Source organism: Nycticebus coucang, chromosome 10 (assembly GCF_027406575.1).
Source record: "Nycticebus coucang isolate mNycCou1 chromosome 10, mNycCou1.pri, whole genome shotgun sequence".
Classification (NCBI taxonomy): domain Eukaryota; kingdom Metazoa; phylum Chordata; class Mammalia; order Primates; family Lorisidae; genus Nycticebus; species Nycticebus coucang.
Window position 1 is genome coordinate 118,032,092 of NC_069789.1, and position 140,696 is coordinate 118,172,787.

The 140,696-nt window shown below is 49.0% G+C and overlaps 7 protein-coding genes across 22 annotated transcripts in view; 1 reads left to right on the forward strand and 6 right to left on the reverse strand.

Annotated features, from left to right (window-relative positions):
• Window positions 1-10,007: 10,007 nt before the first annotated feature.
• Window positions 10,008-13,649, reverse strand: LOC128596571 (uncharacterized). The gene is made up of 3 exons (XM_053606149.1): window positions 13,104-13,649; window positions 12,865-12,934; window positions 10,008-10,150 (listed from the first exon to the last, which is right to left on the reverse strand). The coding sequence occupies exons 1-3, from the start codon at window positions 13,647-13,649 to the stop codon at window positions 10,008-10,010; spliced, it is 759 nt and encodes a 252-aa protein (XP_053462124.1).
• Window positions 13,650-13,699: 50 nt separating this feature from the next.
• MEIS3 (Meis homeobox 3) lies at window positions 13,700-30,020 on the forward strand. 7 transcript variants are annotated; one of them, XR_008383069.1, is made up of 14 exons: window positions 13,700-13,834; window positions 15,675-15,856; window positions 16,064-16,223; window positions 16,315-16,365; window positions 17,231-17,281; window positions 17,435-17,584; window positions 20,151-20,262; window positions 20,729-20,877; window positions 21,916-21,992; window positions 22,182-22,240; window positions 22,348-22,431; window positions 23,001-23,070; window positions 25,283-28,406; window positions 28,976-30,020. XR_008383069.1 is itself a non-coding variant. In XM_053605483.1 (13 exons), the coding sequence occupies exons 1-12, from the start codon at window positions 13,823-13,825 to the stop codon at window positions 23,048-23,050; spliced, it is 1,137 nt and encodes a 378-aa protein (XP_053461458.1). In that variant the 5' UTR covers window positions 13,700-13,822; the 3' UTR covers window positions 23,051-23,070; window positions 25,283-30,020. The 7 variants fall into 7 exon arrangements, 2 of the variants coding, with proteins under 2 accessions (XP_053461458.1, XP_053461459.1); XR_008383068.1 differs by having other exon boundaries at window positions 25,283-26,443; window positions 27,266-30,020; XR_008383067.1 differs by having other exon boundaries at window positions 25,283-26,191; window positions 26,346-30,020.
• DHX34 (DExH-box helicase 34) lies at window positions 23,169-59,479 on the reverse strand. Of its 7 annotated transcripts, none has more exons than XM_053605480.1 (19): window positions 59,399-59,441; window positions 55,923-56,086; window positions 54,847-55,815; window positions 53,610-53,921; window positions 50,046-50,300; window positions 48,617-48,719; window positions 46,925-47,142; window positions 45,130-45,304; window positions 39,869-40,062; window positions 39,181-39,282; window positions 37,560-37,802; window positions 37,135-37,308; window positions 36,709-36,826; window positions 34,880-34,983; window positions 34,244-34,531; window positions 33,255-33,431; window positions 32,896-33,034; window positions 32,134-32,263; window positions 23,169-23,932 (listed from the first exon to the last, which is right to left on the reverse strand). In XM_053605480.1, exons 3-19 carry the CDS (start codon window positions 55,549-55,551, stop codon window positions 23,911-23,913), a joined length of 3,459 nt encoding a protein of 1,152 aa, XP_053461455.1. In that variant the 5' UTR covers window positions 55,552-55,815; window positions 55,923-56,086; window positions 59,399-59,441; the 3' UTR covers window positions 23,169-23,910. The 7 variants fall into 7 exon arrangements, with proteins under 7 accessions (XP_053461455.1, XP_053461450.1, XP_053461452.1 ...); XM_053605475.1 differs by having other exon boundaries at window positions 34,880-34,986; XM_053605477.1 differs by lacking the exon at window positions 59,399-59,441 and adding an exon at window positions 59,240-59,391 and having other exon boundaries at window positions 34,880-34,986.
• A 3,140-nt stretch (window positions 59,480-62,619) lies between these two features.
• C5AR2 (complement C5a receptor 2) lies at window positions 62,620-72,663 on the reverse strand. 4 transcript variants are annotated; one of them, XM_053605488.1, is made up of 4 exons: window positions 72,620-72,635; window positions 71,686-71,884; window positions 69,953-70,046; window positions 62,620-63,648 (listed from the first exon to the last, which is right to left on the reverse strand). In XM_053605488.1, the coding sequence occupies exon 4, from the start codon at window positions 63,631-63,633 to the stop codon at window positions 62,620-62,622; it is 1,014 nt and encodes a 337-aa protein (XP_053461463.1). In that variant the 5' UTR covers window positions 63,634-63,648; window positions 69,953-70,046; window positions 71,686-71,884; window positions 72,620-72,635. The 4 variants fall into 4 exon arrangements, with proteins under 4 accessions (XP_053461463.1, XP_053461462.1, XP_053461464.1 ...); XM_053605487.1 differs by having other exon boundaries at window positions 71,686-72,663; XM_053605489.1 differs by lacking the exon at window positions 69,953-70,046 and having other exon boundaries at window positions 71,686-72,663.
• Window positions 72,664-79,282: 6,619 nt separating this feature from the next.
• C5AR1 (complement C5a receptor 1) lies at window positions 79,283-95,813 on the reverse strand. The gene is made up of 2 exons (XM_053605485.1): window positions 95,771-95,813; window positions 79,283-81,424 (listed from the first exon to the last, which is right to left on the reverse strand). The coding sequence occupies exons 1-2, from the start codon at window positions 95,771-95,773 to the stop codon at window positions 80,375-80,377; spliced, it is 1,053 nt and encodes a 350-aa protein (XP_053461460.1). The 5' UTR covers window positions 95,774-95,813; the 3' UTR covers window positions 79,283-80,374.
• Window positions 95,814-133,578: 37,765 nt separating this feature from the next.
• Window positions 133,579-135,558, reverse strand: INAFM1 (InaF motif containing 1). Its single transcript, XM_053605492.1, has 2 exons — window positions 135,424-135,558; window positions 133,579-135,205 (listed from the first exon to the last, which is right to left on the reverse strand). The coding sequence occupies exon 2, from the start codon at window positions 134,360-134,362 to the stop codon at window positions 133,946-133,948; it is 417 nt and encodes a 138-aa protein (XP_053461467.1). The 5' UTR covers window positions 134,363-135,205; window positions 135,424-135,558; the 3' UTR covers window positions 133,579-133,945.
• Window positions 135,559-137,308: 1,750 nt separating this feature from the next.
• The window catches only part of CCDC9 (coiled-coil domain containing 9), a 9,900-nt gene continuing 6,512 nt past the window's right edge, over window positions 137,309-140,696 (reverse strand). Inside the window, exons 9-12 of the mRNA XM_053605482.1 lie at window positions 138,801-138,847; window positions 138,553-138,688; window positions 138,098-138,191; window positions 137,309-138,019 (exon numbers count right to left, since the gene is read on the reverse strand). Coding sequence (XP_053461457.1) covers window positions 137,606-138,019; window positions 138,098-138,191; window positions 138,553-138,688; window positions 138,801-138,847 — 691 coding nt within the window. The 3' untranslated portion in view covers window positions 137,309-137,605. The remainder of the gene's footprint in view (window positions 138,020-138,097; window positions 138,192-138,552; window positions 138,689-138,800; window positions 138,848-140,696) is intronic.

Here is a 140,696-nt window from a genome sequence, read left to right on the forward strand (position 1 = left end):
CAGGATTAAGGTGGATCCGTGCTGGTGTTAGGGGCCTATGTGACGTCCAGAGGAGAGGCCAAGGAAGGGAGACATGGGTTGGGTGGGGCGCCTGGAGATGGGTAAGGAGAGGGCTCAGACTCTGTCTCGGCCTTGAGACGCCCCCGCACTTACCAGACAGGAGTGAGACGCGGACGTAGGAGAAGCAGCCAAAGAAGGAAAGTGGAGACTGGAGCGGCTGAAGCCAAGAGAAGAGTTTCCAGAATGAGTGTGGCCCATGAGGGTGGAGGGAGATGGGGACTAAGAAGCGGCCTTTGGCTCTAGACCTCAATAAAAGTGGAGGGCGTGGGGACTATAAGCGGACTACCCCGAAAGTGGGTCAAAGCATGCAGACCTCTCTTTGGAGAGCCCTGATGTGAAGGAAAGGGACAGGGGTTACTGGAGAAAGAGTAGTAAGTAGAGCCCTGGTTGCTGGAGCATAAGGGAGCAGTTGGAGGATTGAAGGCAGGAGAACCAAGTGACAGCAGTTGCAGTCATGGAGAGTCCCCTGTCCTGGCACTGTGCTGGGCCCCTAAATCCACACCAGTCTCCCTAAAGCCACACCAGTCCTGCAAATCACTCCCATTCTACAGAAGAGAAAACCAAGGCTCAGAAAGGTGAGGCAACATGCCCCGAATCTTACAGCTTGGAAGAGAAGAGATGGGAGAGGGTGAGGTCCCGGGTGCAGAAGGGGATGAGGGGTGCCTTCGAATTAACAGGTGCAAACCCTAGAGGGCTGGGAGGGGTAAGAGGCAGGCAAAGGAGTGAGACTTCGATCAGGAAGATGAGGAAGGTCTCAGCTTCCAAGAGGAACATAGTGAGAGCTGGGACTTGGAAAAGACAAGGAACATCACAAACATCCCTTCACCTCACCCCAAAGGTCATGATGCTCATCTAAATGCAAAGAGTTCCATGGGGCCAGCTTGGAAGTGACTGAAAGTGTCGTGGGAGGTAGTATAGCATAATGACTGGCTTTTTCTGTGCCTCAGTTCTCTCACTTGGAAAATGGGGACGATAAGGGGTTGTTGTGAAGATTAAATGAAAGTATATCAGAATAATACCTACCACATAGTAAGAATTCAATAAATGAAAATAGCTATACTTTCCAGAAATACCCAGCTTCCTTCCCCTCTCTCTCTCTCTCATACACACACACCATAACTGCCATCCTAGAATAAACAGTCTCAAAAGCACAGGAAAGTACAGAATTCCCATAAACCTGCTTTGCTACCTGGTTCCATTTGCTGAGTACCCAACAACCTAAGGGAGAAGTCATGGTGGAGGGGTCCTTCCTGTCCCTCCCTGGCTAGAGTGCAGTGGCGTCATCATAGCTCATTGCAACTTCAGACTCCTTGGTGCAAGTGATTCTCCTGCTTCAGCCTCCTGAGTGGCTGGGACTACAGGTATATGCCCTGGTACCTGGCTAGTTTTTTTATTGCAGAGACAGGAGTCTTCCATGTGCTCAGGCTGGTCTAGAACTCCTAGCCTCCCAAAGTGCTAGGATTACAGGTGTGTGCTACTGTGCCTGGCCCTTATGTTTTTATTAATAGTAGTTAGATGTGGATAAAAGGAATCTGAAATAAGAGTGGCTTAAATAAAATAAAGGTGCATTTCTTTCTTGTGTAACAGTCCTGGTCTGATATGACCTCTATTTCATGAGGGCAATCAAAAGTCCAGGTCTCTTCTATTTTGTTTCTGTGACATGCACAGCCCTCATCTGCTTAGCCCAGGATGGCTGACCTCCATAGTATCCTTCTAACCAGGAGTACGAATGAAGGGGACACGGGAAGAGGAGGGCGAGGGTCCACCTTCTCTCACAGATTTTGACCCAGGAGTTCTGCACATCACTTCCTTCTACATCTCATGGCCTGGGTCACGTGGCCACATTTAGGGGCAAGAGGAGTTGAAAAGCGGAGACTTTTGTCCTGAATCATCATGCTGGAATTCATAGAGAATTTTTAAGGAAAAGGGAGAGAACGGATGTTGAGGGACAATTAACAGCCTCTTCTGCAGAAAGGGTTGAGAGAACACAGAGTTGATGCTCATCAGATGATGGTACTGCATGGAACCACCTCCCAAATCATTGCCAAAGAGCCTCAGATTCTTTGCATCACCTGTTTCAAGATCAAGGTTGCCAGCTAGAGTGTCTGATTGACCATACTTCTTGCATCATGTGTGCGTGGCCTAAAAGAATAATTATTCAGCCTTTTTGGCTTTTATTTTTTTTGAGACACAGTCTCACTTTGTTGCCCAAGCAGGAGTGCTGTGACCTCAGCCTAGCTCACAGCAACCTCAAACTCCTGGGCTCAAGCGATCCTCCTGCCTCAGCCTCCCCAGTAGCTGGGATGCACAGGAGCCTGCCATATGCCCAGCTAATTACTCTATTTTTAGTAGAGATGGGAGTCTCACAGTCTCACTTTTGCTAAGGTTGTTCTTGAACTCCTGAGCTCAAGGGATCCTCCGCCTCCCAGAGTGCTAGGGTTACAGCATGAGCCACTCACTGTTCCTGGCTGGGAAAGTATGAAGCATTTTCTTCGGTGAGATTTGGAATTTCTACCTTTTACTAAGACCCAGACAGTAGTGAATTCCCTAAACACAGGAAGCGGAACATGCTCCTCAAAAAATGTCCACTTGTCTCTCTGAGCTGCAGTTTTTTCATCTGTAAAATGACAATAACCCAAGCACCTACCTTCTAGGTGTGTTATGATGATTAAGTGAGATGGTCCACCTAATAACCTCTGTGGAAAGCTCAGTGAAGACTTCCTGTCACCATCATAATCACTTTAGCAGCATCACATCACCATCGTCATCACCATTATCATCCCCACCATAATTTTATCTTTACCATCATTATCATCATCACCATCACCACCACCTCACCCTCACCCTCACCTTCATCCTAATGTGCATTAGTTAAATGAATGTCAGCCATGGCAGTAGATAAACTCACAATTTTCAGTGGATTAATGTAATCAAAGTTTATTTTGGACTAATGGTAGTCAGGCAACCTTCCATGTGACTCTGCCTCTGCTAGGTCCCTAGAATATTCTCCATTTGGCCAACAGATGGCAGCAAACGCAGTGAAGAAGGTACACTCTGTTCTTAACCCCATCAGCTTGGGGAAACACATCACTGGGGCTCACCTGACACTGGCCAGAACTGAGTCATATGGCCCAAACCCGATGAGGGTCTGAGGACGTAGTCTCTGGCAGCTATTTCCCAGGGGCACTACGATGCAAGGGAAATACAGATGTTTGGCAGCTAACTGGCAGTCTGCCACATAATAGAAAAATAGGACAACCCAGGAGAAGTTACGGCTTGGGGGGATTTTGTTGGTTTTTGTTTTTGAGACAGAGTCTCACTATGTTACCCTGGGTAGAGTGCTGTGGTGTCACAGCTCACAGCAACCTCAAACTCTTGGGCTTAAGCGATTCTCTTGCGTCAGCCTCCCAAGTTGCTGGGACTGCAGGAGCCTGCCATAACGCCTGGCTAGTCTTTGTTGTTGTTGTTGTTACAGTTGTCATTGTTGTTTAGCAGACCCAGGCCAGGTTCCAACCTGCCAGTCCTGGAGTATGTGGCTAGTGCCCTAACTGCTGTGCTACAGGCACCAAGCTGGCTTGGGTCTTTTTTCTCCGAACTCAGGACCTTCTATTTCCTTGGCCCTTAGAAATTTCCCCTGTATCCATCAATTGCTTCTTCCAATCCAGTCTGGATCCTCTAACCTTCCCCAAACTCTGAAACCCACATTTCCTCAGCCTCATCTTTCCAAACATTGCCTCCAGGTCCTTGGCCTGTTTTCTCCAAATAAGTCTTAACACTGCCCCTCCCACCTTCCCCAATTTCCTACCCCACATACCCCTGATACTCCAAGTATCCTGACTGCTCCTAAGATTCTCCAGATTTCCTTTTCTGGTTCTCTATTGCTACATGACAAACCACCTCTAAACTTAGTGGGTTAAAATAACAATGTATTGTTGTTATTGCTCATGGTTCTGCATATAGACTTGGTTCACTTAGGCTCTAAGGGTTGACTTAGGTAGTCTTTGCTTGGGGTCTCTCACACATCTGTGGTCAGGTGTCAGCAGAGGCTACAGTGGGGTAAGGCTCAGCTGGGTCACTCACTCCATGCTGGTTGCCACATGAAAGCTGAGCTGGGGCTATCGATGGAGCCATGTCTCTTGTGACCATTTTCATCTCTCTTTCTTTACATCTTGTCTCTGCACTGTTGTCTCTCTGTGTTTCCAAAGCTCTCTGCATCTCTTTCTGATCCCGTGTCCTCCATTTTCTAATTCTGCCCCTACTTCTCTCTCTCTCTCTCCTTTATCAATCTGTATCTCACTCTCTCTCTCCTTATCTCTTTGTTTCCAAATGTCTGTCCCTGTGTGTGTGCATGTGTGTGTGATCAATTTTCTATTGCTGAGTAATGAACCACCGCCCTGAAATTTAGGGACTTAAAACAATGGTGTACCATTTATCACCCTGCTGTGTTGATGGAGAGATTCTTCCTCTTCATCCTGTGCTGGATGAGGTCGCTCACGTGGCTATGTGCATTTCAGAGCTTGGCTGAGGCTAAAACGTTCAGGAAGCCTTCACTTATGCTGGCAAGTAGGGTCTGTCTGCAAGCTGGGGGGCTTCGGTGCCACCCCCTTCCTGCATAGGCCAGACCACCTTCCTTACAGCATGGGAATAGGGTTCCCAAAGAGCACCCTGAAAGCCGAAAAGCCTAAGGTAGCTTCTACCACGTTCTGTTGCTCAAAGCAACTGACAAGATTGAAGGGGAAAGGAAACAGATGTCACCTGTGATGAGGAGAACACATGCATAGAAGGAGGGGGCAGAATTGTCAGTGGTTATTCATGGCAGGCAGAGTAGCAGCTCCAGAGAAGGTGCCCATATCCTGATCCCCAGTGCCTGTGAATGTGTTACCTTAGATGACAAAAAAGGATTTGTTGCAGATGTAACTAAGTGAAGGATCTTCGGGTAGGAAAATTATCCTGGATTATCTAGATTGACCCTAAATGCAACGACAGGTAGCTCCATAAAAGGGAGGTAGAGGAGGATTTTGCTACACACAGAGGAGGCCATCTGAATACAGAGTGGAGAGAGGCTGGGAGATGATGGCCTTGAAGACCAGAGTGATTGGGCCACAAGCCAAGGAATGCTGGCAGCCCCCAGGAGTGGGAGGCAAAGATCTAGTTCTCTCTGGGAGCCTCTGCAGGGAGTGCAACCTTGCCAACCACTCGTTTTCAGCCCAGTTAAGTGGATTTGGGGTTTTTTGTTTCTAGAACTGTGAGAGGATAAATTTGTGTTTACTTTTTACTTTTTTTTTTTTCTTGTGACAGAGTCTCACTTTGCCACCCAAGGTAGAATGCCACGGCATCATGGCTCATAGCATCCTCAAACTCTTGTGATCTGCTTGCCTCAGTTTTTCATTTTTGGTAGAGACAAGGTCTTTCTCTTGCTCAGGCTGGTCTCAAACGTGTGAGCTCAATAAGTTTTTTTTTCACACTAGGTTTGTGCTAATTTGTTACAGCAGCCACCAGAAACTAATATGATATCTGTGAAGATGATTCACCACCCCCTCTTGTCTTAGTTTCTATATATCTCTATCCTTTGATTCTTTTTTAAAATTTTCAGTAAAAATGCACATAACGTGCAATTGTCCATTTTAACCATTTTAGCGTACAGTTCAGTAGAATTTAGTACATTCGCAGTGTTGTGCAACCATCACCACTGTCTTGTTCCAAAACTTTCTCATCACCCTAAAAGAAAACCCTATAGCCATTAGCATGGTCACTCCCTATCCTCTCCGCCCCCCGACAGATCTTGGCCACCACTAATCTGCCTCCTGTCTCTTTGGACATTTTGTATATGTGGAATCACGTAATATGTGGTCTTTCCTGGATGGCTTCTTCCACTCAGCATCGCTTTCAGGGTGCGCCCATGTTGTGATGTGCAGCAGTGTGCTTTGTTCCTTGTTGTCAGTGCACACCCTACAATGACAATCCACATAAGACAGACCCTATTTCGATTATCCCTTCATCAGTCTTGAACTCTTATGTTCCTTTCATTTCCTTGACCTGGTTCACATGCTCATAGCATTTTAGGATTGGGAGGTGTATTAGGTTTCTTTTTAAAATGTATTTATTTTATTTTATTTGAGACAAATCTCAGTCACCCTGGGTTTGAGTGCTATGGTATCATAGCTCAGAGCAAGCTCAAACTCTTGGGATTAAGAGATCCTCTTGTCTCAGCCTCCCGAGTAGATGGAATTACAGGCACCTGCCATGAGGCCCAGCTAGTTTTTCTATTTTTAGTAGAGATGGGGTCTCACTTTACTCAGGCTAGTCTCAAGCTCCAGCTTGAGGGTTCTTAAGAGAAGCAGAGGCCAGAGGCTGGAGACAGGGGAAGAGGTGTTGTTTCAGCTCAAATCCAAAGGCTGAATTCCTTCTTCATGGGGGAACCTAGTCTCTTTCTCTTAAGGTCTTCAGCTACTTAGATAAGGCCCTCCCAGTACAATCTGCTTTACTCAAAGTCAACTGATTAAAAAGTTTTAAAAACACCTCATATCAACATCTAGGCAGGTGTCTGACCAAACTTCTGGACACTGCCACGGAGGATACATGTAATTAACCACCACAAGAGGCATCTCTGTCCCCTTTGCCTCCTCTCTACCCATCTGCCAAGTCCACGTCCCCACTGATTACTCTCTCACACTGAGCAACACAGAAACCAGCCAAGACCAGGATAGGAGGCAAGTGCCTTGTTTGGGAGGTGACCCTTGGAGACACTGGAGGATGAGAGGGAAAGGAAGGAGGCCATTTAAGGCTGTGTTGATGAGCAGGTCACCCTGTAGGTGATGGGGCCTCAGTCTGGCTGGGACCTCTTAGAGACTGTGCAGAACACGCTTCTAGGTACTCCTCCCTGAGGATGTTGCCTCTTATCTACTGAGGACCTGTGAGGGTGAGGACAGGCCTCCTATCCACTGAGGCCGCTCTGAGGATGGTCATGCTGACCCCAGCACTGCCAACCCTGGCCGGAGAGCTCATATCGTGAAGAGTCACAGGTACCAGGTTGAGCACTGCTGTTGGGCTCTCAGGGATATGAGTAGGGCAAGGACAGCCTCTGCTATGGTTCCCTCCCAGGATGGGGGGCTCACTACCTCCCTCTTCCAGTCGGAAATGCATGGGCCCCAGCAAGTGGAGGCACCCACTGGTGCCTGGGTCTCCCTCTCTCCTGACCCAGTGCCCTAGCTCCCTTTTTGGCACCTCCCAGCTTGCAGCTCTGGTCCCTTCAGGGTAAAAGGAAAGGCTGGTTTCAGGTACCTCCTTTATATCCTGCTGTCTCCCTGAGGATTGAAGTCAGACTCTTGGGGGGACTTCCATGCACACAAGGCTCAGGGAGAGAAGGGATGGGCTTGTTGGGCCAGCAAGGGGCTCAGACCTCAGTGCCTCTAGGGTACTTGCACACTCTCTCTCCTTTCTCCGAGTGTCCTCCTGTCCTGTCCCCTGCCCTCTACCTGTGCAGTGGAGGTTAGGAAATGTTGAGGATGATGGAACAAAAGGGGTATCTGAGAGGAAGGTGCTGGGGCTCACACCTATAATCCCAACACCCTGAGAGGCCAAGGTGGGTGGATTGCTTGTGCTTGGGAGTTCAAGAGTAGCCTGAGCAGGGCAGTGCCTGTGGCTCAAAGGAGTAAGGCACCGGCCCCATATGCCGGAGGTGGCGGGTTCACACCCAGTCAAGCTTGAAGAGTAGCCTGAGCAAGAGCAAGACCCCATCACTTTTTTTTACTTTTAGAGACAGAGTTTCACTCCATCGCCCTCCATAGAGTGCTGTGGCATCACAGCTCACAGCAACCTCCAGCTCTTGGAGGTTGGGCGATTCTCTTGCCTCAGCCTCCCAATCACTGGCACTACAGGCGCCCACCACAACATCTGGCTATTTTTTGTTGCCGTTTGGCCGGGGCCGGGTTTGAACCCGCCACCCTAGGTATATGGGGCTGGCACCCTACTCACTGAACCACAGGCGTCACCCTTTTTTTTGAGACAGAGCCTCAAGCTATTGCCCTGGGTAGAGTGCCATGGCATTACAGCTCACAGCAACCTCCAACTCCTGGGCTTAAGCAATTCCCCTGCCTCTGGCTCCTAAGTAGCTGGGACTACAGGTGCCCGCCACAACACCCAGCTATTTCTTTTTTTTTTTTTTTTTGGTTGCAGCTATCATTGTTGTTTGGCGGGCCGGGGTTGTATTTGAACCCACCAGCTCAGGAGTATGTGGCTGGCACTTTAGCCACTTGAGCCACAGGTGCGGTGCCAGAGACCCCCATCTCTTAAAAAAAAAAATAGCCGGGCACTGTGACAGGCACCTGTGGTCTCAGCTACTCAGCAGGCTGAGGCAAGAGAATCAAATGAGCCCAAGAGTTTGAGCTTGCTGTGAGCTATGATGCTGCGGCACTCTACCCAGGGTGATAGAGTGAGATTCTGTCTCAAGAAAAAAGGATTATCTGGGGTAGGCAGAGAAGTGAAGGCAGGGCTGGAGGGGGAGAGGCGCAAAAAGAGGCACAGAACATAACCTAAGGGCCAGGGAGGCAACACATTCAGAGATAAAGACAGAAGAGACAGAGAGAGTAACCCAGGGACTCCAAAACGCAATGCCACAGACATGGGAGAGCAAGACAGAGACAGCAAGGGGGGTGGGTTAAAGCAATCCTGAGACTCCTGCACCAGTGCTCAAAGCCACAGAGAGGCAGCTGCCTAAGGATTTGCACAGAGAAAACCAGGGGTTAAAAAGGCACAGGCCGGACAGACCCCAGCAGAGAGAGAGAGATGGGAGATGCAGAGAGACAGGGATAGAGACAACAGGGAAGAGAGACATGGAGAGAGAGAAACAAAGAGAGACTCAGAGATAGAAAAAGACACAGCAAGAGAGAAAGAGATGGAGAGGAGAGGAAGGGGAGCGAGCAGGAGGCGGAGAAGGGGGAGAGCCAGAGGTGAGGCACAGAGAGAAACTGGCAGGGAAAGCAGATTCAGACAAAAAGGACAGAAAGGGCAAGGAAAAAAATAGAAATGGAGAGATGAGGGAGGGCGGGGGTGGAGTGGGAGAGTCACAACCCTGTGCCCCTCCCCCCCGCTCAGGTCAGGCCGGGTCCTCGCAGTGGCCTCTGCTGAGCCATGGCTAATGGTATGATTGCTTGGTGAGGCGGGAGGGGAAGGGGCGGCAAGCATTTGTCAGGGCAGTGACAAATGAGCCGCCGAGTCTCACTTCAGTGATGGATGGCCCGGCAGCAGGCGGAGGGCGGGTGCAGGGGTGGGGAGGACCCACCAAGATAAATGTTTCCTTCTCCTGGAGCCAGGCCAAGCAGGGGGAGGGCCTGGGGATGCAGGGCACTGTATTCACGAAGGGCCTGGGCCTCAGGGGGGAGGAGGGAGAGAGGGTGGGGAGAGAAGGTGCAGAGAGATGGAGATGAAGAGGACAGAGAGACAAAGAGGCCTCCAGAGACAGAGAGAGATGGAGAAACAGAGAGATCATCCAAAGAGATGTAGAGATAGAGCAAAAAAGATGGAGGAAGAGACCTATGAGATAGACAGACGGACACATACCCCAGGAAGAAACAGAGACACACTAGGGCCTTTTAGGATCCCTTCTTCCTCCACCCCCCAGTGGAGATACAGATCCTCAGAGTCTAGGATGGAGAGACAAAGTCTGGGCCCAGGAAGGAGGGAGACAGACACAGAGCTGTTGACAAAGAGGGGAAACTGAGGTAGAGAGCTAATGGGACCGAGAGAGAAGGGAGGAGTCCTCAGCAGGTCCTTGCTCATGTGATCTGTCCCTGCAGCCTTGAAGGGCAGATCCTGAGGACCACTGGGCATACGTGGGGGTCTGCTGCTGTCCCAGTGGTCCCTGCTTAAGCCAGGTGGGGGCGTTATGGGGAGCCATGAGAGGTGGCCCAAGCTGTGTCGCAGGGACCCAAGAGGTGCCCCAGATCTACTCACACAGGGCTTCCCGGGTGAGTGTGGCCCAGGGACCTGCCCATCTGTAAGATGTAGGTGGGGCTGGGCACTCTAAGCTGCACACACTGGCAGAGAGGGGGCACCACCTGGCGCACCCCAGAGGTACCTGTCTTCCAGGTACCTGCAAAGAGAGGCTCAAACTCCACCCTTACAGAGGCATAGTGGCAGCGACATGATGACATGGGGACACCTGAAACATCAGGGAGCACAGGACACCCCGTCTGGGTTGAGGCCTGGCCACCATCTGCTTCCTCGCCTGGGACCCAGCTGGGAAGAAGAGTGTGTGTGTTACAGATGGATGGACAGAGGACCGACAGACAGACCTGGGTCTAGGAAGAGACAAAACAGAAATCCAAGCACCTCCCGCTTCCTCCTCCCTCCTGTCCCTAGTTCCCCCACATCGCATCACTTTTCTCCCAGACACTCTTGTTTTTCTCCTTCCCAACATCCCATTCCTTTCTTCAATTAAAAAGATTTATGCTGAGAGCCCAAGCCCCTGCTCTGGTTTTGGTGGCTGGAGGGGCCTTGTGAGGTCACAGTGACCACAGACAGCAGGAACAACTCTGGAGTCTCTATCTGTGCACCCATCCCACCCACCCCCTCCTCTGTATCCCCATAACTCAGTGGCCTCTTTCCTCTCTGTGTTCCTCTCTGACACTCTGTCTTGCCTTTCTCTGAGTCACACCCCTTCACTGGAGTCACACCCCTCCCTGCTATATCCACTCATGCCCCTCTGGGACACTCGAATCCATCTACACTTCTGGTTTTCAGAATCAGCCTCACCAAAGGCAAAACAGACCTCAGTCTACACATCCCCTCTCAAGATGCAAATTGAGGTTGGGACCCCAGACCCCTGGGTCTTCCACCCTAAATCTTGGCTGAGGCTGGTGTGGGGACAGAGCAGATTGAAGAGCTTTGCATTTTTAATTTAAAAGTGATTTAAATTAATTTTCTGCTCTAAAACTCTGATCTTGGGGGTGGGTCTGTGTGGCAGTGATTAAAGGCTCTCCAGACCCCTTCCTCCCCCCCCCACCCTGTCTTAAAGGGCCAGCACCGCAATAGGACAGTCATGGGGAGAGTACCTCCACATGTGGGAGCCCAAACTCAGTCAAGGACCCCGGGATCCTGGCACCCTTCAGTTTGTTTCCCCATTACCCACTGGCTTGCCCCCAACCCAAGCTCATTGCTCCTGCAGATGGGAGATGGAGGCTCAGAGAGGGAAGGACCTGTCTGAGCTGGATCCAGACTCCAGATTCCCCAGGGACTCATAGAGATGGCCTGAGAGGAGGGTCAATGGTGTGTCTAGGGGTCAGGGGATGAAGAGGGAAAGAGAGGGAGAAAGGATGGGAGAGGGAAAGGAAGCAAGAGGAAGAGACAGAGAGGAGATTGAGAGACTTGGAAGTGGTGCTGAGCCCTGGGGGAGAGAGGAGAGGACCTTCCTAGAGGCCTGGGGGCCACCAGGACTAGGGTCTCTTCCTCTCCCATCCCCACAGCCTTCCAGCTCACCCTTTCCCACCAGGAAGTGCTGCAGCTGCTTTAACCCCCATGCCTGATGCTGTAGCTCTGGCTCACTCCACTCACACCTTGCCTTGGGCCTTGGTGGTTTGTTTAATTTCTACAAGAAGAACCAGGTTGCAGCACAGGTAGCCCATTTATGAGTCAAAAACATCCTCAGAGAGCACCGCAGGGGTGGGCAGGGACTCAAGCCCCTCTCTCAGCTCCCCTCCGTCTGGGTTTTTATCTTCCCTCTGTCTGGGTCTCTGTTCCCTCTACTTGGATTCTATCTCTGTATCTGTCACCCTCTCTCCCTGGGTCTCCACACACCCCCATCTCTTTGTCTGCCTTGCTATTCCTCTGTAATGATAGTTTGTAACATTTTGGGGTGGGGGGTAAAGGATCTCTTTGTAGAGAACAGGATAAGTACTATGGACCATATGTTTTATGGGGAAAAAACACAAAAATTTGGCCACAATTTCCCATGCAATTTTAGAGGTTCAAAAGTCTCATGATACCTATTTGTACACCTCCTCAGGAGTCTGACACAAAGGGATAAAGACCCCTAATTTAGAAAATGTCATGGAGAGAAGGAATCCCAGATGTCTCTCTTTTCTCCCTTCACCCACTCCCAGGAGCCTCTTAGGTGGCTCTTGAACACACCAGACAAGGTGCCTACACTCATGCCCCAGGGCCTTTGCACTTGCTGTCCCACAGTGCTTGGAATGATCTGCATGGCTCAAATGCCACCTCCTCCCAGGGCTGTCCCTGTCCAGCCTATATAAAGCACCCTCCCCAATACTGCTTTGTCTCAGAGCACTCCACCTTCTGAATTAGTTAATTAAATACATTTATTTAACTGACAATGCTCTCTCCCCCACCTCCCCATCCCTGTCCCCCATTCTCAATGGAATATGAACTCCATGAGGCCAAGAGGTTTGTCTTTTGTTCCCTGCTGTCTCCTCAGAACATCACCTGGCACATAGGAGGTGATTAATAAGTTGCTGGTGCACAAATCTTTTTCTTTATCTCATTAGGATGCTACTTTCAAAGCTTGTCTTAGAAATGGGATGAAAGCTGGGCACCTTCTCTCCCACACGTATGTAAGCAGGCATAAAATTTACCCTCAAGTCGGAGACTCCATAAACTCCTGGAGAGCAGTTAAAGCAGTTGAGGGGACGCCAGGCTAAGGACCTTCTAAAAGGCAGGGGCCAAAGATGGGCAAAGGGACACACACACACACTCCATCCAATACTCACTAAATTCAGAGACAGAAACAACATGCACAGTCACTCCTGCAAACACACAAGCCCCCAGGCACGGCCTGACAACCAGACACACACTCAGACACTCTGAGGACACACGCGCAGGCACAGATGGCCACAGACACAGGCTCAGGAGTCCCTGTCTCCTGGAGGAGGGGGAAAGGGCCAGAGCAAGCAGAGAAACCGGAATATGAGGGCTTTGCTTCCTCCTGCCCCTGGTTCTCCTCCGATTTGTGTCTGTCAAGAGAGCGGACAAGAAGAGGAGACACGGAGAGGGAGGGGAGGGGAGAGAAGGAGAGAGGGGAGGGAGAGAACCTGGGAGTGGGGCGAGAGACAGGAGGAGGGGCGAGCCCCAGCCCGGAGGCGGCCGAGAGGGAGAGAGGTGGAGACGCCCCGGAGCGGGGTGGAGGACGGAGAGCGACCCTGAGAGAGCCGGGCAGGAGCGGTGGGGGCCGAGGAGGACGGGCCGGCGAGACCCCACACAAAAGCCGCCGGGCGGGGGCGGGGAGTGGGCTCAGAGGCTCCCGCTGAGCCCCGCCCCACGGCCCGAGCCACCGGCGGACAGCGGGTTAAGCATCTCCGCGGTGGAACTTCCGGATGTGACCACAGAGCTAGGGAGAGACCGGGAGAGGGGGAGCGAGGCATCCTGGAGCCGGGCCCCTCCGGCCCTGCCGCCTCCGCCCCGCGCCCGCTTCTCCCCAGTCTCCCGGTCTGTTTGTCTCGGGCCGGCTCAATTAGCCCCGGACCCAGGGGAGCGACTGGGGGCTCCCGGGAAGGGGCCTCGGGCCACCCTCCCCCGCTCCCGCGCGGCCATGAGCTCCTGGCCGTGACCCCCGCGCGGGGACGGGGCTGGGGGTCCATGCTCGCAGCCTCCACCCCGCCCGGCGCCTGCCACTGACGGGGGGGGCGGGCACCCAGCCTCCTGCCCACCCCCTGGCGTCGGCACCGCGGGCTGTCCGGGGGCTGCCCCTGCCTGCGCCCCCCTCGCCGGCCAGGTTCTGGAAGGACCCAGCAGCTGCTGCTGGCATCAGCCCATGGCCCGGAGGGTAGGTGCGAGGGATCCCCGGCCCAGCCCGTTTCGCATCCCGGCTGCCTCTATCTCCCCCTCTCCCGGGCTCCGGCCCCAGCGGCCCCTCCGCCCTCTCCACCTCCTCTTTCTCTCCCCTCCTAGATCTCCTTCTCGCTTCCCTCTGTCCTCACTCTTTACTCCGACGTGTCCCGTTCCTGCACCTCGGTCCCCGGTCTGTGTCCCTGCTTCCCCCCTTCTTTATGTCCCCTGGTCTCTCCGTCCCAGGCCTTTATCTCTACCCCGCACCCGTCCACTTCTTTTTCTGCCCTCCCCCCATCCTTCCTCCGGTCTACTTTTGTTCCAAGCCCCTGGTCCGGGGTGGGGACCGTGCTGGAAGAGGTGGTCTCACCCGCCGCTGGGCCGCAGGGTTCTCTCTTCTGGCCTGGGACGGAGGAAGCAGGGAGGAGGCACCCACTTTGGGAGGGCGGGGCAGGAGCGGGGCAAGATGAGGGGGACCCCGCTGAGTGGGTGAGCGCCGGACAGCGGAGTGGGAGTGGCTGCCTTCAAGTTCAGGGCTCGGGAGAAGTTGGGAGAAGAAGAAATGGAAGAGGGAGAGAGGCAGACACACGCGGAGCCCTGGTGGGGGGGGGGGACAGGAAGGCTCTTGTGCCCCCTTTGCAAGTCCTTTGCCTCTTTGAGCCTCAGAGTCTTCATCGCCAAAGAAAGGGTTTGACCTGGTGACTGAAAGGTCCCTCCCACTTCCCCAGTCTGTGGTTCTGTGACAATGGGACCTGCAAATCTCACTTCGTGCTCCTGTGTATATTCCGGGTTGTTTGCACAAACGTGTGTCTGGTTGTGTGGAGTTGTCCTTTCCCTCAACAAGTGTTTATTGCCTGTGAGCCAGGCACTGTGCTAAGTTCCTCATTCAGTTGGTTCATCCATGTGCTAAATGTTTCATTCATTCATTCATTCCTGTGGCCAGTGTCTGGTTCTCTGTGTGCATGCCCAAGGGGGCGTCTCTGGCGATTTGGGGGTACTCTTAGCTCACATGTTGTGGGGAGATGTGCTTCAAAGTGTATGTATGTGTGTGTGCAGGGGGCTTGTGTGAGCAATACACGTGAGTGTGCTTATGGATGGGTGTTTATGATTGTGTGTGTATAATGTATGTAGTGGATTCGGGTGGCCAGTGAGGTGTGACAAGTTGTATAAGACAATTCAGATTTGCATTTTTGACAACTGCAGAATGAAATGGAAGTGTGGGAGGCTGCATATGTACATGTACGTTTGTGTACAAACAGTGCACCTTTCTGAGGGAAGCATCAGTGGGTGACACTTTCTCCCCCTCCTTGCTCCTTCCCTCCCTCTCTGTCCGCTCTTCCTCTCTCTGCCACTCTCTGAATCTCACTCCCATTTCTCTCCCAGCCAGACTGTTGGCTCTCTCCCCTGGGTTTGCCCACCCACGTGCCAGGACAATGGTTCTCAATCTTCCTAATGCTGTGACCCTTTAATACAGTTCCTCTTGTTGTGGTGACCCCCAACCATAAAATTATTTTCGTTGCTACTTCATAACTGTAATTTTGCTACTGTTATGAATCGTAATGTAAATATCTGATATGCAGGATGTATTTTCATTGTTACAAAGGGGTCGTGACCCACAGGTTGAGAACTGCTGTGCCAGTAGTATCAGTCCTCAGGCCACCCAGACAGCTCCTTGGGATATGGGGACTTAAGGGGATCAGGGCTCAGACACTTGGTGACCAGAAGGCGGCTTCCTGGGACACGGAGGGATATCTCCTGGGTCCCAGGATAGGGAGGCTCCTCGGCTGCATTTATGAGTCTCCTGACGGCTCTCCGGGGCTCTCCCTGGCTCCCCCCAGTACGATGAGCTGCCCCACTACCCAGGCATCGTGGACGGCACCACAGCCCTGGCTGGCTTTGCCGAGGCAGTGCCCTCAGCAACAAGAGCCCCTGGGCCCTACGGCCCACACCGGCCACCCCAGCCCCTGCCCCCGGGCTTGGACAGTGACGGCCTGAAGAGGGAGAAGGATGAGATCTATGGGTGAGTGGGGGCTGGGGCAGTGGGGGCACCATGTGGTCTGGGCTGGGCCTCTGGATTCTTCTTTCTCCAAGGCTGCCTTTCCCAGCCCTCTCTTCCTCTGTCTCTTCTCCTCCTGGTTCTCTTGTCCCATCCCTATTTGCTCCATCCTCCGCCACATGCACACATACCCCCTCCCCTCACCAGCTCTGTCCTCTCCTGCCTCCCTAGACACCCGCTCTTCCCCCTCCTGGCACTGGTCTTTGAGAAGTGTGAATTGGCCACATGCTCCCCTCGAGATGGGGCCGGGGCTGGGCTGGGCACACCCCTGGGGGGCGATGTCTGCTCCTCCGATTCCTTCAATGAGGACATCGCTGCCTTTGCTAAGCAGGTGGGCACCCCCATCCACCATACCCAGAGAGCCAGCGAGGAGGGGGGGTGGAGGCAGGCTGTGCCCTGCTGGCCTCTCTCTTCCCTCCCAGGTCCGCTCCGAGAGGCCTCTCTTCTCCTCCAACCCAGAGCTGGACAATCTGGTGAGACCTGGGCCCTCCATAGGGGCCCTTCCTCCACAGAGTCTCCTGCCATAACCCTGGGGTTCGTTTGGGGGCAGGTACAGAAGGGCTGCACCTGGCCACCTTCTCAAACTGTGCTCCTTGTTGCCCATGTCCAATAGGGCACAGCCAGACCTGAGGCCAGTTAGAATCCCAGCCCTGCCTGTCACTAGCTCTATGACACAGGGCAAGAGCCTCATGTGCTGGTGCAATGGTGCCCTGTCTGTACAACGTAGCTGGTAATAACTTCTATCGCATAGGGCTGCCGTGGAGTTTAATGAGTCAAATGCTTCGAACAGCGCCTGGCACAGGATGGGACTCCAAAAGCACTGTTCTCAGTCCAGAGCACAGAGCCAAATGAGCCCAGGACTTACCCTCAAAGGAGGGGGAGAGAGAAGGAAGGGGGAAAGAGGGAGGGAAGGAGAAATACTCCAACCTCTCCAGTCCTCCTGCCCTGCTCCTACCAGGGCTCCTATTGGCCAAACCCCATGGCAAAGGATTCTGGGAAATGTAGTTTGCAGGGGGAGGGTGGGCTTGGAGCTGGGGGCAACAGGCAAAGGGTGGGCACACTTATTGTTGGAGCCCACCTTAGCTCACGCCTCTTGTGATGGGCCCTTCTGTCTCTTGCTTTTCTTTCCTTGTTACTTCCTCTCACTCCATCACCCTCCCTTTCCTCAATTTTGATCTCCATTTCTTTTCTCTATTTTTCTCTTTACCCCCATCATCTGTCTCTCTGTCCCTGTCATTCTGTCTCACGCTTCCTGTTTCTCTGTCTTTCCTTTCTTCTCCTATACTCCTCCTGCCTCCCCCACCCTCACTTCTGGTTCCTTCCTGGTCCCATTTTCAGATGATCCAGGCCATCCAGGTGCTGCGGTTCCACCTGCTGGAGCTGGAGAAGGTGAGTGCTCTCCTCCCTGCCACCCTCCCCTGCTCCCCTTGGCCCTCCCCTAGGCTCTCTCTCCATCAGAGTTGAAGCAGAAATGCCACCCTGTCCCTGTATACCCAGCCCTGGCCCCCGGGTGGCCCCCCCAGTACCCCGGTCCCCCCCCAGGTCCACGACCTGTGCGACAACTTCTGTCACCGCTACATCACCTGCCTCAAGGGAAAGATGCCCATCGACCTGGTCATCGAGGATCGGGATGGCGGCTGCAGGGAGGATCTTGAGGACTACCCAGCCTCTTGTCCCAGCCTCCCAGACCAGGTGGGCCTGACACAGGATGAGGGTACACACTCACCCCCGTACCACACAGCCTGAGACACGGCTACCAGGCAGCCTGGCCACAGGCATGCATATGCATGGGGTCACGTGCCAACTACACATCTACTACACGGGCTCAGGTACAGCTGGACAACGGTAGGTGCCTACATGCACACACCCTGCCCCCAACAGCTGCAGACACCACCCACGGCCTCAGCTGCATCACATAGGTTCACATTCAGCTGCACAAACTTAGGTACAGTCATTCCCAGTCACAGCCAGACAATAGCTTCTACCACATACTTGAACACACATATCACAGCCACGTGTCAGCAGCATAGATCATACAAAGGGTCCAGCCTGTACATACCCCAGCCACCCAACAGCCGCACAGATGGACACAGAACCAGACAGCCCAGATACTGCCTGGCACACTCGATGTGACCACACTTGGACCCAGACTGACCAGGGTGTCCTTACACATGCACATGCACACACGCAACCTTGACCAGTAGCAGCTGGGTTCCAGCAAGGATGAGCACACATTCACATGCCACTCAGGGAGCCACGGATCCAAACTCATCATGCAGATTTGCAAATAGAAGCGCAGGCTTGGATTCAGCCACACAGAATCACACCCAACAAAACAAGGAGATAAAGCACACCACTGCAGACACAGCAGTGTCAGCTTAGGACACCAGACAACTGTCACACGCATGACAGGTGGATCCTGACTTGCCACAGCTACATACAGAGATGGAGTGACAAAGCCTTGGGGAGAAGTCACACGAGGACCACCCTGGTTGTACTTTCTACACAACCAGCGATGACACAACAGACACAAAGTCAGGGACAGGTCCACAGCAGTCACAGAATGGCCTCAAGGACCCTCTGCCTCACAGCCCATAATATGCACATGCTCAGGGAGAACCCCATTGTGTGTTATGATTGGTGACATCTCCCTCGGAGGCTCATACTCAGAGGTCTTCACGCAGCCTCGGTACACTTGCCTAATGATTACCTGATGGTCCTGAAGCCATACACCCACCTGTGTGGGAATCATGGTCACCATGTGCATAATCTCATGAATAGGACAACCCGACCCTCAAACCGCAGCCATAGATTTAGAAAATATAGTCTTGTGATAATCAGTGTCACAACCATGTAGGCTTGGCAGCGGCAGACATAACCACACTCAAATGCAGCTGCATTTCTCAGTGACACCCATGTAATGGCCATGCCACAGCCATATCCTCTTTGGGGACAGCCATGTCATCCTAAGATCCTTGGATACAGCTGCACAGATGTAGGCACACTCATGCTCTGACAATAAGACAAGTTCACTTAAGTGCCACATGAAAGTCTCAGGACAGCTTTAGGACATCAACTTGGATACACTCACCTGGTCAGGTTCAGCACCGTAATAGCCACAGGTGATAACCACAATCATGCTCACGTGTCTTCAGACCTGAGCAATTCTGCAGTTGCACCCAGTTCATCCCCAAATGCATTCAAACACACAATTCTGCACAGACACACAGAGCCTGGAGAAAACTCCCTGGCAGAGAACACACAGTGCGTGCCCCCATGGTAGGTGATTCAGGAGTAACTGTTCACAAAGTCATGGGCAAGGTTTGAGGCAGTCAGCAGAGAGGTGGAGACCCTGGGGCTGAGCGACATGCAGTGGGCAGTTGTTTCCATCCCTGGGTCCGGGAGGGAGTGGTTGCCAGAACCTGAGAGAGGAGCAGAATGCTTGACAGGGGCTAGGACATCTGGGAGAAGGACACTCACCTACAGCCATTTGGCAAATGGAATCCAACCTTAAGCCTAAAGGTGAAGAAGGCCTGCTGCATTTTGTCTGAGTTGATTGCCATGGGGCACGAATCCAACACTTTGTCAAGTTGTTCGAAATGTGTCCAAGTTGGGATAAAGAAAATACAGCCTCACATTCCCCTTAGCTACAATTCTGAGACATCAGAATCTCTGGAAACTCAAAGTATTGGTTTTTTTTACCCCAGAAATGTAGTGCAAACTCACTTGGCAGCATAATCTGACCTCAACTAATGAGAGGCTATTTATAGCCTTTATTTATTCCACTCTGTTAAATATTCATCCACGTTGCTGTAGAAATATTAATGAGTTTGATGACGGAGGTTGTGCCCCAGATCCTGCTGGGGTGGTTGTGAACTGCACAATGTATGTGCTGATTGACTCTCTAAAAATGTGAAACGTCCTGAATCCTGAAACACCTCTAGCCCCAAGGATTTCAGATAAGGTGTCTTGGACTTGTATAAAGTCATCCTTATTGAGTGATTGCTGTGTGCCTTTAGGTCGGCTAACTCACTGAATCCTTACTCTGTAAGGTGGGGACTAGTTGCTGCCCTCCAGTTTTCAATTGACAAAATGAAGGCACAGAGAGATGAAGCAACTTGTCCGGGATCACACAGCCAGGAAAGAGGCACAAGCAGGCTTCCCCTCCAGGAGTCCTGGCTCCAGAGCCCATACTCCTATCCATTGTGTTGTACTGTGTCCCAAGCCTTGGCATTAACTTCTAGTTCTTGTTTTCTAGATTAATACATGGATTCGAGACCATGAGGATAGTGGGTCTGTACATTTAGGGACCCCGGGTCCATCCAGTGGGGGCCTGGCTTCCCAGAGTGGGGACAACTCCAGTGACCAAGGTGAAAAGCTTGGGAGGTGGAGGGGAAACATGGGAGTCAGCCAGAGGATTGAAGTTAGATCACAAATAGGACTTTAGGGGCGGCGCCTGTGGCTCAGTCGGTAGGGCGCCGGCCCCATATACCGAGGGTGGCGGGTTCAAACCCGGCCCCGGCCAAACTGCAACCAAAAAATAGCCGGGCGTTGTGGCAGGCGCCTGTAGTCCCAGCTACTCGGGAGGCTGAGGCAAGAGAATCGCTGAAGCCCAGGAGTTGGAGGTTGCTGTGAGCTGTGTGAGGCCACGGCACTCTACCCGAGGGCGGTACGGTGAGACTCTGTCTCTACAAAAAAAAAAAAAAAAAAAACAAATAGGACTTTAGGAGGGGCAAGGATAGCTGGGGTGTGGAATGGTGTCTGGGGTCAGGGTTCTGGGGCTTGCTGTCCATTGCTCTCCACTATCCCCAACACAACATGTCTGTCTCCCCTCAGGAGATGGGCTTGACACAAATGTGGCCTCTCCCAGTTCTGGGGGAGAGGACGAGGAATTGGACCAGGAACGACGGCGGAACAAGAAGAGAGGGATCTTCCCCAAGGTGGCCACCAACATCATGAGAGCCTGGTTGTTCCAGCATCTCTCGGTGAGAGCCCTGTGGCCCCAGGTGCAGGGTGGGCATAGAGAGATGGAAAAGGATTATCCACAGAGACTGAGCCCCTAAAAGACACTTTGTGGTGGGAGACTAAGCCAGGGGGAATACTGGGGGAGACGCTCATGGAGGGAATGATGAGAGTGAACATCAGTGTTACCTGTGGGCCAGGTGCTGCCAAGGGCTCTTAACTCAGTTCTTTCCATAAACCATCCATCCATCCACCCATTTACCCAGCCCTCCATTATCCACACACCCACCATCCCTAAGAGTGATGGGCCATTATTATTTCCATTTTGCAGATGAGTAGACTGAGGAACAAAGAGATTGGGAGAATTGCCCAAGGTCACACAACCAGAAATGAGTTCAAATGCAGGCAGTCTGGCCCTAACCACTGCACACACTGCCTCATGGAGAGGGACAACAAATAGAGACAGGGAGAAGCTGACACTGAGAGAGACATTGGAGATATGGGGAGGACCGAGACAGAGTAAGATAGAGACAGGGAGATGCTGAGTCACAGAGGGACAGAGACAGAGAAAAACAGAAACTCAGAGACAGGGAAGGAGTAACTCAGAGAGAAAGAGTGAGAGACAGAGACAGAAGAGGGAGAGGGAGATAGTGAGACAGAGAGAGAGCCACAGAGAAATAAAGAAACTGGTAGGGAGAGACACACTTTGGGGTCTGACAGAGAAACTCAGAGAGGGACAAGGCTAGGCTTTGCCTCCCTTCTCCACACCGTTGCAGCCCCCTCCCCAGCATGGCTCCCTGAGGAGGTCTGGCCAATTAGCCTCTAATTGCTGGAAGAGGCAGCGGACTCAGCGGGCAAGTAATTGCCTAAACAAAGCTTGACTGAGCTCTGCCTCCATCATCCAGGAGCACTGAGATGCTCAATGCGGGTGGGGAGTGAAGGGGAGGGGGGCTCTCCTGGCCCTGCCCTAGCCTGGGCTCACCATCCAAGCGATCAGGCGGGCCAGGCCTTGGGGATCAGACGGTGCAGGCAGGCAGGGTGACTCTTGCTGGTGCCTGCAGCACCCCTACCCGTCCGAGGAGCAGAAGAAACAGCTTGCACAGGACACGGGGCTCACCATCTTGCAAGTCAACAACTGGTGAGCCGCCCAGGAAGACAGACCGCCCAGGGTGGAGGCCAGGCGCTGTCCGCGGTGCTGACGGAGACCCCAGAGCCCGGCGCTCCCATTTCGCCTCCCCTATCGCTTCCTCCCTTCCCGGCTGTCTTTGTGTTCACCTCAGTCTCTCTCCTCCTTCCTCTCTACACTGCTCCCCTCCGCCGCCTGCAGGTTCATTAACGCCCGGAGACGTATCGTGCAACCGATGATCGATCAATCCAACCGCACAGGTACAGGGAGAAGGTGGGGACGGAGGGCCTGGGGTTCTGAGGAGGCTGTCAAAGCCGGGAACGGGCTTCCTGCGGCTCAGCCTACACCCCTCAACCCCTCCTCGCAGGGCAGGGTGCAGCCTTCAGCCCAGATGGCCAGCCCCTGGCGGGCTACACGGAGACCCAGGCACACACTACTGCTCGGCCGCCGGGTAAGCCCCGCCCCCTGACTGAGCCACGCCTCCGCGCACACAGGTGCCTCACCTAAGATTCCGTTCATGGGTGATTCGGTGTGTCATTTGTATATTAAGGGAGCGGTGGATGCCAACGCAGATTCCTGGTTCCCACCTTTTCCTTACAAAGTTCCACCTTCTTCCACCACAAAGGGCGAGTGCCCTCTTAAAAGGCAACTCAATCCGGCGGCGCCTGTGGCGCCAGCCCCATATATTGAGGGTGGTGGGTTCGAACCCAGCCCCGGCCAAACTGCAACAAAAAATAGCCGGGCGTTGTGGCGGGCGCCTGTAGTCCCAGCTACTCGGGAGGCTGAGGCAGGAGAATCGCCTAAGCCCAGGAGTTGGAGGTTACTGTGAGCCGTGTGACGCCACGGCACTCTACCAAGGGCAATAAAGTGAAACTCTGTCTCTACAAAAAAAAAAAAAAAGGCAACTCAATCTATCCTGGTAGAGGGATCCCCTGGTGAAGGAACGGGCAAGAGGGACTTAGGGGACATCTGAGGAGGGTGCCTGGGAAGACCCACTAACCCTCCATTTTTGTCTTCTAGGATCTGTGGGGATGAATTTGAACTTAGAAGGAGAGTGGCATTATCTATAGAGGCTGGATTCAGGAGAAGTGTGAGTGCCCAAGGTCTAGGGGTTAAGCAACTGTCAAACCTTCAGAAGACCTCCGGACTCCAATCGTAGGCCCGCCCAGAGCAGGGTCAGCCTGGGTCTCTGAACTGAGAGCTCTCTGAGGGAAGATGTTTCATCCATCTGTCCATCCATCCATCCACCCCCCTCTTCCATCTGTTCATTTATCCATCCACTCCCTCAACCATCTGTGTATTTATCCATCCATCAATCATTCATCCAAATGTAATCCACTTGCTTATCCACTCCTACCCATCCAACCAGACATTCCCCTACTCACTCCATTCATCTACCCACCACCTCCACCCTAATGCACCCACCCACATGTCCACTCTTTTGTCTGTGTATTCACCCCCCCCACCTACCTACCCATGCATCTACCCATCCACCCACCACCCATCAGAATATACTTCTACCCACCCACTCACCCATTCGTATGTCCCATTTGTCCATGCGTTCACCCACCCATTCATCCATTTGTAGATTTCCAAGCACACACTGAACCCTTGCTCCAGGCCCTAATATGCCTCATGTAGGATTTGGCTCTTGAGAAGATTCTGGTCTTAAGGGAAATGAACATCCCCAATGACAATCCAGTGCAACAGTTGAAACAAAACATAGATTGCCAAGAGAAGGGAGTCATCAGCTAGCTCTGGAGTTTGGGGGAAGAATTCCTAGAGGAAATGGCCTCTAGATGGGCCATGAGATGATGAATAGGAGACCACTGGCAGAGTTAGGGGTAAGCTTTATGGAGGTGTCATTCTTTTACTCTTCCAGGCCTTGACAATTGCCTCTGACATCATGGCAGCACTTCACAGCATCTTCTCATTTAGCCCTCATAACAACCCTGAAAGAGAGAGAGACCATTATTTTCATTTTACAAATGAGAAGACTGATAGAGGTCACTTGTGCAGGTCCACCTCACTCAGAAAAGCAAAGTAAACAGAAGTCCAAAGGCTCAGGGTGGGAAGGCAGCCTGAAGTTTCTAAAGCACAGATCAGATCTGGACTCTCCCTGGATTAAACTATTCTGTGGCTCCTAGTGTCCTCTGGACAAAGTCCAGACTTCTTAATTTAGCATCCATCCGTCTGTCCACCCATTCATTCATTTAGTACACATCTTCTGATCTGCTCTGTGACCCACCCTGTGTTGGATGGTGGTGGGGAAACAATAGTGATCATGACAGCCCCAGGCCTGTGGCCTTACAGTCCAGTGGGAGAGAAAGACCCATCCTCAAGATAGTGATGACCCAGAGTGGGCAGGGCTAGGATGTAGAAGCCCAGGAGCGAAAGGAGCCCAGAGAAGGTGTTGGACCCAAGCTTGGGAGTTCAGGGCGGGCTTCCTGGAAGAGGGAACGTCTGACCCAGGCTGAAGGATTTAAGGAGAGCTTCCTGGAGGTGAGACCAGCTGGGAAGGAGAGGTGGGCCAGAGCATCTAGGGCCTGGTAGGGCAGTGGAGCCTCAGCCCCGCCATGGCCAAGCATGGGGCAGGGTTGATCTGATGTGAGTGTCTGGTGCCCTCTGGGTTTATCAGTGAGGGAGAGGGCTTCTCACCCCACTGTCAGGTGAGACCAGGAGAGGAGCATATATAAGGCCAAGCACTTGGAAATCTTCTGGCCATGAGACAGCCCCCAGCCCCCACACATGGGCAGACGGGTCTGGCAGTGGGTGATGGACTCAGAGCCAACAGACAGGCCTACGGGGTGAAAGTGGAGAACCAAAGGGCTTAGGCATGAGAGGGCGCTGGAGGCAGAAGGAGAGTTGGGCCAGAGTATCTAGGGCCTGGTAGGGCAGTGGAGAGTCAGCCCCGCCATGGCCCAGCATGGGCAGGGTTGGTCTGATGTGTCTGGTGACCTCTGGGTTCAGCAGTGAGGGAGGGGGCTTCTCACCCCACTGTCAGGCGCCCCCAGTACTCCCCCTCCTTTTGGTCTCTCTCTTGTCTGCCTCCTGTCTTCCTCTGTCTCCCCATTTGGTCTGTTTATCTCTCTGTGCCTCTCTCTCACTGTCCCCTCTGTCTCCTTGTCATTCTTGATCCCTTTCTGGTTCTCCATCTCACTGCACCTCTCCTCTCTCTGTGGCACCCCTCATCTCTGCTCTGGCCCCCCCTTCCCTCATCTCTGTGTCCCCCTCATTTGGGGGCTGTGTTGGGGCCAGGCACCCTCCTGCCTCCTCACCTGGCCTCTCTCCCCCCTCCACAGAGCCCAGCCTCCAGACTGTGACCACCAGCCTCACACCTGCTCTGGGCCCCGCCTGGCCCTCTGGCTTCAGGACCCACCTCCAAAGGCCCCTTCACTCAACGCCTACCTCCCTGGGGCCCCACTGGGACATGGGGCCTGAGTGCCCACTCGAGGGTCTCTCCAGGACACTGACAAGGCCTCTAGGCCCTGAGCTTCACTTCTGCCCTCAGCTCTGCCCAGGACCAAGCTGAGATCCTGGGCCTTGGTCTCCAGAAGATGGTGGCTGAGGGCCCCCCTTCAGGACAGAGAAGAGACCGCAAATGGGTTAGGTGGTCAGGGAAGAGTGGTTGCCTGAACCCAACATTTTGGGGAGATTTGTTCAACCTCCCACCCATCCCCTTCTGCTTCCCCACCTCTCTTCTCTGATGTTTTCCTTTTTTTTTTTTTAATGATAAAGTCTTAAAAACACAAAGCTGCCAGTTGGAGTTCTTTTGTGTCTTCTGAGATTTCAGATTCTCCATTTGGAGTTCCTGGACCACCAATAATAATGTCACTTTTTTATTCTTCCTGGACACCCCTCTTGGGTAACAGTTAGCTATGCTGGGGAACAAACTGGCCCAAAATTTTGTGACTCCAAACACCAACTATTGTGAAGCACATTATTTTATGGGTTGGTATTTTATACCTAGGTCTGCGGGACTACTCTTGGGGTGTGGACAGGGCCCTGTGGATCAGCTATTGGGTGGCTAGGGCCTGCCCCTGGGAGCTGGCTGGCTACAGAAGCAAAGGAGTGGAGGACAACAAGGTTCATGGACCAGGAAGCCATCCGGTTGGTTGACAGGAAGGCTTTGTGGGATCCCAAGACGGATCAAACCTGGCCTGTCGTTACCTCAGCTGCCTTCTTTTGGCCACCTGAAGTCCAGATTCAAGGTCAGAGAAAAAGACTCCACCACTTGTGGCCTGGGGGTGAGGAGTCACATCTCCCCAAGTCACATTGCAAGAGATGTGGGTACAGGGAGGAATGAAGAACTGTGGCCAATTTTGCATCAACCAACCACACTGGGTTTCCTCTGCTGTCCGACAGGAAGTGAGCAGGCTGGCCTGAAGGCACTTGAGAGGGGTGCTCACAACAGATATGGGTTCAAATCCCATCTGTGGAACACAGTTGCCAGGGCACATTAGGTAAGTGATTTCATCTGTCTGGGCCTCAGTTTACACATCTGGGAAACAGGGATAACAGCAGTGCTACCTGGTGTAGGACTGTTGTGCCAGGCTGCAGATATCACAAGGGACACACTGAAAATGGTGCTTTGTGTGTAGTAAGCATTCACACAAATGCAGAGGTTATCCTCTGACATTAGAGAAACTGAGGCTTAGAAACTGGCCAGAGTCCACTGGGGCTCCCAGCCTTCTAGGCTGCTCTCCTCCTGCCCTGAGAGAGAGAGCACGAAAGTGGGGTTGAGGCATCTCCCTCTGCTCCTGTCTCTCCCTCTGTTTCTAGGTCTTTCTTTTTCAGTCTGTACCTCTCTCTGTCCCCCCAGCCCACATCCGCAGAGTCCCCCGCTCCTTTCCTGTGTTCAGATGGAGTCTCTCCCTTAGAGCAGGAGCCTGCATCCTGTCTCTGTGTTCAAAGACCCCGGCACATGGTGTGCCACACTGAGCATTGGCGATACCATGAAAAATGTGTTCCCAGACACCTCGAGTCCCTTTTGGTGGGCCCCAGGTGGATAGATTCACACAGAGCCACACACAAACACGATGGGTGCAAAGATACACAGAGCACACAGCAGCTATGCCACACTCAAACACAGTGACCCAGGCAGTTCTTGAAACGCAGAGCTGTGCTGGGAAACAGGCATGTGTGACTGACAAGAGTCCTGCTGGCCGAAACAAGGATGCCCAGCCCCCACACCCAGGGGTCCCACCTTTTAAGACTCCCACTCAGAGATTTTATTCATCCCTTTGTCTGTTCAGTGTGTATTTCATGTCCCCTTCTGGGCCTAGACTCCAGGACAAGCTGCTCAGCCCCACAGAGGCCATAGCCCAGACCTGGTGGGCTCAGATCCGACATCCCTCCACTGAGCATCAAACACTGCAGATTGCTGTTATGTTCCTGTGAAGACACCACTACAGATTCTAAGTATCTTAGGTTTAGACACTCCCTTGTGGAAAGTACCCAGCTTGGTCCCCCTCCTGAGCCTCTATCCCCTTTGCCTGGGGCACCTTGCCTGGTTCATAGGTCACCTCTACAGAGAAGCAGGAATGGCCGAACCAAAGCACCCACCCCAGTCACCATACTCTTGTCCCCTTAATCACCCTCCCTGCAATTCTCTTGGTCACATGTTCGGCTGTTTCATCAATGGTTTAAGTCTTGGCCCAGAACAGGGCAGATGCTTATCTTTCTCCATCAACCCTGAAGCAGCAGCCAGTGCCCGGGAAACAGGTGGAGAGGAGACTCAATCGTTCTGAGGCTCAAACTTTTACTTATTCATGTAACAGGTGTTTCCCAGGTCCACACTCTCTGCCTGTCCCTCTTCTGGGACATCAGGGAGCAAGTCAAAGAGCCCTGCCTTGGGGAGCCTATGCCTAGGCTCAGAGATCAACAATGACTCTAATAAATAAGTACACTAATCTCAGAAGGTGACAAATGTCACAGAAAGAGCAGGTGTAGGATGGAAGTGTGGGCTGCCACTTTTATGAATTCACTGAACCCTTCAGTCATTGCTGGCCCTTGGACCTTCATCCCTGGGAACCTGTTAAAATTCTCACATAGTCTAGGAGGTAGGTATCATCTCTGTCCCTACTTCTGGAAACTGAGGCCCAGGGAGGGGAAGCCACTTACCTAAGGTCACACAGCTGGAGAGTGTGGAGCTCCATTTGAACCCAGGCAGCCTGGCTCCAGGCCTTGTGAGCTAACCACTCTGCTTATAGCCTCTTGTTTTAAAAATAGGATTCCGAAAGAGTCTTTGTTTTTTAAGAAAGCCTAACATGAACTGGTTTCTGGGTGTGATGTTGTTTTTGTGACTATGATGAGTGTTTCTTTCTCTCCACACTCTCCAGGACTGAAGTGAGAAGGATAAAGGTCAGACTGCAGAAAGGACTTCTATCCCTGCTCTTTTGAAGGCAGAAGAGGGGAGGATTAAGGGTGAGGGGGTAGGGCCAGGCCAAGGCCTGAGGTCTGCTTCAGGGGGAGGCAGTTGAGTTCCAGCCCCTGCCTGGCACAGGGTAAGGGTCTTTGGGGCTGGAACAATGAGGGGTGGGGGAGGAGCAGGTCCCCTCATCCCCTCCCCCACCTCCCACAGACTGGAAATGCCTCTCACTTAATCCTTTCTAATTCTCTAATTAAACCAATTGAATGTGCCTTGGAAAAGAGGGAAATTGGGCAGGAGGTTAATTGTCACTGAAAATACCTCCCCCACTTCCTGGCAGGAGGAACCAACACTGGGCTGGTTCCGGGGCAGCCTGCACAGTGGGTGGGCTTCACTAAGCAGAAGGGGCCCCCAGTCGTGGGGAACCCAGCTAGGTCTGTGGGGTAGGCAGGGCCCAGGCCTGGAAGTCGGTGTGTAGCTGCCAGTGTCTACTGGGGCTGTGGACTGGAATGCAGTGGTGCGTGGAAGGATGTCAGTGTGGCTGGAGCCACTGCCAGAGTGTCCCATTACTGAATGTGGGTGGCTGTGTCTCTGAGAACAGGCCGTCTGTCATACCACACCTCAGTACAGGTGGCATGTCTCCTGTGTGACTCTGAGTCTGTGACATTGAGAGTCTGGATATCACTACATATGCCTGATTGCGATTGTGCCACAAAGCAGGCATTCACCATTGGGGCCACCCTGCAGGTGTCCACAGCATTGTTGTGGCTCTGAGATTGCTCTTCTCTGCTAAGCAGAGACTGACTGTGGGAGGTGATGCCACTGAACCAGAAATCTAAACCCAGTGGAGATAGCTGGATCCCAGGGTGGCTGGGCCAAGTGACCCAACTTAATTGCCAAAACAAGGTGAGCGTGGTGCTGCAAGACAGCAGTGAAAATGCAGCCATCACAGTGGCCTGGAGACTACCAGGTGTTCCTAGGTAGGTAACAATGGGCCAGCTACTGAGTTCTTTCTTGATCTGTGTATGTGGGAAAGTCCCACACCCAGCAAGCAAAAAAACCCTTTTGATTCACAAAAACAGAGTCCTGGCCCTCAGTGTCCAGATTTGAGCCAGTTTATGGCCCAGAACCCCTCCAAGAAGGCACGCAGTATACTACAGAAAATTTATACTATTTGCCTTTCTCCTGGGCTTCCCCAATGGGATCCACCGCTGATTATCAGGGTGACTATGCACCGGGTCTCTTTGGGGAACCGTTGGACACTGGCTTTGAGCTGACACAAGCCCCAGGGGACTAGAAAGGCATTGTAACCCTAAGAGCAGAGCAGGGGGCTATGGGCTCATGGTCTAACTCACAGTGGGCCCAAAGAGTCTCTGAAGCCATCCTGTGGTCATTCTCCCAGTTCTGGAAGGCATTGTGGGACAGACCTCTCAGCAGCTGATGGAATCCCCATTACAGTGTCCTGTTGTGGTGGAGATAGGGGATGCTCCTGGGGGTCGCCTTGTGTGGCCCACCACTGAAGCTGGGCACCTGGTCAGCAGGTGTGGCCCTGGGAATCTCCCTGTATGTGTACATGACAGTATCTCTCCCTCTGCATGGGGCACCCAGCTCTAAATTCCCAGGAAGTTGGTCTCAGATCCACCTGGGAGGAGACATTCAAGGGGCCATGGTAAGCTTCCCAGCAGATGAAGGTTGGAATAAGACCTGAAGAACAAACAGGTGTGGGGTGGGTGGGTGGGTGGGGGAGAAGCTCTTGAGGTGGGGACAGAAGGTGCACAGATCCTGAAGTAAGCAGAAACAGGGGGCCCAGCTGATGGTGAGCCCAGCTGTGGGGGACCTGGCAGGGCTCTTGGGGGAGGCAAGCAGCCTCCCACCAGGGGGTGCTGGGGAGCCATGAATTTTTTTAAGTGACAGCTTTACTGAATTCTGATTCACATACTGTGAAATTCACCCACTTATGTGTACAATTAGTACATTAGTATATTTGCAGAGTTGTGCACCCAACTAATCAATTCCAGAACATTTTCATCACCCTAAAAATAAACCCTGTGCCTCACAACAACAACCTTCCTCCCAAGCTTCTGGTAACTGCCAGTAGCATCTCTGTCTCTCAGTTCTGAGCATCCCCAGCCTGTGACCAGAGAGCACAAGTTCCTCCTCTGCCAGTTCCACCTCCTACCACCAGGTGAGCAGCTCCACCCACACCATGGCATAGGTCACCACTTGTTTCTTTTATCACTGAATAATATTTCATTATCCTGGAGAAATTCTGAGCAGAGAAGGGGCAGTTATATTTTTGTACTTTATCCCTCAGGTGGATTAGAAGGAGTGTTTTGGGTTGAAGTCCCATTCCCAGTACCCACGCAGGTGACCTATATGAAAAACAGATGATGGAAGCAGGAAGAATGGTGAGGCAGAACTGCTATGGTCCGGTGTGGGATGGCAGTGACTAATGGTAGGGCCATGAAAGGAGGGGCTGAGAGGTGATTGTGGATGAGTTTGAAGGTGGAGCCAATGGCTCAGAGTGCCAGTCTGCTGAGAGGCAAGGGTCAGGAGGATGTCAAGGACTCGGGGATCATTTGGGGGATGTGGACATATAAATAAAGCCTAGCATTTGGGGGATCATAAGCTCTATCTTGGATGACAGAAAATAACGAATAATACATGGCCAATTGAATGGTACATCAGTTAAAAAGCGTTAGGCTGGCTCGGCACTTGTAGCTCAAGCAGCCAAGGCACCAGCCACATACACCAGAGCTCGCGAGTTCAAATCCAGCCCAGGCCTGCCAAAACAATGACAACTACAACCAAAAAAAAATAGCCGGGCATTGTGGCAGGTGCCTGTAGTCCGTGCTACTTGGGAGGCTGAGGCAAGAGAATCGCTTAAGCACAAGAGTTGGAGGTTGCTGTGAGCTGTGACGCCACAGCACTCTACCCAGGACGATAGCTTGAGGCTCCGTATCAAAAAAAAAAAAAAAAAAGCATTAGGCTGAGATGAGGATATCTCAGGGAAGAAAAGGAAACCAGAGCTGGCTATGGGTTGAGACTCTCATTAGACTCTCATTACTGCGAATGTCAGTATCCAGGAGGCAGCTGGACACCGGAGCTGAGGCTCAGGGTAGCAGCCAGACCTAGGGAGAGACTGTGGGCCTGAGCCACCAGGAGATGACTGTAGGGGGAAGTGTGGCAGGACAGGGTGGGGCCTGCAGGTTGAGTGTGGGGGAGTAAAGCAGAGCAGGGCAGGGCAGGGCAGGGGAGGCGTGGCACTGGAGTACAGCCTGCACATCTGAGAACAGCTCACAGGATCCCCCGGGGGTCTCACAGGGTAGCCTGCAGTCCCACATAAACATTAGCTTAGCGCCTGCCCAACTCTCAAAGCGACCCAGATGGATGGACAAATTTGGGGTCTCCCTAGATCAAGGGGAAGCAGAGACTATGAGGACAGACTCAGGAGAAAGCTGCCAAAGAGTGCTAAGATCCTGTACCTGAGTCGGGGGGGGAATTCCCTGTCAGTGCCACCTACCTAGGACCCCTCAGCTGGCATATGCAGGAGGAAGGATGAGAGCCAGACCTGGGAGGAGTAGTAGAAGGCAGCTGCTGCATCCTGAGTCCCTAGACGAGGCTTTATTTATATGTACACATCCCTCTGGGCTGGGACCAAACCACAGCGCCGAGCCTAGGCTGAGTTCCTAGGGCAGGAGTCCTGGCCCTGGGCCCGAGCTGGGGGATATGCAGGCTTGTGGGCCGATGCTCCCATCCCTGGAAGACTCCCAGCCCACTCACAAGTGCTGCTTTCGGTGCCGTAGCACCTCTGTGGGTGTGAAGAGAAAGTCATTCTGGCAGTGCTTGCAGTGGTAGAGCCTTTGCAGGGCAGATGTCTTCTGGAGGGACTCAGAGGCAGCTTCCTCAGTCCCTAAGGAAGGGAAAAAGGGGAGGCCATGAGGAGCATACCACTCCATGCTTCTCCCCACCCCAATCCTGGGCATTTGTGTGCTCAGTTTCTCTTCTAGCCTTGGGGGATGTAGCTTTGTCTCTTCCCAGAAGCCTTCCTTGATTAACGCACACACATAGGCCAGTCTTCACTCTTTGGCTCTGTCAATGAGACAAAGACTAAAAGAACAAGAGATACAGCCACAGAGAGACACAGAGAAACAGACAGAAACAGACACAGTGACAGAGAGAGGCCAAAGACAGAAACACAGGAAATCGGGAGGCTGAGGCAAGAGAACCGCGTAAGCCCAAGAGTTAGAGGTTGCTGTGAGCCATGTGAGGCCACGACACTCTACCCAAGGGCAGTACAGTGAGACTCTGTCTCTACAAAAAAAAAAAAAAAGAAACACAGGAAAAGGTGGTGCTCCAGATCCTTCCTATACTGGGCTCTTTGTGACAGGCTTGTGTGTGGTACCAGCTGGGGCCAGAGGGTTGAGGTAGGTCATCAGTCCTCAAAGTGTCCAGCAAGTGTCCAGATGCACAGGAAACAACCATGGATGGACAGACAGCTGGACAGACGGAGATGGTCCAGGTTCCCCATAGCCCTGTCCTTGCCTGGGGGCCCGTCCTGCGGGGCCTTGGGGCAGGTGTTCTCGTGGGCGATGCGCTCCAGGGGCGTGAAGGGCATGTGCAGGCCGCAGTGTGGGCAGGTCCAGAAGGTGCGCAGGCAGTCACTGTACAGGTCCGTGTCACTCTGCAGCAAGTGGGTGTCAGGGCTTGGCCCTCACTGCCCCCTAACCACCAACCTGGGACCCTTCCCAGAAGCCCTCGTGGCTGCACCCCATTTGAAAACCACATCCCTGGAGTAAGGTGGAATGCAGTTGGTGGGTTCAGAGGTGAAGGCTTCCTAAAATCCCATCTTTAGGGCAGAATTCTGGGGACAGGGACAGGAGAATAAGGGGGTCCATGCTTACCGTGAGGCAGTTGTAGGTGAGGAAGTCAGTGACTGTGTAGCCCCCCTTGGTGGGGTGGGGGGACAGGGTGGAGCTGCCAAAGAGGCCTGGGAGATTGGGGGCAGCTATGATGGTCTGGGGTCCCACATAGAGGTTCTGGGTTTCAAGCCCTGTGAGCCGCCGAAGGCTGTAGGGCACCTAAAGACAGACAGGAGATAGAGGGAGACAGCTGTGGGAGATGCCACCAGATCCAACTGGTGCCTGAAGCTGTCCCTTGGACTTTTCAGTCATAAGATAATCACAACTTGGCTTCACACACTCATGACCCAAGGCTTGTGTAAAACATGCCCTGAGGCCCCATCCCCTATCTCAACTGCCCTTTCCAGATCCTGCCTCTTCTCCCTGTCCAGGTGGGACTACACCAAGACCTTAGGCCTGGCCTTCAAGTCTACCCACCTTGCCCTTTCTCCTCTTGACATATCAACCTTATTCTCCTGTCCCTGGCTCTCTGGGTTCCTGTCCCTGTTATCAAGCCTCTTTACTCCAGGAAGTCAGCCAGGATTGCATCCTTTTCCCTCTAAGGATTCTCTAAGGAGAATCAGTAGCAATTCTTGACTCCCCCACCAAAGGGGGGAGTTTGTTTCAAGTCTGCTCTATCCTGTTCTTGCCCTCTGTCCTCACAAATACACATCTATGGCTTCCTCTCACACCCTGCATGCCCTGTTAATTGTGGGGTATCACCCATGCATGCAGACAGTGCTTAATAAACATCTGCTGAATGAGTAATACAGGTGATACAGGCCGTGGTTAGCAGAGTAGCCTCTGCAACCAGGTTCCTGGGATCAAATCCTGGCTCTACCCCTTAACAAGCCAAGGGACTTTATGTAACCTCTGTGGCTTGAAAACTCCAAAATGTGCCCACACTGAGTAAAATGGAAACCAGGCCCTCTGAATCCTAAGCTCCGTGGTAGACACTTCCTCTGGCCACAGGCACCCCTGGTGGCAGGTACCTTGGATGCCATGAACTGCAGCAGGTCCCTGCTCAGAGATGCCACTTCCTTGGGGCTGATTGGCAGAGCTTCCTCCTCTTGTTCCTCATCTAGCAGCCGCTGCCGCCAGGCCTGATGAGCCAGTTGCTGGTCCAGGGCACTTTCCCAGTGGTCACGGAGCCGCAGGGAAGCTGCCAGGAGCCGCATGGCGCTCTCACTATCTGCCAGCTGCAGCTCTAGCCAGCCATCGGCCACCAGGCGGGAGCAGTCACCATTGGTATCCAGGGACCGGCTAAACAGCAAGAGGGACTGGAAGACAGGGACAGGAGACAGGGGTGTGAGGGGCAGGATGCCACCTCAGAGAGGCCTTTTGTGGCTGGGCTCATAAATCACTCAGCGCTCTACTGCCTTTACTGCTACCAACTGTCCTCCCTGCCAGGGAGCCCCAGGAAGGCAGGGGCAAGGCACACTGCCCTGTTCCCTACTGCATCCTCAGTGCCTGGCCCACAGCGGGCACTCAGCAAGGAACTGTTGAACAAATCCATGAAGGAAAAAGACAATACCACACCAACAATCCTGGGCTGGTTTCTTCAGCCAGTCTGGGCAGAAGGCGGCCTCCAGCCCCAGTCCAGCAACCCAGCAGCTACCAACACCCACCTGGAGGGCGGGGATGCGGACACAGTTCACCAGGTACGGCTTGTTGGTCTCCAGCAGAGAGACAAAGGTGAGGAGCTGATGCTTGCTGCTCATCTTGTCCTTGTCTTCTAAAAGGGTGACGAGGACAGTTCAGGCCCAGTCCAGCCCTCACCCCATACACATCTGTCCAGAGGGCTGCCTGTCCCATCTGGTCAGTTTACACAGCTGTATAGACATGTGCTCATGCAAGTAACAGTAAAATGTCTGCAAATTATTCTCCAATACTTTGCCATAAGGAGTATGAATTGAAGTATTTGGTGACATTAAGAAATCACTGCCTATAATCCTAGCACTCTGGGAGGCCAAAGCAGGTGGATCGCCTGAGCTGAGGAGTTCAAGACCAATCTGAGCAAAGTGAGACCCCATTTCTATTAAAAAAAAAAAAACAGAACAACTAGCTGGGCGTTGTGGCGAGCACCTGTAGTCCCAGCTCCTTGGGAGACTGAGGCAGGAGGCTCACTTGAGCCCAGGAGTTTGAGGTTGCTGTGAGCTATGACATCACAACACTCTACCCAGGGCAACAGAGTGCGACTCTGTCTCAAAAAAAAAAAGAAAAGAAAAAGAAATCACTGTTAATTCTGTTAGGAGTGATAATGACATTTAATGTAAAAAATGGTCCTTTTCCTTTTTATCATTAAATGACAGGGTATCTGGGATCTGCTTTAAAATGCTTCAGCCAGAAGGAACAGAAGGAGAAGGGAGAAAAGAAGCTCGAGTGACACATGCAGACAGTGAGTGAAGCTGGGGAGGGCCCCAGGAGCTCACCATGCTCCACCTGGACAATATTTAGATATTTCAAAATCTAAAAAAAGACAGAAACTAGTAGGAAGGGGGTGAATTGACTAGGAATTTACAGCTGTTAAAAATTAGGGAGAATGGCTCGGCGCCCGCAGCACAGTAGTTACAGTGCTGGGCACATACACTGAAGTTGGTGGGTTCGAACTTGGCCAGGCCAGCTGGACAACAATGACAACTACGACAAAAAAAAAAATAGCCGGGTGTTGTGGCTGGTGCCTATAGTCCCAACTACTTGGGAGGCTGAGCCAAGAGAATAGCTTGAGCCAAGAGAATAGCTTAAGCCCAAGAGTTTGAGGTTGCTGTGAGCTGTGATGCCACAGCACTCTACCAAGGGCAACATAGTAAAACTGTCTCAAAAAAAAAAAAAAAAAATTAGGGAGAAAAGTTTTAAATTCTGTCTTAAATATTTAAAAGGACAGACCTCACATTTTCAGTCTATTATTTACCACTTTAACAAAGCAGGTGTTTTCCTTTACACACAGCAGGAAAGGGCCTTGCTGTGGAGCTCAGATACCTATTAGCAGCTGAGGCCTCATGCGCAAAGCCCCTGCCCAAGCACACAGGCCCGCATCCTTCAGCAGGGCACTGTGGGGTGAGACCTGACCCAGCCCTGCGTGTAGCCACCCAGGTGAGACCCCAATAGCCTGGCTCTGACTAGAAGGTTGGCCGAGTCTGAGAAAGCTACCATGTCTGCGGCAACACCCTTCCATTGAGAGGGCCCAGGGGGCCTCCCTTTGTAGGCTCAAACCAGGAGCTCATTGAGCCTCTGGGACAGGCCTCCTGACTGTGCTGTGCTGCCTGGGCACAGCCACACTAGCTGGGGTCAGCCACTGCACTGTGGCAAGGGTGAGGCTTAGTAGGAGGTGATGGGTGGGTTGAGGGAAGCAACAAGGCAAAACCCCTTGCCTTGCTGCTGAAGGGCCCTGGAGGTCACGGTGTCCCCACCCCACACATTCCAGATGGGAGATCCCTCCCATACCAGCTCACTGTACCTCGGCTGCCTTCACAGCCCCTAGCCTCTGGCTCCCATGTGTGCAGAACCTCGGGGCTGCTGGAGAAAACACAGGTTGGGTGCAGCACAGTGCCCTGCTTGGCCTGGGTGTGGAAGATCTGGAGAGGCCAAAGGTGGAACAGAGGTCAAACATGAAGCAGAAGCCCTTTGATCTGCTCTTCCTCCACCTTCCACATCTCAACCCAGAAGCCTCCTCCTGCAGAAAGGCCTCCCTAAGCCCCTCCTAGGCTGGGTCAGGTACCCGTCGCAGATTCCCCCATACCAGCCCTGCTCACTCTGGTTCTCTGTTTGGGGTGGGGTCTGAGGGCTCCAGTCACCCCTGTGTCCCCAGCACAAGGCAGGCACACAGGGAAATGTGAACCAACAAAACAAACACGGGGCCAGGAGTGGGCAGCAGGAGCCCCACCTGGTCAGAGTCTTTGCGGCCACTGTTGAACTCATCTGGGATGGCCAGCTGGGGATAAAGGCCCCGGCCCAGCACCAGCCTGAGCAGGGCCATCTGGTCACGGGTCAGGTCCTGGGCTGAGCTGGCAGCCGCCTGTAGCTGCTCCAGGTTGTGCCGAAGTTTGAACTTCACATCCTGGTGGGAACACAGGGGAGACAGGTTCCTAAGAGACCCTCCCCAGTACCTAGGGGGCTTATACTACAACATGCAGACCCAGGGGTTCCATAGACCTGGCCTGTCTTGTCCCTGGACACCTGGTTCCTGAGGTGAGGCCAGGCAGTGTCCCTCCAACCCCAGGGCAGGACTATGTGGCTCACCACCCAGGGCAGGCCAAGGCCTAACCTCCACCCACCTGCCCCAGCCCCAGAAAGCCCAAGGCAGCCCACCTGGATGTCTACGCTGTCCACAGAACTCTGGGAAGCTGGGCCAGCCCCATCCTCACCGCTGGAGCAGCCGGCCTGCTCCTCCTGTAGCCGCAGCACCTTGCGCCTGCGCCCCTCACCCTCCTCATGCTGGCGCTTCAGCTGGTATAGCACCCGGCGCTCGCGGCGTTGCTGCAACCGACTGTAACTATCCTCTGCCTTTGTGGCCTGGGCCCCAGCCAGCAGCCCATGATCTTCCAACAGCTCCTAGGGGAAGGTGGACACAAATAAGGGATGAGAGGCAGAATAAGTGGGCTCAGGCTCTTGTTCTTAGACCTGGGGGAGGCCCCTCCTCACTGTCCTGGGCACCGCACAGCCCCGTGGGTCTTCTACACTAGCGCTGGTGAGTGTGGCCTGGCAGTGGCAGCATCTGGGACATCTGGGGACTTGATAGAAATTCCAAGTCCCAGATCCAAATAAGACAAACTGAGCTGGAATCTTGGGGCTGGGAATCTGGATCCAACAGAACCTCCAGCCAACTCCAATATACACTAAACTCGAGACCCCTGCCCTCCACCCTAACCACACCTTTGTAAACAGTCTTCAAATGACCCGACTTGATCGGCCCCTAGGTCTCCTGCAGCCCTGACAGAGCGTGCGGAGTGCCTGCATAAGAGTACATCAGAGTGTACCTGTGAAAGGGCCCACAATTCTCTTAGATTCCAAAGTGTCTGGGGACCAAGAGAAGCTGAACACTGCTCTAGCAGCTAGAGACATCACTCAAGAGGGATGCTGAGAGCAGGGGGACACACCAGTCATTCCCAAAACAAGGACCCCCAAAATTGCATAGGAGGCCTTGGCTGGGTGACTGGTCACCCACTCTGGGCCTTAATTTGTCCCTCTGCAACCAAAGGGAACAGATTATGCAGAGACTCTTGTTTTATTTTCATTCAATGAATTCTACCCAATTGCTGAGCTATAAGCAACTGCAGGTCTTTTGTACTCAGTAACATGTCTGTAGGATATTAATGAAGCAAGTTGTTTGGGTATAAGAACTCAAATATTTCATATTTAAAAGAAAATTCTCTGCCCACTCACCTGTATACTGTAATTACTGCAGGCACTTGCACAGACGCACCTACAGGCTCCACCTGTTGTGAGTGTGCCACACAGATTAACACATCTAACCCACACGGGGAAGTTGTGAGGCAGGTGCTATTCTCATCATCTCAGTTTTCAAATGGGGAGCTGAGACCCAGAGGCAAGCAGTAATATGCCCAGGACACACTGTTAGCAAGTGGTAGAGCCAGGACCTGTCACTAGGACATGCAGCTCAGCCCCAACCACCACCAAGCATGTCCTGCCAGCTCAGCACCCTGGTCCCGAGGGTAAGGTTCTTCATGAGGATGTGGCATGTCCCTGCTGACCGTGTCCATCATCCGGCCCAGGAAGCTCACCTGGATTTCTACCCCCTTGCCCAGGATACCCTTGGCCTAGTCATCTGCTGGTGAAGGGGGTGAATGTGGGGGAGGAGGGGGGACTCTGGCCTGATCACCATCAGGAAAGGAGAGACAGAGTACCCTGGAGGGGGCCGACAAGAAGCCTATCTGGGCAGGGCTGGCCCCACCCCTCCTTCCAGCCTCACCTTGAACTGGCGCCGCAGGTTGGCCATCTCGTAGAGCCGGTGCTCCTCTATACCCCGGCGACGGCACCACTTGCGTGAGTTTCTGCTCCGTTCAGATTTCACCTGGGCGGTGTAGACACCAGGGTGTCAGGGCCTGGCCAGTGTGGGATGACCATCCAGACCACCCAGCATGGGCCCAATATATCACCTCTAGGAGGATGTGAAGAGGTGGGAGACCTGTTGCCCTCCCTCAGAGGCACATTCTTCCAGGCCTCTGCCCCAATACCCCTCTCCTCCAGGAAGCCCTCCCAGACCACCTGTACCAGGTCAAGCAGCCCCTCAGGGCTCTCCCAGCTCCTTGGACTCCCCATTTCAGCCCTCTTTGCCACTGTCACACCAGAAGTCTATCTCTCTGCACTGGGCTGTGACCCCTGGGAGGGCAGGACCAGGACAGTTTTAGTCACCTAATGGGACCCCAGTACTATAGTACTGCCAGGGCCAGGGCCAGAGCAGGAGCCCCTGGACTTTCTCCAGATGACACTGGTTTTAGTCAGTGCTCTAGAAACCTCAGGCCCCTCTCAACTCTGAGCATGGGCACTGCAGCCCAGAGGCATGAATAGTGGAGGCTCAGGCCTCCCAGGCAGGCCTCCACTGCAGTTGACCCTGTGCTGAGCAACAGGCAAGTGTAAGGGCCCAGAGCCAGCCTCACCTGCACCCAGGTGTTGAAGACATTGAAGAGCGTGAAGGGGTCACCCTGGTCACTCTCCAGTGGCCGGCGTGCTGCCACGCACTCCGGGCTGCTCTGAGCACTGCGGGTGAAGGGCGACTGGACACTGAGGGCAGCTGCAATGGTGAGCACAGGCTCCGCCAGGCTGAACATGGAGCCCAGGATCAGCATCTTCCCTGGGGCAGCAGACATGGGCTGAGCCTCCTGGGCACCAGAACAGCGACACCCCTCTCCCCTGGGAATCTCAGAGCCCCATGCCCAGTCCTACCCCACTTCCCTTCATCTTGCCCACTAAGGGTCTCAGGACCCAGATGGGCAGATTCAAATCCACACACACTGTGCTTTCCAGTCACATCACCTCCAGTAAGGTCTCAGCTTCCCATAGGACTTGTAGGGGATACTGTTTAAGTGCTGGCTACTGCTGTCACCAACGTGCCTGCTATTCTATTGATAACCCACTCCACTAGCACTCCCAACCCCCTGCTCCACTTTCCTTCCTGGCACCTGCCTAGCCTGCTGTGGTGTACATTTCCCCTTCCTCTGTAGTGTGGCCTGCACTTGAGCTGTGACCTGGTCTGCTCGGGCACATAGCAGATGCTGACTTTTGTGCCTACAGCAGAACATGGCAGATCTTCTCCTGCCATCTTTGTTTAATTCAAGGCTGGAGGTGAAAGAAGAAGTGGGGAGGGAGAAAGGCAAGGGTGGGGGTGAGAGGAGAGGCAGGGAAAGGGGAAGGAGGGACAGGACAGGGGAGGACACAAAGAAGGAAAGTGACGGGAACAGTATCCCAAAATGGCCAAAGGCCTAGTAAAAAACTGTCCCTACCTGTAAGCACTCAACAGTGGGACTCTCACCAACCCCTGGTTCTGGCAACCCAAGCAGACACTGCCCACCTGCCCCATGGCCAATGGCCTGTGTGTCACATGTCCGCCCTCACTGTTCTACCTGACTTTACACAGTGCCTGTCATACAGCTGGCTCCATAAGATAAGGGAGATGGTAAATCAAGGCCCAGGTCCAGACATAATAGCCTGTATCCCTCACCTTACTGCACCTCTGTTTACTGTCTGTAAAATGGGGTAACAGCAGCACCTGCCTCTCCATTCAGGGCTGCCATGAAGATTAACCATGTCTCACCCTGTGATGCCCTCGGAATGCCGCCTGGCACAGAGGATGCCCTGGTACAGGGTCTGTGCCCCTCCCCCCACCCTACCCCTGCTTGACTTGAGCAGCTATTCCCTTAGCCTCGCTTTCCTCTTGAGGAAAGTGACAGGTGCTCATTCCCAGCCCTTGGGGAGGCACATAGCATCACAGTGTGTCTGGCTGGCTTCATGCCCTCAGGCTTGCACCTCCTCCCTAGCCCAGCTTCAGTCTCCTCCTCTGTGCAAGGGCAGGGGTCAGAGGCCCTGCCCGCAGTAGGCGAGGAGGAGACAGTGTGAAGTCCAGGGAGCCTTTCACTGGCACACGGCAAGTGCTCACTGCAGGTTCCTTTGCTTCTTAGCTCTGATTCTCCTTGCTCTAGCTCTCTCTCCTTCTGTAACAAACAAAAATGAACCACCTTCCTAGCCCCCAGGCTCTTGGCACCCATCGTATCCAGCCTCCTGCCCATACTGAAGCCCCAATGTTCCAATGACAGGTGGTAACACAGACAGGTGGGTACTATGGGTGGCCCTGCTGAGGAGGGAACGCTGTGCTGGCTGGCTGGGGGCTGCTGGGGGCAATAGAACATGCTGAGTCAGGAGAATGAGGCAAGATGAACAGCCCCAGTCAGCCAGCTCCTTGGGAGGGACAGGAATGACACAGAATGAGCAATAGGTAGAGTTTTGACATCCCCCAGCCCACAAGAGATGGGGGCCAGGACGGAGCTGGGGTGGTTGTACAGAGACAGAGGTGGGAAGGGTGAGCTATGGAAAACCTAGGACTCCTGTGCTTGGGCAGTGGGTCTTGGGTACCCTTTCTGCTTCTCCTTCTCATAGGAGGCCTGTCAATATGCCAAATGCTACAGAACCCAAGCAGGGGAGCCTGTCTTCTCAGCTGCCCATTCCCAATCAGGGAGCTTCCCACCATGTGGTCTAACACAGCTGCACAGGGCAGACCCTGCAGGCCACACCCGATCTCTAGTGGTGGCTTCTGCAGTTTCAGCCAAGTGCTCTAAAACACTAACATGTCATAGGACAAAGGCAAGGACAACAGGTTCAGAATGTCTACTGGCCCCAAATCCCTCAGGATTAACCTGCCATTCCTAATGACACACACCAGGAGATGAGCAACACTGCATCTGGTTGTGACCGGCCATCACAGACCTGAACTTGGGAGGCTGGGAACTGACAATGGTCCTTAGCAGGTTCCATGGACCTGGCCTGTGCAGATTATCACTGATCCAGATTGATTCCTTAATTTTCTGTACACTTTCAATCACAAAAACCCAGTCTTCCATCTGATTCAAAGCTCTTCACCTTGAAACAAATCCTAAATGCCCACCAACCCAGGAATGGATTAACAAGCTGTGGTATATGTATACCATGGACTACTACTCAGCCACTAAAAAAGATGATGACTTTACATCTTTTGTATTAACCTGGATGGAGCTGAGATACATTCTTCTTAGTGAAGCATCACAAGAATGGAGATGCAAGAATCCAATTACTCAATTCTGATACGAGGACAATTGATGCTAGTACATGGTGGGGGTGGGGAATGGGGAAGTGGAGAGAGAGAAGGAGAAAGGGGGAGGGGGATCAGGATGTGTGACACACCTCTTGGGGGGCGGGACACAATTATAAGAGGAACTTTACTTAACAAATGCAAGCAGGGTAACCTGGTTCTTTGTACTGTCAATGATTCCCCAACAATAAAAAAAACAAAAAAGGAAAGCTCCTCACCTGACTCAGGACTAAAGGGGCTAGCTGTCCCCTCCCCTCCTTCAGGCCTCTGCCCAGATGACTCTATCTCAGTAAGGCCTCCATTTTCAGCCACACGACACCACCCCCGGTCCCAACTACTCCCACCTTGCTTCCTGCTTACTTTCTGCTCAGCACAGGCACTACTGATAGCCACACAGTTCTCTCATCTATCCTGCTGTCTGTCTCCCGAGTTACATGGGAGGTCTGTGAGGGCAGGAACTTGTTTGCTCCATGGTTGTACCTCTGGCATCTAGGAAAGGATCTGGCACAGAGCAGGTGCTCAAAAACTTGTTTGTTCAATGAACAAACAAATATACGATGAAAAATCAGTGAACATCTCCTGTCCTCCCTCCCATGGACTCCATACCAGCCACATCAGCCTCCTTGATGTTCCCCTAACGCCAGGCATGTTCCCACCACAGGGTCTTTGCACTGGCTGTCTCCACTTCCTGGAATGCCCTTCTACTCCCCTGTACTGTCCAACACGGCAGCCATTGGCTACATGTGAATAGTGAGCAGTTGAAATGTGACTGGTCCGAGCTGAGATGTGCTGTGAGTATAAAACACACACTGGATTCCCACGACTTAGTATAAAAAATAATACAAACTGGCAGTGTCCATAGCTCAGTGGTTAGGGTGCCGGCCACATACACCAAGGCTGGAGGGTTCGAGCCCGGCCCAGGCCTGCTAGACAACAGTGACAACTGCAACCAAAAAATAGCTGGGCATTGTGGCAGGTGCCTATAGTCCCAGCTACTCAGGAGGCTGAGGCAAGAGAATCGCTTAAGCCTAAGAGTTTGAAGTTACTGTGAGCTGTGATGCCACAGCACTCTATCAAGAGCAACGTAGTAAGACTCTGTCTTAAAAAAAATAATAAATAACAACAACAATAATACAAACTACTGCCAAAATTTTTATAGTGATTACATGTTGAAATTATGTTTTGGATATATTAGAATAAATAAGATGTATTATCAAAAGTTGTTTCAGCTGTTTCTTTCTGCTTTTTTAATTTCTTCTTTTTTTGGTTTTCCCTTTTTGTTTTTTGAGACAGAGTCTCACTATGTCGCCCTTGGTAGAGGCCTTGGCGTCACAACCACCTCAAACTCTTGGGCTTAAGCGATTCTCTTGCCTCAGCTTCCCAAGTAGCTGGGACTACAGGCGCCCGCCACAACACCCGGCTATTTATTTTTTTCTTTTTTTGGTGTAATTGTCATTGTTGTTTGGCAGGCCCAGACTGGGTTCAAACCTGCCAGCTCGGGTGTATGTGGCTGGCGCCCTAGCTGCTGAGCTACAGGCGCTGAGCCTAATTTGTTCTTTTTTTTTTTTTTTGAGACAGAGTCCCAAGCTGTCACCCTGGGTAGAGTGCTGTGATGTCATAGTTCACAGCAACCTCCAACTCGGGCTCAAGTAATCCTCTTGCCTCAGTTTTTCTATTTTTAGTAGAGACAGGATCTCGCTTTTGCTCAGGCTGGTCTCTAACTCGTTAGCTCTGGCAATCCACCTGTCTCAGCCTCCCAGAGTGCGAGGATTATAGGTGTGAGCCACTGCACCTGGCCTGCCTTTTTAATTTGGTTACTGAACATTTTAAATCATGGGGTTCACATCACATTTCTGTATTTCTTTTTTTTTTTTGTAGAGACAGAGTCTCACTTTATGGCCCTCTGTAGAGTGCTGTGGACTCACACAGCTCACAGCAACCTCCAACTCCTGGGCTTAAGCGATTCTCTTGCCTCAGCCTCCCAAGCAGCTGGGACTACAGGCGCCCGCCACAACGCCCGGCTATTTTTTGGTTGCAGTTTGGCCCGGGCCAGGTTTGAACCCGCCACCCTCGGTATATGGGGCCCGCGCCTTACCGACTGAGCCACAGGCGCCGCCCACATTTCTGTATTTCTACCAGCAGGCATGCTCAAAACACCTGCACAGCTCCCACCCCTCACCTCCCCTTCTTTGCACAAATGTTACTTTCCCAGTGAGGCCTGCTTTGAGGCCTGTATTATAAACAACAACTCCCCAACCACACCCAACACTCCCATTCCCCGCCTTGCTTTCTCTTTTCTCTGTAACACTTAGCACTATCTGATCTACTATATTTTGTATTTATTTTCCTGATTTATGGTTGGTCTCCCTCACCAGAATGTCACCGCCTTGAGGGCAGAGATTTCTGTCTGTTCTGTCCACTGCTATGTTCCCAGCATGCAGAAAAGTGCCTGGCACAAGCACTTGTGAATGAACAAACTGGGCCCTGGGAAAGAACAGACTTGTCCTCGGGTCAGAGGGTAAGCAGTGCCTGACATCTGCCCCTGGTGTCCTATGTGATCACCCAGACGGGGGTCCTCACCAATCACAATGTCCACAGGCAGCTGGGACAGTAGGGACCCAATGGGAGTGAGTGTCTCTGAGCTGTCCAGGGCTCCCTGGTCCCGGAGGTAGAGGATGGCAGTTTCTAGGCTGGCTGATGGTGGGGGCTCAATGAAAGGGAACGTTCGAGGGTCCCCCACATTCATGCTCTTCATCTGAAATAAGAACCATAACCCTGGGGTCAGGGAACATGTGAGCCACTGTGCAGCATGGCTATGATGTTTTGAACTCCCAATGTCAAGATCCATTGTACAGAGACAGGGGAGGGTGGGCCATTGTCTATCTCTGTCTCTGCCCAGCACATCTTCCCCCAAGACCCTGACTGTGGAGGAGGAACACATGACCTGAGCTGGACCAATCATGTTCCTCAGGCCCTGGTCATAACAACTGACAACAGAATGAACACATGACCTGAGCTGGGCCAACCAGAAGCCTTCCCTGGGACTTTGCAAACTGAAGCTGGGACAGAGAAATCTTTTCTGGTTATAAGAAGCCAGGACAGAACCTCAGCACAGCTACAGTTATTTTTTCCATTGCCTGGAAATTTCTATAGCAGATGGAGAAATCCTTGGATTGTTCCTAAGCTAGAGATGCACCCTGCCCCATAGACATACAAATTGATAAAATCCTCCTTTCTATGATAGTCTGAGTTGTGCTTCTCTCACTTGCAACCAAAAGAATCACAATTAATTCAGCAGCCCAGGTAGGCAGCAAGTGGTGAGGAAAAATAAGTGACAGTACACACCCATCACTGGGCCTGGCAAGACATTCATAAGCAGACAGCACCTCTATAGGGACTGGAATCAAAAAAGGTTGGCGTGGTGGTTCATGTGACTGCAAGACAATGAAAATAAAGCTCAGAGAACCTTCCCACCTGGCTCTGATCTCAGGGATTAGAAGTTCTGGCCATCCACCTGGAAACCAGGTATTCCACTTTCCTCTCTGCTAACCAACTTGATGTCTGGGAGATTACCCAATACTCGCTAAGAGACTTTAAATTAGAAGCTCTGGGCTGGGGGCAGCACATAATTTTTTTTTAATATCTCCAGGTGATTCATATATGTAGCAGAGAATCACTGCTCTGGGGCCAGGGACTGTGGCTCACACCTGTAATCCTAGCACTCTGGGAGGCTGAGGCAGGTGAATCACCTGAGCTCAGGAGTTCCAGACCAGCCTGAGCAAGAACAAGAACCCCTCTCTAGTAAAAATAATAGAAAAATTAGCTAGGCATTGTACTGGGCACCTATAGTCCCAGCTACTCAGGAGCCTGAGGCAGGAGAATGGCTGGAGGCCAGGAGTTTGAGGTTGCTGTGAACTATGATGACACAGCACTCTAGCCTGGGGCAACTCAGAGTGAGACATTTTCTCGAAAAACAAAAGGAAACACAAAAAATCCCCCTAAAACTCTGCTGTGCTAGTCATTTAGTAATTGAGTCTATCTAGAGTGAACTAACATTAATGGAATACACATCATAATACTACATATAAAATACAGAGAAACACCTCTTTTAAAAGCCACTTCCTGCTGGGTTTCCTGTAAAAGCTGACAGCATTCTGAGTGAATCATGGGATCTTCCTTTGACCTTGTGGATCTGAGAAACAATTCTTCCCTCAACGTGGGTTTTCACATGTGGAAGGTATGAGTTCCCCTCAGTGGCTTGACCTGCCCTGCCCTTCCTGGCCCTGGAACCCTGGTGCTGATCTTATGTGAATGCCTCCCAGGCCGGCCCCTATGCCAGTAGTCAGGAGACAGCCCCTCCCTGCCAATGCCTCACCTGCAGCACCAATGCATCCAGAGCCACCCTTCGAATTTCTGGAACAGGGTAGGGGGCGAAAGCATCATAGTCCGACTCAGCATAGAGGCGGAAGCAGACTCCGGGCCCTGTGCGGCCTGCCCGGCCCTTCCGCTGCTCTGCACTGGCCTGACTGATCCAGAATTCTTGCAGCCGCTGAAGCTTGGCCTGTGGGTCATAGCTCATCTCCTTTACTTTCCCTGGGTGGGGAGGAGGGGAGCAATGAGGGAAGGGAGTCTGTGGGTAGCGGCCATATGTGGCCATCACACACCTGGCATTCTACCCATTCCACTGTCCAATGACACCCTCACTACTCCTTTATTCTATTAACGCTAATAGAGAGCTTATTCTGGGCTCAACCCTGATGTTCTGTTCATTTATTCTTTCATTTCTTCATTCACAGAACGTTTCATTTGTTTTCTCAAGTCTTTGCTTCTTCAGAGGTTTGGTCATTCAACAAATTATTAAGCACCTACTACGTGCCAGGCAACATACTAGGCAATCGGGATATAGCCACAAACAAAACAAAGGCCCTGGTCTCCCAGGACTGAACAGACCAACCATATTTCATTCACTGTTAAGACCCAACTTCTTCATATTTAATTGAATCAACAACATGTCAATATTCAATTGATGGTATTTTTAAACTTTCTTAATGGTACATGAAATTATGGGATGTTTTACCACCAGTGGCATCCCAGAGTCATATATAATAAAATAAATGCTAGCATCTATTGAATATTCACTATGTGCCAGGCACCATCTCAAGCACCCAAGGTATTAATTCATTGAATCTTCATATTCTGAGGGAAGTGCTGCCATTTTTCAGATGAGCAAAGTGATACATGGAACGTCAGTAACATGACCCTGGTCACACAGTCACAGTGAACCTGGCCAGGCAGGGTCCAGAGTCTCCTACCCACTATGCTACGCTAAATTTCTAGAGTACGTTCTAATTGCGAAGATGGACAATAAAACAAATATAGCAACAAATATAAAATATAATGCTGGGCGGCGCCTGTGGCTCAATGGAGTAGGGCACCGGCCTCATATGCCGGAGGTGGCAGGTTCAAACCCAGCCCTGGCCAAAAACTAAAAAAAAAAAATGCTCGTCCCACTCCTACAGGAAGTGACAATGGAAGAAGGGGATACTACTTAGAATGGACAGCATGGGCCTCTCTGATGGGGAAACATTTATGTAGGCTGTGAAACAAGGTGAAGGAGAGAGACGTATGGATGTCTGCACAAAGACAGTTCTCAGTAGAGAGAATAGTAAGTGCAAAGGCCCTGGGCAAAAGTAAGCTTGAAATGTCTGGAGAAAGTTAAGATGTGGCCACTGCTCCATAGCACCAAAAGCCACCTACAGGCTATGCATCCAAATTCTGAAAAGCAGAAATCTGAAACACACCAAAATTCGAAACACTGACATAACACTTAAATGAGATGTTCACTGTAGCATTTCAGATTATTTCAAGTTTTCAGATTCGAGATAGTCAATTGCTAAACATGAGACAAATGATTCTGAAATCTGAAATATGTCTGGCCCTAAGCATTTTGGATATGGGACATTCACTCTGTACTCCCTGTTTCCATCTGGAATTCCTGCACTATATGTGCTCATCTTTAGACCTCCACAGTCCTTGGGGTGCCAGGCGGGACTGGCAGCATCCTTACCAGAATCTACTACAAAGCGGATCCCATCAATAGTGACTGATGTCTCAGCGATGTTGGTCGAAAGGATGCATTTCCTCACTCCAGGGGGTGCCACGTCAAACACCTAGGGAAAGGGAAGAGGTGACATCAGAGACTAAACTCACCCAAGATGGACCTGGGGGCTCCCTGGATATCCCATCAGCACCTCACACTTGTGTCTAAAACAGCCTTGGCAGCCTCCCCTGAACCCTTTCCTCCTCCAGAGTTCTCATCCTGAAGATGGCTCACCCTCTGGACCACTACGTGGGCCATCTTGGGCCCTCCACTCCTTCAGCTCCACAGCCACACCTGAACATTTTGAATTTTTTCCCTCCTCCCTGCACCACCCCCACTCACCGGCCCCTGCCCTGGTCCATACATTCTAATCTAGCTTCCCCTAGTCTCGCACCCTCCAACCCACTCCTCAGGTGGCAGCCAGAAGGATCTGCAGCCTTGCTCTTAACCTTGCTCAGAAGCTTCCCATGGTAGGTATCACACTGGGTCTTCAAGGCCCCTTGTGGTCAAGCCCTGCCTGCCTCCCCAGTCCCATCCCATTTCTCCTGACTTCCCTTTCACAGTCTGGGTCCCCCCACATTGCATGTTGTTTCCCAGTTACCCCATCTTTCTCTCGCTGCAGGCCCTTCCCTGGTCTCCAAGGGACAGCCAAGCACAGTGGTTAAGGAGTCAACAACTACAGCCTGTGGGGCAAATCCAGGCTGGGACACTGCCTCGTTCATTCAGTTTATGGCTGCTTTCATAGTACAACAGTGGGGCTGAGTAGCAATGACAGAACCTATGGCCCACAAAGCTAAAAATATTTACCCCCTAACCCTTTTGTAGCATTTCTCAACTGTGTGTCGTGACCAATGAAAATACATTCTGGGGTGGTGCCTGTGGCTCAAGGAGTAGGGTGCCAGTCCCATATGCTGGAGGTGGTGGGTTCAAACCCAGCCCTGGCCAAAAACCACAAAAAAAATAAAATAAAATAAAAAGCAAAAAAAAATAAAAAAAGAAAGAAAATACATTCTGCATATCAGATATTTACATTACAATTCGTAACAGTAGCAAAATTACAGTTATGAAGTAGCAACGAAAATAATTTTATGGTTGGGGGTCACTACAACATGAGGAACGGTATTAAAGGGTCACAGCATTAGGAAGGTTGAGAACCACTGCTTTATAGGAAGTATGCCAACCTGTGGTTAAGAGCACGGGTTCTGGGACCAGACTGCCTAGGTTCATAGACCGGCTTCTGTCACTTGGTGGCTATGTGACTTTGCTTAAGTATAGCCTCCCTGACCTGCATTTGAAGAGTCACTTCAGTGCTGCACATAGCCACCCTGATTCCCTCCTCACTCTGGTCTACACACAAACCTTCACAAGCCCTACTCTGCCTGACATCATGTGATACCTTGTCCTGGTCGGCCACAGACAGGGCACTGTGCAGCGGCAGCACCACCCAGCGCTGGGTGTGGCTGGCATAGGTCTGGGTGGCCTCGAGCACGGCACTGATCTCTGCCATGCCACTGAGGAAAACGAGAAGGTCACCCCGCTCCTCAGGGGGATACTTGTTGTCAATGGCCTCCAGCACCCTCAGGAAAGGCCGAGGGTCCAGCTTCTCTGACTTGGATGTAGCTGGCTCCGCCTCCTGTGGCTGGTACACGACCTGTGAGGAGACAGCACAGTCAGGAGTACACCCATCACTCTGGGTCAGAGCAACAGCAAAAGGAGACCACAGGCTCAGGGAGAAGATGTGCTCAGTCAGGTGTCAGATGGCACACTCTAACTGGGTCATTTGGGGACGTAATAAAAAGTGTAAAAGGCAAAGCAGCAAGAAAACTGGAGGTCTTCTGGGGTGCTGTCAGGTTTGACTTTTTTCAAATCTGTGTGCTGGCTACATACATCTATTTCATTTGTGAAAATTAATTGAGCTATATTCTTACCATATGTACATCCTTTTGTGTTTAGAGCATGATAACTTCTACAAGAAAATATTCTAAGTGACAGGACCAGACCAGGATTAAAACCCTAGAAATTGTATCTCAGGAAGAGTCCTCAGTCTCTTTGGTTGGGGGTCACAACACAAAGAACTGTATTAAAGGGTCGCGGCATTAGGAAGGTTGAGAAGCACTGGCTGCTTAGAAGATAGATTGATGGGCATTTAGAACTGCAAACCAGGTGGCGCCTGTGGCACAAAGGAGTAGGACGAAAGCCCCATATGCCGGAGGTGGCAGGTTCAAACCCAGCCCCGGCCAAAAACTGCAAAAAAAAAAAAAAAGACTCAGAACTGGAAACCATAAGAGACAATGAGGTCCTTCCCACAAGTTTGTCCTATACAGACAAGGACAACTTCCTAGGAACCACTGTCCTCAATCAGAGGATGACCTCTCCCCAAAGGAACATGTGGCAACATTTGGAGACATTTTTGGTTGTGGCAACTGGAGAAGAGTGGCTCGGGCCCATAATCCTAGCACTCTGGGATGCTGAGGTGAGTTCAAGGAGCTCAAGACCAGCCTGAGCAAGAGCAAGACCCTGTCTCTACTAAAAATAGAAAAACAAGCCTGGAGTGGTGGTGGGCACCTGTAGTCCCAGCTACTCAGGACACTGAGGCAGGAGGATTACTTGAGCCAAAGAGTCTGAGGTTGCTGTAAGCTGACATCACAGCACTCTACCGAAGGCGACAGAGTGAGACTCTGTCTCAAAAAAAAAAACAAAAAAAGGAGAAGCTACTATATACTGGCATCTGGTGGCCAGGGATACTGCTAAATATCCTACAATGCATAGGAGAGTCCTGACCACAAAGTATCAACCAGTCCTTCTATCCAAAGGAATAGAAATCAATGTATTAAAAAGATAACTACATGGGCAGCACCTGTGGCTCAAAGGAGTGGGGTGCTGGCCCCATATACTGGAGGTGGTGGGTTCAAACCCAGCCCTGGCCACAAATTCCAAAAAAAAAAACCTGCACTCGTCGTGTTTACTGCAGCACTATTCACAATAATAAAGACATGGAATCAACCTAAATGTCCATCAACAGAGGACTGGATAAAAAAATATGATATAGGCTCAGCACCTGTAGCTCAGCAGTTAGGGTGCCAGCCACATACATGGGAGGCTGAGGCAAGAGAATCGCTTAAGCCCAAGAGTTTGAGGTTGCTGTGAACTGTGATGCCATAGCACTCTACCAAGGGTGACATAGTAAGACTCTGCCTCGAAGGAAAAAAAAGTGATATATATACAAGATAGAACACTTTTCAGCTATAAAAAAGAATGAAATGTCCTTTGCAGCAACATGCCTGGAACTGGAAGCCACTGTCTTAAGTAAAATGGCCAAGAGACAGCAGACAGACACTGCATGTTCTCAGAAGCAGGAGCTAACTATTGCACACACGGAGGCAGAGTGTAGACGACAGACAATGTAGGAGGGTGGTGGGGGTGGTGGGTGATGTGAGGTTGCGTGGTGGGCACAGTGTGTATTGGTCTGGTGACATGAAGGCCCTGACTTCACCACAGTGCATTATATCAGTATAACAAAACTGCACTTGGACCCCCAGGAATGTGTACAAATAAAATATAAATGGAAAAGGCTCGGCACCTGTGGCTCAAGCGGCTAAGGCGCCAGCCACATACACCTGAGCTGGTGGGTTCAAATCCAGCCTGGGCCCGCCAAACAACAATGATGGCTGCAACCAAAAAATAGCCAGGCATTGTGGCGGGCACCTGTAGTCCCAGCTGCTTGGGAGGCGGAGGCAGGAGTGCCAGGGCACTCTACCCAAGGCGACTGAGGCTCTGTCTCAAAAAAATAAATAAGTAAATGGAAAAAAAATCCTATCCAGCCCAAAATGTCAACACTGCAGACTTAAAGAAATCCTGCCCCATGAGATGGCAAAGCATTGAGTAAGGAAGAGGCTGAGACCCTGAATGACCACATGGAACAGAGTTGCCACCAGCCTATACTGTTAAATAAGATAAACAAACTTTTATCTTCTCTGAGCCTTATATTTGGGGTCTTTTTGTTATGGCCACTTAGTTTTTACTCTCTTTTTTTGAGACAGAGTCTCACTATGTCACGGTGGGTATATGTGGCTGGCGCCCTACTCATTGAACTATAGGCACCACCCTTAACTTATAATCTTAAGAAGCACTTAGCACCCTATCTGGCACACTGTAAATGCTCAGAAAATGATAGCTTCAAAAAGAGAAATAATGTTCTTGTTTTAGACAGAATCTCATTTTGTCGCCCTTGGTAAAGTGCTGTGGAATCACAGCTCACAGCAACCTCCAGCTCTTGGGCTTAGGTGATTCTCTTGCCTCAGCCTCCTGAGTAGCTGGGACTACAGGGATCTGCCAGGATGTCCAGCTATTTTTGTTGTTGTTGTTGTTGCAATTTGGCCGGGGCTGGGTTCAAACCAGCCACCCTCGGTATATGGGGCCAGCGCTCTACTCACTGAGCCACAGGCGCTGCCCAACAAAGAATGTTCTTAATTGAAGAGACGGGAAATATAGGAGTAGAGAAACGAGACATGCCCAGGATTGACCAGTGCTATGGTCTAGATCTTTGACTCTTCAAACCTCATGATGAAATCTGATCACCAATGTCTGAGGGGTGACCACATGAGAAACATTTAGGTCATGCAGGCAGATCCCTCATGAATGGCCTGGTGCTGTCTTCAAGCTAAACTGAGGTCTCGATCTATAAGTTCCTCTGAGAGCTGGAAATTTCCTCCACCTTGTTTCCTCTCTGCATTAGCCCGTTCCCCTTTACATTCTGCCATGATTGGAAGCTGTCAGGCCCTCACCAGGAAGCCAAGCAGATACCAGCGCCATGTTGCCTCTACAGCCTGCAGAACCCTGAGCCAAACAAGACTCTTTATAAATTAACCATTCTTGGTTATGCTTTTACAGCAACACTAAACAGACTAACACAGCCAGAGACTAGGTGGGAGATCTGGATGCCAGAGCAGAAAGCACTCACCGTGATGGGGAACAGCCTCCCAGGCACCTGCACTACGGGGGCATTACCGAAATAGCTGGAGAACAGCGAGATGTTGATGGTGGCTGACATGAGGATAACCTTGAGGTCAGGCCGTTTGGGCAGCAGGCGCCGGAGGACACCTAGGAGGAAGTCATTGTGGAGGTGCCGCTCATGGACCTCATCCACAATCAGGACCTCATACTGGGGCAGGCTGGGCTCCCGCTGGATTTGCCGCAGAAGCAACCCCACCGTCAAGAACACAATCTTCGTGGCTGCTGAACGTGTGCTCTCAAAGCGGATCTGGTAGCCGACCTAAGGAGAGAGGGAGGTCCAGTGTTGTGAGAAGACCCCCCAACCCCACCCTGCCCAAATGGAAACTCTGAGCAAATGTCATGCCTCCACATCAGACTTTGGAGTCTAACGGGCCTGGGTTTAAATCTCACCTCTGCCACTGACCTTAAGAAAGCAATGCCATCCCTTAGAGACCTATTTTTTTCCTCTCTCTGAGTCCTTACTATGTGCCAGGAACTATTCTAAATGCCTTTTGTTGGGTATGGTGGCTCATGCCTATAATCTTAGCACTCTGGGAAGCCGAAGTGGGAGGATCACTTGAGTGCAGCAGTTTGAGGCTACAGTGAGCTATGATTGTGCCATGCACTCCAGCCTGGGTGACGGAGTGAGACCCTATTTCTTTAAAGACAAAAAAAAAAAAACCAATGAGCAATAGGACATTTCTAATTTTTTCCGTGAAAGTGCTATACTGGTAATGCTCGTACCTTTGTCATATGGCCCATATATAAACCAATCTATAGATAAAGTTCTAATAGAATCACCACTAAGTCAAAGAATTAAGTGCTTAACTTTTATCGAAACTGCCACATAGGCCAGGTGCAATTGTTCATGCCTGTAATCCTAACACTCCAGAGGTCAAGGCAGGAGGATCGCTTAAGCTCTGGAGTTTGAGAGCAGCCTGAGCAAGAGTGAGATCCTGTCTCTACTAATGATAGAAAAACTTGCCAGGCAATGTGGCAGGAGCCTGTAGTCCCAGCTACTCAGGAGGCTCAGGCAAGAGGACTGCTCACATATAAAAAGTTTAAGGTTGCTGTAAGCCATGGTACTCTACCCAGGGTAACATCTCAAAAGAAAAAATTAAAAGACAAGACACTGCCATGTGGACAAGCAACCTATTTCCCAAGATCACAATGGAAATACTAGAAACCTGGTACGCCCCACGTACCTGTGAGCCATATTGACTGAGACTCTCAAAGCCGACACGCTTGGCCAGTGAGATGCAGGCAATTCGCCGGGGCTGGGTACATGCCACATGACTGAAGCCAGCAGCCAGAAGGTACTGGGGCACCTGAGTGGACTTCCCACAGCCCGTGTCACCAGCCACCACCACCACCTGATGCTCCCTCAATGTCTTCAGGATGCGGCTCCCATACTGAGCAATGGGCAGTGCTGCCCGCTCTCGCTGCAGTCTGGCCAGCCGCCCAAATGCCTGTTTCTGGCGGAAGTCTAAGTAGTGCAACAGGGCTCGGCGGAACTCTGACACTCTCTCTGGGGGTACGTGCCTGCCTGGCCCCCGAGAGCCTCGCATGTCAGGACCAAGGACAGAGAGGTTGATGCGGTAACGAGGATCATATGTGCGAGGCAGGTCAGCCAGTGCTGGAACACTGTGCTTGGGATGCCCAGATTCTTCCTCTTCCTTTCTGGAAGTCTTGAGATTCTGGAATCTCTGCAGGCGTTCAAAGAACGTCCAGAACTTCTGGCACTCTTCAGAACCCTGACAGATATAATTCTCTTCACGGAAGAAAGCATCTTCCAAGAGGCGACGTGTCTCTGGACAATGCCAGTCCCATTTCTCCAGGGCCTCTTCCTCCTTGGGAGCCTGGCGGTGGTCTTGGTGATCCCTGCTCTTCCTTGTTCCGGGAGGAGGCATGTTGCTAACCACAATGCTGTCACAAAAGTGGCCTCAGTTCCAATCACCTGGACCACCTCCAGAGTAAGAGACCAGTGGCTACAACAAGGAATTATTTATTCTTAAAAAGCGAATTTTCCTCATTTGTGGTACAGGACTACCACTGATGACTGAGTTAAGTAGCCAGGAGCCTGTTTGAGCTGGTGACACCCAGGGCACCTCATGATTCCTGCAGTGATCTCTGGGATGGACACGAGTTTATACTGGGTTTTCAGGGTCTGGAGGCTTGGGAAAGAGAACAGAAAGCATTCGATCATTTTTAGAAGTATTTATGAAAAGCCTACTGTTTCTCAAGCACTGGGCTAGGAAAAGGAGGTAAAGAGTAAGACTACCTGGGTCCTCACAGATGCCCATGGTCACATGAAAGAGACACACACTTCCCCAGACTGACAATCCAGTGATGGGAGCCATGGGAGTGAGTCCAAAAGAGGTGCCTGCCCATGCTTGGCAGTCAGGGAAGGAGGAACAGAGGTCACGTGGTCAATAAACAGCAGAACTTTGCAATAAGAGGAAATAACAAGAGAGGTATGACATAATGGAAAGAATAAGGCAAGAGTTCTTAATGTAGGATCCACTGAGCTTCAGGACATTGAGATTAAATGCAAAATTTTGGCTGGGCACAGTGGCTCATGCTTGTATCCTAGCACTTCAGGAGGCTGAGGCAGGAAGATCACTTGAAACCAGGAGTTCTAGATCAACCTGAACAAGAGTGAGACTCTATCTCTACAACAATATAAAAATTAAAAATTAGCCAAGCATGGTGGCAAGCACCCATAGTCCCAGCTACGAGAGACTGAGGCAAGGGGATTACTTGAGGCCAGGAGATTAAGGTTGCAGTGAGCTGTGAGTGTGTCACTGCACTCTTGCCCAAGTAACAGAGTAAGACCCTATCTTTAAATAAATAAATGCAAATTTTTGCCAGGATTATACAGTTTGTGTCTACCTGGCACACCCTTTTCCTAAGAACAGTGTCTACATTCCTTTGGAGAATAGTCCTTCCTCAATTCCATATGGTTTGAGGGCCTTTAACCCAGAGAACCACTCTTGGTTGGGTAAGTGACATGGGCCTAGCCAATCAGGGTACTCTACTCCCCCTTTAACCAGTGATTGGCTTCAGGGGTGGATAGATAACTGAAAAGAGGCCTATCAGGGGCGCCGGCCCCCTATACCAAGGGTGGCGGGTTCAAACCTGGCCCCGGCCAAACTACAACAAAAAATAGCTGGGCATTGTGGTGGGTGCCTGTAGTCCCAGCTATCAGGAGGCTGAGACAGAAGAATCGCCTAAGCCCAGGAGTTGGAGGTTGCTGTGAGCTGTGACACCATAGCACTCTACTGAGGGCGATAAAGTGAGACTCTGTCTCTACAAAAAATAAAAACAAAATTGAGACAATATATCCTAAAACACTGCAATGTTTATCATGTAGCCTGATTTGAAGAAGCTAAATAGTGACTCGTTTTTCCCCTACTGTAACAGAGATGACTAACATGGGGAAAACAAAAGGAACTGTGGCCTAACACCTGGAAAAACATTCAATCCAAAGGGCCACAATTTCCCTTTCTTTTTTTTTTTTTTAATTTGGCCAGGGCTGGGTTTGAACCCGCCACCTCCGGCATATGGGACCGGCACCCTACTCACTGAGCCACAAGCGCCTCCCCACAGTTTCCCTTTCATTGTGGTATTAGCAATTCTTCACCTACTCTGCCTTCACTCTCTCAAAGGCTATCATAAACAGCTTAGAGATTGGATCTCTACATTTTGGGGGGCAGGTGGAAGGAACTCAGACCAACCCTAGGAATTACTAGAGGCAGATACAAGTTTCCGGTTTTGAGGAAGAATTTGTGTGCTGGCAGAGTTGTTCTCCATAGGAACAGCAGCCTGTGGGGAATTCACATCACTGCTTGCTTAAACACCTGGGCTGGGTGATGCTGGGGTTGTTTCAGAAGGAATTCCTGTTCTAGGAGGGTAAGGCCTTGGAGGGCTACTGTGATATGAGCAAGTGATTCTCATTAAAGGAGAGCCAGCATGTGCATCTCATGCCTCTCAAAGAGTCTATACTCTCTTAGGCTTTTAAACTATCTAAATCCGCTGATTTCTGTGTCTCCCACCAGCTCTTCGCCTATTTCTCCTAGGTCCCAAGGCCCACATGTTTCTATCTTCAGGCCTCCAACTCCTTGGGCCCACCTTGCTCACCACCCTCATCTGAGTCCATTTTTCAGTATGATTTTCCCCATAACCCAGCTGACTCTCTTCATCCCTCTTCAGTTCTCCACTTGTCTTTCTGCTTTTCTTTTCAAGTATTTTTTTTTTCCTGGCTCTCTACTTTTGTCTCCCTCCAGTTCTCACTTGCCATCACCATCTCTTTCCATTTCTCCATCTAATTCTTTGTCTCCCAATGGTCTGAAGCTTTAGTAACGCTTGCATACTGCTAACTCTTGTACATCTTCTAAATCATACACATGTACAAATTACATACATGCACGTACACTTTTCTCAAAACCCTTAAGAAAGTGCTATATTGGGCCAGGTGCCATGGCTCACACCTGTATCCTACCACTCTGGGAGGCTGATGCAGGTGGATTGCTTGAGCTCAGGAGTTCAAGACCAGCTTGATCAAGAGTGAGACCCTGTCTCTACTAAAAATAGAAAAACAACTTGCACGATGTGGTGGCAGGCACCTGAGGTCTCAGCTACCTAGAGGCTGAGGCAAGGGAATCAATTGAGCCCAGGAATTTCAAGTTGCTGTGAGCTAAGATGCCACGGCACTCCACCCAGGGCAACAGAGACTGTCTCGAAAATAAGTAAATAAAGTGGTGTATCGCCCCCCATCTTACTTAGCCAGAGACGTTAAGTAGTAAGTGGCAGATATAGAATTCAAATATGGGGATTCCGGCTCCATTTCCTCCTTTCTCCATCATCTCCAATTTTTGTCAAGTTCTGTTTCACTGTCTCCATCTTTCTCTATCAACCTCTCCCCAGGACCAGGCCTCCCTTCTCCGTTTATTTCCTTCTGGGAATACACCCACTTTGCTGGTGTGTCTTCCCGGTAGACCTCACACTCTACTTCCAATAAACCTTTACTTTTTTTTTTTTTTTTTTTTTGTAGAGACAGAGTCTCACTTGATTGCCCTCAGTAGAATGCCGTGGTGTCACACGGCTCACAGAATCCTCCAGCTCTTGGGTTTATGTGATTCTCCTGCCTCAGCCTCCCGAGTAGCTGGGACTACAGGCGCCCGCCACAACGCCCGGCTATTTTTTGGTTGCAGTTTGGCCAGGGCTGGGTTTGAACCCACCACCCTCGGCATATGGGGCCGGCGCCCTGCTCACTGAGCCACAGGCGCCGCCCCAAGTTTTTTCTAAAGTTAAAATAAATCCCTCCTCTCTGCGGTCTATCTCTGACGTCCGATATAACCTTTCTATATTTCCCTGCACCTCCCGAGTTCACCGTACGACCTCGCTTCCCTCGACTTCGTGGTCTCCGCGCGCCTCTCTCGGTGGACCCCCTCAGCCCCTTGCCCACGGTGTCCCCGGCTCTCTGCTGTCCTACTCTCTCATCCTCCCGTCTTTCGGCCCCTCAGTTTCTCGAAGCTTCTTTTCCCGCCTCCATTTCTGTCTCGAGCCTCTCTGTGCCCCAGGCTCTCCCAGGCATACTCAGGCTCCATCCCCGTCCGTTTCTGCGTGCCAAGCGCCTTCCTCCCACATTTCTTCTCATCTCAGAACTTCTCAGGCTCCTGCAATCACTTTCCAACTACATCCCAAAAGCTCCAACACCTGCCACCGTTTGCGCTTCGGGCCGCCTCACCCCCTCACCTCACTAACAAGCGCGAATGCCTCAACTTCCGGTCCGTGTCGCTCCTTCCGCACCTGCAGTCAACCCTGCGCCTGCGCGCGCCGCCCAACTGCTAGGCGGAAGCTGTGAAAGGCCTGAGACCCACCACGCGCCTGCGCACAGTACGCTCCCCACCCCATCCTTGTGTCTCAAGTGACTGCGCCCTCCAGAGGCCTGTGGAGGCGTTGCGGTAGAGACGTGCAAGCCCCTCTTCTCAGACTGGTATCCGCCTCCCGCCTCCTCCCTCCTCCGCCCCGACCCGGTTGAGGGGCGGTCACCCGCGCCCCAGGATCCCGGGATGCTGAGGTTTCACCTGGTGCCAAAAAGGTTGGGGATCGCTGGCTTAAGGTGTTATTGATAACGCTATAATACCATATGATTTTATGCTGATTCAAATGTTACTTTTTAGTTTGATACTCATGTTGCATGTTACCTTCTGTTTGAGAACTTCAGGTTATTTGGCTGGCCACTGATCTAATCTGTTCAGAATACTTGAAACTTTTCTGCAGCTGGAAAGGGTGAAGCTTAATGAAAAGTTTTATATACAGGGAAGTATGAAGCTTATGTTGGTACTTAAGTGTTTGGGGCTCTATAGGAGTGTGGTAAGCCGAGTGGAAAAAAACAAGCAACTACGGTTGGGTTTCCCTCCTCCCCCTAGATTTATAATCTCATTCTGCGGTTGAAAAAGTTGGAACTTTCCACTGTTCACTGTATGATAGGAATAAAGTGATGGAAAGCGGCTTTGTTAAAGAAAGCCGTTTCCGGCCAGGCACAGTGACTCCCACCTGTAATCTCTAGCCCCTGGGGAGGCCAAGGCGGACAGATCCTTTGAGCTGAGCAGTTGAAGATCAACCTGAACAAGAGTTAGACCCTCTACCCCACCCTCTTTGTTAAAAAATAGAAAAAGTTAGCTGGACATGGTGGGCACCTGTAGTCCAGCTACTTGGGAGTCTGAGACAGGAGGATCACTTCAACCCAGGAGTTTGAGGTTGCAGTGAGCTGTAATGTTGTTACTGCACTCTAGCATGGGTGATAGTGTGAGGCTCTGTCTAAAGAAAGAAAGGAAGGAGAAAAGGAAGGGGGAAAAAAGAAAGAACAGAAAAGAGCTATTTCTTACATTTCAAACTCTAGAAATAATTAGGATTTGACCAAAGATAATGATAGTAATAATTGTATGTGGTGTGACACAGTATTTTTTGAAGTGAAAATAGAAGAGTAGATTTTTTTTACTTGCTTAAAAAATGAATTTAAGAACAAAAAAAGGAAAAGTTACAAGAAAAGCAGATTATTTGTAACAATCAAAGAAATTTTACATATCATTGCACAAAAATACATTTCAAAGTTCCTGTGAAATTTATTCTTTTTTTTTTTTCTTTTCCTTCCTACAGCACCCAGTATTCCCAGGCCATTTCCCCTCCAAATACTAACCAGGTTCAACCCCACTTAGCTTCTGAGATCAGATGAGATCGGTTACATTCAGGATGATATTTTTCCTTCTTAAAAAGAAAGGCTGGTGAAATAAGACATGAAAAAAAAAGCTTGAAACCACAAGATATTTTACAGAAGTTATCAGAGTACTGTCTTAAATGGCACCTGGCCCTAATGGATTAACAGGAGGATTTTTCAAACTCTTCAAGAAGCTCTTCAGGTCACCCCCATAGCACAGTGGTTACGGGGCCAGCCACATACACTGAGGCTGCCAGGTTTGAACCCAGCCTGGGCCAGGTTAAACAACAATGACAACTGCAACAAAAGTAGCTGGGCATGTGGCCGGTGCCTGTAGTCCCAGCTACTTGGAAGGCTGAGGCAAGAGAATTGTTTAAGCCCAAGAGTTGGAGGTTGCTGTGAGCTATAACGCTACAGCATTCTACCAAGAGCGACATAGTGAGACTGTCTCAAAAATAAATAAATAAAGAAAGAAGCTCTCTAACTTGTCAAAATTCATTTACATAGGTAACTAGGTAAGTTTTGAGACAGACTATGTTATGGTCCATCATTTCACTTCCAAGAAACACCATCAACAGTATCCTTTCTGATTTACCTTCATTTGTTTCCATCTGCATGGATTTTATGATTCTTGATTTTTATCTTTCTCAGAACTTTCATAATGACCCCCATGTAAGACAGCCTTGGTCTCAATAATTTGTGCATGAGAATAATGAATAAAATATCAAGGAATAAATATAAGATTCAAATATGTGTTCTTGTATCAGACAAAGTGATAAGTAGCAGCAAGAAAGAGGCCCCTACCCTCAGGGAGCTCACAGTCTAGTTTGAAAAAAATAGAATAAGAAAGTTTGGCTCTTTCTAAGTCCTATGATGGTAAGAGTACAGACAGAAATGAAAGTGGTCCAGTTGTTACCTCTGGTGAGTTTACAATTTAGCTTGGAACTTATCTTCCAGAGACTCTAAGAAAAGAGCCCTTTTTCCTTGAGAGGGGCATAAATCAGGGCGGGCCAGATAAACAACAATTTCTTTTTAGTGTAAGTATATCCTATGAAATATTTGGGACATTTTAACACTAAATATTATTTATTGTGGTGGTTTACCTGAAGCTTAAATTTTAACTGAGAATCCTGCATTTTATCTGGTAACCATAGTGCAGAACTCTTGCATGGGTCCCCAAGCAGTTGTTATGGCCTAGAAGTGTTTCCAGATCTTCCCCCCATTTCATCTCATAACCACTTCCCCCCCCACCAATCACTCTGCTTCACCTACACCAGCCTCTTCACTGTTTCTAGAAAACGATAAGTGCTGACTCAGGGCCCTTGCTGTCTCCTCTGCCTAGAATGCCCTTCTCCCAGGTTTAAGCAAGATTCTCCTCCCTTCTTCAGATTTTGGCTCAAATGTCACCTTACCCAAGGGCTAAACCATACCCCTTCCCCATCTAGCCCTCTCTGTCCCCGTAGGTTTCTTAACACTTATCACCACTTGACATATTCCATCTTTTTTCTTTGTTTATTGTCTGTTTTTCTCCACTAGAATGTCAACCCTTGAGGGCAGGATTTCTGTCTGTCTTGGTCACTGCTTTATGGCCAGTGCCTATAACAGGGCCTTGCACACAGCAGGTGCATAATGGGTATTTGCTGAATGAATGAAGGAGTAAAATGAATATGTCAGTGAGCCCCTAGATCCAGCTTTGCCCAAAGTCAGTGTTGTGGAATGCGATGGATACATACATGCAAGCCAGTATCCCTCTAGCCTATACTTCCACCTCCGAGACCAGGTCATGGCTGGTGGATTTCTTGCTGACTACACTTTCATCCTGGTCCTGGGACTCCCTCAGAGCCCAATGACATGCAGCTGGCAGTGACCGGCGGAGTTGAGCCCGCCCAAAATACAGGAAGAGTACAGGATTGAGGCAGCTATGAGCCAAGGCAAGGCCCACAACCAGGGGTTCGACCCGCAGGGCTCGGGCCAGGAGCACAGAGTTCGGGGCAGCCACAGTGAGTACCAGTCCCAGCAAGTGGTAAGGAGCCCAACAGACAAAGAACCCCACCACAACAGCCATGCCCAAAGGCCAACGGCGTTGGGCTGCCTGGCACAAGAGGGCACCGTAGCAGCTGGTCACCACCACCAGTGGCCCCAGGAAGCCAAACATAACTCGGGTAGCAGTCACCACAGCCTCAGTCCTAGCCGAGCCACCGTAGTCCACCACGCACTCCAGCCGGGCAGGGAAGTGCTCGTGGTGCAGTCGGCGGTAAATGGCAGAGGGCACAGTGAGCAGTAAGGCCAGTGTCCAGACTGCCCCACAGGCCACCTGCACCCCACGTGTCCGCCGAGCTGCTGCCCACCAGGTAGGCCTGAGAGCCAGTAAGTAGAGGTCAGCACTGAGAGCAGCCAGCAGCAGGACGCTGGCATACATGGACAGCAGGATGACCGAGGGCAGGGCCCAACAGCCCACAGCCCCGTATGGCCAGTGACCTCCGCTGGCAATGGGCACCGCCAGGATGGGGAGAAACACACAACAGAACAAATCTGCTGCAGCCAGGTGGAGAAGCCAGGTGGCGCCCACCCTCTGGTGGGCCTCCTTCCCAGCCACCCAGGCCACCATGGCATTGCCCGGCACCCCCACCAGAAAGATGGCAGCATACAGCAGCAGTGAGGCCACCCAGAACGAGTCGATGGAGCGGCAGGCACCATCCAGGCAGTCCACAGGCAGATACCCAATGTCACCATAATCCCCGTACTCGTAGCTGAAAGACGCGTTCTCCATTCAGGTCCCAGATGCCTGGACAGGACAGAAACAGGACAAAGTCTCAGTGAAGGGAACACTTAGGCCCTGGGGTCCCCGGGGTGTCGACAGCCCAGCCCATCGGCACCTTGCAGACTCCACGCTAGAACTCTAGCATATCAGAATACTAGATTCTAGAATCCTAAAATGGTAGAACACAAGCTCACAGGCTTCTTGGTGTTCTAGAATATTATAATGTTAAAACTCTAGTGTGTGTCTCGGCACCTGTGGCTCAAGCAACTAAGGCTCCAGCCACATACACCTGAGCCGGCGGGTTCGGATCCAGCCTGGGCCCACCAAACAACAATGACGGCTGCAATCAAAAAATAGCCGGGCGTTGTGGCAGGTGCCTGTAGTCCCAGCTACTGGAAGGTGGAGGCAGGAGAATTACTTGAGCCCAGAAGTCAGGGGTTGCTGCGAGCTGTGATATCACATCACTCTACCCAGGGCAACAGCTTATAGCTCTGTCTCCTTAAAAAAAAAAGAACTCTAGTGTGATAAAAACCTTGGAATTGCAAAATATTAAACTATTCAAACCCTAGCCATTTGTTACTTGATATTCTGGTCCAATAAGACTTTCAATGTGTTGGGTGGCACCTGTGGCTCAGCGGGTAGGGTGCCAGCCCCACATACTGAGGGTGGCGGGTTTAAACCTGGCCCCAGGCAAACTGCAACCAGGCGCTGTGGGGAGTGCCTGCAGACCCAGTTACTCAAGAGGCTGAGGCAAGAGACTCACCTAAGCCCAGGAGCTGGAGATTGCTGTGAGCTGTGATGCCACGGTACTTTACCAAGGACAATAAAGTGAGACTCTGTCTCTAAAAAAAAAAAAAAATCCTGTGGATGGAAATGTTCTGTATCTGTGCTGTCCAACAGGCCAGCTCCCAGCCCCATGTGGCTGCTAGTGATTTGAAAGTTGGCAATTGCAAGTGAGAAACCAAATTTTTCATTTTCCTCAATTTTACTTTATAGATTGATTTTCTTTTTTGAGACAGAGTCTCACTCTGTTGCCCAAGCTAGCGCACCGTGCTGTCTCGTAGCTCACAATAACCTCAAACACTTGAACTCAACAGATCCTCTTGCCTCAGCTTCCCGAGTATCTGGGACTATAGGTGCCCACCACGATGCCTGGCTAGTTTTTCTATTTTTAGTAGAGACAGGGTCTCACACTTGCTCAGGCTGGTCATGGACTCCTAAGCTCAAGGGATCCACCCACATCGGCCTCCCAGGGGATTACAGGTGTAAGCCGCCGGACCCAGCCAATTTTATTTAATTTAAATAGCTACCATGGCCAGTGGCTACTCAATGGACAGTGATATTCTTTTTTTTGGACAGTGATATTCTTGACATTGAATATTAGAATGCCAGTATGTTAGCAACCTGTAGTTCTAGAATTTAAAATATTAGAATCTAAAATATCGAAAGGGGAAAAGATTAATATGTTTCACAGCAAACATGTCTTGGCTCTTCTTCATCTATATTATCTAGCACTGGTGCAATGCAAATTTATCTCTGAAGCAATTATTTCAGTTTTGTTTAGTATAAACTAGATCATAGTAAAACATGCAGATAGCAATATGCACACATCACGATGTACAGCTCTCTGGGTTTTACAACCTGAACACATCTGTGTAACAAGTGCCCAGATTAAGAAACAGAACACTTCTAGAATCCTAATGGAGCAATTTTAAAAAGTAGTGATGACCAGGCATGGCGCCTGTACTCTCAGCTACTCGGGAGGCTGAGGCAGGAGGATTGATTGAGCCCCAGGAGATCAAGGCTGGAGTGAGCCGTGATGATTGCACCACTGCAGTCCAGCCTCGGTGACAGAAAGAGCCTGTGTCTCTAAATAAAATAAAATAAACAGAAAAATCATTAGGTCAGGCATAATGGCTCACGCCTATAATCCTAGCACCCCAGGAGGCTGAGGCAGGTAGATCGCCAGAACTCAGGAGTTTGAGACCAGCCTCAGCAAGAGTGACCCCCATCTCTAAAATTAATCGGTGTCATGGTGGGCACCTGTCGTCCCAACTACTTGGGAGGCTGAGACAAGAGGATCACTTGTGCCCAAGAGTTTCAAGTTGCTATGAGCTATGATGCCTCAGCACTGTACCAAGGGTGACAAAGTGAGACTCTGAGGCTGGGCTCGGTAGCTCACGCCTGTAATGCTAGCACCCTGGGAAGCCGAAGAAGGTGGATTGCCTGAACTCACAGGTTTGAGACCAGCCTGAGACAAGGGCAAGATCCAGTCTCTAAAAATAGCCGGGCGTTGTGGCAGGTGTCTCTAGTCCCAGTTGAGGTTACTGAGGCACAGAGAAGTTAAGCAACTTACCTAAGATCACTCAGCTAGGTAGGCAAGGGCCTGAGTTTCAAACTGTGTTAGTTCCACGGCAGAACCTTGTGCCCTAGAATACTATGATCCCAAAATCTTGGACTCTGGAGTTGGAAGGCAGTAGTAACATAGCCAGTTGGGCTCTGTGACCATAAGTGACAGGCAATTGCACTTGACTCTTAATTTCTTCATCAGAGAAATGAGTCAACGAGGTGGACTTACCGGTTTGGGGACACTTGAGGAATGAGTACATATGAAGAAGCATGTGGCACAGAGCAGGGGACAGGACCCAACCCTGACTCAGTGTCAGAGTGACCCTGCCCTCTGGCTCTCTGCCAACTATTCTGGAGTGGCTCCAGCCAGTGTTGTTGCCACAGGAAGGACAGAGAGGAAGTTGGGGCACTCCTGTGCACCCCTCTACCCTGCTAGGTAGTATAAGAAGCCAAGCCACTTTCTGTGTGTATGTTTAGAGTTTGATGCTAGAGTAAAATGTGTGCAGGCTTTTCTTTGTTTTGTTTTGTTTTTTGAGACAAAGTCTCACTTTGTCACTCTTGGTAGAGTGCTGTGTCATCATAGCTCACAGCAACCTCAGACTCCCAGGCTCAAGCAATTCTCTTGCCTCAGCTTCCCAGGTAGCTGGGATTACAGGTGCCCACCACAGTGCCTGGCTATTTTTGGAGATGAGGTCTTGCTCTAGCTCAGGCTGGTCTCAATCTCATGAGTTCAGGTGATCCGCCCACCTCAGCCTCTTGGAGTACTGGGATTATAGGCGAGAGACACCTCACCTGGCTCTTGTGTGCAGGATTTAAAAATTAATTCCCCACCAGCTGGGTGGGCTTGCACAGAGGCATATCACCTAACTTCTCTGTGCCTCAGTAAAATTTGAATAACATACTTACTTTAGAGGGTATTCCTTAAAGGATGTTATAAGAATTTAATGAGGGCACGGGCAGTGGCTTATACCTGTAATCCTAGCACTCTGGGAGGCCAAGGCAGGAGGATCACTTGAGCTCAGGAGTTTGAGACCAGCCTGAGCAAGAGCAAGACCCCATCTCTACTAAAAAAATAAAATGAAATAGATAAACTAGCTGGTCATTGTGGCAGGCACCTGTAGTCCCAGCTACTTGGGAGGCTGAGGCAAGAGAATTGCTTAAGCCCAAGAGTTTGAGGTTGCTGTGAGCTATGACACCACAGCACTCTACTGAGGGCGACATAGTGAGACTCTGTCTCAAAAAGAAAAACAAAAGAATTCAACAAGTTAATAGTAGCAAAGAGCCAGCCAGCAGTGCTTACAGCAGGTGTCACATGTGTGCCAGCTGCTATCACTGTCCGAACGCTGCCTCTCTCTCACCTCTCAGATTCCACCCTGCCAAGTTCTTCTGATTACAATCCAGAAAACAGGAAACCTTCTGTACATCAGTAACGATAGCAGACTGTGTTATTTGTTTTAACATTTTAACCAGAAATGGGTGCTTTCAACACTCACTGTTCCATCTCTTCATCTTTTCTACTTAATGTATCTTAGATTTAATTTTTTTTATTTTTTGTAGAGACAGGGTCTTGCTATGTTGCCCAGCCTGGTCTTAAACTCTTGGCCTCACGAGATCCTCTCACCTTGGCCTTCCAAGGTGCTGGGATTATAAGCACGAGCTACCAAGCCTGTCAATACTATATTATAAAATAGGCTTTGTGTTACATGAGTTTGCCCAACTATAGTTTAGTGTAAGTGTTCTCAGTACATTTGAGGTAGGCTACCCTAAGCTATGATGTTCAGTAGGTCAGGTGTACTAAATGCATTTTCAACTTACAATATTTTCAATTTATAGCCTGCTAGCACTCTGACAGGTCCAGGCCGATGGATTGCTTGAGCGCAAGAGTTTGAGATCAACCTGAGCAAGAGCAAAACCCTGTCTCTACTAAAAATTTAAAAAAACTAGCTGGGTGTTGTGGCCTGTACCTGTAGACCCAGCTACTAGGGAGGCTGAGGCAAGAGGATTGCTTGAGCCCAGGAGTTTGAGGTTGCTGTAAGCTGTGACCCCACAGCACTCTGGCCTGGGACAACAGAGTGAGACTCTGTCTCAAAAAACAAAAGTTTCAACTTAGGGTGGCGCCTGTAGCTCAAGCGGCTAAGGCGCCAACCACATACACCAGAGCTGGCGGATTCAAATCTGACTTGGGCCTGCCAAACAATGATGACTACAACCAAAAAATAGCCAGGCATTGTGGCAGGCGCCTGTAGTCCCAGCTACTCGGAAGGCTGAGGCAAGAGAATTGCTTAAGCCCAGGAGTTAGAGGTTGCTGTGAGTTGTGACACCACGGCACTCTACCCAGGGTGATGGCTGGAGGCTCTCTGTCTCAAAAAAAAAAAAAGGTTTCGACTTACACTGAATTTGTAGAAAGGTGACCCCATCATAAGTTGAGAAGCATCTCTACTTATATATCTATGTATAAAACATAATCACTATTCTCATTACTTTATAATAATTAAAATAATAGATGCAGCTGGGCACAGTGGCTCATGCCTATGATCCTAGCATTTTGGAAGGCTGAGGCAAGTGGATTACTTGAGCTTAGGGCTTCAAGACTAGCCTGAGCAAGAGCAAGACCCTGTCTCTACTAAAAATAGGAAGACTAGCCAGGTGTTGTGGTTTGTGCCTAGAGTCCCAGCTACTTGGGAGGCTAAGTCAAGAAGATCTCTTGCAGCTCCGTGCCTGTGGCTCAAGCAGTTAAGGCACCAGCCACATACACCTGAGCTGGTGGGTTTAAATCCAGCCCAGGCCCGCCAAACAAGAATGACGGCTGCAACCAAAAAATTGCTGGGCATTGTGGCAGGCGCCTGTAGTCCCAGCTACTTGGGAGGCAGAGACAGGAGAATCGCTTGAGCCCTGGAGTTGGAGGTTGCTGTGAGCTGTGATGCCACAGCAGTCTACCCAAGGTGACAGCTTGAGGCTCTGTCTCAAAAAAAAAAAAAAATGAAAGAAAGAAAAAAGAAAATCTCTTGGGCGGTGCCTGTAGTGCAGTGGGTAGGGCACCAGCAACATACACCAAGGCTGGCAGATTCAAGCCCAGCCTGGGCCAGCTAAAAAACAACAATGACAACTGCAACAACAAAAAAAAAGCCAGGTGTGGCAGGCACCTGTAGTCCCAGCTATTTGGGAGGCTGAGGCAAGAGAATCGCTTAAGCCCAAGAGTTGGAGGTTGCTGTGAGCTGTGATGCCACAGCACTCTACTGAGGGCGACATAGTGAAACTGTCTCAAAAAATAAAAAGATTTCTTGAGCCCAAGAGTTTGAGGTTGCTGTGAGCTATGATTCCATGGTATTCTACCTAGGATGATAGAGTGAGACTCAGTCTCAATAAGTAAATAAATAAATGAGATAATACATGAAAAGGTCTTGAAACAGCTGGGCAACTGTTACTGCTGTTCCCATAAGTACTGTGCCTTCTCCTCCACCCTGTTCCCATCTGTTCCATTCAGATCTCTTCTCTGCAATAATAATAAATAAATGAAATAAAATAGTAGAAGGCATTTTTGGAGCACTTGTTATGTACCAGGCATAACACTCATAACAATCATAGGAAGTAGATATTATTATCTGTATTTTTCAGACCATCAAGGTTATTATGCCCATTTCCTAGAAAATCAGCTTCTCCCTGCTTTGTTCTCGACTGTGTCTTGTGGCATCTAGAACCGTCTGTAGCACCACAGGGGCTCAATCGGTATTTGGTGAGTGGACCGACAAAAAAGGAAACTGAGGCACAGAGAGGCTGAGAAGTCACTTAGATCTCTTTCAGTTTGGGTGCCTGCAGGCACCCCAGTGTGTACCTCCTGGCACGTGTGTGTTTGTGGACCAGCCAGTGGCGCTAAAACTTTTGCTCTGTGAAACCACGGAGCGGAAGCTACTGAAGCTAAACCGGGATTCCTCTCCCAGGAATCTGCCTCCCTCCCGGAAAAGCACACATATGCATGTACCAGAATGTTCACAGCAGCCCAAGATGGGAAACCATCCAGTCACCGACAGCAGAGTGGATGAGCACGTCGTGCTATGTCCTCACAGTGGAATAACCTGCACAGTGAGAAAGAGCAAGCCACATGCAATAACATGGATAGCATAATTTTTTTTTGAGACAGAGTCTCACTCTGTCATCCTGGGTAGAGTGCTGTGGTGTCACAGGTCACAGCAATCTCAAACTCTTGGACTGGAGAGATCCTCTTGCCTCAGCCTCCCAAGTAGCTGGGACTACAGACACAGGCCACAACACCCAGCTAGTATTCTATTTTTAGTAGAGACAAGGTCTTGCTCTCCCTCAGGCTGATCTCAAACTCCTGAGTTCAAGTGGATCCTCCTGCCTTGGCCTCACACAGTGCTGGGATTATACAGGCATGAGCCCTGATGTCCAGGCAGATGGTATAATTTTGACTCAAACTGAGGATTGAAATCCTCAAGAGCAATTCAAGTGATCAAAACATTTGTACCCCCATAATATTCTGGAACAAAAGGGATGGATTTCGTCATATAATGTTGATTTCATTCATATGAAATTCAAAAATAAGCAAAAGGTCTTTATGGTGTTAAAAGCCAGGATTGATTACCCTTGGTGAGGGTGAGGAGTGATTGGGAAGGTTCCCAGAAGCTTCTGGGGATAGGCTCATGCCGGTGCTTGGCCCATGTGCTGGTTCTATGGGTGTGATTAGTTTATGAAGATTGTTCAAACAGCCTGGTCCTGACTTGCATACTTTTCTGTGTATATGTCATACATTGAAATAAATCAAGAAATGGAATTGTTAGGCCTAGTGCAGTGGCTCGTGCCTATAATCCCAGCAACCTGGGAGGCCAAGGCAGGAGGATTGCTTGAGCTCAGGAGCTTGAGACCAGCCTGAGCAAGAGTGAGATCTCATCTCTACTAAAAATAGAAAAACCATCCAGGCATTGTGAACGGTGCCTATAGTCCCAGCTACTCAGGATACTCAGGAAGCTGAAATAAGAAGATCTCTTGAGCCTAAGAGTTTGAGGTTGCTATGAGCTATGACACCACCATTCTAGCCTGGGCAACAGAGTGAGACTGTGTCTAAAAAAAAAAAAAGAAAAAAATTAAAGAAAGAAGGAAGGTAGGAAGGGAAAGAACGAAAGAAAGAAAGAGAAAGAAAAGAGAGAAGTGCTGAATTAAAGACCTTGTTCACTAGACATGGTACAGTTTGGTGGATTTTCCAGAAGCCGCAAGAATCCCTGGCATTTTGAGAGAGGCTGTTTCCTGTACATCTCTGTACAGGATCACAGATCACTGAAGCCTCAGAGTCCTGGGCTCAGCAATCCTCCCACCTTAGCCTTCCAAGATGTCAGGGTTAGGGCGGCGCCTGTGGCTCAAAGGAGTAGGGCACTAGCCCCACATACCAGAGGTGGTGGGTTCAAACACCGTCCCGGCCAAAAACTATAAAAAAAAAAAAAAAAACAGTGTCAGGGTTACAGGCACGAGCCACTGCACCTGACCTGTTTGGATTCTTTAACAGAAACTCTGATGTTGGGCTGCCCAAGCTAATTCTGAGACTCTGGGATTCTAAGGTAGATTCCAGTGTGGTGGTAATAAAATTCCGCTTCTCAAATTCTAGTTCTGACTCCTAGATTGTGAAAGCAATGATTCTAAGAGGCCAAGATCATGAAATCCTTCCCATTTCCTCCTTCCCTCCGTCATTCCCTCCATCCTTACCGTCTCTTCCAAGAAGATTCCCAATTTGGCCAAACACCACTCAGGAGCCCAGTCCCAGCTCCCAGCCAGGACCCAGGAGGTCTAGGTTCTCTCCCCTGTGTATCTGCCAGCTGGTGGAGCCCTGGAATCCACCCTGTTTTTCAGAAATCCTTTTGGACACTTCTGGGCACTGCCACCACAATGGCTTCAGTGAATGAACCTTCATGAGCAGGAAAAACAGGAGTGGCCTTTACCCACCCCCAGGGTGTGTTTGTCCTGGCTCCTTCCCATGACTCACACAGCCCAAAATTATGGGGTAGCTGGCGAGGTTAGAGAGGGCTCCAGTGGCTGGAAAGCTGACCCTGTCTCCCCAACCCTAGTCTCAAAGTCCCAGCTTTCTGGAAGTCAGACCTGGATGTGGTTTGACCTTCAAGGTCTTAGAGGTCTTGGCCTGGATTAGGTCTCCCCACAGAGCACCAGCTGTCCACTGCCAGGCTGCCCTTTGGCCCTCTGCAGAGCCACGAAAGATACATAAGATATCCCTCCCCCCTCAGGTGCCCCAAGGAAGACAGAGCAGGTTCACATGGTCCCCACAGGCAGCCAAGTGCAGGGCCTGAGGCCTCAATAGTAGACAAAACACAAACAAGTCCCATCCCCACTCTGGGCCTCAACTTTCCATCTATAAAATGGGAAGATATTAGCCGACAGTGGTTCTTAATCTGCTCCCTCAGCATAGCATGGTGGCTGAGAACAAGGACTCAAGGGTCAGAATGACCTTATTTGCATTCCAGATCCACCCTTGTTGACCCCTCTGAGCCTCAACTTTCCTCATCTGTGAAATGGACAGTTGCAGCGTGCATTAAGCACACTGAAAACACTAGGATAGGCTGTGTGCATGTTTGCTAAGTTAACAGCAACAAAGGATATAATATAAATTCTTAAAATACACACTCACACAATGCAGCCTTGGCAAGAGGAAGTGGCTCCCACTCCAGCTTCTGAACCTCTCTATTCAGCAGTTCTAAGCGTTTCTGCTTCTCCCCGCGCACGCTTTAGGGATTGAGGGGATATATTTGTACATCTCTCTTGTTGTTTTAGAGAATAAATTCATGTTGTTAGAGGAAGTAGTATATGAGGCAAGAGGCCAGGATTTGCTTTCTGACTAGGGGCGTCTCCCATGTCCTCTCTGGGTGACCCTGTCCTGGCTCAGCCTCACCCTGGACCTGAGTTGGGGGGCGGCGGGAGAGACAAACATCCCCTCAGTCCCCTCCCACCCCTGTCCGTCTTGGGAGACCTCTCATCTCCCACATCCTGCCAGCCCCAGGCCCCTCTGGGAACCTGCCCTGGCAAAAAAGACTGTCATGGAAGAAACCTAGGGAGGGAGGCTATCCTAGACAGAGAGGAACTGTCTCTGGCTTGAACGTGACAAGTAGATGACTCGATCTTAATAAACTTCTACTTAATAAACTCTAGCCACCAAGTTTCTGGGCATAAGTTTCTCAGATATTCTGGGAGGCAAATGTTTTCTGGTGTTCTTGGAGCAGAGACTCTCACCTAGGGGTCTGGGGTTTGCGGTGGGCCAAGGACAGGGTCTCTACAGGACTCAGAAGGCAGGAGAGAGGGCAGTGTGCATGCGGGAGTGTGGGCGGGGGACGGTTTCTCTCTCAGACCCCTCCCAGGGTGAAATGCTGAGTACCAGTCCCTAACTCACTGGGCCATTTTTAGTTCTTTGAATGAGAACCTCCTAGAAGGTTATTAAGTCTACCCCTATAAAACTGCCATTTTTTGCAGATCAAAAAAGGTTGAATTTCAGCAAATCCATAAGAGGTGAGAATGCAGGTCAGTGGTTACCAGAGGTGAAGGGGGTAGAGAGTAGGAAATGACTGCTTCATGGGTACAGAATTTCCTTTTGGAGTGGTGAGAAAGTTCTGGAACTGAATAGCAGTAACAGTTGCACAACGTTGTGAAGGTAGAAAATGCTACTGATGGGAAATTTTATGTTGGGTGCATTTTACCACAATTTTCTTTTTTCTTTTTTTTTTAACTTGCTTTTTTATTTATTTATTTTTGTTGTTGTTGTTGTTACAATTTGGCCAGGGCCAGGTTCAAACCCGCCACCCTCAGTATATGGGGCTGGTGCCCTACTCACGGAGCCCCAGGCACCACCCTTACCACAATTTTCAAGAGCAATAAATAAATAATTAGACCCCCTCACCTCACCTTTGACCATTTCATAGAGTTCAATCTAATGAAATTATAGGAGCCTGACAGGATGAGTGTCTAAGAGGGGGGAGCCAAAGTTTCTCTTTCTCTTTTGAATAGTATAATATAAAATGATATATATTATGTGATATATGATGCATGGAAAAGGATGTCTTAACATATGCGCAAGTGGTAAAGCACAACCATAAAAGAAGCACCAGTGAAACCACCATCATTCTTAGACTCTTTGATTATCTAGACCAAGGAACAGTAAACAATTGCTGTCAAGGCCCAGACAGTAAATACTTTCATTTTTGCCAGTTAAGAGGTCACTTGAAGTCTATCACAATGACTCAGCTCTGCCCCCACAGTACGAAAGCCTCAGTATAGGAATGTGCATGGCTTTGTTCCAATAAAACTTTATTTACACAAACAAGCAACAGGCCAGAGTTTGCTGACCCCTGATCAAAATCAGACTCTGAAGTATTCGAATGCTGGAGTATTCGAATCACAGATTCTTAGAATGTTGGAGTCACAGACTATTGGACCCAAGGGAGTCTACAGTGTGAGTTACAGACTATTTGAATCCCATGATTCTAGAATGTTTTAACTTTCCAAGCATAGAGCTCCAGCAATTAAATGTTAGAATTTTGCAGACACTCTGGAACATTTGTCAAGGAAGTCTAGCCCTAAGCAGTTTGACACTCATGGCCACTGGCCACATGAGGCTACTAAGTATTTGAAATATATCAGGATATTTGTGACAGGTAAGAAGTGCTGTTAAGTATAAAATTCACACCAGATTTTAAAAACTTAGTACACAAATAAAAAATTAAAATGAATAGGGCGGCGCCTGTGGCTCAACGGGTAGGGCGCCGGTCCCATATGCCGGAGGTGGTGGGTTCAAGCCCAGCCCCGGCCAAAAATAAAAAAAAAAAAAAAAAATTAAAATGAATATTAAATCCCTCAAGAATTTTTAAATATTGATCACATATGAAAATGATACACTTTTAAATATATTGGATTAAATAAAATATGTTACTATAATTAATTTTACCTGATTTCTTTCTTTGTGCTTATCTTTTGTTTGCCTGCTAGAAAATACAAAATCACATAGGAGGCTCACACTAGAGTAGTACGCTCCTGGCTCTAAGAGGGGTGAGGCTCAGGAAGGTTACATGGCACAGATACAGAGAAGGAAAGCTAAGGGCTGCGTGGCGGCAGCAGGACACAGCCCACTCAGCCAAGCCCGTCTCCCACTTCCCTTCCCCTCACTTCCCTTTCGTCACTTGTTGACCCAGCAGATTCTCCAGGCCACAGATTTGGCAATCTTCTGCCCTTCAGCCCACTTCCCTCCTAGGCAGGGCTGGTCAACACCAGGTGGAGGCTGCCTCGGGAAGGCCACCTGGATCCTACTCAGTGGCCTCCAAGTGTTTCTAGAAGATCATTGTGGGGCCCAGCTCTTGGAACAATATCTCCTTCCTGAATCAGGGTGGGGAAAAATACATGCTGCCTACAGCCCACTCCCCAAACCAGGAAAGCTAGAAGATATCAGGAACAGAGATGGAGGTAGGGGTTGGGGAGGCAGAGGAGGAAGTCAGGGAGGACTTCCTGGAGGAGGCTGAACTCTGAAGGAAGATAAGTGGATGTAGTCATGGCCTGTGGAAAACAGACTTGGCAGCCAGAAGATCAGGAAAGAGGCAAGGGAGGGACCCCAGTGGGAGAGGAGGGAGGGTTTGGACCACGAAGGGCCTGGGGTAGGAAGGAAGTGGTATCTGGGATGGGTCCAAGAAGCAGGTCTGGGTGACTGGGACAGTGGATTGTCCCTGGGATAGGGAGGCAAGGAGAGGAAGAGGTTTGGGAGAGAATGCTGAGGTCAGTTTGAGTGCGGTGAGTATGTGGGGAGGCCAGGTGTGAACAGAGAGATGTTGAAGTGAGCATGAAGCGAGTTGGAGAGAGAGTTCTGGAAAGCCAACATTGAAGTGAAAGAAGCTCTGCAAAGGAAGAAGGATGGAGCTGAGAGGTAGAGGAATACTAGCCGGGAACAGCCAGGGAGGAGCCCTATGCAGGCAGGAGAAGGCTAATACGCAGGATGTTGGCTGGAGAGGAAGAACAAGGTCCTCGGGTATGGAGGTACCAGCAACTGCCCCCTACGACTTGAAGGTACTAAGGTTCATGTCCTTGATGCCAGCAGGTCTACCCAGTGAATGCAAAGTCTCAAACCAAATCCTGTCTCAGGTGCCAACATGTACTCTCAGGTGGGCACATATGCCTTACAGCCTCTTCTGGAGAGTGGCACCTGCCCTTATAGGTGATCAGAGTTTGGTTGTTGTTGTTTTTTTTTTTTTTGTAGAGACAGAGTCTCACTTTGCTGCCCGTAGAGTGCCATGACGTCACAGGACTCACAGCAACCTCCAGCTTTTGGGCTTCTCCGATTCTCCTGCCTCAGCCTCCCGAGCAGCTGGGACTACAGGCGCCCGCCACAACGCCCAGCTATTTTTTGGTTGCAGTTTGGCCGAGGCCGGGTTTGAACCCGCTACCCTCGGTATATGGGGCCGGCACCCTGCTCACTGAGCCACAGGCGCCACCCTGTTTTTTTTTTTTTCTTAAAGATGGGGTCTTGCTCTGTTACCCAGGCATGAGTGCAGTGTTCATGAGCACGACTCACTGTAACCTTGAACTCCTATGATCCTCGAACTTCAACCTCCTGAGTAATTGGGAATTCAAGTGCCGCCACACCCAGCCAGACAATATCTTTTTTTTTAACTTTATTCAAATTAATATGAGGGTACAACATTTAGGTTACATTGTTCTCACTTCTTCGTAGAAGAGCCCCTCACCCAGGGGCATGTTATACACCCTCACATTAGGTGAGATTCCGCCTCATGCCCTTCCTCCTTCCACCACACAACCTCCCCTCACCCCCATCCTGCCTCCCTGTATCCCCAAACTGGACTATAATAGTGGCAGAGGGTTTTGGTTCTTTTGCTTTTTGAGACAGAATGTCACTATGTCACCCTTGGTAGAGTGCTATGGCATCACAGCTCACAGCAACCTCAAACTCTTGGGCTTAAGAAATTCTCTTACCTCAGCCTCCCGAATAGCTGGGACTAAAGGCGCCCGCCACAGCGCCTGGCTATTTTTTTGGTTGCAGTTGTCATTATTGTTTAGCAGGCCCCAGCCGGGCTCGAACCAGCCAGCCTCAGTGCATATGGCTGGCACCCTACTCACTGAGCTACGGGCGCTGAGCCTATAATAGTGTTTTATTGTTCTTAGGGACATTTAGTTGTTTATATAGTGATCTCATGTTAGTATGGAGTACATTGGATATTCATCTTTCCATTCTTACAATATTTTACTAAGAAGAATGTATTTCAACTCCATCCAGGTAAATGTAAAAGATGTAAACTCTCCATCTTTTAATAGCTGCATAATATTCCATGGTATACATGTACCATATTTTGTTGATCCATTCATGGGTTGATGAGCACTTAGGTGGCTTCCATGACTTAGCTATTATGAATTGAGCTGCAATAAACATTCAAGTGCAGATGTCTTTGTGATAAAATGATTTATGTTTTTCTGGGTAGATACCTAGTAATGGGATTGCAGACAATATCATTTGATGAGAGTTTTAGCCTGGTGCAGTGGCTCCTGCCTATAATCCCCAAACTCTGGAAGGGTGAAGCAGATGGATTGCTTGAACTCACAGTTGGAGACAAGCCTGAGCAAGAATGAGATGCCCCATCTATACTAAAAATCAAAAAAATTAGCCAGGCTCAGGGCCCATAGCTCAGTGAGTAGGGCGCCAGCCACATACACCACGGTTGGCAGGTTCGAGCCCAGTCTGGGCCGGCTAAACAACAATGACAACTGCAACCAAAAAATAGCTGGGCATTGTGGTAGGTTCCTGGAATCCTAGCTACTCGGGAGGCTAAAGCAAGAGAATCACTTAAGCCCAAGAGTTTGAGGTTGCTGTGAGCTATGACGCCATGGCACTCTATCAAGGGTGACATAGTGAGACTCTGTCTCAAAAAAATTTTTTTAGGGCAGCGCCTGTGGCTCAAGGAGTAGGGTGCCAGTCCCATATGCCGGAGGTGGCGGGTTCAAACCCAGCCCCGGCCAAAAACCACAAAAAAAGAAAAAAAAATTTTTTAAAAACTAGCCAAGTATGGTGGCAGGTGTTTATAGGTCTAGCTTCTCAGGAGGCTGAGACAAGAAGATCGCTTGAACATAGGAGTTTGAGGTTACTGTGAGCCAGGCTGATGCCACAGCACTCTACACAGGGTGACAGAGTGAGACTCTATTACAAAAAAAAAAAAAAAAAACTTCTAGCCAAGGCAGCCCTAACAATGCGTAGTGCCAAGATCCAGCTATTTTTTTCCCCCAGAATCAGACAAAATCTTGACCCAGTGCCACCCCCATATTAAAGGTGATGTTTCCTAGACTCTCAGCCTATTTTCTCAAAAAGGAAGGACTCCAAACCTGTGCCCTCAGGTATAGAGGCCACCAGCCCGGCAGGGCTACTAACCTCACTAAATGGGTGAGTCCGAATTGAGTTGTGCTATTGAGTGTAACACACACAGGGTTTCATGGACTTAATACCAAAATAGTAATAATAACAGTATTTTATATATATTTGATTAGATAAAAAATATATATATCGTTGATTAGATTATTGTATTACATATTAAGTGTCGTGTAGTTACATAATATGACTATATTGATGGCTTTAAGATGACTATAGTATCAATACATATATACATTAATGTTATGTGTTATATACTTTGTATATTATAAATTCTATACTATGTTGATATTCATATAATATATACTAGTTATATAATAAAATTAATATAGCAGTAATATCACTGTTCTTACTATAATGTATAATTATATTATATTATTGAATATTTATTATTATTTCATCTGTTTCTTTTCACTTTTTTTTTTTCTTTAGAGACAGAGTCTCACTTTGTCGCCCTCCATAGAGTTCCATGGCATTACAGCTCAGAACAACCTCCAGCTTTTGGGCTTAGGCGATTCTCTTGCCTCAACCTCCCAACTAGCTGGGACTACAGGCATCTGCCACAACACCTAGCTACTCACCAGGTATATGGGGCCAGCACCCTACTCACTGAGCCACAGACGCAGCCCTCTTTTTACTTTTTTAATATGGCCACTAGAAAAACTTTTTTTTTCTTGCAGTTTTTGGCCGGGGCTGGGTTTGAACCTACCACCTCCAGTACATGGTGCCTGCACCCTACTCCTTTGAGCCACAGGCACCACCTGGGCACTAGAAAATTTAAAACTACACACGTGGCTTGCATCCTATTTCCTATCCACACACACACATTATCTAAGCAGAAATATTGTAAAGCCAATTACTCATTATAAATAATACAACCAGCATTTCAATATTTATAACATTTATTTTCATCATTAAAGTCACACATAACTAGTTTTTGAAAGTTCAAAGTATGGCAATACTGTACAATTCCACTGAATAATATTCTTGAGATGACAAAAGTATAGAAATGGAGAGTGGATTAGTGGTAGCCAGAGGTTAGGGACAAGGCCGGGAGGACACCGTGCCCCAGGGATCCCCATGGCCATGGGAGCATCCTGAATCTACTTGCATCAGTGTCGATATCCCAGTTGGGGTTTCTCACCCTTTTTGCACATAATATCTTTTTACTTAAGACTTAAAAAAAAAACAAAAAACAACCTAAGTCATATTTTAATTTAATATTCTCTTTAAATCAACTCACTTAAAAGAGCTTAGATAGCTCCAGGTACTTTTGTTTTGTATTAAAGGAGAATAATAACTTTTGAGCTGCTGGTTGCATTTTTCCAGCTCTCCATAAAATAAATATATAACTGGGTTTTTTAAATGAGAATGTTTCTACTTGCAAGCATTTGAAAGTCCTCTGTTCACACAACACACACATGCAGAGACATATTGCCTTATGGGACACTGCAGATACATTAGCTTCTGTTTGTTTTTTTCAAAAATTTGGGATGGAGGGCGGTGCCTGTGGCTCAGTTGGTAAGGCGCCGGCCCCATATACCGAGGGTGGCGGGTTCAAACCCGGCCCGGGCCAAACTGCAACCAAAAAATAGCCGGGCGTTGTGGCCGGGCACCTGTAGTCCCAGCTACTCTGGAGGCTGAGGCAAGAGAATCGCTTAAGCCCAGGAGTTAGAGGTTGCTGTGAGCCGTGTGATGCCATGGCACTCTACCGAGGGCCATAAAGTGAGACTCTGTCTCTACAAAAAAAAAAAAAAAAAATTTGGGATGGAGAGACAGGTCAGGGCTCCCTAAAAGCAAGTGAGGAAGGATGAGGACGGTCAGCTTAGGAGAGGAGCCACAAGTCTGAGAAAGACAAGAAGACTGAAGAAGAGCTCACGGAGAGGACAGCATCCTATTGAGAGTGGAGTTAAAACAAGCTGAGCAAGAGTGGCCACAAAGGAAGGGGGACGTGGGCCAAGGTGATCTGGGAGGCTTCCCTCACACAGCTTGGCACTTCTCAGTTGTGGTGTCCACCGTGGAACGCGTGAAAGACTTGCTCTCCCTTACCACAGACTCATCGGTCAGCACGTTCCGGACTAAGCTGGGCAGGGATTTGCGCAGTCGGCCCTGGAAGCCCCGGCCAGCCACCACGTAGATAATGGGGTTAATGCAGCAGTTGACATAGGCAAAGGCGATACACAGGGGGTCCACCTTGCTCACCTCCTTAAAGAGGGCTGAGTCTGGAATAAGCAAAGCCATCATCGTCCCTGTCACCTGGTAGGGCAGCCAGAGGACAAAGAAGGAGGTCACTACTACCACCACCACCTTGAGCGTCTTGGTGGACCGCGTGGCCCTGCGGCTCCATGTCCGGAGCAGGAGGAAGGTGTAACAGATAGTGAGGGTGAGTAGTGGCCACACGAAGCCCACGACCAGCCGGACAATAGCCACGGCACGTTCTGTGTACCTGCCACCTTGGCCATAGTCAGTGCCACATGTCGTCCTGGAGGAGAAGGGATCTTTGTGCACCACGCGGTACAGGAAGGAGGGTATGGTCAGCAGCAGAGCCAGGCCCCAGGCCACACTGCAGGCCACCCAGGCCAAGCCAGTGGCTCGGAAGTTCTGGCACCAGACAGGGTTAAACACCAGCACGAAGCGGTCAGCGCTGATGGCGGCCAGCAGCAGGATGCTGGCATACATGTTGAACAGGATGAGGGACGGCAGCACGCGGCAGGCGGTGCTCCCGAAGGGCCAGTGGTAATGCTGAATGATGGAGGTGAACAGGATGGGCAGCGCCAGGCAGGAGAGGAAGTCGGCTACCGCCAGGTTGAGGAACCAGATGGCATTGACCGCCCGCTTGGCTTCAAAGGCTGTCACCCATACCACCAAGGCATTGCCTGGCACTCCCACCAAGAACACTATTACATAGATGAACAAGGCCATGATGTCCAAAGGTTTCAGCTTGTCGGAATGGTTATCCACAGAGATGTTGGGATCCAGGGTTTCAGAGCCATAGTTAGTATAATCATAGGTGCTGTTCTCCATGGGATCCTAAGTAGAATCAGAGAGGTCAGAAGAGATGAGTCTGCAGACACATTCTGAGGGGCCTGTCAAAGCCATGTGGGTTTTTGCCCTTGTGAGCCTCAGGTTTCTCCCACGAAATGGGGATGCTAAGGGCTGAGAGTTAGCTGGGTTGTCTTGTATTTATTAAAATGCTTCCACTCTGATAGGACCTCCTGCCACCCTGTCACCTCCCCACAAAGCCCCTGGACTTCTCCACAATCCAGCAACCCAATGATTAAAGCCTCCCCCTGCTACAGCTCTGCAGCCACTATCCATTCTATTGGTCAGATTGTTAGATTTTGTTCTGTTTTGTTTTTAGACAGAGTCTCACTTGAGTGCCAGGATGTGTGCCACAATACCTGGCTAATTCTTCTATTTTTTGGTAGGGATGGGGTCCTGCTGTTACTCAGGCTGGTCTCAGACTTCTGAGCTCAGCCAATCTGCCTGCCTCAGCCTCCCAGAGTGCTAGGATTACAGGCGTGAGCCACTGCACCCAGCCAGATATTTTTAATATTATCTAAAAATGGGGACGTATAAATGGATAGCGGCCCCCACACACGTGGCACACCACCTCCACCCCCTCTTCCTGCCTCCACCCCTGAAGCAGATAGCTCCATGCTCTGTGTCCAAGTGGCAGTAGTTTGGCGATGCCTCACTCATCTTGGGCACAAAATTTAGGGGGGACCCAAAAACTCAGTCATCAAAATAAATAATATTTTAATGCAGTATTTTAAAGAATCAAAAATAATGCCCCCAAAATCCATGGTTTTGTTGTTGTTGTTACTTTTTTTGTTTGTTTGTTTGTTTGTTTTGAGATAGCTTCTCACTCTTTTGCCCAGGCTAGTGTGCTGAGGTGTCATAGCTCACAGCCACATCAACCTCAAACTCCTGGGCTCAAGCGATCCTCTTATCTCAGCTTCTCAAGTAGCTGAGATTACAGGCACCTGCCACAACACCCAGCAATTTTTCTATTTTTAATAGAAATAGGGTCTCGCTCTTGGTCAGGCTGGTCCTGAGCTAAAGCAATCCTCCTGCCTTGGACTCCTGAACTAAAGCAATCCTCCAGTCTCCCACTCCCAGAGTGCTTAGATTACAGGCACAAGCCACCAATTGTATTTAAAAACAGCCTGCGTTTGTTTGTTCTACAACCCTGCATTATTGTGCAATGGGGATGGTAGTTTCCAACCAGCCCATGGGTTGCACCCCTAGCTGGGCGGGTTTATGGAGATTCAGCAACCTGACCTGTGTACGCAAACCTATTGGGTAACTTGGGCTTTTATGTATAGTCATAGGTGTTTTGTGGGTTTGAGGTGGTTGGAACTTTTGTTAACTTTTTCTACTTGGTTCAAACTAGGGAATGATATTTTGGGAGTGTATTTAGGGGCTCACATGAGGCATCCTTTTGCCCTAGGCTACAGTCCTGGCTCAGCATGGCTTTGGGATTAGTTAGGCTCATTGGCTTTGGAGTTAGTCCCCTGGCAGATCCTTCTGGCCTTTCACAAGCCTGTAGGGCCCTCTGTAAGTTCCTTCCCTGCTCCCCTCCCTTTTTTTTCTTTTCTAGTTAACTCCCATAAAGCGCCTCTTCCTCCATCAGTTTTGACTATCATCATTCCAAAATCCTAAACTGTTAGGAGTACTTTTCCGCAAGAAGAAGAACAAGAACTTGGAATAAGAAACAGGTTTTTCCTTTGCTGGGGAGATGAAAGGAATGGAAAAGAATAGCAAATTCAAGAACAAAAGGGACCTTCATACCGAGATTATGGTCTCTAAATACCATTTTCCCCCATCAAAAGAACCAGGGCTCCTTGGAAAAAAGCCTGATTCATTCCTAATCAGGAAATATACAAGATGAGCCCACAACAGTTTGCAACAGAACATTAGGAAATTCTTTCTTTTTTTTTTTTTGAAACAGAGTTTCATTTTCTTTTTTATTTTTTTAGAGACAGAGTCTCACTTTATCACCCTTGGTAGAGTGCCACAATATCACAGCTCACAGCAACCTCCAACTCCTGGGTTTAGGCGATTCCCTTGCCTCAGCCTCCCCAGTAGCTGGGACTACAGGCGCCCGCCACAACGCCCGGCTATTTTTTTTGTTGCAGTTTGGCCAGGGCTGGGTTTGAACCCACCACCATCGGTATACGGGGCCGGTGCCCTGCTCACTGAGCCACAGATGCCGCTCAGAGTCTCATTTTCTTACCCTTTGCCCTGGCTTCATAGCTCACAGCAACCTCAAACTCTTGGGCTCAAGTGATTCTCTTGCCTCAGCCTCCCAAGTAACTGGGACAACAGGCACCCAACACAACGCCTGGCTATTTTTTCTCTGTCAGTACCACGCGCTAACCAATTGTGCCACTGGAGCACTCTGGCTATTTTTTCTTTTAGGGACGAGGATCTCACTCTTGCTCAGGCTGGTCTTAAACTTGTGAGTTCAGGCAATCCCCCACCTGAGCCTCCCAGAGTGCTGGGATTACAGGCATGAGCCACCATAGCTGGCAGGAAATTCTTCTAAAATGATAGGGTCATGTCAAAATGACATAGGAGAAACAGCCTGAAACAGTCCCCTCTAGCCAAAGATGGGACAATTTGGGCACCACATGATAATAACTGTAATGGAATGAAACAAGTTAATATGTAAAGATCTACGGGTTCATAACGATATTAAACAAGCAAACTCATTGGCCACATTTTTATTCTGGAAAAGGAAATAATCAAACATTTATTCTGCCATTTCTGTACAGTCTATTTCAGGGTAAAATAGAGCCAAAGTGGGAAAGCTCTTGTTTAAAGAAGAAGGGGAGGCCAGGCGTGGTGGATCAGCCCTCCCTAGAACTCTGGGAGGCCAAGGTGGGTATTGCTTGAGTTCAGGAGTTTGAGAACAGCCTGAGAAAGAGCAAGACCCCATTTCTACTAAAAACAGAAAAACTAGCCTGGGCCAGGTGCTGTGGCTCACACCTGTAATCCCAGCACTTGAGAGGCTGAAGCAGGTGGATTGCCTGAGCTCATGAAATCAAGACTAGCCTGAGCCAGAGCAAGACCTCATCTCTAACAAAAAAAAAATAGCTGGGTGTTGTGGCGGGTGCCTGTAGTGTCAGCTACTTGGGAGGCTGAGGCAAGAGAATCACTTAAGCCCAGGAGTCAGGAGTTTGAGGTTGCTGTGAGCTATGACGCCACAGCACTCTACCAACAGTGACAAAGTGAGACTCTGTCTCAAAAAATTAAAAAAAAAAAAAAAACCAGCCAGGTGTTGTGGCAGGCACCTGTACTCCCAGCTACTCGGAGGCTGAACCAAGAAGATTGCGTGAGCCCAGGAGCTTGAGGTTGCTATGAGCTATGACGCCACGGAACTCTACCAAGGGTGAAAAAGTGAGACTCTGTCTCAATAAACAAACAAACAAGAAGGGTAATAACAGAATTAATAAAATCATGGATATGACTTTTTTAGACCAAGGCCTAAGAAAACCATCTAGGCCAGTGTTTTTCAACCTTTTCCTTTTTTATCTCACGGCACACTTAAACCTATAGTTAAACTTCCACGGCACACTTAAATTATGTTGATCAAAAATAAATAAATGACTATGTTTACTGTGCTTTGAACTTCTTTCAAAAATAATTTAATTAATGGCCTTTAAAAATTTTTGCAGCACACCTAAGATCCTCTCAGGGAACACCAGCGTGCCATGGCACACCAGTTGAAAATCACCGATCTAGGTGAGTTAACAGGGAACTTTACAATAAGTGGATCAGGCTGGCACCATGAACCCATCAATCAATCTTAGGCTTTGCTTTAAAACACTCCAGCATCCTGGCCGTGCTTGTGGTTCAAGGAGTAGGGTGCTGGTCCCATATGCCAGAGGTGGCAGGTTCAAACCTAGCCCCGGCCAAAAACAAAACAAACAAACAAAAAAACCACTCCAGCATCCCAAGAAGAGAGCGTTAACTGCCATCTGATGGGAGGCAGGAGGAAGGACTTGGCATTATCTGTGAAGTAATTTTTGCAAAAAAAATTAAACTGAATCTAATCAAGGTTCTAGATCTCAAACCACCACTTTACAGGAAAACCAGGGCAGAGGGGAAGCAGGCTGAACAACACTCCAGGGGCACAAGAGGCCAAATCGGATCATGGGAAACTCTATAGAAAAAAAGGTCTCGTTTCCTGCACAAATAAATGACATTTCCAAAAGGGATTGGGTGGTAGGCAGGCCTGGTGGCTCATGCCTGTAACCCTAGCACTCTGGGAGTCCGAGGCAGGAGGATCCCTTGACCCCAGGAGTTTCAGGTTGCCGTGAGCTAGGCTGATGCCACTACACTCAAGCTGGGGCAATGAGAGTGAGACTTGGTATCCAAAAAATGGCGGGGGGCAGGGCTGGATCGTTGTAGATTAAAAGAGATTTAAGAGGCAGACAAGAGGCAGATCACCGAATAATCAATGGGAAAATAAGACTTTTTTAGACAACCTGAGGAGGTTAAAAATAGACTGTATAGTTGATGGTAGAAAGAAATTAGTGCTGATGTTAATGAGTATGAGGTAGTATTGTGTTTACATTAAAAAAAAAAAAAACAGTAAGGGTCATCTGTGGTAGAGATACAAAGCAGATAAAAGAGAATGTCTTGGGTTTGCTTTCAAACACTCCAGCAGTAGGCCAGGTTCAGGGGCGGGCATTGGGAGGGGTCACGCCTATAATCCCAGCACTCTGGGAAGCCGAGGCAGGTGGATTGCTTGGGCTCAGGAGTTTGAGAGCCTGAGCAAAAGCAAGACTCACCAGCCTGAGCAAGAGCAAGACCCCCCTATAGCTGGGGGTTGCTGCTGTAGTGCCAGCTCCTCAGGAGGCTGAGGCAAGGGGATCGCTTGAGCCCAAGAACTTGAGGTTGTTGTCAGCTATGACACCACAGCACTCTATCAAGTCTCAAGACTCTGTCTCCAAATAATTAATTAATTTAATTAAATAAAACACTCCAGCAAAAGAAAGAGCTGGAGAGAGGGAGGTAGGGAGAGAGGCAAAGAGTAAGGGAGAGGGAGGAAAGGAGGGGTACAGGTGACTGAGAATGGCAGTGTTGATAACTGTCCAAGCTGGGGAAGCAGCACATGGGGCCACATAATATTGTTCTCTCCACTTTAGTGTATTTGAAATTTTCCATAATCAAATAAAGAATGGGTCCTTAGCACTTCTTCCCAAACAAAGCTGCAGGAAGCCGTCATGGCCCCAAGAGAGAAAAGCTGTTGCAGATGGCAGAAGGCCTGAGAAATCTGTACCCAGAGGCACCAGATGCCTCAGAAAGCTCCCCCCACCCCACCCTGCCCCATGCAGGGCACACTGATCCTACTAAGTACTAAGTAAGTACTAAGTCAGTACTTACTGAGCACCCGCTGTGTGTTTGGCATGGCATTTGCTCTTGCCATCCTGATCACGAGCCTATGAGCAGGATCTATTAATGTGCCCATTAATGTGTCAAGAGCCACCAGAGAAGCAGGCTTTTCCAGGTCATGTCACCAGCAATTCCAGCCCATACATGCTGTGACACAAACCCACACAGGCTGCCCCTGACCATTTCTGAGTGGGGCTATGGACCAGTTAAAGACACCTGGGAACAAGTTCTGTGGCTCATCCATGGAGCTAGCCCATCCCTGAACACCACTTTGACACAGCCCTAGGGAAAGGGGGACAGCAAGAAATAGAAATCATTATAGAAACATTTACAGCTAGATTTGCAACTGTCCGTATTTGAATTTGCACCTGCATTTGCAGACTGAGGCTTATACCCCTAAGACACCCACCTCCCAGATTAAATAAGATGAAAAATGCCAATGTGCCTAGCACAGTGCCAGGCACACAGAAGGGGGCAAGAAAGGTCAGCCATTGCTGTTACCATCTATCGATATTATGGTTATTGAAAAATCATAACCACATGTTTTGTTGCTTTTTTTCTCACCACTCTTTTTTTTTTCCTAGTCCCCATTACATTGCCCTATGTTCAGGCAGGCTGTGGGCAGTGGGCCCATCCCAGTGATTAGTTACTGAGAGCCAGATCTGTGATTAATTATTAAAAGAGAAGAGGTCAGTGACAGCTAATGAGGGAATGGACAGGGCGTGGTCTAGCTGTGCTATGAAATATCGCTCAGCACAAAAAGGAAAGAGGCACTGACATGCCTAAAACATGATGCCAAGTGAAAGAAGCCAAGCACAAAAGGCCTTTATTGTGTTTGTCATTAGCCTGAATAGAAAGGCCTTTAAAATTGATTTTTTTTTTAGAAAGCATTTGAATGCATTTTGTTTGGTATTGTATTTATTCAATAAAGTAATTAGTGCTAAGTGTGAACTGGACCCTGTTGCTAAGCCCCAGCAAGCAATCATATCCTAGGTAGGGTTAAATCCCCAGTAAAATTGCCATATTGCACATGTCTTAATTAAGTTTGAATGTTAAATAAATTGTATATTCAATCATCTACCCTCATGTTGTGTGATTCCACAGGTAGGAAACATCCAGAACAGGCAAATCCAGAGAGACAGAGAGCAGAGCGATGCCAGGGGCTGGGGGGAGGGGAATGGGGAAGTGATTGCCAAGGGGCACCAGATTTCTCTCTAGGGTGATGAAAGGTTTTGGAAATCAAGGTTGTGGTTGCACAACTCTGTGACTGTGCTAAATGCCCCCTGAGTTGTTCGCTTTAAAACTGTGAGTTATATGGTATATTAATTTTACTCAGTAAAAAAAGTGCCAATGTCACAAACACAAGGAAAGGCTGAGGAACTATTACAGGATTAAGGAGCCAGGACAACCAAGGATAGCCTGGGGTCCTGGACCAGAAAACCACACTGTCTCTAATGGGTGTCAGCAGGGCCAGCAGGCCAGTTTGAATACTTCTACAGCCTGGATAGGAGAATTATGTCAAAGGTTAGGTTTCCTGACATGGATGACTGCTGTGATCCCGTAGGTCAATGTGATTGCTCTCAAGAAACAGACACCAAAGTATTTAGAGATAAAGGGACTTGATGCCTGCAACTTACTCTCAGAAAAGCTCAGAAAGGACCTCTGCGGGTAGCTCACATGTGTAATCCTGGCACTCTGAGAGGCTGAGGCAGGTGGATCGCCTAAGGTCAGGAGTTCAAGACCACCCTGAGCAAGAGCAAGACCCTGTCTCTACTAAAAATAGAAAAACTAGACGGGTCTTATGGCGGTCGCCTATAGTCCCAGCTACTCAGGAGGCTGAGGCAAGAGACTTGCTCAAGCACAAGAAATTGAGGTTGCTGTGAGCTATAATGACACCACAGCACTCTACCCAGGGCAACAGAGTGAGACTCTGTCTCAGGAAAAAAAAAAGAAAGAAAATTTCAGAAAAAAGAGGATAGATAGATAATAGGTAGAGATGGATGGATGGATAGATAAAGGATGAATAGGTGGATGTGTGGATGATGGAGAGAGAAATAGATGACAGATGAATGATAGGTGATAGGCAGATACAGATAGATAATGGATAGATTATAGGTAGATAAGTTGTATGAGTGATGGATGATAAATAATGGGTAGAGAGATATGTGATTGATGGGTAGATGATTGATATATAAATAGATGATAGAAGATATAGATAGATAGGCTGACAGATGATGGATGGGTGGACGGTGACTAGATAGAGGCAGAGCTATGTAGAGAGACAGATAATGGATGGATGGATGGATAAATGATAGGTACAGTCAATCTGGGCAAAAAGTATATGAGAATTCTTTTTCTGGTTTGCTTTCTTTTTTGTTTTTTTGTTTAGTGAGACAGAGTTTCACTCTGTTGCCCAGGCTAGGGTGCCGTGGCCTCAGCCTAGCTCATAGCAATCTCCAACTCCTGGGTTCAAGAGATCCTCCTGCTTCAGCCTCCTGAGAAGCTGGGGCTACAGGAGTCTGCCATGATGCCTGGCTGGGTTTTTTTCCTATTTTTAGTAGAGACAGGGTCTGGGTCTTGCTCAGGCTGGTCTTGAACTCCTGAACTGAAGGGATCTTCTCTCCTCAGCCTTCCAGAGTACTAGGATTACAGGTATGAGCCACCATGCCTGGTCTCTTTGTAATATTATTGTAATTTTTTTTATAAGTTTGAAAATATTTCAAAATAGAAAGTTAAAGGCCAGGCATTGTGGCTCATGCCTGTAATCCTAGCACACTAGAAGGCCGAGAGGGGTGGATTGCCCTGAGCTCACAGCCTGAGCAAGAGCGAGACCCCATCTCTAAAAAAAATAGCCAGGTGTCAGGTGCCTGTGGCTCAGTGAGTAGGATGCTGGTCCCATATACCAAGGGTGACGGGTTCAAACCCAGCCCTGGCCAAACTGCAACAACAACAACAAAAACAGCTAGGCATTGTGGCAGGTGACTATAGTCCCAGCTACTTGGGAGACTGAGGCAAGAGAATCGCCTAAGCCCAAGAGCTGGAGGTTGCTGTGAGCTGTGACACTACAGCACTCTACCGAGGGTGACAAAGTAAGACTCTGTCTCTAAAATAAAAAATAGCTGGTGTTGTGGCATGCGCCTGTGGTCCCAGCTAGTTGGGAGGCTGAGGAAAGAGACTCGCGTGAGCCCAAGAGTTTGAGTTTTGCTGTGAGCTATAACGCTACAGCACTCTACCAAGGGTGACAAAGTGAGACTTTGTCTCAAAAAAACAAAAACAAACACAAAAATAGAAAGTTAAAACTTTTAATATTTCTATTAGTAAACATCCCCTGCCCTCAGCAACTCATCCCAGCACTGGGCTTCCCATTTCCTACTTTGGGATACCCCTTCCACACTCTAGACCCCCCACGTCACTAAAGGGTTAATGTTAGGCACAGGAGGCAGTCCCCGACTCTGCTCAGGGGACCTCTGCACCTGCACCGTAGCAGATTGTTTAATATTTTGAAAGTGCCCCTTGGGTGTGACACATAAAATCTCTACTAGTTCACAAGCTCTCAGCCATCCTCAGCTGCAGAATAATTCAGTTCCCCAAAAGAGGAGCCTCCCAGCCTCTGATCTTTCTCTGCATCTTTATTCCCTGCAGCAGCTGACAAAGTTCCTGTCCTGGCATGAGCTCACTCATTCCTTTCCTCTCTTTGACTTCATGAAGGCAGGAAAAAAGTGCTGATTCTAACTCTCTGTGGTTTCCAGGATCCTCCAGATGTGATGGCTCTCAATGCTTTGCCATTGCAGCACCTCCCTCCCCCACAAAGACTGGAGATAACTAAAGTGGCCAGCAAGAGGGGACTGGCTAAATTAACGATAGTACATCCAGGCAACCGTACTACGTAACTATCAAAACAAATGAGATCATTTATGTACTTATGTGGAAAGACCTCCAAGATCTAGGAGTGAGGTAGAAAAAGCAAGGACAGAATGGTAAGTCTCAAGAAAAAAAGAAAGAAAAGAAAAAAGGGGTCCAGGCTCAGTGCCTGTGGCTCAAGCGGCTAAGGCGCCAGCCACATACATCTGAGCTGGCGGGTTGGCATCTAGCCTGAGCCACCAAACAACAATGACGGCTGCGACCAAAAAATAGCTGGGCGTTGTGGCAGGTGCCTGTAGTCCCAGCTACTTGGGAGGCAGGCGAATAGCTTGCGCCCAGGAGTTGGAGATTGCTGTGAGCTGTGATGCTACAGCACTCTACCCAGGGCAATAGCTTGAGGTTCTGTCTCAAAAAAGAAAAAAAATAGCTGGGCAGTGTGACGGGCGCCTGTAGTCCCAGCTACTTGGGAGGCTAAGGCAAAAGAATCACTTAAACCCAAGAGTTTGAGGTTGCTGTGAGCTGTGATGCTACAGCACTCCACCGAGGGTGACATAGTGAGCTCTGTCTCAAAAAAAAAACAAAAAAACAAAAAGAAAAAGAGAAAGAAAAAAGGGGTCCAGAGCAGAAGCTGGGAGGAAAAGGAGATTCGAGTTGTCCAGCTGAGATGAGGGACAATGTGGCTTAGACTAGGGTGGTTACAGTGAAGAGATGTGAATGGAACAGATGGGAACAGGGCGAAGAAGGCACAGTACCCTTACAGGAACAGCAGTAACAGTTGCCAAGCTATTTTAAGCCCTTTTCATTATTATTTCATTTATTTATTTACTTATTCATTTTTTGAGACTGAGTCTCACTCTGTCACCCTGGGTATAGTACCATGGCATCATAGATCACAGCAACTTCATACTCCTGGGTTGAAGTGATCCTCCTGCCTCAGTCTTCCAACTACCTGAAACTACACATGCCTGCCACCACACCTGGCTAGTTTTTCTGTTTTTAGTAGAGACGGAGTCTCGCTTTTGCTCAGACTGGTCTCTAATTCTTGGACTCAAGTGATCCTCCTGCCTCCGGCCTCCCAGAGTGCTGGAATCACAGGTGTGAGCCACCACGCCCTGCTATATTATCTCATTTAATCCAAATAACAACCCTACGAGAGTTGTTGCAATTCCAACACCCATTTCATAGATGAGAAATCTGATGTTACAGAGAATTTAGTGGCAGGCGCCTGTAGTCCTCTCAGTTGGCAAGAGCAAATATAGGCGAGAACTCCTGGAAGCTGAACTTCAGAACCCTCTCTTTGAGTAGTTACCAGACCTAAAGTGCAGTGGGAGTGAGGGGGGTGACTTCTAGGAGAAAGGCCCTGAGGTAAGAGGGAAGACATGTGCTACACACCAGAAAATGAAAGGTAACATGGCTGGCATGTGGCCAAGATGAGATTGGAGTGTCTGCAGATATCATGTCAATGAATGTGTATTTTATATTTGGGTAATAGGGAGCCATGGATGGTTTTTGAGCTGGAGAGGGACTAAGTTAGAATTTCAGTTTAAAAAGTTCCCTCTAGGGCGGCGCCTATGGCTCAGTGAGTAGGGTGCCGGCCCCATATGCCGAGGGTGGCAGGTTCAAACCCAGCCCCGGCCAAACTGCAACCAAAAAATAGCCGGGCGTTGTGGCGGGCGCCTGTAGTCCCAGCTGCTTGGGAGGCTGAGGCAAGAGAATCACGTAAGCCCAAGAGTTAGAGGTTGCTGTGAGCCGTGTGACGCCACGGCACTCTACCTGAGGGCGGTACAGTGAGACTCTGACTCTACAAAAAAAAAAAAAAGTTCCCTCTAGTTACTGTGAGACCAGAGGCAGAAGGACCACAAATGAGGCTGGGGCAGTGATTTGGGCCTCTGAAGATGGAGCTGAGATGGGCATGATGGCCAAGAGAAGGAAGAAAAGTGGAAAAATGAGATCACAAAGAGGCACAGCTTGGCCGGTTGGGCAGCTGAAGCATACAAAGAGCAACTGATAAACTTTATTCAGCCTCTTCTTTTCTTGTCTGGGCTTCAGTCTTCCCATCCTTCTTGTGAGGAAAGTTCTGCTGATCGTGCCCACATTAAAATCAGAATAACAGACCCACTGAGGAATGCTGTCAGAGTCAGTAACTATGAAGAACACAGGGTCTGCTTTTTTCCTTGAAGATTCTCCCCCCTCATTCCCACAGACACATAGAAGCACAAAAAATCATGATAGGTTATGATCCCTGAGACATGGAGTCCAAAGTTGGGGTCAGGAACTTAGATTCATATTTATTTATTTATTTATTTATTTATTTATTTATTTTTGAGACAGAGCCTCAAGCTGTCTCCCTGGGTAGAGTGCTGTGGTATCACAGCTCACAGTAACCTCCAACTCCTATGCTCAAGTGATTCTCTTGCCTCCACCTCCCAAGTAGCTGGGACTACAGGTGCCTGCCACAATGCCTGGCTATTTTTTGGTTGCAGCCCGGGCTGGATTTGAACCCTCCAGCTCAGGTGTATGTGGCTGGTGCCTTAACCGCTTGAGCCACAGGCACTGAGCCCATATTTATTTTTTTAAATTTACATGATCTTAGTAATGAAAACTCCCTAAGCATTAAAAAACAGAAACACATTTTAAAAACTAAGTGGAAGGGTGACGCCTGTGGCTCAATGAGTAGGGCGCCGGCCCCATATACCGAGGGTGGCGGGTTCAAACCCAGCCCCAGCTGAACTGCAACCAAAAAATAGCTGGGCGTTGTGGCTGGCACCTGTAGTCCTAGCTGCTCGGGAGGCTGAGGCAGGAGAATTGCGGGAGCCCAAGAGCTGGAGGTTGCTGTGAGTCCTGTGACATCATGGCACTCTACCGAGGGCGGTAAAGTGAGACTCTGTCTCTACAAAAAAAAAAAAAACTGGATGGCGCCTGTGGCTCAAAGGAGTAGGGCGCTGGCCCCATATGCCAGAGGTGGTGGGTTCAAACCCAGCCCTGGCCAAAAACTGCAAAAAAAAAAAAAAAAAACTAAGTGGAAAACACAAGACTTCAGACCTTTTGAGGACGAAATGAGCCATAAAGAGAGGGACAGTTTTAGTTTGAAAGATAACATTAGAAACAACCTAACTTTCTATCCATAATGAATGAAACCTCCTACTGGAATATTTCACAGTTGATAAAAAGGAGGCAATTTCCTTGAAACACATGAGGATAAAGTACCTTTTCCATAGGTTGTTTAAGATGAAATTTGTCCTGTGAGGTGCTTTGCCCAATGCCTGAAATGCAGTAAGCAGCTAATAAATACTGGTTAATAATATTGTTATTAAGGCCAACTATGGAGGCTCATGCCTAATCCCAGCACTCTGGGAGGCCAAGGTAGGTGGATTGCTACCGCCCTGGAGTTCCAGATGAGCAGGAGCAAGAGCGAGACCCTGTTTCTACTAAAAATGGAAAAACTGGCTCAGCACCTGTAGCTCAGAGGCTAGGGCGCCAGCCACATGCGCTGGGACTGGTGGCTTCAAACCCAGCCCAGGCCAGCTAAACAATGACAACTGCAACAAAAAATAGCCAGGCATTGTGGTGGATACCTGTAGTTCCAGCTACTTGGGAGGCTGAGGCAAGAGAATCGCTTGAGCCCAGGAGTCTGATTTGAGGTTGCTGTAAGCTATAACACCACAGCACTCTACTGAGGGTGACATAATGAGACTCCGTCTAAATAAATAAATAAATAAATAAATAAATAAATAAATAAATAAAATAAAAATAGAAAAACTAGCTGGGCATTGTGGCGGGTGCCTGTAGTCCCAGCTCCTCAGGAGGCTGAGGCAGGAGGATCACTTGAGCCCAAGAGTTTGAGGTTGCTGTGATAATGCCACAGCACTCAACCTGGGGTGACAGAGACTTTGTCTCAAATAGTAATAATAATATTGTTATTCATGAAAAAACACAAGACACTATTTGCAAGGGAAAGAAAATGTAGATATGTCACACACGTTGAGCACTAACTGTATGCCAGGCACTCTTGTACGAACTTTCCACATATTACCCTATTTAATTATGTCTGCTAACCCATACTGTGGGTTCTATTGATAGTATTAATGGATTAGGAAAAGGAAGTCCAGAACAGAGAAGTCTCCTCAGCTATCACACAGTAGAGGCAAAGCTGAACTTGGAGTTGGGGTCCCCCATATCAATGACTCCTCACTTTGTCCTCTAAGCATCTATTCCTGGGCATCTGTAGACTATTTCTAGAAAGATCCACCTGAACAAACTGCTACCCATAACTGCCTCTGGGGACAATGGAAGAGGCTCTGGGGTGGGCAGGGAGAGGGAGTTTTCACTGAATACCCTTTGACACTTTGGAATGTGTTATGGAAAGAAAAAAATAAAAAGAAGCTGAAAGGCTGGTTTGCCCAAGTTGGATCTGGGGTGGGAGGAGGGGAATGGGGTGACCTCACACCCCTCCCTAGTCCTTCCAACTTGTCTTCTGGTTTCCTCTTTCATGCAGATGAAGCAAGCCAGACAATCTATTACAGCAGGTGCTGAGTGGCAGTACTGCTGGCTGGAAGCCGCCACCTCAGGGACACACAGGTATAAGGGGGACCCTTGTTTAGCCCGGGATGGGCAACCTGGCTCTGTCCCCACTGCGGCAACACCCAGGCCACCTCTGCTCCTCCCTGGGCCTCAATTTCCCCATCTCTATCATTCAGAACATCAGAAATGTCACATGAGTCCCCATCACCATTCTTCCAACTGATTCTTTCCAGCCCCAATTGTCCCTGCAGCCTGGAAGGCCCTTTGTGGATTTCCCCTCTTATGGATTCTTTGTAGACATCATTGGAGACCCAACTCAGGGGTCTCCTACCGTGGGAGCCTTCCTGATCCCCAGCCCTGTGAGGTCACCATGGCTCCCATGAGCCCTGGACATTCTTATTCCATGACCACCTCCCAGCTCTGGAGGGTGATAGTCTGGGATATGGGAGGACAGAGAGGAAGGAAAGGGAGAGAGGGAACAAGAAAGGAAGCAAGAAAGGGAGAGTAAGGGAGAGAAAAAGGGCCCACAGGGGCAGAGATGGAGGAACCAGGGGAGGGCTCTGTTACCCATTCCTCTTTGAGACTCACCATATTCTGGTCTCTGGTGTCCCAGTGATGGATGAATGATCCAAGATCCCTCCTGCCCACAGGCTGTGGTTTTTAAAGCCCCAAGGGGAAATGCTATCTGCAGGGAGGAAATGACCAGTCCTTCTGCTCTGGGGTTCTCATTGGCCTACGCACTGGGCATTGTGGTTTGGGCTCCCTTCGTGGGGCACACACCCAGTGGCCTCTAACCACCTCCTCCCAGTCAGTAGGGAGGCTGGGGCTCAGAAAACTGAGGAAGTTCCCGCTCTAAGAAGGGAGAAAGGCGGGCAGCGCCTGTGGCTCATTGAGTAGGACACCAGCTCCATATACTGAGAGCGGCAGGTTTGAACCCGGTCCCGGCCAAACTGTAACAAAAAATAGCCGGGCGTTGTGGTGGGCGCCTGTAGTCCCAGCTACTTGGGAGGCTCAGGCAAGAGAATCGCTTAAGCCCAAGAGTTTGGGGTTGCTGTGAGCTGTAATGCCACAGCACTCTACCCAGGGCAACATAGTGAGACTTTGTCTCAAAAAAAAAAAAAAAAAAAGAATTATGACTCCCCCAGACCGCTAGCCAGGTTACTTTGTGGCACAGAGAGGCCCAGCAGGACTGTGGAGGTGGCCCAGCACTTGGGTACATTTTGCTGTTAAATCTTCCTTTTGGGGTTTCGAAGTTGTCGGGATAAGTTGCCACCAACCCCCCTCTATTGCCCCTGCCAAGCCACAACCATCTGACTTGGAAACAAAGTCTACCTATCGCCCTGTCCAGCTTTATTCTGAGTTCTCTAAGAGACATTCTAGAGCCTTTGGGCAAAGAAGGACCCTATGTATCCTGCCTGTGGTTTCTGTAACAAATTACCACAAAATGGGTGGCTTAAAACACCAGAAATTTATTCTTACACAGTTCTTGAAGTCAGAAGTCCAAAATCAAGAAGTAGTGAGGTCACATTTCCTCTAGAAGATCTGGGGGAGAATCCATTCTTTCTTCTTTGGGCTTCTGGCAGCTGCTGGAATTTCTTGGCTATGGCTGCATCACTCCAATCTCTGCCTCTGTGGTCACATTGTCCTCTTCTCCTGTGTCTCAAATCTTCTCTCTCGCTCATATTTGTTTTATTTGTTTGTTTTGTTTTGTTTTTTTAAGACAGAGTTTCACTATGTCGCCCTGGGTAGAGTGCGGAGGTGCCACAGCTCACAGCAACCTCAAACTCTTGGGCTTAAGAGATTCTCTTGCCTCAGCCTTCCAAGTAGCTGGGACTACAGGCGCCTGCCACAAAGCCCGGCTATTTTTTGGTTGTAGTTGTCATTGTTATTTGGCAGGCCCTGAGCTGGATTCGAACCCCACAGCTCTGATGTAAGTGGCTAGTACCCCTAGCTGCTGAGCTACAGGCATCAAGCCTGTTTTGTTTTTTGTTTTTTTTTTTGAGAAAGAGCCTCACTCTGTCATCCTGGGTTGAGTGGCATGGCATCATCATAGCTCACAGCAACCTCAAACTCCTGGGCTTAAGCGACCCTCTTGCTTCAGCCCCCTGAGTAGCTGGTACTACAGGCTCCTGCCACTACACCTGGCTAGGTTTTCCTATTTTTAGTAGAGACAGGGTCTCACTCTTGCTCAGGCTGGTGTCAAACTCCTAAGCTCAAGCAATCTACTCACCTCAGCCTCCCAGAGTGCTGGGATTACAGGCGTGAGCCACCAGGCCCAGCCCTTCCTCACTCATACAAGGACGATTGAGATTAAATGGGGTCCACCAAGACAATTCAGGGTCACCTTCTCATCCCAATATCCTTAACTTAACCCCTCTGCAAAGTTCCTTTTGCCACATAATGTCACATATTTATAGGTTCCAGGGATTAGAATGTGGACTTCATTGGGGGCCATTATTCTGTCTGCTACAGGGAGTGAGAAGCTAGAAAACAAGTGTGCCCAGTGGTGGAGAGATGTCCTGGTTGACAAGCTAAGGCCTCGATTAAAAAGAGATCCATAAATTTATCAACTCCATACCACCTCAGCCTTGTTACCCTGATCCAAGGCACTACCAACCTCTTTTTTTTTTTTTTTTTTTTGAGACAGTCTCACTTTGTTGCCCTTGGTTGCCAAGGCATCACAGCTCACAACAATCTCCAACTCTTGGGCTTAAGTGATTCTCTTGCCTCAGCCTCCCAAGTAGCTGGGACTACAGGCGCCCACCACAAAGCCCAGCTCCCCCAGGTATTTTTCTACTACAGTCTATGTTCATTGCAAGCATTCAAACAACCCAGAAATGCACTCTTCCCCTTCCCTCTAAGAAAAAGAAAATAAAAATACTGAAAAGTCCCATACCCAGTTACCCTTCTGAACCCAGACTTTCACAAATGGGATGTTTGGGTTAGGGGATGGACACGCAGGCATGTGATGTTCACCAAGTTTTAGTTCCACTTAGTGAAGGCGTGTATACACTACTCAGCAGAATTTTGAAAGTCAATTTGTGGGATTTCTGGGTGTCACAGGATATGGTGTAGTTTTGATTCTGACCTCAAGGAGAGTGCTGGAGCAGGGAAGCTCAGGCCATAGCCATTTGACTTTTAGGATTTTGGACCAAAGTTGCATCCACCTTAAATCATGGGTTCTCTCTGGGAGGCCAAGGTGGGTGGATTGCTTGAGTTCTCAAGTTCAAGACCAGCCTGAGCAAGATCGAAAATCCCTCTCTACTGAAAATAGAAAAACTAGCTGGGCATAGTGGTGCACACCTGCAGTCTCAGATACCCAGAAGGCTGAGGCAGGAGGGTTGCTTGAACCCAAGAGTTTGAGGTTACTGTGAGCTATGACACCACAGCACTCTACCCAAAGTGACAGAGTGAGACTCTGTCTCAAAAGAAAAAAAAGTCATGAGTTCTTAACATTTTCTATGCTGTGAACCTTTGATGAAGCTATGAACTCCTTTTTCAGAGTGATTTTTTGTAGCTTTCCATGTTGATATGTTAAAATTAGAGGCGTTGCAAGAGTACTAAAAGCAATTCCTGTATTCTCTTCACCCAGATTCACTCATTGTTAGCATTTGATGATATGTTTTACTAGGCTTCTACTATGCATTGGAGAGTGTGGTTATCAACCTGGGTTCTCCACAGAAAGAGAAACAATGAAAGAGAGGGGGGAAAAGATATTCAAGAACTATCTTAAACATTTGATGCAATTGTGGGGGCTGGCAAGCCCTAGGAAACTGATAGTGGAGGGATATATCTAAATTTATATCTATATCTGTCTGTATTTTCCCTGAATCACTGAAAGTTGGAAACATCATGTCCCTTTACCTTAAATTCTTCACTGTGGGCTCAGCGCCTGTAGCTCAGAGGTTAGAGCACCAGCCACATACACTGGAGCTGGCAGGTTCGAACCCAGCCCAGGCCTGCCAAACAATGACAACTACAACCAAAAAACAAGCCATAGCAGGGCGTTGTAGTGGGTAGTCCCAGCTACTTGGGAGGCGGAAGCAAGAGAATCGCTTAAGCCCAAGAGTTGGAGGTTGCTGTGAGCTGTGATGCCACAGCACTCTACCGAGGGCGACATAGTGAGACTCTGTCTCAAAAAAAAAAAAAAAAAAAAGGGGCAGTGCCTGTGGTTCAGTGGGTAGGGCGCCAGCCCCATATACCAAGAGTGGTGGGTTCAAACCCAGTCCCGGCCAAACTGCAACAGAAAAATAGCCGGGCATCGTGGTAGGCACCTGTGATCCCAGCTACTCGGAGGGCTGAGGCAAGAGAATCACCTAAGCCCAAGGATTTGGAGGCTGCTGTGAGTGATGACGCTACAGCACTCTACCGAGGGTTAGTAGGTAAGACTCTGTCTCAAAGAAAAAAAAAAAAGAAATCTTCACTGTGTAAGTCTTAAGAGCAAGAGTATTCTTAGTCACAACGACAGTATAATTATCAGAATAAGGAAATGTAACGCAGATACACCATCTGCACCCTTACTGAAATTTGATTCATTGTTCTAATAATGTATTTTACCACATTTTTTAGAATGTTTTTGTAAATACATTTTAAAACCTCAGCATAATAAATCCTTTGTTAGCTTGAAAAGTGTTTGTTCAATCACTTTCCTATTAGTAGAATTTTCGGTGGTTTCCAATATTTGGGTTAAGCCCTAGTGACCACCCTTGTACATATGTATCCTGGTACTCACAAGTATTTATGGTAGATGATTCTCTAGAAATGAAATTTCAGGGTACAATGAGTACACACCATTGTCTCTCTCTTTTTTTTAGACAGAGTTTCACTTTGTCACCTTCAGTAGACTGCCATGGCATCATACTTCATAGAAACCTCAAACTCCTGGGCTCAAGCAATTCTCTTGCCTCAGCCTCCCAAGTAGCTGGGACTACAAGCACCCGCTACAATCCCCGGCTAGTTTTTCTAATTTTAGTAGAGGTCGGGGGGGTCTCACTCAGGCTGGTCTCGAACTCCTGAGCTCAAGCAATCTACCTGCCTCAGCCTCCCAGAGTGCTAGGATTATAGGCATGAGCCATCATGCTTGGCCACCATTCTCTACGCTTATAACCTCTGTGCTGGTGTCTCTTCATTCTCTTCTTCAAGATCAAGACCTAAGCTGCCCAATATGGCAGTCACCAGACACATGGTCATTGCGTGCTGGAGATAACAGTAAGTCCAAATTTAGATGGGCTATAAATATAACACATTTACCAAATTTCAATGGAACGGCTCTACTCCAGATCCACCATCAGCCTACCTGGAGCCTTTCCTGTGAATTATAATGCGGTGCCTTTCCAGAGCCCAGGGCACACACAGGATCTTACAAGGAGAGCCACTTCTGACTTTTACCTTTAAATTCAAATTCATTTCTCTCTCACTACCCATGCTAACTCATGGATTCCACTTTGGGGGGTGAAGTTGGCTGTCATCTTCCAACATGAAAGGAATGTAGCCACATCTAGCTGCAAGAGAGGCTGGAAGCATAGTTTTTGGCTGGGAGACTACGTGTCCTGTTAAAACTCTATCCCAGGCTCAGCATCTGTGGCTTAAGCGGCTAAGGTGCCAGCCACATACACCTGAGCTGGTGGGTTCGAATCCAGCCTGGGCCCGCCAAACAACAATGATGCAATGACGGCTGCAACTAAAAAATTGCCGGGCGTTGTGGCAGGTGCCTGTAGTCCAGCTCCTTGGGAGGCAGAGACAGGAGAATCGCTTGAGCCCAGGAGTTGGAGGTTGCTGTGAGCTTTGATGCCCACAGCACTCTACCCAGGGCGACAACTTGAGGCTCTGTCTCAAAAAAAAATTCTATTCCAGGGCACAAGTGGGAGAATACATACTAGAAGACAGATAAAAGGCTGTCACAAAGAGCTTCAAGAAGAGCACTGTTAATTTAAATAAGATAGTCTTATTTTTTATTTATATAAGAAATCCAGCAGCGGAGGCCAGATGAGGTGGCTCACACCTGTAATCCTAGCATTCTGGGAGGCCAAGACAGGAGGAGAGAGGATCGCTTGAGCTCAGGAGTTCAAGATAAGCCTGAGTAATAGCGGGATACCCTTCCTCCCAGATCTACTAAACATAGAAAAATTAGCCCCAAAATTAACCAATTTCTTGGCAGGTGCTTATAGCCCCAGCTGTTCAGGAGACTGAGACAAGAGGATAACTTGAAACCCAGGAGTTTAAAGTTATTGTGAACTAGACTGAGGTCATAGCATTCTAGCCTGGGGCAATAGAGTGAGACTGCATCTCAAAAAAATTAAGAAAAGAAAGAAAGAAATCTAGCAGAGGAAAATGTGTGCCAATAATTTTCTTATGGTCACTAAAGAATAGTTACACATATGTACATATTGCAGAAAACAAGAATGTCAACACCCTCACCTCTGACACCAACTACAGAGTTCAGAAGTTTCCAAGACCACCTCCCTTTCACACCAATGACAAATTCAAGTGCCCCCAAGACTACCCTAAGGTGTGGTAATTTGTGAAAAAGGCTCACAAAACTCACTGAAAGCTATTACACTTGTAGTTATTGTCTATCACAGTGAAGCTCTTCTGTGACAAGAACTTCATGGGTCAGCATCTAGGAAAGTTCCAACCTCAGAATTCCCAACTGTCCTCTTCCAAGGAAGACAAGGACAACTCTAACTTTCTTGGCAACAACATGTGATGAAACAAATGAAAAACCACCAACCAGAGAAGCTCACACAGGCTTTGATGCCTGGTCTTTATTGGGCCTCAGTCACAGGGCTCTCATTGTCACCAAGGTGGCTGAGTCCACAGCCCCTCTGGAGGTCCAGCTGTTACCACACAACCCAAACTCCCACCTACAATCACATTGTTAGACTATTGGGCATGACCCAATGCCCCAGGTAAACACAGACACTTTTATCAGGTAGAACATTTGGAGAATTTAGAGATTACCTACCAGTAGCTCAATGCATAGGCTAGACCGCTCTTTGAGCAAGGTTAAATTTTTTAGTACGCTGAAATTAATTGTAATCATAGACATTTTAGAAGTTAAAAATTACTTACACAGGATGTAAGAACAAAATCTGAAGTTCAGGTGTCTTATGAGTACCTATTATAAGAACGTGTTAGAGGCTCGGGGCCTGTAGCTCAGCCGCTAGGGCACCAGCCACATATACCAGAGCTGGTGGGTTTGAATCCAGCCCAGGCCTGCCAAACAACAATGACAATTACAACCAGGTGTTGTGACAGCCACCTATAATCCCAGATAGTTGCGAGGCTGAGGCAAGAGAATGGCTTAAGCCCAAGAGTTGGATGTTGCTGTGAGCTGTGATGCCACAGCATTCTACCCAGCTTGATAGAGTAAAACTCTGTCTCAAAAAAAAATTTACAGGAACGTTTTTATGATATAGAATTATGCATGCTTTCCTGAAATTGTGGAAAGGAGAGAAAAGCTCTTCTTACCTGGCTGATATGTGATTTCCCCAGCAGTTGGAAAGGCCTACAGTTTCTTTCTTTCTTTCTTCCTTCCTTCCTTCCTTCCTTCCTTCCTTCCTTCCTTCCTCCCTCCCTCTCTCCCTCCCTTCCTTTCTTTCCTTTCTTTCTTTCCTTTCTTTCCTTTCTTTCTTTCTTTTCTTTCTTTCTTTCTTTCTTTCTTTTCTTTCTTCCTTCCCTTCCCTTCCCTCCCCTCCCCTCCCCTTCCCTTCCTTTCTGGACAGAGTCTCACTCTGTTGCCCTAGGTAGGTAAAGTGCAGTACCACCATTGTAGTTCTCAGCAACCTCAAACTTTTGGGCTTGAGCAATCCTCTTGCCTCAGGCTCCCAACTAGCTGGGACTGCAGGCATCCACCAAGACTCCCTCTCTCTTTTAGTAGAGATGGGTCTCGCTTTTGCTCAGGGTAGTCTTGAACTCCTGAGCTAAGTGATCCACCAGCTTCCACCTCCCAGCGTGCTAGGATTACAGGCCTGAGTCACCGTGCCTAGTCAGAACTCTTACAAATCTTAAGAAAAAGATAACCCAATAGAAAAATGGGCCAAAGGCCTGAACAGGTATTTCATAAACAGGGATATCCCGGTATTCAATAAACGCATGGAAAGGTGCTAATGACTTTCTTTGTCAACAGGGAAACACAAATTAAAACCACATTTTGGGTCTACTACACACTCACCAGAAAGACTAAGATGAAAAAGAAGGAAAATACAATTGCTGACGACTAAGTGGAGCAATCTGAATCCTGTATGAAGGGAGTGTAAAATGGTTCAACCACTTTAGAAAACTGTTGGTGGTATCTACTAAAACTAAACACACACTTAACTCATGACCCAGCAACCCCACTCCTATTTACTCAACAGCAAAGCACGTGTATCCAATAAAAGAATGTACTAGGATGTTCATAGCAGCTTTATTCATAATAACAACTGCAAACCAACTAAAAATCCATCAACAGTAGAATGAATAAATTGCATATTCATACAATAGAATGCCATATAACAGTAAAAAAGAATACAGGAAAGGTCAGATACAGTGGCTCACACCTGTTATCCTAGCACTCTGGAAGGCCATGGAAGGAGGATCCCTTAAACTCAGGAGTTTGAGATGAACCAGAGCAAGAGTGAGACCCCATCTCTAAAAAAAATAATAAAATAAACCAACTAGCCAGGCACTGTGGCAGGTGCCTGTAGTCCCAGCTACTTGGGAGGCTGAGGCAAGAGGACAGCTTGAGCCCAAGAGTTTGAGATTACTATGAGCTATGATGCCACAGCACTCTAGCCTGGGGCAATAGAGAGAGACTCTGTCTAAAAAAAAAAAAAATGCAAAAACAAATAGTAAAAAAAAACTAATACATGCAACAAACAACATAACTGAATCTCTAGCTGCCAAGTAAAAGAATCCAGACACTAAAGCATGTATGTTATAGAATTCTGTTTATATGAAATTCAAAAACAGACGAAACTAGATTTTGGTGTTATAAGCCAGGATAGGGATTACTTTTGGAAGGGGGATCTGGTGACTGCAAACAATATTTTTCTTCATGTAAGTGTTCAGCTGTGAAAACTCAACTCATCAAGCTATACTGTTATGATTTGTAAATATTGCTGGGTTTTATACTTCAATAGAAATCTTTTTTTTTTTTTTTGAGACGGAGTTTCACTTTCTTGCCCCTGGTAGAGTGCTGTGGTGTCATAGCTCATAGCAACATCAAACTCTTGGGTTCTAGTGATTCTCTTGCCTCAGCCTCCCAAGTAGCTGGAACGACAGGTGCCTGCCACAACACCTGGCTAGTTTTTCTATTTTTAGTGGAGGTGGAGGTCTCAATCTCGCTTGGGCTGGTCTTGACTTCCTACGTTTAAGTGATTCACCCACTTCGACATCCCAGAGTGCTGGGATGACAGGCATAAGCCACTGTGTCCAGCCCTTCAATAGAAATCTTAAAAAAAAAAGAGAGAAAGAGAGAAAGAAAATAGTCCTGAGCCGGGTGCAGTGGCAAATGCCTGGAATCCCTGCTACTCAAAATGCTGAGGTGGGAGAATCACTTGAGCCCCAGGTTTCAAATCCAGCCAGGACAACATAGCTAGAACCCCTTTCTTGAAAAAACATTTAAAAGTAGTCCCAAGAGGCATAAAATTTACACAATGAAAATAAAAAGAGTAGGGTGGCACCTGTGGTTCAGTGGGTAGGGCGCCAGCCCAATATACTGAGGGTGGCAGGTTCAAACTCGGCCCCAGCCAAACTGCAACAAAAAGTAGCCGGGCATTGTGGTGGGCCCCTGTAGTCCCAGCTACTCGGGAAGCTGAGGCAAGAGAATTGCCTAAGCCCAGGAGTTGGAGGTTGCTGTGAGCTATGACGCCACAGCACTCTACTGAGGGTGACAAAGTGAGACTCTGTCTCAGAAGAAAAAGAAAGAAAATGAAAGTAGAAAAGGATCATGACCAAGTGGCGTATGGAACTCATGTCATTTTGCATCCACAATCCCTATCACTGTGCAAAGCTCTCCCCCTACACCTTGGGAAAGAATGGGCTAACCAGGTACCTGGGAATGGGCAGCCACCCCCATGAAGAAACTACACCCAGCTACTTGCCAGTGGCCACTGGAAGCCCAGAGCCAACCAACTGTGGGCCGCCACTTACCACTCCCCACTCCCATGGCACTGAGGTTCCTCAGCTCCAGCAGTAGCTTTCAAGGCAGGACTTGGTGGGCCCATCAGGGCAGTGCTTGGGCGCATGAAGTATCCAGCTCTGACCTGACAAGCTTACCAGAAATTGCAGCACCAATTGGGCCTGAGAACCAGGAGGCTGAGATAAGCACTGGGAAAGGGTGCTAGGAAGAAGTTGGAGGAACCACCAAGCAGAAGGCTTCTCAAGGTAAAAAGACAACACCAATAGCAATAATAATAATATTAATAATAATAGCCCAGTTAACACTGAGTAGTTGCTCAGTGCCTCAAACTGTTTCAAGCACTTCATAATCACCAAAGCAAGTGGAGATGAGAAGTGTGAACTCTGATGGAACACAGAACAGAAACTTATATTATTGTTATTCTGAAAATCCTTTAAGTTTCTAACCCTGAAGTTGTTAAGAGTATATAAGAATGTGATTCTGATAGAATAATGGTTACCAGGTTCGGTGCCGGTAGCTCAGCGGCTAGGGCGCCGGCCACATACACTGGGGTTGGCAGGTTCGAACCCAGCCCCAGGGCCTGCTAAACAACAATGACAACTGCAACCAAAAAATAGCCAGGCATTGTGGCAAGTGCCTGTACTCCCAGCTACTCAGGAGGCTGAGATAAGAGAATTGCTTAAGCCCAAGAGTTTGAAGTTGCTGTGAGCTGTGATGACACAGCACTCTACTGAAGGCGACATAGTGAGACTCTGTCTCAAAAAAAAAAAAAAAAGAAGAAGAAGAAAAAGAATGGTTACCAGAGCCTGGGAAGCAAATGTGGGCAGAGAAATGGAGAGAAATTTGTTAGTGGGTACAAATATACAGTTAGATAGAAGGAGCCAGTTCCGGTATTTCAAAGTACAGTAGGGAATTATGGTTAACAGTATTTATCATATCTATGTATATACTTTTATTTTTTTTGAGACAGTCTCACTCAGTCACCCTGGGTAGAGTGCCATGGCGTCATAGCTCACAGCAACATCAAACTCCTGGGCTCAAGAGATCCTATTGCCTCAGGCTTCTAAGTAGGCGCCCGCCACAACGCCCAGGTCGTTTTTTCTATTTTTTTTTTTTTTTTTGTAGAGACAGAGTTTCACTTTATTGCCCTCGGTAGAGTGCCATGGCCACAGCTCACAGCAACCTCCAACTCCTGGGCTTAGGTGATTCTCTTGCCTCAGCCTCCCGAGTAGCTGGGACTACAGGCGCCCGCCACAACGCCCAGCTATTTTTTTGTTGCAGTTTGGCCGGGGCTGGGTTTGAACCTGCCACCTTCGGTATATGGGGCCGGCGCCCTGCTCACTGAGCCACAGGCACCGCCCTGTTTTTTCTATTTTTAGTAGACAGTAGTCTCACTTTTCTCAGGCTGGTCTTGAACTCCTGAGCTCAGTCAATCCTCCTGCCTCGGGTTTCCAGTGTTAGGATTACACATATGAGCCACTGCGCCCAGCCTTATTGTCTATTTTTAAATAGCCCCAGCCCCATCCTGCTGAACTAGAATCTGCATTTTAACAAGATGCCCAGGTAATGCCTGGTCACTTCAAAGGCTGAGAAATAAACCAGGCGCGGGGGCTCACCCCTATAATCCTAGCACTCTGGGAGGCTGAGGCGGGGGATTGCCGGAGCTCACCAGAAGCAAGAGGAGACTGAGCAAGAACGAGACCCAAGTCTCTAAAAATAGCTGGGAATTGTGATGGGCGGCTATAGTCGCAGCTACATGGGAGGCTGAGGCAAGAGAATCGCTTGTGCCCAAGACATGGAGGTTGCTGTGAGCTATGACATTACGGCACTCTACCCAGGGTGACAAAGGGAGACTCTGTCTCAAAAATAAATAAATAAAGGCTGAGAAACACTGCTTGAGAACATCGCTGGGAAAACTGGTCAAAATTTCCCTGTCCTGCTCTCACCGTGCAGGTGGCGCCCCCCTGTGATGATGTTCTGAGCGCTCTCCCCTACAGCTGGGGTCTATCTGCAGCTGAGTTTAATCATGGGCTTGTGCATTTGCAATCAACTGGAAACCTGAAGTGAAAGCAGAGAAGTTTTCTTGGAAATAAGTAATTTATATTATTCTTTCACTTTCATTAAGTGTTTAATATGCCCTCCAAGAAAATGACAAGGTCAGGAAGAGGGGGCGGGTACCACATGAGAAAAATTTAAATGGAACAAGATTTGGAGAAGAATGGTGGTTTGGTCTTAGTTTCCCACAAAGCAGATTCTGAGACAACGACGTGGGTGACGCTAGTTTGTCCGGAGGTGATCCCAGCAAGCAGGAGTGATGCAACAGAGAACCAACCCAGAGAATGGAGACAAGCCAACAAAGCGTGCGTTATCAAGTGGATTACAGCCAAGGGCAACTGTGTCGATCTTGCTGCAGGATCCTCTGAGGAACCAGGTAGAACACACCCCGGAATCTTCCCCCTAGAGGATGAAGGGGCTCAGGTGCTGATACGGCAATTCCCACCTCACTTTGGGAAAGCATTGCCCCAGGGCTCTGCAAACTCCCCACACTCTGGGGCTACATGTGGGGTCCAGGTAGGTTCAGTGGTGCCAGAGAAAACTGAGAGGAAAGATGTGGGCCAGGCTGAGAGGCTGTGAGGCCCAGCTGCAAGTGAGCCTAGGCAAGTCAAAGGTCATGTGAAAAGGTGTCAACAGTGTCCACTACACGGGGACAACAACCCCTAACAATTGTTTTTGCTAGAAAATCATCTCTGTTCTGGCCAGAAGCAGTAATTCTATTTTTGCCCATAGTTTTTCTGTTTTTAATAAATAATCAGTTTCTCTACCGCTAAATCAATGCTCAAATATACAGAAAAAAAAATGTATACACATTTGAAGAAAGGAAAAAATAACTGGCTGGGCATGGTGGCTCACACCTGTAATCCTAGCACCCTGGGAGGCCAAGGTGGGAGGATTACTTGAGCTCAGGAGTTTGGGATTCGAGACCAACCTGAGCAAGAGCCAGACCCCAGCTCTACTGAAAACAGAAAAATTAACCGAGTGTTGTGGCAGATGCCTATACTCTGAGCTACCCGAGAGACTGAGGCAGGAGGATCGCTTGAGCCCAGGAGTTTGAGGTTGCTGTGAGCTATGACTCCATGGCACTCTACCCAGGGTGACAAAGTAAAACTGTCTTCAAAAAAAAGGAAAAAAACTATTAAATTTGTAATACTCAAGTCACTTTAGACTTTTGCAATTACAAGATGTGCTCAGTATGATTTGTATTCATCTTTTGTTATCAGTATATATTATTACAATTTTAATACAGTTTTTTTCCTTTCTTAAAAGGAAAGTATACATTTTTTGGCACTCTCTGTATGTATGTATGTGTGTATATATATCATGTTTAAAGGGCACTGAATTGTTACATTTTCCAAAGCACAAAATTGTCAGCACACCCAGGAGGCTTAAATATCTCAACTGGAGTTGAAAGAAACTATACCCAATGAAGTAGAGCTAATAAGGCATGCAAAATATGCATAACAAATATCCGTAGAGAGATAACGGAGGATATTGCCAACTTAAAGCAAGAAGAGGAAGTTATGAAGCAGAACCTAAATGGAGATAAGGGATGTAAAACGTATAATTATTTAAATAAAGAACTCAATAGCTGTGTTGGATGGCAGAATAGACAGGGCTAAAGATGAATGAGTAAGGTGAAATGCATCAGTCGGGGACAAAGAGAGGAAAACTGACAGGAAAAAAATCAAGATGTGTGGATGATGTGAATAAATTCCAGCTTCCATCCAACAGGATCTCCTTAAGAAAGGGAAAACAGAGAGAGTGGGTAAGGAAACACGCCCCCTCCCCATAACATTGTCTCCTTCTAATCCCTGAATATAGAGAGTCTAGTGGAGACTATCATACCCCTGTGAGATAGAAGAGCCATGTTATACAATATCCTGGGTCCCTGAGTGACTAAATGGAAGGTCACTTGCCAACCAGGAGCAATAGTATTGGTTCTATTCTGTTATGTTACACCACAGAGATTTTGAGATGTATCTGTTACAGCATCTCCAGGGGTCCTCAAACTTTTTAAATAGGGGGCCAGTTCACTGTCCCTCAGACCGTTGGAGGGCCGGACTATAGTTTAAAAGAAAAAACTATGGGGCGGCACCTGTGGCTCAAGGAGTAGAGCACCAGCCCCATATAACAGGTTCAAACCTGACCCCAGCCAAAAACTACAAAAATAAATAAAATAAAATGCCACAAAAAAAAAAAACTATGAACAAATCCTATGCATACTGCACATATCTTATTTTGAAGTAAAAAAACAAAACGGGAACAAATACAATCACACCGCCTCATGTGGCCCATGGGCCGCAGTTCGAGGACCCCTGAAGACTTACCTACACTAACTAATATCAGAATAGGACTGGGGAAAGGGAGATGAGAAAGTATAGACAGGGCTCAGCGCCTGTAGCTCAGCGGCTAGGGCACCAGCCATATACACCAGAGTTGGCGGGTTCAAATCCAGCCCAGGCCTGCCAAATAACAATGACAACTACAACCAAAAAGTAGCTGGGCATTGTGGCGGGTGCCTGTAGTCCCAGCTACTCGGAAGGCTGAAGCAAGAGAATTGCTTAAGTCAAAGAGTTTGAGGTTGCTGTGACCTGTGACACTACAGCACTCTACTGAGGGTAACATATTAAGACTCTGTCTCAAAAAAAAAAAAAAGAAAGTATAGAGAGCTTATCTAAACAGGTTCGCAGTGGGACTGTTTGGTGACACATTGACTCAATGCTTAATAACCTTTACTTCTACATTCTCTGCAGTCCTGTCTTCTTTTTCATTCCTTTTTTTTTTCTTTTCTTCTTCTTCTTTTTTTTTTTTTTTTTTTTTGAGACAGAGTCTCACTCTGTCACCCTGGGTAGAATGTCATGGCATCATAGCTCACAGCAACCTCAACCTCTTGGGCTCAAGGGATTATCTTGCCTCAGCCTCCCAAGTAGCTGGGACTATAGGCACCCATCACAAAACACCCAGCTAATTTTAGAGACGAGGTCTCACTCTGGCTCAGGCTGGTCTCGAACCTTTGAGCTCAAGCAATCCACTGCCTCAGCCTCCTAGAGTGGTAGGATTACAGGCGTGAGCCACCATGCCCAGCCCCCATTCCCCGTTAATACCATCCCAGCTGCCTGCCCCCTCACCCACCAAAGTTGATGACTTGCAATCTTGCCAAAATTATAATTGTCCCCCAACCCTGAACCAGATTTTACATAGATTCTTTTTTTTTTTTTGTAGAGACAGAGTCTCACTTTATGTCCCTTGGTAGAGTGCCGTGGCGTCACATGGCTCACAGCAACCTCCAACTCCTGGGCTTAAGAGATTCTCTTGCCTCGGCCTCCCGAGTAGCTGGGACTACAGGCACCCACCACAACACCCAGCTATTTTTTTTATTGCAGTTCAGCCGGGGCCGGGTTTGAACCCGCCACCCTCGGTATATGGGGCCGGCGCCTTACCGACTGAGCCACAGGCGCCGCCCTACATAGATTCTTTTAACAACCATTTGTTAGTAATTTCAGGACACTAAGTAAGAGAAGCCACTCAAAAGATTTTTGCAGCCACATCACTCCCTATCAATTTGAATACTAGCTTGTATTCATATTGAAATTGTCCTTATTAAAATACGGTAGAGCCACAAGGTATAAATAGTAATCAAAAGCTGATTTTTATAGAAGTATAGGTATACTCAGAAGTTAACTAGCCATTTTCCCCTAATTTCTTTGCTGCTGTAACTGGTCAATGCTTAATGATACTATCCTCCCTGACCAGGGAGTTGGGGGAGAAGGTTTGTGACCTCTCTTCACTGCTTTTCCTGATAACATTGATAACATAAATTCCAAAACATGTGCCTAAGACTGGTCTGTTTTTATAGACTCTGTATTCTGGGAGTGGAGGAGGCAGCCCCATGGATGCCAACCAGACCCGTGGATAGGTGTGGGAATGCATCCAACAGCCTTGAGAACTCTCCTACCCCAGAAATCTCCCACTGAGAAGATAATCTCTGCTTCCCAACCCTACAAGTTCATCCCCAGCCAAACTGCAGACCCAATTCCCTAGCCCTTTGCCTGCTAAACTATCTTTTAAAACCCTTTGCCCCCAAATTCTTAGAGAGATGGATTTGGGAAATTACTCCTGTCTCCTTACCTATTGCTGTACAAAGTAAAACTCTTTCTCTGCTGCAACCCCTGCTGTCTCAGCATCTTGGCCTTCACTGGGTGGTAAGCAAGGGACCCAGGTTGGGCTGTATTGATATTAGCTATATGGAATCCTACTATCAGTTCAAACAATCCAAGAATACCCAACCTCACTTGGGGATGGAGAGGTAGTTGTCCCTAAGTCTTCATTTTCCCCTTCACCCAGCTAAATACACGGACACACAACCAAAGATACATGTCCCGGCCTCTCTTGCAACTAGCTGTGGCCATATGAAACACATATGATCAATATGATGTGAGCGGAAATGATGTTTACAACTTCTGAGTGGATTCTTCTCTTCAGACCAAATGTCTGGCATTTTGTTGCATCCGCAAAACATCTTGGATCACATAGATGAAAACCATGCCCTAGAGAGAAAGAGCAACAAAACAGAAGGTAAGCCAGGGTTCTAATCATAGCCTCCATCCTGCCCATCATTGAGTCCACTGAGATGTTAGGTGAGAGAGAAACAAACCTTTATCTTGTTTCAGCCACTGTTATTTTGAGTCTCCAGGAAAGAAATTGAATCTCTATCCTAAATAATTCAGTTAGACAGGGATTGGCTGTGTATTCATTCACAGTCAGCCCTTAAGGGGGAAACTGAGTGACTGTTCCAGCAGGAAGTAGAGTCAATCGTTTTATTACCTTACTCAGGACAGAAATTTCCATGGCAAAACACATATCTACCTTTCTCTTACTTGAGGGACAAGTGCTTCTCTGTTCTTGAATAAAAATAGAGAAAACAAGCTAATATAATCTCCATACAAAATACAATTGAACAAAAAATACGTAGGCTTTTTTTTCTCCCTTGCTGTTGCTTATTTTCTACGAATAGGGCATAGAGAGTTACAGGTAACTTGCTTAAGAAAACCAGTCATCATTTAGGGCCGGGCACAGTGGCTCACGCCTGTAATCCTAGCACTCTTGGAGGTCGAAGCAGGTGGATCGCCTGAGCTCATGGGTTCAAGACCAGCCTGAGCAAAAGCGAGACCCCATCTCTAAAAATAGCTGGGTGTTGTGGTGGGCGCCTGTAGTCCCAGCTACTTGGGAGGCTGAGGCAAGAGAAGTGCTTGAGCCCAGGAATTGGAGGTAGCTGTGAGCTATGATGCCACAGCACTCTACTGAGGATGACAAAGTGAGACTGTCTCAAAAAAAAATAAAAATAAAAGTAAAAATAAAGAAAAGCAGTCATAGGGGCAGTGCCTGTGGCTCAAAGGAGTCGGGTGCTGGCCCCATATGCCTGAGATGGTGGGTTCAAACTCAGCCCTGGCCAAAAACTGCAAAAAAAAAAAAAAAGAAAAGTGGTGAATTTTGGGGCGGCACCTGTGGCTCAAAGGGGTAGGGTGCCGGCCCCATATGCCAGAGGTGGCAGGTTCTAACCCAGCCCCGGCCAAAAACTGCAAAAAAAATAAATAAAGAGGGTGGCACCTGTGGCTCAGTGAGTGGGGCGCCGGCCCCATATACCGAGGGTGGCAGGTTCAAACCCAGCCCCGGCTGAACTGCAACCAAAAAATATCCGGGCGTTGTGGCGGGCGCCTGTAGTCCCAGCTGCTCGGGAGGCTGAGGCAGGAGAATCGCGAAAGCTCAAGAGCTGGAGGTTGCTGTGAGTCCTGTGACGTCATGGCACTCTACCAAGGGTGGTAAAGTAAGACTCTGTCTCTACAAAAAAGGAAGGAAGGAAGGAAGGAAGGAAGGAAGGAAGGAAGGAAGGAAGGAAGGAAGGAAGGAAGGAAGGAAGGAAGGAAGGAAGGAAGGAAGGAAGGAAGGAAGGAAGGAAGGAAGGAAGGAAGGAAGGAAGGAAGGAAGGAAGGAAGGAAGGAAGGAAGGAAGGAAGGAAGGAAGGAAGGAAGGAAGGAAGGAAGGAAGGAAGGAAGGAAGGAAGGAAGGAAGGAAGGAAGGAAGGAAGGAAGGAAGGAAGGAAGGAAGGAAGGAAGGAAGGAAGGAAGGAAGGAAGGAAGGGAGAGAGAGAAAGAAAAGCAGTCATGGTTTATAAACTCCATCCTATTCTTTGAGTAGGAAAAAAAATCATTTCATGATGTATTGTATCTCACAACAGGTAACTTGTATTTTGGCCTCCCCTCCATCCTCTCTCTGGATGGGCTCAACCTTCCTGGGAGGCTGACGAAACAAGGAGAGACAGTGCCAGCCTATCCAACATTCCCAGGTAACCAAAAGAGTAGGTATCCAATCAACAGAGATCACACCAGTTATTTCAGCAGAGAGAATTTATTAGGAGGGTTGTGGGTGTTTGTTTGTTTGTTCGTTTGTTTGTTTTGAGACAGAGGCTTACTATGTTCCCCTCCGTAGAGTGCCATGGCGTCACAGATCACAGCAACCTCAAACTCTTGGGCTTAAGCGATACTCTTGCCTCAGCCTCCCAAGTAGCTCTGGGAGTACAGGTGCCCGCCACAAAGCCTGGCTATTATTTTGTCGTAATTGTCATTGCTGTTTAGCCGGCCCAGGCCGGCATAACCACTGTGCTACAGGCGCAGAGCCATTATAGGAGGGTTGTTAATGCGGTATTGGAGAACAAAAAAGTTAAAAAGACAGCCAGGGCCTGTTAAACAAACAAAAAAAAAGTCAAAAAGGGAACACTAAGGCATTGATTCTTCAAATATGTCCCAGGAGTGACAGCTTCAGTGTGACCTAGGAACTTGTTAGATGCAAATTATTGGGCCCCACCTCACATATACTGGATCAGAAAATCTGGAAATGGGGCGGTGCCTGTGGCTCAGTGATAGGGCACCGGCCCCATATACCGAGGGTGGTGGGTTCGAACCCAGCCCCAGCCAAACTGCAAAAAAAAAAATAGCCAGGCGTTCTGGTGAGCACCTGTAGTCCCAGCTACTTAGGAGGCTGAGGCAAGAGAATTGGCTAAGCCAATTCCCTGGAGGTTGCTGACGCCACGGCACTCTACTGAGGGCAACAAAGTAAAACTCTGTCTCTAAAAAAAAAAGAAAAAGAAAGAAAGTCTGGAAGTGGTGAAACTGCCTTTTTATAAAGTTAATAAAATGCTATAAGGCAGGGACGATGTATATATATATAAGCTATTGTTCTCTAGCTTGTTTTTTTGTTTTTTTAGAGACAGAGTCTCACTCCATCGCCCTCAATAGAGTGCATCACAGCTCACGGCAACCTACAACTCCTGGGCTTAGGCGATTCTCCTGCCTCAGCCTCCCGAGTAGCTGGGACCACAGGTGCTGGCCACAACGCCCAGCTATTTTTTGTTGCAGTTTGGCCGGGGTCAGGTTCAAACCTACCACCCTTGGTATATCGGGCCGGTGCCCTACCCACTGAGCCACAGGCGCCACCCTCTAGCTTGCTTTTCTAAAACTGCTTACTACTCAGGAGTCATATAGCTGATAGTCATAAAGATTCCAAGCTTTCTTCATTGTTCCCACAGATACCATCACCCTTTTGAAACCTAAGGCTGGTCTTTGAGATATCTTCCAGAGCTTGAATTCCAGTGACCCAACCAGACCCGTAGCCCAAGCAACCAACTCAACTGGTCTTGTAACCTGGGAACTGACTCAGCACAAGGAGTTAATTTCTGCTTCCCGATCCTATTAGTTCATCCCCAGCCAAACAGCAGGCCCAATTCCCTAGCCCTTTGCCCACCAAACTATCTTTTAAAAGCCTTTCTTCCAAATTCTCCAAGAAGTGGATTTGAGAAATCCTTCTGTTTGCTCAAATGGTGATTGCAATATCAAACCCTTTCTCTGTGGAACCCCTGCAGTCCCATGTATTGACTTCCTCTTGAGCAGTGGGTGGTAAACCTGGTTGGGCTATAACAGTGGAGCCCAGCAACCTGTGTTTTATAACAAGACCTCTCATTCTGATGCACACACAATTTGAGAACCAATTTGCAGAAAGCAGCTGCTACTCCTAGGGCTAAGGAAAGAAAGGAAAAAAATCTAGAATTATTAAAACGTATAGCCAGGCATAATGGCTCACACCTGTAATCCTAGCCATTTGGGAGGCCAAGGTGGCTTGAGGCTGGGAGTTTGAGGTTGCAGTAAGCTATGATGATGCTACTGCACTCTACTCTGAGCAACAGAGAGAGACTCTGTCTTAAAAACAAAAATTGTAATCTTAGAGGAGAGCCTCCTGGATCTTGGTCCCAATTTAACAAACAGAAAGAAAGGACGCCCAATTAAATTTGATTTTCAGATAAACAAGCAGGAATAGAAAGTTAGAACAAGAACAGGAAGAAGCAGCAGATAGGAAGTGGCAAATCTTCTCTTCTTCCTCCAGCCTGGGGTCTCTGTAGACCCCCCTATTGCCAGAGCCTAATAGAGAACCCACTGGCAAAGGAGAAACGGCATTTGTAGAATCCCACCTCCAGCATCCCAGAGTATAAAGCTAGAAGAAAATAACTTAACAACTAGAACAGTAACCATCTCCTTTGCCCAATCTCTTGTTCCTTCCAGGTAGGAATGCCTGCAAGTGAACCAGGCAAACCAGCGTGGACAAGTAACTAAAAGATGTATTGCCAAAAGATGACCAGAGTTAATGGAAAGTGAGAAGATGTGATTTGAGTCTAGGATGGAATTCTATGAGATGCGATGCTTCTGCTGGCTAGCACTTAGGTGCAGCAACCTAGCCTTGCAAATAAGGTCAAGTTCCTAGTGGGTAGGGAGGGAGTACAAGGAGCCTGGGTACTCAACTGATGTCTGGAGAAAATCTGCCTGCCGACCTAGAGTGACCCATCTTGGACTGTGATACACAAATGAGAAATAAACTTCTCTTTTCAAACCATTGTTGGCTTGGGGTCTGCTTGTTACAGCAGCTAATCCCATCCTAACCAATATCTGCTACTATACATAACACAAGGTAATTCTCTTCCTGGCCTCATTCTTTTTTTTTCTTTCTTTTTTTTTTTTTTTTTTGAAACAGAGTCTCACTTCATGGCCCTCAGTAGAGTGCCATGGCATCACAACTCATAGCAACCTCCAGTTCTTGGGCTTAGGCAATTCTCTTGCCTCAGCCTCCTGAGTAGCTGGGACTACAGGCGCCCACCACAACGCCCAGCTATTTTTTGTTGCAGTTTGGCTGGGGCTGGGTTTGAACCTGACACCCTCAGTATATGGGGCCAGCACCCTACCCACTGAGCCACAGGTGCTGCCCCCTGGCCTCATTCTTGATGCTGTACACCCCTATCAACCCTTCCCCAGACCTTCTCCCAAGGTAGAGCTAACCACCTGATGGACAGCCCTCCCACTGGTCACTGAGGTTTTTTTATTCCACGACCATTATTTGGTGTGGGAAGGGCATCCTGTTGCTAGGGCAACTGAGAGTGGTGATTGCCCAGTGCAGTCTTAACAGAACCATAGGATGTCAATCACACTTTGGGACCAGGGCAACAAATTACCATGACAGATGGACAATTAGAATAACAGGATTCTCTTTGAAGGTTATGTTCATGGGGCATGGCAATAATTTCTAAGCCTTCAGGGACTTCCCAGACCCTTTGCTCATATAACACTTCAAAGACAGCTTCCTTTTAACAAGGAGCAGAACATGCTCATGGTGGTTATTAATATTCATACAAGTCCCCCTCCCAAACAGGAAAACAAGGTTAATATTCTTGAGAATGTTTTAATTTTAAGTCTAATTTATTCGGGTTATTTTAACTAATATCCAATGCAGAATAACATCTCACCCTCTGTTGCTGTACAGGGAGGGGATACCACCTTAGTTTCTCCCCAGACACTCACTTTTTAATATTTTTTTTAATGGTGGTAAAATACCCATAGTGTAAAATTTACAATTTTAGCCATTTTTAAGTATACAGTTCAGTGTCACCACAGCATGGTCAGTAGGCCACTCCCATTTGCCTCAGATTCACTCTCTGCCTGGCTCTGCCTGGGAGTTTTTACCCCTTCCCCTGTCCAGTTGGATTCGTGCAATGGCAGGGGCCAGTTTTGGCAGTGGCCATGTCCTTTCATCTGTAGCCACAGCTTGTGTCCAGTGACGCTCTTCTGTGGCTCCAGCTTCAAATCAATGCTCCCTTCCTGCCCCTTCAGGCATTGGGGTGGTAACAACCCCCACACCTCTGCCAGTCCCCAGGTACCCCACCAGGCCTGCTGGTTCCTTAAGCCCTGTCCACCTCTCTGAAAATAACTGTAATGGCCAAGTGTGGTGCCTCACGCCTGTAATCTTAGCACTCTGGGAGGCTGAGGCAGATGGATTGCCTGAGCTCACAGGTTGGAGACTAGCCTGAGTAAGAGTTCGACCCTGTTTCTAAAAAATAGCTGGGCTCAGATATGGCAGATGCCTGTAGTCCCAGATACTTGGGAGGCTGAGGCAAGAGAATAGCTTGTGCCCGAGATTTTGAGGTTGCTGTGAGTTATGACCCCATGGCACTCTACCAAGGGCAACAAAGTGAGACTCTGTGTAAATAAATAAATAAATAACAATAGCCAGGCCTTGTGGCAGTACTTGGGATGCAGAGGCAAGAGAATTTCTTAAGCCCAAGAGTTTGAGGTTGCTGTGAGCTATGATGCCACAGCACTCTACCAAGGGCGACAAAGTGAGACTCTGTCTAAATAAATAAATAATTAACAATAGCCAGGCCTTGTGGCAGTGCCTATATAGTTACAGCTACTCAGGAGGCAGAGGCAAGAGAATCTCTTAAGCCCAAGAATTTGAGGTTGCTGTGAGCTATGATGCCACGCCCAAGAATTTGAGGTTGCTGTGAGCTATGATGCCACAGTGCTCTACTAAGGGAAAAAAGTGAGACTCCGTCTCAAAAAAAAAAAGACACAGCTATGATTTAACAATAAAAAAATAAATTAATTAATAAAGGGAAAAAAGAAAATAACTATAACGTATTGAATGGTGCCTCCCTCTAAGAAAAGATCTGCTACTGAGAATCTACAAATATGAGCTTATTTGGAAAAAGAGTCTTTGCTGATGTAATTAAGTCGAGTCTTTTTTTTTTTTTGAGACAGAGTCTCACTTTGTCACCCTTGGTAGAGTTCCATTGTGTCATAGCTCACAGCCACCTCAAACTCTTGTGCTCAAGTGACTCTCTTGCCTCAGCCTCCGAAATAGCTAGGACTACAGGCACCCGCCACAACACCCAGCTACTTTTTAGAAACAGGGTCGAGTTCTTGCTTAGGCTGGTCTCAAATCTATGAATTCAGGCAATTCACCCACCTCAGCCTCCCAGAATGCTAGGATTATAGGCATTGAGCCACTGCACCCAGCCTACATCAAGAAATCTTGAGATAAGGTTATCCAGGTGGCCCTTAAATCCAATGACAATTGTTCTTATAGGAGACAGAAAAGGAGACACACACACACGGGAAAAGAATATGTGAAGGTGCGAGGCAGAGATTATTGTGATGCAGCCACAAGCCAAGGACACCTGGAGCCACGAGAAGCTAAAAAAGGCAAGAAGGCTGGGCTCACTGGCTCATACCTGTAATTCTAGCACATTGGGAGGCCAAGGTGGGTGGATTGCTTCAGCTCAAGAGTTCAAGGCAGCCTGAGTAAAGCGAGACCCCCATCTCTACTAAACATAGAAAAACTAGCCTGGTGTGGCAGGCTCCTGTACATCACTCAGGGAGGCTACTCAGGGCGGCTGAGGCAAGAGGATCACTTGAGTCCAGGAGTTTGAGGTTGCTGTGCGATACAATGATACCACAGCACTCTACCCAGAGCAACCGAGTGAGACACTATCTCAAAAATAAAATAAAATTGGCTTGGTGCCCATACCACAGTGGTTAGGGCACTGGCCACATACACCAAAGTTGGTGGGTTCAAACCCAGCCTGGGCCAGCTAAACAACAGTGACAACTGCAACAAAAAATAGCCAGGTGTTGTGGTGGGTGCCTATAGTCCCAGCTACTTGGGAGGCTGAGGCAAAAGAATCACTTAAGCCCAAAAGTTGGAAGTTGCTGTGAGCTGTGACGCCACAACACTCTACTGAAGGCAACATAGTGAGACTCTATCTCAAAATAAATGAATAAATTAATTAATTAATTAAATTTAATTGCAGGATGACCTGAAAAAATTAAAACAAAATAAGATAGACAAGGGGCGGCGCCTGTGACTCAATGAGTAGGGCGCCAGCCCCATAAACGGAGGGTGGTGGGTTCAAACCCGGCCCAGGCCAAACTGCAACAAAAAATAAAATAGCCAGGCATTGTGGCAGCCGCCTGTACTCCCAACTACTCGGGAGGCTAAGGCAAGAGAATCGCCTAAGCCCAAGAGCTGGAGGCTGTGAGCTGTAACTCCATGGCACTCTACCAAGGGCAACAAAGTGAGACTCTGTCTCTAAAAAAAAAAAAAAAAAAAAAAGACAAGAAAGGGTCAGGTGTGGTGGTTCACACCTGAAATCCTAACACTCTGAGAGCACAAGGCAGGAGGATCCCTTGAGCTCAGGAGTTCAAGACCAGCTTGAGCAAGAGCAAGACCTGGTGTCTACTAAAAATAGAAAAACTAGCCAGGTGTTGTTATAGGTGCCCATAGTCCTAGCTATTGGGAAGACTGAGGCAGTTGAGGTTTCTGAGAGCTATGATGACTCCATGGCATTCTACCCAGGGCAAAACAGTGAGACTCTGCCTAATAAAAAAAAAAAAGAGGCAAGAAAGGATTCTCTCCTACACCCTTGGACAGAACTGCAACCCTACTGACAACTTGATTTCAGAGATCTGGCCTCCAGACTGTGAGAATATAAACATACCTATTGGGCTCAAGCGGCTAAGGCGCCAGCCACATACACAAGAGCTAGCGGGTTCGAATCCAGCCCAGGCCTGCCAAACAACAACGACAACTACAACCAAAAAATAGCCGGACGTTGTGGCAGGCCCCTGTAGTCCCAGCTAACTGGGAGGCTGAGGCAAAAGAATCACTTAAGCCCAGGAGTTGGAGGTTGCTGTGAGCTGTGACACCACAGCACTCTACCCAAGGCGACAGCTTGAGGCTCTGTCTCAAAAAAAAAAAAAAAAAAGCAAACTTGTTGTTAGAAGCCACACAGTTTATGGACATTTGTCCATTTGTCATGGTAACTCTAGGAAGCAAGTATATGAATACATTCATTAAACCCTCCTCACACAAACTCTAGAGCATGCCAGGATCCTGACTGACACCCAAGGACTTTCCTTAACTCCCCCCTGCCTAACTCCCATACCCATAACTTGGTCACTATCCCATCTCCCTCCTCTCCTAGGACAATCAGGGTTCCACTCTCTGCCCAGTATCTTCAACATTTCTCTCTCTACTGGATCTTTCCTTTTCATTCTTTTCATATATGAAATAAATATGTATAATATTACTGCTAATAATGGGATAGCAATTGCTTAATGTTTAGCAATTGCTTAAGTAATAGCAATTGCTTAATGTATGTCCGACACTGTTCTAAGTACATTCTACACGTCTGCTCATTGGATCCTCACAGTCCTATCAGATGGCTTGTCTCCTGCCCAGCTGCAAAGGAGGAAAGTGAAGCTCAACCAGAGGCTTCCCTTTTTTTTTTTTTTTGGAGACAGAGTCTCACTATGTTGCCCTCAGTAGAGTGCTGTGGTGTCACACCTCACAGCAACCTCAAACTCTTGGGCTTAAGTGATTCTCTTGCCTCAGACTCCCAAGTAGCTGGGACTACAGGCATCCGCCAGAATGCCGGGCTATTTTTTTTGTTGTAGCTGTCATTGTTGTTTAGCAGGCCCAAGCCAGGCTCGAACCCACCAGCTTCGGTATATGTGGCGGGCACCCTACTCACTGAGCTACATGCGCTGAGCCCAGAGGCTTCCCTTTCCCAGTCAAATTTCTCAGACATCCTGTGAGGCTTTTTCTATTTTACTACCTTACCTGCCAGCTAAGTTCTACCCCATCAAGCTGCCTAGACAGCTGCATTTTCTGTATCTCTGGATGTCTCTTATAACAACAAATAGCATCCTTTCAGTCAGAGTTTGGTTTTCCTGGTTATCCTTTTGCATTATTGGAGTTAAAGAAAAATTGAATCTCTAGCAATTAACATGGCATTTCTCCTTCTATAAATAATTCAAGTGATTTATGACTACTTGCCAGTAAACAAATTCAACAATGCAGAAGGGAGTAAAGAACATGAAGTAATGAGCATTTTTGTCCATGTGCCTTTGTGCACCTTTATGACAGGACAGTAACCTAGGCGTGGAACTGCTCCATATGGGGTCTCAGGTAGATGACATTATTGGCCTCAGTTCTCCACCCCTCCTTGTAGCCACACCCCCCTGCCATGTAATTCTGCAATTCCCTGACCCCCCCCCACCCTTTGTGGGTAGTACCTTCCCCAGTCCTTACTGCTCCTTGGCCATGTGGCTAGATTTGACCAATAGAAAGAGGCAGAAGATGGTGATCCTAGGCCTCAGGGGGCATTGCTCACTTTTGCTTGCATTCTGTACTTCTCCTGTTCATAAGAAGTACACGTCCAGGCTAGCCCACAGGTCCCAGAAGAACTGTAATTCTACCATTCTGAGAGGTCAAAGTGGCTAGATTCTTGAGCTCAGGAGTTTAAGACCAGCCTGAGCAAGAGGGAGACCCCTGTTTCTACTAAAAATAGAAAAACTAGCCAGGCAGGCTTGGTGCCTGTAGCTCAGCCGCTAGTGCGCTAGCCACATACATTGGAGCTGTCAGGTTCAAATCCAGCCCAGGCCTGACAAACAACAATGACAACTACAACCCAAAACTAGGTGGGCGTTGTTGCAGGCCCAGCTACTTGCGAGGCTGAGGCAAGAGAATCATTTAAGCCCAAGAGTTTGAAGTTGCTGTGAGCTGTGACATCATGACACTCTACCCAGGACTACAGCTTGAGACTCTGTCTAAAAAAAAAAACTAGTCACGTGTGGCAGGCACCTGTGGTCCCAGGTGCTTGAGAGTCTGAGGCAGGAGGATCCCATGAGCCCAGGAGTTTGAGGTTGCTAGTTGCCATGGCACTCCAGCCTGAGCAATAGAGCATGACTCTGTCTTAAAAACAAAAGGAACAGGCGGCGCCTGTAGCTTAGTGGGTAGGGCTTCAGCCACATATACCAAGGCTGATTGGTTCCAACCCAGCCCCAGCCAGCTAAAATCAACAATGACAACTGCAACAAAAAGCCGGGTGTTGTGGCAGCGCCTGTAGTCCCAACTACTTGGGAGGCTGAGGCAAGAGAATCGCTAAAGCCCAAGAGTTTCAGGTTGCTGTGACCTGTGATGCCACGGCACTCTACCAAGGGCAACATAGTGAGATTCTGTCTCAAAAAAACAAACAAACAAATGAAACAAACTATTTGGGGACTTCAATAATTTTTTTTTTTTTTGTAGGGACAGAGTCTCACTTTACCGCCCTCGGTAGAGTGCCATGACGTCACAGGACTCACAGCAACCTCCAGCTCTTGGGCTTCCACGATTCTCCTGCCTCAGCCTCCCGAGCAGCTGGGACTACAGGCGCCCGCCACAACGCCCGGCCATTTTTTTGTTGCAGTTCGGCCGGGGCTGGGTTTGAACCCGCCACCCTCGGTATATGGGGACGGCGCCCTGCTCACTGAGCCACAGGCGCCACCCAACTTCAATAATTTTTAAGAGCATGAAAGAATCCTGAGACCAGTAAGTTTGAGGACCACTGTTTTATGTATAATTGAGGTGAGCCTGAAGGCAATGACTAAGCTACCCTACTACTCTCCTCTCCTACTTATCTCATCTACCTACTTCCACTCATCCCCAGTTCCTAACCCCAACCCCTTATTCCCCACTCTGTCGCATCTCTGCAAACTCCCGGGAATTCAATGCAAAAATGTAGGTTAGTTTCCTTGAGAGAAGGAGACAGGCGCCCTCTAGTGGCAATAAAGGTATTGCTTGACAGCGCAAACTTTGCTAAGTAATTAGTAGAGTCCGCTAAAGCAAAGGCACAGATGGTTGCTGAAACCAGAACTTACTCAGCATCTGAATTTTAAACGGGCCCCGCGCAGTCACTCACGCTTGTAATCATGGCCCGTTGGGAGGCCCAGGTGGAAGGATCACTCGAACTCAGGCTCTGGAGGCCAGCCTGAGCAAGAGCGAAAACCACCACCACCACCCCCGCTCATTCCCTCCCCTCCTTCTCGACCAAAAAATTACCTGGGTTGGCTCTCGTCTGTACCCCCAACTTACTCAGGAGTCTGGAGCAGGAGGATCACTTGAGCCCACGAGTGTGAGATTACTGTGAACTATAATGACGCCCGGACAACAGAGCACAGAGACCAGGTTTTACAAGAAGCAAAACCAAGCAAAGAAAAAAAAAAAACACAAAACTTTAAACCCTGCACCATGCCTCCTGTGGTGTACATTCACACAAAATCACACTCACACGTACACACAATCACACAAACTCTAGTCGTGTATACAAATACATTTTCATACACACAGTCGCACAACACACAAATGTAAGCACAAAAAACTCATACAGACCCGGGCGGCGCCTGTGGCTCAGTGAGTGAGGCGCCGGCCCATACACCGAGGGTGGCGGGTTCAAACCCAGCCCCGGCCAAACTGCAACCAAAACATAGCTGGGCGCTGTGGCAGGCACCTGTAGTCCCAGCTGCTCGGGAGACTGAGGCAAGAGAATCGCGTAAGCCCAGGAGTTGGAGGTTGCTGTGAGTCCTATGATGTCATGGCATTCTACCGAAGGCGGTAAAGTGAGACTCTGTCTCTAAAAAAAAAAACAAAAACTCACACAGATCCACATACACACACTCAGAAATACTGTCACACACATTCACACACAGACACAAACACACAGACACACTTTCACATACACACATATCATTAACACTAAAAATAGCATATCATTAACAAAATAGCATATCATTAACAAATCATATCATTAGCATACATTACTAAGTTCAAAAGGAACTTAGTAATTTAATGGCATTCTCTATTTTTTAAAAAGCTGTAATGAAAAAAAATTGTTTTTTTTCCCCAAGTCATTAAATAAATTTTGAACAAATAATTAAGATGAATCTAAGCTTGGCAACGAGCCAAATGACAAGTCCAAAATCCCTTAGCTGAAGTCCTTGGGGAGAGGTATGTTTCACAACTCAGAATTGTTCCAATTTTAGTCTGGTGGAAGGTAGTGAGTTATCTCACTGGATTATTCACAGTTACAGATTGAACTCCTTGTTCTTATCTTTCCCCCTTCTCATTGCTGCATTTAACTAGTCTCTAAAAAAAAATTGCTCATATTTTAGAAAGGTAATTCTGAGCAAATGCCATGTATTAATATTACATAACACTGAGACAGGCGCCCCCTCTCTCCCATAACATGTTAATATTTTTGCAGCAACGTATGTGAAAATTCACACTAAAGGAGATAAGTAGAGAGTATAAATAGTTTGTATTATTTGATTTGTCACCACATCAGCCTGGGACAAAATTATCCTCCCCCAATTTTTGGCTGTCAAGGATTTTGGGGATTCGGAATTTTAGACACGGGATTTGATTAGCAAGCCCCTTCCACAATATTCCTGCTCCAGTTGTAAATTTTCCATTCTAGGTTTAGGACCCCGGCAGGCCGGGAGGGGGGTCAGTATCCAGCGATGGTCCTAGAACGCCCCGCTATGGGCAGTCCCAGCCCTTGCAGTTAGGCTGCCAAGGTGGGATGTCCACTGGCTGAAGGCCAGGTTCAGGGCTGGGTCCTGCCGGGCTCTGATTTGTCCAAAGATTCATGGTAATCCCGCCTTCACTCGCCGGTGAGTAGTTCAGGAATCCAAGCTTTAACCAACCGTCACATGACAGTCCCCTGGAGCAGGCATTGGTTCTCAGATTGTCATGTGGCCCATGTTGAGCCAATCAGATTGAAGTAAAGACTTTTGGTTCACCAGTAGGGGTCAGGCCTCTTTATCTGCCAGCCGCTTACAAGTTTCTGCATCTTTGGGCTCTTGGCCTACTCTCTTGAGGGGAAGCAACCTAGGTATGAGGGCAACTCTGGGCACAGAAAGAACTGGAAAAAGTTTGGGGCCCCATGGTGGCCATGGAAGGGTGCTGGTCAGCTCTCCTTTTAGGACATTCTGCTGCCCCAATCCCAGCTATCTGGCAGGCTCATCACATGCTTGCCAAAACCGTCCATGCCTCCCTCTCACTGCGCTCACTCAATAATGAAACATAGGTGCCTATTAGTGAGTGTAGCCGTTGCTGCCCAACCCAGGACTCCTCTGACAGACAGCCTTTGCTCAGAGCCCCACTCATAAACACTCCCTTGCCAGGCTTTCTCAAAACTATGTTGTGGCCTGGGACAGTGGCTCACGCCTGTAAATCCTAGTACTTTGGGAGACTGAGGTAGAAGGATCCCTTGAGCTCAGGAGTTCAAGACCAGCTTGAGAGAGAGAGACCTCATCTCTACTAAAAATAGAAATATAAGCCAAGCGTGGTGATGGGCGCCTATAGCCCCAGCTATTCTGACACTGAGGCAGGATGATCACTTGAGCCCAAGAGTTTGAGGTTGCTGTAAGCTAGGCTGACACCATGGCACTCTAGCACTCTAACCTGGAGGACAGAGCGAGACTGTCTCAAAAAAAAAAAAAAAAAAAAAACACTTTGCAACCTAGCTTGTTCACACAGTCCATCCTAACCTAGCTCTCAGATCCCTATCACTCCTGAAGGCTCTCCCTGCCACACACTCTCCTGCTCCTTCCCCTTAACCCTCACAGGCATTTGCCTCAAGTCTTTTGCACATCTAATCTGGTCTTGGCCTCTGCTTTCCAGAGTACCTGAACTAACAAATTCCCCAGTAACATCCCACAGAGGTTAAGAGCAGAGACTCTGGCATCAGACTGCCTAGTCCTCAAGTCTTGGTTCTGCCATTCTGTTGGCTCCACCTCTCTAGGCTTCAGTTTCCAAATCGGTAAATGGGGGGTGATAACATTACTTGCCTCATAATCTAGTCATGAGAGTTGGATAAGTCATGTGCTTGAAATAAGTTCTGGTTGTTCTAAACCCAGAAGCCTGTCTTCTGGGATTCTGGTTATGTGAGCCAATATAAAGTTTCCTGTTGTCTAAACCAGATGGAGTTGGGCATATCTGTTACTGGTAACCAAGATCTTCCTAACTGATGTTTTACTCTCTGCCCACCCCCAAATCAAGCTACCTGGATCAAAAGAACAAGTCAAAGAATATGATTAAAAGAGACTCCCCCCAAAAGTTCTCCTGACCCCCAAGCTGAGTCAGGCACCCTCCTCTGGGCTCCCTCAGCCCACTGGCCTCCTCATTCCAACTCTACCCATTCTAGATCATCAGTGTCTGTGAACAAATCTGTTCTGAACTGAAATGTGAAACCCAGGAAAGCAGGGCTGCATTGTCATGGTAACCCCATGCACCCAGCTCTATCCCCTACAGGGCTATGCTCAAAGTACCACCAAGGAATCACCACCATCCTCTGGGCTCTGATGGTCCTCAACCCTGTGCTAAAATTTGACACAGGCCTTGCCTTGAACGTTCACAAACCCTCTGCAAAGTTGGAACTATTATCTCCTTTTAAGGAGACTGAGGCAGAGAAGTGAAGTTACAAGAAGCTTTTTGGAACCTTTGTGAAATCCTAAGAGATCAATCAGGAATTGATCTCTTCAAGATTCCCCTGGAACATTAAAGAGGGGCGTGTCCCTTTAAATTTTTATTTTGAGACAGAGTCTCACTATGTCACCCTAGAGATTTTCTTGCCTCAGGCTCCCAAGTAGCTGGGACTAAAGGCACCACCACAACGCCCAGCTATTTTTCTATTGTAGTTGCTATTGTTATTAGCTGGCCCCGGGCTAGGTTTGAACCACCAGCCTTGGTGTATGTGGCCTGCACCGTAACCACTCTTTTCTTTTTTCTTTTTTTTTTTTTTGAGACAGAGCCTCAAGCTGTTACCCTGGGTAGAGTTCTGTGGCATCACAGCTCACAGCAACCTCCAACTCCTGGGTTCAAGCGATTCTCCTGCCTCCGCCTCCCGAATAGCTGGGACTATAGGTGCCCACCACAACGCCTGGCTATTTTTTGGTTGCAGCTATCATTGTTGTTTGGCAGGCCTGAGCTGGATTGGAACCCACCAGCTCAGGAGTATGTGGCTGGCGCCTTAGCTGCTTGAGCCACAGGTGCCGAGCCAGCATGTCCCTTTTAATCAATATCATTTAGAATTGTTGGAGGGAGAGATAGGGGAGAAACATGAGGGAGAGGATTGCTGAGTCTGTGGGATAGAAGAAGGGAGAGATAGATGCAAAGGAGAAGGCATTAAACTCCCTAACCTTGATGTTCTCCCAGTCTCTAGTCTCAGCAAGGGTTTCCCTACTACCCAGGTGACCTACCCTAACATCAAGCTTGACCCTCTCTCATGGCCCACAGCCAATCAGTCAGCGGTAACTTAAAAATATATATAGATGTTGGGCGGCGCCTGTGGCTCAAAGGAGTAGGGCACCAGCCCCATATACCAGAGGTGGCGGGTTCAAACCCAACCCCGGCCAAAAATTGCAAAAATATATAGGTAGATAGTTTTTTGGGTGGCTCCACAATACATTAAACACAGGTTATCAAAGAATTTAGCATAGCCATTCCAGTCCTGGGTATCCATAAGAATTAAAAACAGGCCTGGCACAGTGGTTTGCATTTGTAATCTCAGCACTTTGGGAGGCCGAGGCAGGTGGATTGCCTGAGCTCATGAGTTTGAGACCAGCCTGAGCAAGAGTGAGACCCCATCTCTAAAAATAGCCAGGTGCTATAGTGGGCGCCTATAGTTCCAGCTACTCAGGAGGCTGAGGTAAGAAAATAGCTTGAGCCCAAGAGTTTGAGGTTGCTGTGAGATGTGACACCAGGAGCACTCTACCAAGGGCAACAAAGTGAGAGTCTTGTCTCAAAAAAAAGAGGCTCAGCGCCTGTGGCTCAAGGGGCTAAGGTGCCAGCCACATACACCTGAGCGGGCAGGTTCGAATCCAGCCCAGGGCCTGCCAAACAATAATAACGGCTGCAACCAAAAAATAGCTGGGCGTTGTTGCGGGCACCTGTAGTCCCAGCTACTTGGGAGGCAGAGACAGGAGAATTGCTTGAGCCCAGGAGGTGGAGGTTGCTGTGAGCTGTGATGCCACAGCACTCTACCCAGGGCGACAGCTTGAGGCTGTCTCAAAAAGAAAAAAAAAAAAAGAATTAAAAACAGGCTTTCAAACAAAATCTTGTAGACACACGTTCATAGCAGTACTATTCACAGCAGCCAGAAGGGGGAAGCCTGACCGTGGAATCCAAACGTCCCACAAATAATGACAATCGTTTATACATACAGCAAAATGTTATACAGCCATGAACAGAAGCAAAGCTCTGACACACGCTATAGCATTCATGGACCTTAAAAACACGCTGCTGAGTGAAAAAAACCGGACACAAAAAGGTACACATTGTTTTTATATGAAATGTCCAGAACAGGCTAATTCATATAGACAGAAAGCGGACTAGTGGTCACCAGGGGCTGAGGGGAGAGTTAGTGTTTAATGGGCACAGAGTCTCACTTGGGAAGATAAAAATATTCTGCGGGCGGCGCCTGTGGCTCAGTGGGTAGGGCACCGGCCCCATGTACCGAGGGGGGCAGGTTCAAACCCGGCCCTGGCCAAACTGCAACAAAAAAATAGCCGGGAGTTGTGGCGGGCACCTGTAGTCCCAGCTACTTGGGAGGCTGAGGCAAGAAAATCGCCTAAGCCCAGGAGTTGGAGGTTGCTGTGAGCTGTGATGCCATAGTACTCTACCAAGGGCGATAAAGTGAGACTCTGTCTCTACAAAAAAAACACATTCTAGAGATGATTGGTAATGATGAGTGCAAAGCATTGTAAATGTACTTAATGTCACTGAACTGCATACACTCTAAATTGATTAAAATAACTATTATCATTATTGCCTGTGTTTGAATTTTACCACTAAACACACAGACACAGATTATGACTAACAACTTCTCTCCTCCTCTCAGCCATCATGCTAGTCACGCCACCATCATCCCCTACCTGCACCATGGTAGTGGCTTCCTCGCTGGGCTCTGAGCTTCCACTGTCACCCCCTATACTCCATTCTCCACATGGCAGTCAGAAGTCAGAGGGTCTTAATTTATTTATTTTTGAGACAGAATCTCACTCTGTCACCCTGGATAGAGTAATGTGGCGTCACAACTGACAGCAGCCTCAAACTCTTGGACTAAAGCAATCCTCTTGTCTCAGATTCCTGAGTAGCAAGCAAGGACTACAGGCATGTACCAACACACCTGGCTAGGGTCAGAGAATCTTAACACCTAAATCAGCTCACGGTTCCCCCCACCCACTCATAGCTCCCACTTCATCCAAAGTAAAAGCCAAAGTCCACACCATGACCCATGAGAAATTTACCATTATCTCTCATCTCACCTCCTCCTCCCACTGCTCTCTCCTTCACTTCTTGTTCCAGCCACAGTGGCTCCTTTACTGTTCCTTGAACAAGCCAAGCACCTCCAGCCTCAGGACCTTTGCACTTACTGTTCCCTCTGCCCTAACTTCACCTGCCTCAAGCTTCTACCAAGAAACCGGCTTCTCCATAATTCCCTGCTTTATTTTCTTCTTTGTGCTCATTACCACCTGGTATACCATGCATTCAAGTTATTAATTGTATCTTTTGTCTGTTTCCCCACTAATATCAGTCCCACTGAGAGCAGAAATGTTTACCCGTTTTGTTTGCTGCCACATCCCTGATGTTTAAAATAAGCCCTAGCACACAGTAGATTCTCAAAAAATACTTGTTTTGGGTTTTTTTTTTTTTTTTTAGTTTTTGTTTGTTTGTTTGTTTGTTTTGCAGTTTTTGGCCGGGGCTGGGTTTGAACCCACCACCTCCTCCCCCACCCCACCTAACTATAGCTCCCCCTTCAAGTTGTCAAGAAAGGCCCTGTGCCGCCCACCTTACCCTTCTGCTCCATGGATTCCTTTGTGAGGGGTCCACTAAGCAGGATAAAATTAAAAAAAAAAAAAAAATGAACCCACCACCTCCGGTATATGGGGCTGGCGCCCTACCCCTTTGAGCCACAGGCGCCGCCCTCAAAAAAATACTTGTTAAGTGAAAGATTAAAAGAGACCAATACAGACTACTGGGATAAAAATGTGTCAAATGGTTTATGAAGTGAGTGTATGATGCCCCATAATCATATCATTGTATACACTTATGATTTAATAAAAAAATTAAAAAAATAAATAAATAAATAAATAAAAGAGACCAATACAGGCGAAACTTACTAAAGGCAGAATACAAATGTCTACATACAATAACTAAGAAAATGCCATGAAGGCTACGTTGAACAGTTTGATGAGAATATTTCAGATTGTATATGAAACCAGCACATTGTACCCCTTGATTGCACTAATGTACACAGCTATGAGTTAACAATAAAAAATAAAAGAGAGAGAGACCAAAAGAGGCCGGAAGCAGTGGCTCACATCTGTAATCCCAGCACTCTGGGAGGCCCAACTGGGTAGATTGCCTGAGCTCCAGAGTTCGAGACCAACCTGAGCAAGATCAAGACCCCATCTCTAATAAAAATAGAAAAACTAGCCAGGTGTGGTAGCAGGCACCTGTAGTCCCAGCTACTTGGGAGGCTGAGGTAACAGAATCACTGAGCCCATGAGTTTGAAGTTGCTGTGAACTATGGCACCAAGGCACTCTACCCAGGGCACAGAGTGAGACTCTTTCTCATATAAAAAAAAAAAAAAGAGAGAGAGAGACTGGCTCGGCGCCTGTGGCTCCAGTGGCTAAGGCGCCAGCCACATACACCTGAGCTGGCGGGTTCGAATCCAGCCCGGGCCCGCCAAACAACAATGACGGCTGCAACCAAAAAATAGCCGGGCGTTGTGGCAGGTGCCTATAGTCCCAGCTACTTGGGAGGCAGAGGCAGGAGAATCGCTTGAGCCCAGGAGTTGGAGGTTGCTGTGAGATATGATGCCACAGTACTCTACCCAGGGCGACAGCTTGAGGCTCTGTCTACAAAAAAAAAAAAAAGAGAGAGAGAGAGAGAGACTGAAAGACACAGGAGAAAAAAGAAGAGAGACAAAGAAAGAGGAGAAGACAGGGCAAGGGCAGGAAAGCTGAGACTGGGTGAGGGGGAGGGAATGAGTGTGGGCACAGATGGGCAGGGATCAGGACAGGAAAGGGGCAAGATGGGAGAGAGAAGGCCAGGTGCTGTGGCTCACACCTATAATCCCAACACTCTGGAAGGTCAAGGCAGGTGGATTGCTTGAACTCAGGATTTGGAGACCAGCCTGAGCAAGAGCCAGACCCCATCTCTAAAATTAGCCATGCATGTGGCAGGCACCTGTAGTCCCAGGTACAGTGAGACAAGAGGATTACTTTTTTTTTTTTTTTAAGAGACAGAGCCATGGTGTCACAGCTCACAGCAACCTCCAGCTCTTGAGCATAGGCGATTATTCTCTTGCCTCAGCCTCCCAAGCTGGGACTACAGGTGCCCACAACACACGGCTATTTTTTTGTTACAGTTTGGCCAGGGCCGGGTTTGAACCCACCACCCTCAGTATATGGGGCTGACACCCTACTCACTGAGCCACAGGCACCACCCAAGAGGATCACTTTTGAGCCCAAGAGTTTGAGGTTGCTGTGAGCCTTGAGGTCCCAGCACGCTAAGGTGAGGCCACAACACTGTTGAGGGCAACAAAGCAACAAAGTGAGACTCCGACACTGTCTCAAAAAAAAAAAAAATAGATGGTGAGAGAAGAAAGGCAGGTAGCAGAGGCAGAAAGGAGGAGAGATGAGACAAGAGAGTGGGAGACACAAGTACACACAAAGATTGAGATGCAGAGAGACAAACAAAAAGAAAAAAGGGAGAAGAGTTACAGAAGCAAAGAAAAGAAAGATTAGGAAAAATGGGGCTAGGAGGGGAGAATTGGAAATTATTCAGAAAAAGGAAGCAGTGGGAACAAAAATAAAGAGGGCCCTCCCTCTAAATTACCATTTATTGACATCCAAGGCTTTGGGCTGACTTGATAGCCCTTGAGATCCACGCTGGGGCTTTTAAAGCCCTGAGGGACAGAGGTGGTGGAGAGAGAACATGTAACTCCATTCTCAGGGCTTTTGAACATTAGTTTATTTATTCCTCAGAGCAATTCTACAAGTACCATCATCATCGTCATTTTCCAGGACCAGAGAGACTGAGTAAGCTGCCTAAAAATCACAAGGGCAAGAAGAGCTGAGATTTGAACCTAGGCAGCCTGGCCCCAAAGTCATTGCTCCTAACCCCCACCTATTGCTGACTATAAAGAGGTGCTGGCTCCCTAAATTCCACTTCTGTCTAGTTTCCTCTCCTAGTCTGAGAGAAGGGATCTAAATTCATTCTCCCAGGACAGTTTCCAGCTCAAGGGGGTAAGCAGGACAGGAAAATCCCTTTCTAAATGTCAGATCCCAGGCCCAGCCCAGAGTCAGGCCTCAGTCTCCCAGAAGGGAATGTGGACTCTACCTGACTCCTTTCCCAAAAGCTAGACCTGAGCTTCTCAGCCTTGCTTACTGCAAGCCAAAGAGGTTGTACAGATCTTCAAAGTCTTCACAGCGTTTGATAACTTGCTCTGAGATTTCCAGAGGCAGAGAAGTGCCACTGCCTACCCTCATCTCTCTAACCCCGGAGAGATGGCAAGCATCATACCTTCCCAGCAGTGGACAGAGATCCAAGGCCTCTCTGTCTCTGCCATGATAATCACATTCACAGCAATTCCCAGAACCTCAGTTCTTGCCACCAAATTATCCCTTTCCTCTCGCCTCCTATGCAATAACATGAAGGCAGATCCTCTGCTTCTCTCCAGAAAGACACCCGTCTTCTACCCAAAGCACACAAAACACTGAGAAGTCCTTCACACTGTCTGACCTTCAAAGGCCCTATTACTGATAAGTCTCTTCCCCCAGCTTCAACCCCAAAATTATGTGAGGAGAATGGAAGAGAAGGGCCTCCTAGGGATGGGGAAAAGCCCACACACGCCATCTGGGGCAAAAGAGACAAAGGAACACCCCCAGAGACTTCCCCTCACAAACTTGAGGGGGACACATCTCTACAGATAACAGGACAGACACAGCATGAGGCACCTGGGGCTGGAGTTTATTGCAGAAGAACAGATAGACACAGAGATTAAGAGAGATGAGAAGGGTGAACTGTGGGGTCTGTGCTCATAATCCTACGGGGAGGGGATGGATAGGAGGCAGAAGTCCGGACGGGGTCCACCAGATGGTGGAGGACTCGGCCTGACAGCAGAGGAGCTGCAAGGAGTGATGCCCCGAGCCAAATTTGGTCGCCATTCTTCAGGGTGATAGCTCCGGAGACGCTGGGCGATGTCATTAAGAGGGAGCCCGGGCCCACTGAGGGATGGCGCATCCACGTCGTGGGGCACCAGGGTCTCGAAGGCTGATGGTTCAGGTTGGGGAGGAAAGGAGGGTTACCCGGATCCTCACCCCCCGGCGGCCTCTGGCGTCTCTCCGGGCATCTGACGGCTTGGGCCACGGCTAAGGTCGCTGTGGCGGCGACGGCGGCTTGGCGGCAGCTGGAGCTGGGGTCTCGGCCCTCCGGGGGCTCCCAGGAGGCAGGAGATGGAGGCAGCAGCAGGCGCTGGGGCAGGCGGCGCGCCAGGGCGGGAGGCACACGGAAGGGATGGCGCGCTGGGCAGCGGACCGGCAGGGACCGCTGGGGGTCTCGTGGGGACCCAGATGAGACCGTAGTACACCGCGAGCAGCACGGCGGCCAACGATACGCAGAGGAAGTAGGCGCAGACCGGAGCGAGGCGCAGCCAGCGGCCTCGCGGGCCCTCGCTCAGCCCGGCGCTGCCAGGGCTCTCGCCGCCACCGCCCACGCAGCTAGTGCCCCTCATCCCCACGGCCCACTCGGCCCCGCTCGGCTGCCGAACAGGCCCCGCCCCCGCCCCGCCTCGCCTTCCAAATCATCCTCCTCCGACTCCGCCCCCCACCAGGCATGGTCAGGCCGGGTAACAGAGGGCCTCCTTCTGGGTATAGGCCCACCCACTCCGGCCAACCACTACCAAGAGGCCTTCTAACCATGCCGCCTCCTCTCGCCCTAACACAGTCCTCTTTTCGGACTTGAACTTCATCCAAGCTCTACCTCCAAGCCCACTCCCTTTCCAGGTTTAAGCTTCACCCTTCCTTTAGCCTCATCTGCGTCTGTTTTCTCTCTACAAATATGTCTACTCCAGCAACCGAACTACCCCCTTTCTCCTCTGGCCTCAACACACTCCAGCCCGAGCTCCACCCCTTTCCTCCACACGGCCCACGCCTCGGCCCCGCTCACCAGTTAGGAGCCCCAGCCAAGCGCAGGCCTAGCCCCGCTCCCCCTCTCACCCTACCCCATGTTCTAGATCCACCTACCAGAATTCTGGCCCTTCCCAAGCATCCTAACCCCGCCCCTTGTGGGACTGGCTGCAGACTCCCGCTCTCCTTAAGCTGCCCTCTCAGGCATTCTGAGTTCTAACCCCGCGTCCCTAAATTCCAGCTCCGCCCCTCACTCCAATCGCTACCCTGACCCTAGCTCCTCCCCCACCACCTTTAATCTCTCTGTCCCTAGAGCCAAGAAGTCCTGAGTGGGCACTGGGGAGAACACACGCTGGAAATCCAGATAACCCCCTCGTGACGCTCCCTCCCCATCAAGGCGGGGAAGCTTCAGTCCCCTCCCAGCAGCGTCTTCAGGATTTCGGAGAGGCCTGCGGGAGGGGGAAGACATATCAGGGAGGTAGAGAATGGAAGACCCCCTTCCTCCCACCTCTTCCGCCACGAAAAAGCCCGCCAAGCACAGCAACCCAGCCCGCCCATGCCAGAAACACAGTTCAAGGGTTAGCGGAAGCACTGCATTTAATAGACAGGGCTGACGCCCGAGAAATTGAAGCCCTTCGGAAGTCATCAGCTATTTGCCATGCCCCACCAGATGTAAGCTCCTGGAGGTGGGAAATTAGGTCTGGGGACTGGCACCTTGCCCCTCACGGCCTCCATGGGAGGCTAACACGGAGGCGATGTCCCCCATTTGTAGGGCCTGGACCGAGTCTTCACAATTTAGACTACTGCCCTGGTCCCACCCTGTTCAGTGACCCTGGCTCCTCCCCCCTTACATTTAACCCTCTCCTGGCTGGAGTGTGGCAGAAGCAGAGGACAGAGGAGCGAGGCAGGTTAGTGCAGAGTGCGGAGCGCGTTGGTTCGGCGGGCGCGGTCAGCGAGCAGCCCCCGGTGGCGGAGCGACCGCCACCACCTTGCTGAAACGCACCCTCTGGAAGTCAGTGATCTCCGCTGTCTCCTGGCCCTCCGGGCCGACCTCTGGGGAAAAAAAGAGAGGATCAGGAAAAGGGAACAATCTTCCCACCTCCCCTGTCCCAAGACCTCCCTCCCCAGTTTAGCCATGCCCCCCACCCCCAATGCCAGTGGAGTCTTGTCTGCAGCTGGCCCCGCTGAGCGGTTTACAGGCCTCAGACTCCTTTAATCCTCTCAGTGGATTCTCCTGAGCAGAATACACTATCAAGGTAACCCTGCTTACAACAGAGGAAACACAGGACATTCCCTCAGATACCAGTCCCAGCTGCATCTCACAGCCCTAGCCAACCTCCCTCAAGCAAGCCCTAGTCACCCGCCCTCCCCGTTTCTTGCCCACCACCTGACATTACATTATCTATTATCTAAGTAGTCCCTCCTTGGTGTGGAGGACAGTCCCTGGTTCAAATTCTGACTCCTGCCCAGTGGAGATGGGATTAAGGGGTTCCCTTCTTGCTCCCGTTCTGTTGATCCCAAAATTCAAATCAATCCACATTTCTAATTTACCCACCACCTCAAAACTCTAATCTCACCCACAGTTAAATCCATTCCACCCTTTTTTTTACTTTTATCAGCACCAGGCGCAGTGGCTCACACCTGTAATCCCAGCACTGTGGGAGGCTGAGGTGGGAGGACTGCTTGAGCTCAGGAGTTCGAGGCTTGTCTGAGCAAGAGTGAGACCCCAACTCATGAAAAAAATGGAAAAACCCAGCCGGGCACAGCTGCGAGCGCCTGTAATCCCAGTGGCCCCAGAGGCTGAGGCAAGAGGATGCCCACAGCCCGAGTCTGAGGTTGCAGTGAGCTACGACGCCACTGCCCTCTGCTCAGGGCATAGGGTAGAACTCTGCCTTGACAAAAAAAAAAAAAAAAAGGGGGCAACTGTGCGCAGATACTTTTACCAGCCAGTTAAATTTCAAAGTCTGCCTCTAGTTCCTCCCTTAGTAGCTAGGTCCTCCCGGTTACCTGTACCTTGCTTCCCAAAAGCTCTGGCACATTTTTTTTTGAATAGGGTCTCACTCTGTGGGGCATCATTGTAGCTCACGTTGCAACCTCAAGCGATCCTCCTGCTTCAGCCTCCCAGTAGCTGACAGGCGCCCACCACCACATCCAGCTGATTTTTCTATTTTTTGTAGACATGGGGTCTTGCTCTTGTCCAAGCTGGACCTCTAAATTCTAGTGCCACCCCTCTACCTCCTATGTCCCACTTAGCCCCAACTCTCTCACAGCAACCCCATCCTCAGCCTAGTCCAGCATTCTGGCCCCACCCCTGGTCCAAATTTTACCCCCACATGCTTCTGGTGGGGCCTCCACCCTTCCCCATCCTATTTGCCCAAACTCTTCTGCCCTTCAGCCCCACAGAAGAGGAAGGTGGCCACTTCCACCTCCTTCCACCCCATGTCCCCCACCTGGAGTTGCCTCAGACCCCTTCTCTTCAGCTTTCTGGGCTTCTGTGAGGCTGGGCCCACTTTCCAGGGAGGCAAGGGCTGGCTGGTCACCTCCTGGGAAAGGGGAGGCCCAGTTAAGCCCCTCTCCCTCCTCATCCTGAGAGGAGGTAAGGGGAGTTAGAGGGGCTAATGGACACACTTGAGGGAATGTCATGTGATGATGTGAATTCTTTATTGGGGAAAGGGCTCTGAATGGCCTGGGGCAAGCTCTGGAGCAGGCATTCCAGAGACAGAGGCACAACAGTACTGAGAGGGCACGAACTGCCCTCCCCAGCTGCCAGGGTTGTGGGGCCCAGCCCCCAAGCTCCCACCTCTGCCACCAGCCACACCCCTGGAGCACGTGCACACAGCCAGCCAGCTTCATGCATTCCCAAAAGGCCAGGCCTCACCCGATAAGAGGACGCCAGCCGGGTGGGCAGTCCGGGGAGAATTCAGCTCCATCTCTTCACCCCAGTCAGACACAGGCTGGTGGCCACCAGGTGGTGAGAAGGGGCTGGAAGGTGTGGTAGGGGACTGGGGAAGGGGCAGGGGCTCCTGGGGCCTGGTGGGCCCGCTGTTGGCCTGCTCACTGGTAGGGTCCCCAGTGGGGTCAGCTTCTTGGGGTTGGTCATCTTGGGCTGGTTCTTCCTCTTCATCACCCTCTTCTTCCTCTTCAACATCATCTTCCTCATCCTCATCCTCACTCACATCCTCCCACTCTTCATCATCCTCCCCGTCATCCTCCTCCCCCTCATCCTCAGGAGGCCGGTGGGCAGGGGTGGGGGTCTCAGGTGGCTGTGGGAACAGGGCAGGTCAGGCAGGCATGGCCCCCAGCACCTCTACACACCTGCCCCAGCAGTAGCCCTCCTTCACCTGTGTGGGAGTCTCATTGGGGGAAGTAGGCTGTGGGACCTCAGAGGCTGGGGACACTGCTTCCTCTTTCATCTCCCAGCGGTCATCATGGTCACTGGAGGGGACAGAGAAAAGAGGTGAAGAAGGACCTTCTTATCTTCTACTTCTCCTCATGGAGGGGCTGCCCAGAAAAGACTCAACATGTTGGAACACTGAGGGAGTGGTGAACATATGTTCCCAAATGTCAGGGACAGAAAGATAAAAGGGGAGGCCAGGTGGCAGGAAGGGAGATGGGGGGGGGAGGGAAGGGAACAGATAAGGGTAAAGCCAAGAGCCATACCCCAATACCCTAAAACCAAGTTCCTAGAGATAGCCAAGGCCAAGACAGGGACAGACAGATGGACCCATCTGGCAAGTCAGAGAATACCCTGTGGACAGCCTGGGAGGGTGAACCTTCTGGGCAAGGACGCCCCCACCTGTAGGCACGAGGGACTGCCTTGGCCCGGGGTCGGCTGTTCTTCCTTCTCCTGTGGCTGCTGACTTCAGCTTTGTGCTGGGATAAGAACTCCCCAAATGTCGGGGGCTTGGGGGGGCGGGCCCAGGCCTGGTCATCTACAACAGAACCCGGGATGAGTTGGGGGAGCACAGCACACCGGACTTTCCACCCCCAGGGCAGACGTCCCACCATATGGCTGCCTCCTCCCACCCAAGGTAACCCACTCACCATATCGATGGGATGGCTCATGGCCAGGGGCGGGGCCATCCTTAAACCTGCAAAGAGAGAAAGGTAGTGAGAAAGTGGGGGTGAGCAGACAAGGAAACAGGGAGCAGGAGGATGAGGAAAAGGAAGGGGAGGTGATCAGGGTCAGCAATCACATCAGAAGGACAGATAGTCAGGCAGACAGAGGACACTAAATTGGATGTGAGACAAGACCAGGTGGTGACAAACAGAAAGAAAAAGGCTCAGACTTTGGCCCCAAAAATACAAATTTGAGGAGGGTACCACCGACCCTTGGGTAAGTACATGACACCCAGCTCCTGACTGACCTCATACCCTGTCACTATCTCACGTCTCAGCTAGGCAGTCTCTCCTGCTACACCCATCTTTCGCCTCAGATCCTTGCATCTGCTGCTCCCAAACATTCCTGCCCAGATCTTTTAGCAGCTTGGTGAAGTGTGTTGCCTCACCTTGGAGACTTTCCTGAACCCCCCTCTACAATAATATTACAGGCCAGACACAGTGGCTTACACCTGTAATCCTAGCACTCTGGGAAGATCACTTGAGCTCAGGAGTTCCAGACCAGCCTGGGCAAGACTATCCAGAGCAAAAGCGAGACCCTGTCTGTATTAAAAATACAAAAAGTAGGCTGGGCACGGTAGCTCACACCTGTAATCCCAGCACTCTGGGAGGCCAAGGCCAGTAGATTGCCTGAGCTCACAGGTTCAAGACCAGCCTGAGCAAGAGCCTATCTCTAAAAATAGCTGGGTGTTATGGCTGGCACCTGTACTCCCAGCTACTTGGGAGGCTGAGGCAAGAGAATCACTTGAGCCCAGGAGTTTGAGGTTGCTGTGAGCTATGATGCCACAGCACTCAACCCAGGGCAACTGAGTGAGACTTTGTCTCAAAAACCAAAAAAAAGAGTCTACTAAAGATAGAAAAACTAGCCGAGAATGGTGGTGGGTACAGCTACTTAGGAGGCTGAGGCAAGAGAATCTCTTGAGCCCACAAGTTTGAGGTTGCTGTGAACTGTCATACTATCCCACTCTATCTGGGCAACAGAGTGACACTGTGTCTTAGGAAAAAAAAAAATATATATTATACATGTAAGAAAACTTCAAAAGAATATAAAATGGGGTTAAACCCAAAATTGCCAATTTTTTTTTTTTTTTTTTTGAGACAGAATCTCACTTTGTTGTCCCAGATAGAGTGCTATGGCATCACAGGTCACAGCAACCTCAAACTCCTGGGCTCACTCAATCCTCCTACCTCAGCCCCCAAATAGCTGAGACTACAGACACCCGCCACAACGCCTGGCTAATGTTTCTATTTTTAGTAGAGATAGGTTCTTGCTTTGCTCAGGCTGGTATCGAAGTCCTAAGCTTAAAGGATCCTCCCACCTCCACCTCCCAAAGTGCTAGGATTACAGGTGCCAGCCACCATGCCCAGCCAAGTTGCTGATTTTTAATTTTTTTATTTTATTTATTTATTTTTTTTTTGTAGAGACAGAGTCTCACTTTATGGCCCTCGGTAGAGTGCCATGGCATCACACAGCTCAGAGCAACCTCCAACTCCTGGGCTTAAGCGATTCTCTTGCCTCAGCCTCCCGAGTAGCTGGGACTACAGGCGCCCGCCACAACGCCCAGCTATTTTTTGGTTGCAGTTAAGCCGGGGCTGGGTTTGAACCCACCAGTAGGCCGGCGCCCTACTGACTGAGCCACAGGTGCTGCCCAGTTGCTGATTTTTAAAAGCTGCTATTCGTTGGCTCTTCCAGAACCTTCTTCTTGGCTATGGAAGTTGATCCTCATGACAATGACAGAATGACTGAATATTTCCTGGGGCCCAAAAAGGGACAGAGTCAGACTTGAGGAATAACAGTATCACTGGGATAAGATGGTGAGG

Coding starts and splice junctions, on each gene's coding strand:
- MEIS3 (XM_053605483.1), top strand. Junction 15,857..16,063: donor GAGAAGGATGAGATCTATGG/GTGAGTGGGGGC, acceptor CTGCCTCCCTAG/ACACCCGCTCTTCCCCCTCC. Junction 20,878..21,915: donor GGTTGTTCCAGCATCTCTCG/GTGAGAGCCCTG, acceptor TGGTGCCTGCAG/CACCCCTACCCGTCCGAGGA.
- DHX34 (XM_053605479.1), bottom strand. CDS start 55,551: ATGCCTCCTCCCGGAACAAGGAAGAGCAGGGATCACCAAGACCACCGC. Junction 34,987..36,708: donor GGGCTGTGAAGGCAGCCGAG/GTACAGTGAGCT, acceptor TCACCCTTTTAG/AAGACAAGGACAAGATGAGC. Junction 33,035..33,254: donor TCACCTACAACTGCCTCACG/GTAAGCATGGAC, acceptor CACTTGCTGCAG/AGTGACACGGACCTGTACAG.
- INAFM1 (XM_053605492.1), bottom strand. CDS start 134,362: ATGAGGGGCACTAGCTGCGTGGGCGGTGGCGGCGAGAGCCCTGGCAGC.
- C5AR2 (XM_053605489.1), bottom strand. CDS start 63,633: ATGGAGAACGCGTCTTTCAGCTACGAGTACGGGGATTATGGTGACATT.
- LOC128596571 (XM_053606149.1), bottom strand. CDS start 13,649: ATGGACCCCCAGCCCCGTCCCCGCGCGGGGGTCACGGCCAGGAGCTCA. Junction 12,935..13,103: donor GTCTCTCGCCCCACTCCCAG/GTTCTCTCCCTC, acceptor CCCCTCCTCCAG/GAGACAGGGACTCCTGAGCC. Junction 10,151..12,864: donor TGTCCTCAGAGTGTCTGAGT/GTGTGTCTGGTT, acceptor CTCTCTTTGCAG/GTACCTGGAAGACAGGTACC.